The 144,179-nt window shown below is 41.0% G+C and overlaps 1 protein-coding gene across 1 annotated transcript; it reads left to right on the forward strand.

Moving 5' to 3' along the window:
• Positions 1–7,168: 7,168 nt before the first annotated feature.
• On the forward strand, positions 7,169–73,752 carry hs3st4 (heparan sulfate (glucosamine) 3-O-sulfotransferase 4). Its single transcript, XM_029507998.1, has 2 exons — positions 7,169–7,785; positions 73,095–73,752. Exons 1-2 carry the CDS (start codon positions 7,169–7,171, stop codon positions 73,750–73,752), a joined length of 1,275 nt encoding a protein of 424 aa, XP_029363858.1.
• Positions 73,753–144,179: the final 70,427 nt, after the last annotated feature.

Here is a 144,179-nt window from a genome sequence, read left to right on the forward strand (position 1 = left end):
ATAAAACAGTGGGAATGCTGAGAAAACAGGAGATGGATGACTTGGTCACAAAACACTTTCTTTAAGATAAGGCGGACAATTCCTCCATAAGGATCCACAGCAAATCACATAACTTCCTTCTGGAAGATTTGACGTGATAAAACATATAAGCTGTGTTCCAACGTGTAAGCCTGAGTCGATGTATCTTTCAGATGGCTGAAGGTTTTAGGTTGGATCGCTATCTGCTTCACAAACAAGAGGGCTCAGCATCAGAGACACACAAACTAATGGCCGCATTAAATCTCCATGTTCCTGTTCCAGACCTCCCGAGAAGTGCTTCAGTGCGTTGGCAACATTTCGGCTGCTGTGGCACTTTTTGTTGAATAGTGAAGGCAAATGACGTGTCCTCAGAAGCTTCGCCTTTCTTTGCCACATCTGGAGCTGAAATAGGACGGGGCTCGTCGCCCTGCTGTGATTGCATTTGGTTTTGATCATGCAAATTTCGAAGACATGCTAGCTCCTGAATTGGGTACGCAGCTGCAATCATCCCTTCTGAGATCTCCAATGTGAGAACAAACAAATCAATACTGCCAATCTATGCATCAATTAGTCACTCTGACAGCTGACCCTGCTGAGTATTGCTGACAAGTTCAGCAATTCAAAAACCGCTTTCGTGCAACAACAATAAAGTGACGGGCAACTTATTGAGCTTCAAACAGCTCACTTCAGGATCTTTTTGCACTCAAGCGTGACTCACAACAGGAGGACAGTGGTCGGTGTAACATGGGCACGTTCAGCAGAAATCGTTTTTAATACCTGTATTTGTCAACGGAATAATGTTTCTGAAGGAAAACAACCAAGACAAACACAAATCAGGCACACATCATTTCACAGTGTACAAAACGATCTCACCAGTGCAAATGACTGTTCTTACGAATCACAATCAGTCGTAAATTGTGTAGGCACAAGCTTAATAGCTAACCATAGTTGCAAGCCCTTACAATTAGCATTAAATTGTTATTATTTCAATTACCTCAGTTTCTCCCTCTTTTGCCTTCAATTGCTCGTTTTAAAGCCGTTCTTTCAAGTAAATACACGAGATTCAGAGCAACAATCAGAGTAACAATCCGAACCGTTCAAACCTCTGTTGCATTTAAAGCAGATTATATGGGGAGTACATTTGGGCCAAAAAAGAGACACCGCTTGTGAAATGTTATTTTTAAAAGGCAATCATTGTTTTCACAGACAGTAATACCAAATTTGAAGAAGCAGGACCTAAAGAGCCAATCAACTTCTGTGCCAAAGGCTGCCAAAGCTGTCATTGCACACCATTCCTCACAATTACAAAGGCGTAACTGGTATTTCAGCGAAAAAGCAGATATTACAGCTTTATTATTGTAAAGATAAACTATTGGGTAACATGTGTCAGCATTTTCTTCCTCAGTATTATCCCCCTGGAATTTTAAATTCCTTCTCGGATTAAACTTGTGCCAAGACATGCTGATGAATGAAAAATACGTGCCTCTCCTGGCTTTTATCGTATTAAGTTGAATGAAATGAAAGCAATCAAAAGGTTTTTTTAAAGTTGAGCCTCTTCATTAAAGGAAGGTGTAGCCACGCTCCCCAGAGCATGTGTCCACGCTGGGCCTTCCAAAATAAGACTTCAGAAGGTTATTTAACGTTCCAACAAGGCGAGGATCTAAGCATGTGCTCAAAGAACTGTGGAAATTTTGTTACCTCCAAATATTCAACATCTGACTTGACCATCACAAATATTGCATCAAATAAATCTGATGAGGGAAAAAGTAACACACAAGGCATTACAACTAATAAAGTCAAAAACTGCGTGTGCTTGCAAAAAAATTTTTTGCATGGACAGAGTGACCTTGAGCTTGACCTTGACCTTTAACATCCAAAATCTGACCGTCCCATTCTTGAGTCCAGGTGAATGTTTGCACCAAATTTTAGGAAATTCCCTCAAGGCATCACGGAGACATCAGATGAACAAAATAAAAACCAGTGCGACCTTGACACTCGACCTTTGGTCACCAAAATGTGATCAGTTCACCCTCGAATCCAAGTAAATGTTGGAGCTGCATCTGGTGGAATTACAATAAGGTGCTGCAGAGGAACTGTGTTCTGTGAGGTCATGATACTTTTGACTGAAATGACTAAAATCTCATCGGATCATCTGAGTCTGACTGAATGTTGGCACCGAATTTGAAGAAATTCTGTCAAGCCATTGCTGAGAGAAGAGTTAAGGTTAAACGTTCAGAATATTATTTTACCGAACTACTTTGTATCACGATTTGACGAGGTTCAGTATAAAACTTTCATTCATGAATAAACCTCTCTCTCAGTTTATCACAGCCAAATAAAACGAGCAGCCAGTCTGGTCCCGGGCAGACTGGATACATCAAGAAGTACTAAACACAGCCGTGCTCTGCAGCTGCAGAACGGGAGCCATATTTGCACGTTGTGTTTGTGTGCTGAGTCTCAGGATTCAAGTCTCTGGATGCACAGAATTCATGTGTTTGTTATTCAGCATTCTTTTATATGCATGAACCAGATCTCTGATTATATTTGGGATTGTAACAAAAACCAAACACTTTCCAACGAGGCCTGGCTGGTGCTGATCCAAATACATTTGTCAAGTCCAGAAATAAAGCACGGGAGCCTCACCCCCCCCCGAATGCCCCGGTGAATCTAAAGGTGGTTTGTCAACACAGAAGCTGTCCTCCTCTGTTTTGACAGAAATTCATTCTGCTCTGTGTTAGTTCCTGCTGCTATATTTAAATTTCGTAATGCAGTTTGGCAATCCTCCAACTCGTAGCCCCGAAAATCTTTCTTTTACCAGTGAAAAGACATTTTCAAAGAAATTCATGAGGAAAATGCCTTCAAGTATCACTCGAAGGCATTTTCTTCATGAATTTTGTTATCTTCGCTAATCGCAGAAGGCGAAACTGTAGACTCTGCTGAACCTGAACCGGCACCGTGCAGAGCAGAGGTACTTTACTGCGACTTTGTAGTCTATGACTCATTCAGATTTTGCAATATTCAAATTTATACAATGAATTAGTCAGTCATATATAAATATTGATTCCTCTTAACTTTGTGTATTTTTTTTTTCTGCATTTGGGGCCTTAAGGAAAAGTGTGTCTCGTGTTCTGTCAGTAATATGAGTTCTAACTCATGAGGGGACGGTGGCTTGTATCTGCTCTGTCATCTTCTGTCTAATTGTAGCCTGATAAACCACCTTTACTGTCAGCCCCAGTGGAGCAGCGCAAGGTGTGGTGGGTGCTGGCCTTAGCACCTCTGACTTAAATTACACCCAGCACAGTTACAGTTGAGGCGACTGTACCTGCCAGAACCTCCTGACTGCGGCTGTTCATCTCAGCTACAGACGACAGGCTCCAGAGTGTGACAGAGTTCAGAAACAGGTCATTTCATATTAGAAATCTCAGCAGCAATCTCGGCTGCTGCTGAGCTGTGGCTGTACTGAGAGCTTCCCAATAGCCTGATGTATATGTTTGAATTGAAAATGCGAGAGCTTCATATGTGGCGAATCTCAAAAACTTGGACAGGGACACACACACACATATATATATATTGTTTATTATCTCAAAGATGTGTTGACGTGCAGGTTGTGATGCAGAATCACACTCCGATTGAGCTCCGTGACGGCAGTGTAAGATGCAGTCGAAGCTTTAACCCTCCCGGAGTTGACTTGCTCCAGGTTGCCCCCCTCGAATTGCCACGACAAAGAAAAATGCACCCACCGCTAACGGCTCCAGTTTAGGTTTTAAAAACGAAATCTCATCTTTTGAACTCGTACTTCGTGACGTACGGTGCGACAAAAGTTATATAAGACACCAGTTAGAATGATAGAGGAATACTTTATTTTGATATTGCCTCATTCTTTATATCTCTAATGAATAACATGACTCGAATTTCACTATTAAAAAGAGAATATTACCAACTGGAACACATAATGGCTGCGCTGAGACATTGCAGACCAGATGGGTATGAGCCAGTATTAAAGCTATACAAATGTACCACACCAGATTAAGTAGCCTTTGTCCGTGAGATGATATTTACTGTGAATTAGATGAATAATTTTGCATTAACTGCGTGTTGCATATTGTCAGGACTTGAAATCATAAGTGCAGTGAAACTGCAGATGCCTTGGACGGCTGAGGCACATTTTTAATTTCAGGTGTAAATGTAATATGGATAATTCATATCACAATGCAATCTAGACATGAGGCGAATGTTAATGTGAGCTGCAAAGAGGCCCAACTACGCTGCTGAACCAAAGCGCTCAGAGTCAGGGCTGATCAACACTGAATATGGGCTGGCACCAGACTGTGACTGGAGTGGTTAGCTGGTGCTGTGATGGGAGCGACGTTTCTAACCTGCCGGAGTGAGTAAATTTCACTTGGCTAACTTGGACTGGGAGACGGGAACACTTCGGATCCTTCACACTCAGACCTGTTGCCTACGCTGCGTTGGGAAATGTCGTTTGATATCGGCCTTCTGACTCAGCCAGGAGATTTTCTGCCCAACAGACCAGCTGTCAGGGCCACCGAGAAACTTCAGTAAAGTCAATTTTCCTGAGTGACTGCCTATTTGTTAATGGAATTAGACGCAATCTGAGCACTCACCTTTCACAGGGACAGACAATATCTGAGCAATTTATGAATGGCTCAGATAACGCTCACAACAAAAGGAAGATAAAAGAGTCAATATACTTTCTCTTGTGCTCCAATAACATTTTATCATTACTGTTGTGTAGCAGCAGCCATTTTAATACCTCTTCCATTGTGCGGACGATGTAACTGTCTTCTGAGTTTCTGAGCATGCCCAGAAATCTCTGGCAGTGTCGGTGCAAGACATACAGGAAGTCTGATAACGATAGGGCTGGGGGTGGGGGAGGGGGAGGGGGGCAGTTTGTGTCAGAGAGCTCTCTGCGTCTCAGAGTGGCAATTTATGAATACAACAATTTCAACAAAGCCATTGAGCACTCCTACGCTCTCTCGACTGCCAAACACCCAGTAAGCATTGTGCACTACACACTTGTCCATGCTTTCCTCCCCCTCACCCCATCACCTGCATTGCTTATGAACACAGTCCATGGAAACTAGCAATTCTGCTTTTATCCATTTGCATCTGACCTCTGAACACACAACTCCCATTTTGTCACACACTCACACACACACAGAAATATATATATATATATATATATATATATATATATATATGTATACATGTAAGGTCAGCATGCAGGATTACCTGAGAAAAATGATTTGTTCAAGAATATTGACTATCTGTTTTGGGAGTCAGTGATGTGTGTGTGTGTGTGTGTGTGTGTGTGTGGAAACTCGCTGAATGATGAAAGATAGTTGAAAGATTTCCTGATTCAGTGCAGAGGAAAAAGAGCTACCTTGCCTTATTGCTGACATTTGTTAAAAACTGCAACATTATCACTAAGCAGCCTGGTGCCACACCAGCTCCAACACCACTGCAGAACTTTCAACACAACAGTGGCTCTCTCTGTTGTGAGAGTGAGGCACTGCAAATGGTTTCTGACCCACAACTTAGCGTGACGCCGGCTCTCCTGGCTCGGTGGAGGTGTGAGATGAGGGCGATTCAGGGGGACATTTCGGTTTTCATGTTATGAAAACAAAGTGTACAAGTTAAGGTCCAGTGAATATTCTCATCGGTAATTACAGTCTGCACTCACGTATAATGAATTCAGTGTATAATGCCTAAGCAGCATCCCCTTCCTCGACACAAAGCTGAAAACAGGATTTCTATTTTTTTTTTTTTTTTTGTGCTCTCTTGCGTTCAGGATTGTGCAGAGAGATCACCCTTCATTTCATTTAAAAACACGCTGTTGCTCATCATCCAGCTCGGTTCATACAATCTGCTTCTGTGTTCATCAGCTGAATGAACTTCTCTCTTTTAAAATTCTTTTTGTGTAAATTAACTTATGTAATGCTCCGCAGAAAACCAGCAGGGTGCAGACACGAGCTTCCTGTAAAATGTAATCTCTGTCAAAATAATCTTTTGATAGAGAGGGAGTTTGCCTGTGAACTTTACACGGCGCTGAGCATCCAACGCATTAAGCTCTCCCCATTTCCAGCCGTCGGGCGGCGGCGGAAATGGGAGTGCTGGCGCATCTTTCCACACAACTGTCTCAGATTTGTGAATCTGACGTTCACAGCCCTGTACGAGTGCACAGATAGAAGCTGGGGAGAAAAAAAAAAAAAAAAAGTGGGTGTACACACACTAGTTGTGCTGTGTGCTTCCACAGAGCTTCAGTTCAGATGAGCTCACCCAGCTCGATGCGCACACATCCTAGGACCCGACCAACGTGAGAAGGCGCAACTAGCGGCAGCCCGGCAGCCAAGTGGGAAGAAGAGTGGACGCTTTTTTTGTGTGTGCAAAGGCTGCTGGGTTTCTTCTTCTACTCCTTTTTTTCTGGGGAGAGGGTGGGGGGGGGGTCTTTGTTTTTTACGCGCAAAGTAAATAGAAGCATAAAGGACTGTGTCCGCCTCGATGGAGAGATTCGGTGGATTTTGTGGGGATGTGGATCCACTCTTGTAGTCTGCCGCCGACTGGACTGGACTGAACTGGACTGGAGGGAAAGAAAGAAGAAGCTCCACTTTAAACATTCTGCCAGTCGTTTCCCTTTTCTCTTTTCTTTCTTTAACATATATATATATATTTATAGTCTCGTTTCTTCTCCATAACATGTCAGGATTCCGTCCATCATACTCTGTCCAGTTCAACCCAGGCTGCTCATTTGGAAGGACGCCAGACCTCCAACCTCTCAAATCTGCAAGTTCAGTCCAATAAATTTTGACATTGTCTGTCAGCTTTGGAATAAAGATAGAGCGATACCCGATAAAAAAGGGGGGCACCGTATTCTCCCGGAATTTTAACGATCTACAACCCCCCTCTCCCCCCCCCCCCTCCACCTCTCACCCCCCCATCACCGCCACCCTTGTCTATCCCTATAAATATGCGATTTGGTTGGATTAGGTTGGTTTGGTCCAGCTTCACGCTTTTGTTGCTGGAGCAGCGCTGATAGTGACTGATTATTGCCGTTGATTTTTTTGTCAATGCAAGACTCGGGGTGGAAACATGTCTGGCCACTTCTTTGAGAGGATCGCTGCTATCAGAGATGGCATTTTGGTCCAGCACTTCGGTTTTCACCTCTAAAGTGCCCCGGAAAATCTTATTCATGTTCACCCTCTCCCTCTCTGTCACCTACTTGTTCTACAGCTTGATGAGCTGCTACAACTCGCTGCAGTTCCCGCTGCAAGAGAACTACGCGTATCAAGGGAGGCTGGTGACGGAGGAGACAACTTTTGTGACATTGAGGGAGAAACTTTACTCCGCTTCCCAGGGCTTTACCGAATTCACCGAGGCGGAGGGGACCACCGCGGTCTCCGCCGTGAAGGACCATGCTGAGGCCGAGCAAAGGACGGTGGAGTGGATTAGGACTCAGGCGTCTCCGACCAAACCGGCGGCGGCGGCGGCGGCGGCGGACCGTCGCCGTCACACCACCGCGCTGGAGAGGGAGCACGCGGAATTCAGCACCACGGACAGCGACCTGAGGGTGAACTGCACGTCGGATTACGGAGAGAAGAAACTTCCGCAGGCCATCATCATCGGCGTGAAGAAGGGGGGCACCCGAGCCCTGCTGGAGGCTCTCAGGGTGCACCCCGATGTCAGAGCCGTGGGGAACGAGCCACATTTCTTTGACAGGAACTACGAGAAGGGGCTGGACTGGTACAGGTGAGTGCTGATTTTTGTGTTTATGAGTTCACTTGTTTTCTCCCCCCCCCACCCCCCCCTCCCTCCCTCCCTCCCCCTCACCAGCACCACGTCTGCATTTTTCCAACGCATGCATAGTTCCAGAAATAGCTCATTTTTAGTAAAAGCTCGGGAAATCCACTCCCAAGAGACACAGATAAATGATCCGTCTGAGTGATCCACTCTGCTGCCCTCAAGTTAACGTACTGTTGCGTGGCCAATGCAAACTTTCCACGTCAGATTGCGCTTTCATCTGAGCCAAAATAACAAATCAATCTGCCTTTTTCACCATGCTGGGTAAGAGCATGTCTCGCACAAATCAGTGCAGGTTGATGTTCCTGGGAGGCGACGACAAACTGAATCTGTTGTGAAATCAGAAATCGAGTCATGGATAAAGCCAGAGTAAGAGCTCTGGGGAGTGATTCCTGGGGCAGCCATGTAGATATCATTAAAGGTGAATGTCTATGACGTGATCAAACTCTGCCATGGTGTTTTATCAGACTTCTTTTGTTGTGAAGTGAGTTTTCACAATCTTCTGTTCTTCTGCTCCGTTATCACCAGACTCATACTGCCTATGGCACAGTCATCCTTCTCTAAATTGTGAGCGGTGTGTTTCATATATATTGAAAGCCATTTGTAGACACACAGTTGGTTTCCAACAACAGTTTGTCTCAGCTAAGAGAGGCACGCTGTACCAGAGGTCTGTCTGTCAGGTCACGCAGCGAATCTGAAGTCCAGAGCTTTAACAAAGCTGGAGTGGTTAGCTTGATTTTCTGTTGTTTTCCTTATTCAGGAGCGAAATATCTTCTGTGCTTTACATATTTTAATCTGGTATTCTGACAAAACTAGCTGTGTGCCTCAGGCTTTGCTCCTATATCTGTGGGAAAGGGTGAAATACACAACACAATGTGAGACAACAACGTTTCAGATTTTTGATTGTGACTTTGATCATTTCTCAAAGAATCGATATTGACCAACTGAGTTTGGCTGAACACAAACTCCTTTTCGACAACACTCACACATGCATCACCATGGTCACCGCATAAAACACAGACGAGGAGTCTTAAAGGCGCACACTCTGAAACTCAGCGGGACTATAAATGTTTTAAGGGAAAGTAATTAAACGAGGCACTTTTTGACAGAACGTTAAAGCCATGACTTAGCAGAGCTCCTCGGGCCTTTTACTTAAACTGCATTTAGACTGACATGTGCCAAAGTCATTTAACCGCTCTTATTTTCTGAAGTAGCTTCAGATTCTGCTTTGCAAGTGATTCTCTTGTAAAGCGATCTTGCATTTTCTTTAACATCCTTACTGTGTGTGTGAGGCTTGACATTCACTTTGGGTCCAGATTTAATGGCCAGAGAGGAACCTGTTCATCATTGCCATGTTTATGGGAGGAAAAATCAATTGGAGGGGTTCATTCGTGGTCAGTTGACCATGACTCAGTAAGGTGTTGTTCCCCACATTATGATGTTTGACCATGGGAATCCAAGATTTTCTAATAGAGTCAATGAGCTGGTGAGAATGACGCTCACTCAAAGTTCCTTCTGTTTTTCCGTTGAACCCGGGTCTGTTATGTTGGTGTTTGGGTTGTGGAGCATCTGCTTTCATCTTGCTGCAGAGACATGGGAGCTCTCGGCTGTTCATTTAGCCTGTGCTAATGCAAGCTGTTTCATTACGCTCACGGTGAAAGGCTCATTAGACAGGAGGATGACATGCTTACATAAATAATAATAAGTGTGCTTGAGTGTTTTATGGCCCCTGAGCCTGCTAAAAAAATCCCAAAAGGAGCCTTAGCTTCATATCTGTCACTGTCCTGTGTGGACCACTCACCCTATAATGGTGGATTTAGGCAGGAAAGGGAACACACAGGAAACATTTTGTGCGAACTCTCTATCGGTGGGTTGACACCAGGAAATGCATTCAGACCACATTTGTCTGTTTGTTTGTTTCTGAACGACGGTTTTACCACATCCCTCTCACCTCTCTGCAATGCTCTGCTTAATGTGCACTTAATGGAAGTGAAATCACGATCAGTTACAGATGTTTGAAACCATTTGACATTGGTGTAGATGAGTGAGCCCAGTAATCTAATACAACGCAATTCATAAAGCCTGAGTAACACCTGCTCCACATTTTGGTACATACAATGGATAAGCTATGTGAAATATAACTCAGAGGCAGTTCTTTTTTTTTTTTTCCAATTCAGTAAACCCAAAGATCTCTCTGTATGTCTCATTAAAGGCTTGCAATGACTGAAGATAATTGTCCTTTTGCAATCTATTCCTCAGATTTAGTCAACTTGTGTGGATTTGTTTGTGTGTGTCTTTTTCTTTTTGGGAGGGTGGGGTTTTGAATTGTATTGACTGTTGTGTCATTATTTAAAGCTCCTGCGATGAAGTGAGGATATGCTGTGTGCGTAGACTGAAGCTCGCCTGTAGCCTTTACAGCAGTTATAGCTGTGTGGCTATAGCTGTGCTGTTCACTGACCCTCACAAGTACAAGTGTTAATCCACCTGAATGGCTCAAGTAAAGGCAAGCAAAAATACTTTGTTGCTTGAACATGTTACCATCACCATCATTTCAATTTCAAATACCTCAAAAAAAAAAAAAAGGAATAGCGCTATTATTCTGCAAAATGCACGAGCTGGTCCAAGTCAGCGACAGTGAATGAAGTATTGACTCTTTCATGTAGGCAGCAGGGAGCATTCGTCGTCTTCCACAGGTAAAGCAGCCAGGAGGGTCTCACCGGGTCTGCAGAGTACTCTGTAAAGTTCTGTGCTTTTTGGAAAGTAAAATGGAGTTAATTGGATGTAGATTTTCTCAAAACATGCTAAGCGTATCTGTTTATTTTGGGAGGTTCGAATCTCTCATGTGTGACTGTGCTCTGTTTGGATGGATGCCCAGGATGGAATACATTTCATTTGCTTGGACTGCAGCTAATTATTTCAATTATCAATTTATTTGCCAAATATTTTTTTAATCGTGGATGTCACTGAATGTAACTGTGCTTACATTCTGTAAACATTTCTGTCATTTTCTTTTATTCAAAGAAATTTTGCACAATTATCGAATTCATTTCTATGTTATTAGTTATGTTTGCGAATGATTTCAGCGCTAGCTATGATACTTGGGGTTAGTTTGCATTCAGTACCAAAAAAGCTACATTAGTAATAATAAAAATCTCTGGGTGTGTACAGCTCAAAGCCAATCTTCCGCAACTTTTGCACATACGCAACGCTCACACCCGAATCCCAGCTGTGGCGGGGCCCGACATGAGCCTCCATGGACAGGCCCAGATGGGTGATCATCGCTGCAGTCGTGTTTTTAACGCTCTTGCACAGTTTCTCCACTGTGTTTTGGGCTTACTTGAACACGCAATTAGCAATGTAGTGCCATCATTACCATACACAGAGGACTTCCTTCAGCCAATTGGCGCTTCTAATGTTGCCTCTATTTCTGAGCAAAGAGGATGAGGCACCACCACAAGGATTTGTCTTATCTGTTCTCTTGAGCATTTCTCGACCTGGTGTAAATGCCCACTCTGGAATAGAAAACATTTGATGCGGGATGACCAATACAGCAACTGTTACTCCAGCTTTGTGCCAATATTTGGAGACTTTAGTGGAGATATAATATGCCTCGTTAATTTTGTTCAAGAATTTGATTCATTATCTTTCCTATGTGAAGATTTGTGACTTCTGTGGGTACTCTGGTTATGGAGGGGTCTAATGAGGGCTTATTGGGGTTGATATCGGCTACATTTGTGCAAAATACCCCCCCCCCCCAAAAAAAAAAAAAAAAAAAAAATCAGCAAGTTACGAATAAGCAATCGCTAAATTGTTGAACTGCTGCCTAAAAGACTTTGCAGTGGATTCATGAAAATTTCAGAAAGGGTGAAAAAACAGAGTGATAATATGCGATGGAATTTTGTTTTATTCTGCTGGTTTAAAAATAGTCACACTATTACATCACGCACACAAAAATCTATTTTTCAAGTGCCTTAAAGTTTGAGTTAATGGGCAGATTAACAGGCTCTCACAGCCGCCCACCTTGTTAAAAATAACGGCATTTTGAAAAGTGGCTTTCCGTTTTAGATTAAGGCCAGTTGAAAAGCGTCTGTGGCAAGATCAAATAATTTCACGAGAGGAATGAGATTTCTCCTCTTTCAAGCCTCAATGGAAAATTCTGCCCCGCACTTATGTGTGAACTGCACAGTTGGCAAAGTAGGAGGAGTTATATCAGTGTTTTCACGAGGAATAAGAATGGCTTTTTAGTACTCTGATACTCTGACCAAAGTTGAAGGGAGAAAAAAAACTTTCTACTGGAGGGTTTTTTTTTTTTACTTCAGGCTTCCGTAGAATTGGTATCCAAATTTGCTGCGGTGCAAAGTTGAGCTGATACCAATCGAAAAATCAATACAGGAGTCAGAGCTACAGCTACAGCGACACAGAGCCACAGACCTGAACCAAAGTCTGTGTGAAATTCATCACGAATCGATATGGCTGTGAAAGAGAGATCTTAAAATTTCAAGCAACACTGTCTGTGTTGTTTTTTTTTTTGTTGTGTGTTAGTGTGTGAGTGTGTGCGTGCATTGTGTTCTGATCGCCTGTAACTTTACCTACTTTAAGGCATCCACTTCCTGGTTACACTTCCATATGGAGGAAAGTCAGACATAAAGTCAAGGCTCTGCTCGACAGCAGCATAGAACACACAGGAGGCACCAATGACTCAGACACAAATTTGTGTGAGTGGAATTAAAAAAAAAAAAGAATAGAGCATTAATGAAACAATTACCTGATTGAATTCTCCTGAACTGACTTTGAGTCTTCGACAATAGAAACCTTGTTCCCTGATTTACACACACACACGTACACTAATGGAACGAACCAGGAGATCATTTGGGGTTCCGTATCTTGCCAAGAACATTTCAACTTGCAGACTGTAGGAGCCAGGGATCGAACCTGCGACAGTTGCCCAACACTTCTGTGCTCATACTTACTGCATCCTGTACTTATTGGGAGGTACGTATGCACACATATTTCACTCACACAACACACACTGCTAAAATGAACTGTCAGTATTTACAAACAAGTCATATCGACATTTCACACTCACGTCCTGCCGCGCAGTCGTCGGCCAAAAGCTATAAATTCAGTTTTATTCTAAAGACTTTGCTCTAAAGGGTATATATATATATTTGAAAAGCAAAACAACAACAACAATAAAATAAAAACATTGTATATAATGCTGCTCAAACCATTCAACAATTTCTCACTCCCAGAATGGACTCTGAGGTATTCAGTGTGTATGTAGCGGTGAATATTAAGCCACATGTAGCTTTCCTGATTGACGTATCACTCTGTCAGCTCGCCACTAACACAAAACAGCTGCCACCTAGGGTAACGCTACAGACTGTATGGATCTGAGCCACTGTAAAAAGGATTTATTGCCAAGTTCACCTGTTTGTGAGGTGAATAGATCATTTATCAAAATCACAGCCTCACAGTTGGGACCTAGCAGCACTAAATTAGGAGATTTTGGGAGTTGGGGGGGCGATGAAGCGAAAACAGCTCATAATCTAAACAAGCTTAGTTTCTTCTGCCTGCATGACTTCCACGCAGCATTAATGAACAAAAGGAAATGTGCAAACTGCAGGAAAAACTAATCCAAAGGGATTAGGACGGTCACCTGAAATTCAGATATCACCGGTGAGCATGCCGTTTTCCTGTGCTCCCTCAGAAAGATATTTAGACATAAGATAAATCAGCTTACTCTAAACCGAAACCTGAGCATTACTGAGGTTTGCAAGCTGTAATATCTCTGTCTTATTAAAATGACACTTTAACCCCTCTGTGCAATAAAAGCTGAGGGGATGTGCCTATAAATCTTTTGGAGCTATGTACTTCCTTCCATGAATGGAGCTTCCAGCTCCTCGGCGACCGGTCCTGGAAAGGTATTGTTTTTATTCCAATATTATCTGAATGTATTTCACTTTTGTTGCTGGCTGCTTTTCAATCACCTTCTTTTTTTTTTTTTTGAAGCTTCGTACGATGTGGCCTTTTAAAAGGATTTCACAGAATGAGCTTTGCCATTTCCAAGGACTTTTATCTTTGTGCGAGTTGTAATGTGCTCTAATCAATACATCCTACACGGCTACAAAACTTTTACCTCGACCAAGGCTGCACAATAGAGCACGCTCGCTCCTCTCCTCACCTTATCAAAGAAGCGGATCCTTTCTTTCACTGTATTGTGAAAGAATATATATATTTTTTTTGACATATTAAAGTCTATTCAGGCAGGCAGCATCAGTGTATCGCATCTGATTCAGCGGCTGTTGAACACTGAGGGAACGGTAGGTAATGCAGAGCGGGCTTTAGTGAACCTGCAACCTTCGATTATAAGACCGGACCTGGTGACAGGAGGTGTGTAATGGAGACATGGATCCACTGCCGAGCCCAGCAGCAGAAAAGTCTGAATCCAACATTTATCCCTTGTTTAGCCCCGCTTTCCCTCTCTCAGCTGCTCCATGGGCAGCTTAGCCCCTGACTCTTGCCACCTGACTGGGAGCCCGTGACTCCACTCAGTGGGGAGATGGGAAAGAGCAAGGTGGGCCAGATCCCGGCGTGGGCAGGATGCCATCCCTTCCAGCTGGGCCTGTGTGCTGCTGCAGTGCCTCCCTGTCCTGCGCCTTCTCAACGCGGCAGAATCTGCCTACGCCTGATAAGACGGCGCCAAGACTCACAAGGACGCACCTCTGAGTGCTCTGATGCCACTGCTGCAGTTGTGAAATTAAACTTTTTAATTAGCAGCGCACCCCTGCGCTGTCAAGAGAGTGGACCGCTTCAGTCAGGTCTTTCTCATTGCCCAACCCCTTTCCGCTCGATTAAACTCCCAAGAAACATTGGGGCTCTGAGATTCCAGTTACCATAGGAGCAATCATTTTTATTTTTTGTTTCAGAATCTCTTTAGACGCGGCATAAGACGGGAAAATTACTCGTTGCATCCCAAGCTTACGCTGGAGCAATCGACTCCATGAGTAATAAATGACTTGTCACAGTATAAAATTATGTTATGAGACACACAACTGATTGTCAAGTGAAATTTCACTGGCTAAATAATACACTTCTGCTTCTTTTTTAAAGTGGCTGTGTTGTCAGCAGTCTGTAAGTTTACACAACGTGATGTCTGTTGTTGTACAGTTGTGCAGATCGGTTTCTTGACATGTCATCCTCAGGAAACATTTAAAATGTTTCCTTTTAAATCTAACATCTGCCCCACAGATCAGAACGAACCTTTATGTCATAACAGCAGAAGTCATTTCAAGTCTCCTCTTCACCGCAGTGCTGGGCCGCTCTGTCTGACTGCGCCGCCATCGTGATATACTATTGATTTATGCAGCTTCTGGTCTCTTCGACATTTTGAGAAATATTATTGGGTTTGCTCTAAAGAACACAGAGAGATTCAAAACATTCTAATGTCTGTACGGTTGAGTCGAAGCTAGCTTAGCATATAGACTGCTGATTAGCTAACCCACTTCTGTCCAAATGTCTGGAGGAATATGGATCTGAGTCCCAGCCGATTTGTTGTTTCCAATATGACCCCAATCAAATCGCCTTTTTTCTCTTTTGATCTCTGGATTCAACAAACAAATTAACATAATTTATGGGAGGTGACCGGAGGTGGATTCTGTTTCCTGTGGAGGGAAATCTGGCTCCCAGTTTTTAGCCTTTGTGCTAAGCTAAGCGCTAACTGGCATCTGGCTCCAGCTACTTACTTAGCATACAGATGAGAGCGCCTCTATCAACCATCTCATCTCACTGTCTGCAAGAAAGCGATGATGTGCATTTTCTCAGAGGTCAAGCTATTCCTTTTGTGCCAGGGATACATCAAAGTGTCCAGAGCTTAATTCACAGCTTTCCTAAATCTCGCCAAGTTCTTTCAGTATAATGGAGGCTATCCCATCTCTATTGAAACTACTAACTTTCAATAGTAAACTACAACATTTTTCATAGAAAATTGTCCCGTTTTAAACTTTTTAAATCTCTGGTAAAATAATAATAATAATTAAAAAAATGATAATAGGGCATCCTGGTTGTCTATTTTCTGCAGATAATGTCCTAATTTGTGGATCTATCTCGATGTGGCGTGAAGCGCAGTGTTGAATTACCTTTCAGGAGGTTTTTCCCTTTCACTGGTGTTTTGTTTTAGTTGAATTGAGATGCCTTCCCCTCGCCCCCCCCCATCCCATTTCAGGATTACGGATTGGTTTGATCTTATTCTAGCAATCTGTATTGTAACACAAGAATTGTGAGAGAAGTAATACTTCTCTATCATTTTTTGAATATACAGAGGAAAAAAAAAAAAACCTTTTGAGCAGTTAATGGATATGGCCAATTTCATCCTGCCTTTGGTCCTGCTCAGAATTCATGTGCATTCCTCCTCTCTCACACACACATCTATCTCTTTCTCTTGCCCTGCTGTAGCTACACTCTGATGCTTCCAAGTGGAAGTATATTTTACTTATGGTTAGAATTTAATACACTGTCCCCATCCCCCATCCCACCCACCCCCCCTTTCATTGCTATGAAGTGGCCGTGGGTTATGGTTTGCCATCAAGGCTCATATCCACTTTATTTTTGTGTCCATCAAAGGAACCAGATAAAATTCGGCGCGGCCTTCTCCTCTGTCACGGGTGGTGGGGGGTTTGAAGGGAGGACTTACTGTGTTTTTTGTACCAGCAACATGGGCAGAAAATGAAAGACATAGCTTCATCTGTTAAATAATTTATTTTGGACCCAAAATAAAGTATAAGCTGAAGTCATTTTATGCTCAAAGGGATTCATCTCTCCCAAAAGATTATTTGTATGCAACAGAATTGCCGTGCTGTGCTTCTAGTCTGGAGGAACAATGATTCTCTTCGCCAGAATGCCGGTTTACAGACGTCTTTAAATCTCTGCAAATAAGAGTACCTTGGGACAAATGCGCGTGTCAATCATACTTGTCAAGATTCCAATTTTCCTTCCACATCTCCTGAAGCACTTGTGCCGCTCGTGCTCCTTATTGGCTGCGAGGGATGTGGTCTCATGACACAAGCTGATGCATTTGTTCAGTCAAAGGAAAAACCCTGACAGGAATGGTCATGGAGCCAAGATACAGGGGCTGCTGGGAGTATGTTTCAAATGTGTGTCCGTGTGCTGATTGGTGCGTCTGTGATATGCTAACGCTGAGGAGACGGGGGGAATGGAAATGTTAGCTTTCCCCTCCGGTATAGACGGCATTATCATATGACCATTACACAGTAGATATATGCAGCATGTGGCCGATTTTCCACCAGTTAGCATGCTGTTAACCATATCTGCAATTTTAGCCATTTTACCCAGGATTGCCATTTTTGCCCGAATATCCTACTTTTTCGTTTTTTTGTTTTTTCTTTTTTAAACAATTTGATGAAGAAAAAATCAGGGATCATATACAGATGTGATCTTTGGAGCCAAATATGCCTCGTGCTCTATACAATATCAACAGTTCAGCAACAACCTGACAGGCCTAATTCAATTATGGCTGTGTGATGTGTTGAGACTCTGGAGGTGTGAGCTAATTCCTCTGTTTACACCCCTGAGTCACTGTCACAGACAAAGACAAACACATTCACTGGCTTCCAGGATCTTGTTTGCTGTGATTGTCCTATCGCTTTTGAAGTTTCTCATCGCTTTATGCTGTTTACTTATTCATGCTCTTTCTTTCTCCCCCAAATCACCATGGGGTATTCTGTTAGAATAATTTTAGCGCAGTGTGAAACAATGTATGAGCTCGGCATTAGACGTGTTAACCACACTCCAGACATGTATAGACAGCGGAGGCCTGGCAGCGTCTCTTTAAAGCGGCCAGCCGCGCTGGGCCTCTTGAAAGGGAACTCTTCGATCAATCGGTCAAACCCTGATTTCATTGTTATATGTGATGAAACATACTGCTGCCGCCTCTGACACCAGCACCCCTCAGTGCACTCGGTATGTTGGAAGTCATTAACACAAGCTGTGGCATTTGCCAAACTCCCCTGAGACTTGGATTAAACCGATGAAATGCAAAGGGACGGTTTTAGGGATTATGCTAATTGCTAATTGCCGTATCAGGAGGTGATTGTTTTTTTTCCTGGATAATTTGGATTAGAGATTTAGGACAGAGGTGACAACTTATCCCTTTCTAATAAGGTTGTTCCCTGCTCTCAAGCATGCAGCCAGGACTTCCCACATGAGGCCTCCGATAGGTGTGATACACCGTCAACATGAACACACACCCACAACAAAACAAGTGATGAACTGTTCTTTACACAGAAGGTAGTGATGCTTTTAGTTAAAGCTGATGTCGTGATGGCCCCTGGACCGATTGGCCCTTTTCTTTCACAAACCAAGTAACATGGGCCACAGCAGAGCTGAAGTGAAATGAAATGACGGTCGGATTAAAATGCTGAGTAATTACACTGATAGCAATTATTCTGTTAGCAGCTCTGTGCTCTGCCAACAGAGATATACTTCACCTAAGCCAACGGCTGGATTTTGGCCGCAGAAATCAAACCTTACAGTCCAAGTGTCCCCACATGATTTCTCTCTCCGGTATTACATTGTTAACCGTTTCTTCAATTTAATCTAATATTCTTCCATCACTGCTTTGGTCAAAACAAAAATAAAATAAAAAAAATAAATAACAACAACAACAATAAAAAACAAAGAAAGAAAATGCTTCGAAAATTGGCAAATATTCCAACTCTTTCAAAAACATTTGCTATAATACGTATTCTCTAACCGAGCTTGATTAGCCTTTAACATTGCTGAAAATCAAAATGCTGTAACTGAACAGGGAAATAAGGTCTGTCACTGACAGCGTTGTTGTCCACACTGGTTAATATTTGAACAGAGAGATTATGTTGTATAGAGCTTCGAGTTGACAGTCTGCGACAAAACTGGAGAAATAAACCTCTCTGCTTTAAGGGGTGCTGATAGGATCATCGACTCATTCAGAGCTCTTTTTTCATAAGGTATGGGGAGCGCGTCTTTCTATTCATTCACATGAATTTTAAGCATGAACGGGGCAAAACTCCAAATAGCTGCTTTCTTCTCTAATCGACCTCTAGTTTGTTTCATGTCTACACGACGGGAGGAGGCAGAATCCTAAGTATGAATTGATTTTTGAATGAGCATACATTTACTCTTTAACACCTGCAGAACACACCGGGCGCCGCGCTGTGCAGCAAACAGGCCGTCCTAATTGATTTGAGTAATGAACAAGGATAATGCTTTCTGTCTTTTTACCCAAGGTCACTTTGCCATCACAGTCTTAAGCTGCGTCCTCTGGTCTTTATAAGGGACCAACTTACCATGAAAGTGTATCTGGGCTGAGGTGAGAAGGTAGCTGCTGTAACTAATGGGTTTATTTAATTCAATTTATTGCCTCAGCCGCTGCATCATATGAGACATGCTGGTCACTGTAAGATTGAGGCTTTTTTTCTTGAAAGAAAGAGAGATTAACCCTCTTTTCTAAAGGGCAGAATACACTCTCATGTCATGCTGAATTTTCGTGCCTAGATAGCTGGATGTATAAATCTGCAGAACTAAATGAATATAGGTTTGTGGCGAAATGGGCCCTCAAGCTTATTTCATACAAGCCTTCTAATCAGCGTCACGCTGGGGCCCTGCTCGCCGGGCTGGGAATCTGTAATAAATGAGGGCTTTGTCAACATGTCCACTGTTGGATGCAGGGAAGCAGTGTCTTTTCATTTCAGTGTGTCAGCCAAAAGGCACTCCAGCATATTTGCTCAAGCAAATGTTTAGCATTCACCGCTATCTTTTTCATCTATTATGTATTTCAATGGATCGAGGACAGCATTCTGTTTCCACCCTCAGCATATTGTAATAATTAATTTGTCCTTGATACTATTATGTTGGCTACATGTCACACCGTATCTGCCTCTTAACACATTGTCTCCAGTTAACATTTTTCCAACATTTCTGACGGAAGCGGTAGAATACAAATGAAGCAGCCCAAGCAGCTGCTGGCTCTGTGTTGTCTCAGCTCGGAGCGAATTGCTTTCTCTTAAATGTGTTCTGTAATACACCTCACATTTACCGGGAATAGACACGCACGCGCTGCACATTGGGTAAACTCAACAAAGGCTTCGGGGTTTTAGAAAATTAATGTGCCATGATAATTAGTTAAGCAACAGTGGGATGCCAAGGGAAGGAATTTCACACCTTGAGTTTAATAATATATAGCGTCATTTGCCTTGGTTGTACTGTGCATATGTTCCTTCATGTTATTTCATGGTCCTGGTGCTGTTTTGACACGTTTCAACAGATGGATCATCACATACTTATTTAAAATGCCTTTTTGAAGTTATTTTAGTCGGCTTATTTATGTATGCTTCAAGTGTAACCATGGCATCATTGTTGTGTCATAGTGTCATACAGGAGGTTTGCATTTGTTTATGCTTTAACGCTTACTTTGTATTCTATTTCATGCACCGAGTATCCTTCACTTGCAGCTATCGGCATCCCAGATTGTATTGATACTTTCTCCCAAACAACCTGAATGAAAGTGTTATTGTCAAGCCTTTTCCCGGTAAAATCATTTGTTTATGTGTTGGACAGCGCTGAATCAAGCTCAGGTCTTTAGGACTCCGAAGCGTGGCTTCTTTCTGTCGTGCCAGCTCGTTGATTGCAGGTGATTGCCTTCACCTGACTTCCCAGGTGTAAACCACTTCCTGATTGCACGTTCGGAGTGAGAACCAGCAGGCCTTTCCAATCCGGAGGATTCGGAATGAGAATTGCCACCTTAAATACGCATCTACTCCCAAGTCCATCGCCTCTAATTGCTATCCAACCATTCAGCAAATGTTTTCTTTTGGAAAAAAAAAAAAGCAAGCCCATCGTTTAGTATTACATTTCTTTATATTAAAAAAAACAATCAGTGATGGCATATATATTTTTTTTGGTGGTGGGGGGGCATTTGCCATTCTTAGTTCACAGTGGAAAGGCTACAGAAGTGCAGCAGCAAATTATTCTGATTCATAATGAGACAGTGGGTTGCAAAGACATTTTGACATCATAGAGGCTAAACCCCCTGCCCTGGTTAAGTGCTAACCCACAGAGTCAGACATGGCTCAATGACTTCATTGCTTTTTGTTTCCTTATTCTTTTTTTCTTTTTTTTTTTGTCTTTTTTGGAAAGCTCAAAATCTAAAGAACAATGAACACGGTGTGTTCTGTCACATTGTAAATGTCGCCAGAAAAATCATGCGGCGAAAATCTATGTAATCAGCCAACCACCCGTTGTTTAGACGCAATTACACGAAAGAAATGTCAGCTCTTGGCCCTAAGTGCGTGGAAAAAAAATCCAAAAAAAAAATAAAAAATAATGCTGGAAGTTCGCTATTGACCAACTGCTGGAGCCTATACGGCGAAATCTTTTCAGCTGGAGGAAGCGTTGTCACAACAGAAGTGGCCAAACTTTGGCGTACCATCAGTTTCTCACAGTTTCCTTTTTATCGATGCGCCAACTTTTTCACCTCAGCCAAGTGTAAAATCTGTGCTTTAAAAACAAATACATGGAAACTTGACATTTTATTTTTACCAAAGCAAATGTGTTGAAAACCTATGTATTATGTTCTTGGCCAAGAAAGAGATACCACTTTGTGTTTAATGAAACTGCGCAGACCCATGTTGTTTTCTCAGCTATGACATTCCTGCCAGGAACATTACCTGGTGTTCAGACAATCCCAGTCGGAGTGGGATGTGGCATTACCTTTCTTAATTCTTCTAACACCCTTGCCTAATTACCACTTAACACGCTGTTATTTTATTTATTTATTTTTTTTTTTTTTGTCGTATCTCTTGCACTTTTCTTATTGAACAGATTCAGACGATGTAGTTTTGTGAACAAAAGTGCCCGCCAAATGAAATAAAGTGAACGGGAATGAGAAATATCATTCACAAGTGGATGCATTTAAAGGTGACGTCCAATTTCATAATCATACAACTTAATTTAAACTTAAACAATAATTTGATAATAATGAATGAACAATTGGTTGTAAATATTTTGTGACAAATGTATTTTTCCTATTTTGACAGCACAGTTTTTGGACTACATCGGCGATGTAAGTCGACAATATGAAGCCCCACAGTTGGTTGAACAAATGCAGCGTGACTTAGGGAAACATTTACATTAACGGTAGGCCAGTCAGTTTTATCGGTCTTCGCTTTTTTGAACCAAAAAAAAAAAAAACTGTGTCCCCAACTTAACACCTCTGTTGCCAGATTTCCCAGCATGCCGGGTGATGACACTCTAACGAGGAAATTTACATACAAGGCAACAATTCCCAAAGAAAGTGAACTGAGGTATGCAGTCCATACATAAACATTATAGGACACCGTATGTGAGTCAACAGGGAAGTAAAGGCTCATGCAAACATTTTGAGCTGACACACAGTTCAAGGAGACGTGAGTAGGAGTCAAGAGCTTGTTTGGTTTATGTGGGGGCTGCTCCTATTGTTTGCCTGTGGTGACAGCTCTGGGGAGGTACAGTAACTCAGATGACACATGGCCACAGTGACTATTAGGTCTGAGGCGAAAACTTTTTTGCCACGTGTGTTCAAACTTTTAGATTTCTTCTTTTTTTTTTTTCTTATGTCATCCTTTTGGAAAGAATTCTTCTGAAAGTGTAAAGAATTTGTCAGTTATGTTTAAAGAATATTATGGAGGTTGACCACCCTCCTCTTTTTCTTTTAAGAATTGACTTTATTTATTGTGATTTTACATCGGCGAAATTGCTGCTCTGCCACCAGTATACAATTTATTCAGCAGGCTGAACAAGCACGATGCTTCGGACGGATTACATGCTTTTCACTTTGGCTCTGCTCAATACGCAGTGTAAGCAACAGACCTTCTTTCTGTCAACATGGTTTCTTTACACAGTCTGACAATTTTCCCATTCAAGTGTACTGTATGTCTATGTATATAACACATTTCTGTTGTCTGAGACCGCCGCCTTTCATCAGCCTGCCATCAACAGGTAAAATTTCAAACTACTGGTATCTGTGCTAATTAGAAAATATTAGCACGTGATCACTGTACACAACTGTATATTTTTGTTAATAGGAACACGACACACACTAAAAGACTGATGCGCCGTTGCTGCGATAGCTGTGTTTGATTTAAAATAAAGGAGAACAACTAGAAAGATAAATAGTGTTTCCTTATCTGCAGAACATTTGAGTGATCGGTAAACGGCTGGCAGGTGATGGGCGACTTCCACGTCGTCCTCTGTGTGAAAGAATCGTCAGTGAGAAAGCTGTTGTTTGTTTTGGAGCCATTTTGATGCCTTAGTTGGCTTCTTTATTACTGCATTCCCTAATGCCTTGATTTAATGCACTCTCAGAGGTCAGATATTGTGCTGGCAGCCACAGACCACTTCCTTCAACACTGCCTCATTAATAACTACAAATAAATCAGGGCACACTGAATTTCCTCACTTGCATATCGAGATTGCTTTTGGGAGAGATACAGGGGAACATTTTTATTACATTTTGGAGGTATATCACCAAACAGTCATCTGTTTGCACCTCAATCCCAACTCCAAAGCATCCCGTCCATGTCCAAATTAATTAACTCTCCTTTTTCCCCACCCAGTGGGACAATTACATTTGCATTCAATTAAAAAATCGTCAGAGGGCCTCAAAGTGATGTTCACTCAATCAACCAGCTCCTCAACAAACGATTCGCTGTTCATTTTAAAAAGAATGCAAACAAATGTACGCTCCATATGAAGCCTTTTGATGTATGGTTTGGAACGATTACCTTTCCATCTTGTGCATATTTGAGTCGCGCATGTTTGATTGAGGAGTCCAACTAACGTTTGAAATGAAGCAAACAGCGAAATGAGTCCAACCCAGGAAGCAGTGCGACGGCGGAGACTTGCCTTTGCTTTTGGCTGCACATACGTATCACATTTCGTTTCATCATCCCATGATACGGATGTGGTCAGACAGAAGAATTTTTATTGGTGTCAGCATGAGTTTATCTTGATCTGGCCCTGTATAATCACATTCACCGAGCAAGCACCTTCCGTTTTTATTCAAGTGCAAAAGTGTCGTCTGGAGCTTCGTGTGCATTCTGAGATAAAACTTTGAATAATGCCAAACATTTTTCTCTTGCTGTCTGTAACACTCAGTCTGTTTGAAGCTCAGTTACAAATGGTATCTTATATTATTATTTAAATGAGGTGTGTCCTGCTGTTTGTTTTGATGGAAACAAATGACTATATGAGCAAATAAGAAATGGCTTAATGACACAAGATGCTGATTATTTCCCAGACTGCCATCTGACTGACTCCTGTGTTTGGATTAGTTGTAGCTACGGCTGTAAGATCCAACATGTCCTGTGTTGTGCGAGCGTGAGACAGGTTGCATGTCTCAGTTCCAGATACACCAGGGATGCAGACCTCGAAAAGGTTTCTGTCGGGGCTTCTGCTTTTTCAGAGTTGCCTGAAACCAACTAAATAAGCAAATAAATAAAGAAATGCATGAAGAGAAAAAAAGAAATAAATAAAAAGAACATGCACAGACACCGGTTCTACGCTTCCACGATAATCTACATTGTTTAGGTACCATTAATCTCCCACAGCATTCTCTGCTTCGCTTTTCACATGAAAGCATAAATTGCTCCAGGCGTCTCTCATGCAATAATGACTCATCGTGTCTGTACTGTAACGGAGGAGAGCCGGCACCGCGATCACTAGACTCCCATAGAGATAAGGAATCAGACAAGAAGGGAAAGAAAAACAGAGGACAGCAGTGTTGATGGTTGGCTGGATTTTTATATTTTCCATAACTTTGAGGGAGGAAAAAAGAAATCGCCTTGAGTGGAATATCTCTTACAGAAAAGAAACTGAAGCAATCAAACCTCCTGCATTAATTACAGACGTGAACAAAGAGATCTTCTTAATGTTGATAAACACCGTTAAAATTTCTGGAGGGACTTAACGCTTGGTGGAATAATTGTGTGTGTGCTGTATGCATGAGTATGCTTTATATAGGAAGTCCATGATTCTGTGAGAAGGAAAACCAAACATGTTGGTCTCCTCTGCTGAATAATCAACAGCATTAGCCATTCTATTTTTTCCCCCTCCTTGCTATTAAAAATGAACAAGCCCACTATAGCTGCAAAACCTGGCAGCAGGGATTGTCTAGATTTTGCAAAGAAGCCAATGAAATGTCTTGGTGGGGGCAGCCATTCTCTCAGATGTTAAGATGTATGAATTATGCACAAAGCAGGTAGTTCAATATTTATCACTTGATGTGATATTCTCTATCACACATGCAGAAACAGGATGTCTTTTTTTTTGGAGGGGTTCACAATAACTTGCAGCCGTTGTTGCAAACATCTGAGGGACAAAAAAGCGTGTCCAGTTATCACTTTTCAGTTGTTGGCTCACAATAATCTTTGTAGTCATCTTAAATAAATGCTAAGGATACAGCTGGGAGCGTGAATGGATCGGGCATTTTCAGGTAAATTTTGCACTGGAGTGTTGTTTACCCATCAAACCAGGCCCTGCACCGGCAATCCACTCACAAAGAAACTCAGAATTAATTGGCCACACTAAAGTGGAGACAGCAAACAGACAACTTTCTCCCTCAGTCTGTGATGCAAATAATATCCAGCATGGGGAAGAAAAAGTCGAACTCACTCACTTTTTTTTTTTTTTTTTTTTATTGCCTCATCCCCCTTGGTTCCTATTGCCAAAAGTCAGTTACTCTGTGGAGTGTTTAACCTCTCCACCCTTGGTTCCCCAAGGCTCTGGCAGGAACTTCCCGACTAAAATTAGTGCAGTGGTGAGCAGCAACTGAGGAAGTAAATGAAGGATTGTGAAAGAGGATCAGATAATTGGGGTCTGCTGCAGCTCTCTGTCCTCCCTCTGATCCAGAGACAGAAAGGACGGGAGCGTGGAAGGAAGGGAGCTGGTGGGCTTACTCAGCAGAGGAAACCATTTGAAGTGGCGGCGCACTCCCACTTTTACTTTCGGATATGGTAATAGCTCTTAAGTAGGCCTTTAAGTGACCTGCCTTAGATGTGTTGCATGTGGCTTACCTTAATTTGAAAGTTACTCTTCCACTCTGCTATCCGCAGCCCTCGTGGAGGGCGTCGCTAATGCTCGAGGGGGAAAGCCGAGGGGGGGCAGCTGCTAAATAGTGCATCTTGGTGCAAGCCATGTTTACCCATGAGGTTTCAAACGCAGTGACACATGCTTTCACTTTGACTAATAAATCACTGAAGGTCTGATGTGCATCGATGGGGATTCGGTGTCAGTTTTGATACTTGATTAGCATTTCTGTCACTTCGCCTTACGTTTAACATAACTCCAGCTGCGCAGCTCGATTCCCGCTGCCCATGGGCATGACTGTGATGAGTCATTCCTCAACCTGACAGCCTGCCCCGGCAACACGTCCACAAATGTGCGATTTCGCTGAGCGCTTGCAACAAACGCAATGCGTTTCAAGATGTATTTGTGTTGTGCCGTAAGCAACGACGCACACGTATGTGCAATTTTACCTCAAAAGCAAGGCCGCGCACTTTATCCAGAAAACAAGCCGTGAAGTATTCTGCTACCTCAGGATCTCACTGCCTGTAGTTTTGGACCTAAGTGCAGGTGGGTGAGTGGGAGTGTTATTAAGGTGTCCAACATTTGAACCTTAGAGCTAACGGCTTCAGAATTTTTCTCCCAAAAATGAGACCTTCTGTACAGTTTGTGTTATTGTGCAATTATAACAAACAAACCTTTTACTTCAATTTCACAGTTTAGAAGCCATACATCATGTCCGACTCCTGTCCAGGAAGAAACTCTGTATCTAGTTGTGCTAAGGCCCTGCAGATATTTTGAAGAGTGAATTTTCCAAGGTCTTTTTAATGGTCCACAGGAGACTCAACAGTATCATACCGTTTCTGCAGATTTTTTGGCAGAACATGTTCGCTGCAAAGATGTTCCACCTCATCTCCAAGGTGCTGCATTGGATTTATCCGAGGGGCTGCAAAGTTAGACTAAAAAAAAAAAAAAAAAGTCTGTAAACATTTTAAGACAGTGTGTCCTCTCGCTCTAACTATCACCTGAAAAGTGTTCAGTTTGGCCTTGAAGAGATGAATATGGTAGTGTTCAGGTGATCAATTGAAACTACGGTGCCTGGGAAAAAAAAAATTGAAAGAATCTCTGCACCATTTCCTCTGACACACAGCCCTGGTTGCATGTTTATTTTAGCTTATCGCACCATTTCTCAGTTCAGGTATAGACAGCATGGCACCAAAATCTCTGGAGATGAGCTGCTTCTGAGAGTCTGATACCAACAGTTATGACATGTGAAAAGTTGCAGCTGCAGGCTGTGTTTGTTCTGCCTTTCAGTGAACAGAAGCTGAACCTTTTAACCCTGCCCTGCATGTTTTACACCCGTGCCTTATTTATATACCGCCTGACTCACTGATTAAAATGAGCTGTTTGCATACCCTCTAATCATGAAATTATGGAGTGTATATTAAGTAGCATGTACTTGATTCACAACTCCCTTTAGAATATTGTATAAACAGTGTGTCTCTGCACAGATATGGGAATTACCATCCTGCCTTAGCGTATGTTAACCTACGCTCGGCTCAGTACTCCCCATCTGTCCAAACAGTGAAGGTGACAAATCTGCCTGTGACACCAAAACTTCAGCAGTGTTCTTTTAATCGTTAGATGCTCGCTAATAAAATGACAGCCCTTCTGAAGTAACATTTAATCGCACCTACAACATGTTTCAGTCTGCACTGATATCCGCTATCTTGAGTGAAAATGGTCCCTTGGCAGCACGGCGGCGTGGTGGTTAGCGCTGTCGCCCCTACATTAAGAAGGTTGTGGGTTCGGTTCCCGGCCTGAGGCTTCTCCCTGTTCTGTCTGTGTGGGTTCCCTCCCACCGTCCAAAGACATCACGTTTGGGTTAATTGGTGACTCTAAATTGTCTGCAGGTGTGAGTGTGAGTGCTTGTTGGTCTCTGTGTGTCGGCCCAGTGATGGGCTGGTGACCTGTCCAGGGTGACCCCACCCTCACCCAGCCTGAGCTGGGATTGGCTCCAGTAGCTCCCACGAAACAGATAAGACAGAAGATGAATGAATGAAACTCAAAAAAGTATCTTGATAGAATAACACCTTCACATTTTTGACCCTATTTTATTCAGAAGGAAATGTATCACATACTTTACCTTGGAAAAAAGGAATGTATGTAAAATTGATTTTTTTTTTTTTCTTTTTTTTGATGGATTAGCGTTAATGTAGAAATGACCTTGGAATTCAACTGTGGTTTAATTGAGGTAAGTGCCAGGGCCACATTTCTTGCACACTGTTAATATGGTAATGAGAGGATATGTTAATATCACCCTCACTCTTGTCCTCATTCATCCCAGCTGTATTGATACCTGTCTCTTGTAATACCCGCCGCATCCCTGATAAAGACCAGCCTGCCCGGTCACTGTTAGAGGTAACGCTGCGAGGGCAGAGCCGGGACCAGGATGCACTTAACCCTTTCTTAGACTTCACTGGCCTCGCAGGAAGTGATATTACTCACTCTCTGCCGGGTTAGCGTGTATTAGCCCCCCCACCCCAAACAAGGACTGTCCTTAAACGAAGCAAACACAAACATAGCACCATAGTAATGATTGCATAATTTATACATCAAATGTAAACACATATCTTGTTACTTTTAATGTATAACACAATGCTAAAAGAAAACAATTTCAAGTTGGTACTTGAGTCTAATTATGAGAAAATATGGATTGGTGCTAAATCTTTCAAAATATTGTTCATATTAATGTTGGTGGTGCCCGCGCTTGATGAGATAATGCTTTCATATATTTACTGTTGGACTGTGAAGTGTTAATGAACACATTAAAATTGCAACGGTCGCGAGTTTCCTTTGAAACTTTGACAGTTTGAAAACGCTCATTCGAGGCGGCGAGGCGATCGCTGTACGAGGCCTAGCTCTCCACGGCAACGGCCAACTGTCTTCTTCACCGTTCTAGCCAGCTAATCAAAATCAGCCCTTGACACAGCGCTGAAGATAAGCCAACGAACCACCCTCGAATCAAGGAGCTGAAGAACGACGAACTGTGATGAACGGGTAAATATGGCAGCAGACGGATGCAAATGTGGCAAAAATCTCAGGAATCTCTTCAACTGTACAGTCAGCTGAGTCCATTGAGAGAAATGATCACCTCATGTGCAAACTGAATGACGGCTTTCATCATCACAGCATTCGATTGTGTATGCACTTAATTTTAAACTGATCCAATGGTTTTGAAATTTTCAAATATATCCCAGAAAAAAAATGGAGAGACGCTATTTTCTTTAAAATCCTGATGGGCACAGATGAAAACCAAGCTCCTCCTAGTGTCCGCTGTTAGAGAGCGGCTTTCCTCTCCAACTCACCAAGGAAACGCAAAAAAGCTATTTCTTTGAATAACAGTAACCAAAAATCATGCAGGAAACTAAACGTGTGGGTGGCCTCTGAATGTGGATAATTATTGTTTTACAAACGTTTTCACTCTCAATATTCCTTTGTAAGTTTTACGGTGACAAAACTACATTAAGCTTGTCCCTGCCATTTTTACAATCCTTCACTACTTCACTCCAATTATTTTGTTGTTTGGCTCGTACGTGTTGACAAGATCTTAGTCAATGTATAGCAGACTTGTGATGAAAATATTTACATCGTACATAATTGCCAAAGTAATTTGTTTTGATAATTTATATGAAAAAAGAAGTTACACCCGAACTGCTAAGGGAGCAAATATGTTTTACGTTCACAGAGAAAACTAATAGCAATTTGCTATTTGCTATTGTTACATAACCAGCTTTGGCAATAGCAGCTGTTTACTTACTCGTCTACCGTGAGTGTTTTCAGAGGTGACACCTAACGCCAACGTTAACTATCGGCCTCACTGTCTTTTCTTTTACTGAAGCTGGCGTGCTAACCAACTTGCCCTGACCCGTGTTGTCCGTTTATGACAGCCTCTCTCCAAAGGGGGTCCAATCTGGCCTGAAAATTTGTAGTGCGGCTCAGAAGATGTATCATAACATTTTCTCTTTCCCGCAACAACAGCCAAAGCTCTTCGCCGTAACAGCAAAAACAAAACACATCTGCCGTCACACAACACTTAGTATATGTAAAAGGATAAATAAGGTCTTTCTACAGTAACTGACTGGTAATTGGGTTAAATTAAAGGTCATTGTCCAATTATTCATTGAAGCTTCCACAGTAATAGAGTCATTTTGGAGCAGTATTTGTGGCACTGTGTCTGTGAAAACAATGGTGGAAAAATGAAGGATTTCACATTAATCCTGATGGGATTAACAACATCGTGAACCGCAGGACACACAGAATAGCATTAAGACAATGCTATATCTCAGCGGGTTTAAATGCATTTACAGACACAGCAATATGGTTACATCTGAAGAAGACAGAAAAATGGCTTTCAGTGATTTCTGGGACTTGTAGTTCGATTCTAATTAGTTCAGTTCTCCAATTAGCTTTTCACAAATGTTCTTTCTGTGTCGAAAAACACGGCCATGTGAGGATATTGTCATTTAATAGCACAAACACGTACAAGAAATCTGACTCACTTACTTATATAGCATAATGGAGCTATACGTCTTCCATAAGTCATTATGTTCTTTTATCGTGCACGTCACAACTTGTGGGAATCTCAGGGATGAAGGGGTGGGTGGCTTTCTGTGATTTCCTCCCAGTGATGGCTAGTACTGCAGGCTCTTTGACCAGCTCTGAGTTTGATCTTTGCTTTAGAGCTGGTGGCCTGTATCGTATTGAACAACTAAATATTCTTTGTTGTTCCTACTGAGGGCTTCTGAACTGAGAGCATAATGGATACAAAAAAAAAGAAGTGCCAGTGAAGTAAAGAAAAATGCTCTTGGGCACAGTGTCCTCGTGGGGGTTAGCTGCTGTCTGCATTGTTATGAAGTCTTAGCGTGTCCTTCTTCTGGACACCGGCGTGGGGACGCACACTACAGCACGGCATTTAAATTGCAGCTGTGTGCGCGACGACCAGCTTGTGGACTGAATCAGTCTGGGATGAAAGTGTGGCGTAGCTTTTAAATCTTCTCATCTTCAGAACAAAGACACCTCATCATGCACGCACAACACAGGCGCCTACACTCATGGTAAATATGGAAACATTTATATGCATGTGAATGCGTTTGTGTCACCCAGACGTCATGCATGCAGCCATTCTGCAGCTCTACAAGCGTTAAAGCGATCGCAGTGAAGCAAATTAACAGCAATTAGTGACATTTATTGAGAAACCGAATTGAACATTTTTCTGCGAGCGGGCTGCGATGTGCAATACTTCTTAATACTGCTAAAACGGTCGACAGTGAAAAATAGCTTAATGTTAACCGGTTTCCTTTCACCCACGTAGGTTTATGGCTCAGCCTGGATTGGTAGCCATCCCTGTGGCTGTTGACAGTAGCACCAATAACAGCATTTTAGAGCTAGCAGCTGTACATCTGCCCCGCTGTTACAGGCTCTGACAGGTTTAGTGGCACAACTATATTAACCCAATGCTGAGGGAAAGAGCTGAGTCTGCCAGTCCCCGGACAAAGCTTTCCCGCCTTGATCTGCTGAGTGATTTCTGCCAGAATGTCTTACTGGAGCTACCACTGACTTTTCCTCCTCTGTGCGCTCTGCCGTTCAAGTCGTGTGCTTGCTCTGAGAGGAACAAAAGACGTGAGAAATGCCGGTTGTCCCATACATCCCATATATATCCCATTAACTGATGTAAATTTGTCGAAATCCTGCCTGAAATAACATTTACTACCGCAGAGAAGGTGAAAAACGAATTTACTGGCTCAATCAGATTGTGATTCAAGTCCGCAAAATGCTCAGAAGAGATAGAGCCTTTTATCATGCATACTTCATCCCGGCCAAATGTCACTTTCAAATGTACTTAAGACTGCAGTTTAAAAACTTTTGTACATGATCGTGCGCCTCAATTTACATTTGTTCCCAAAGTGCTACATAATGATGCTAATGCGTTTTCAGAGACAGGAGGTTCCAAGCATTGTGGTTACTCATCTCCATTTCAGAGAGGCCAAATCAGTCTGTACTAAAACCTCAAGTAACCCCTCCCTCCTTCCTTGTTTTCTTTTTCAAAAGTAAAAATTTAAAGCACTCAAAATGCCAGCCCAATAAAGTTTGACCCGCAAATGGACATTTGTTTTTTTTTTTCACCTCAGTTTGCTCCTCTTTGACTTTGCTTCCGTCTCACTCACACTCTGTCTTTTATCATTTTTAATGGAACATAATTTCATTATTGGATAATGTCTTTCTAAGGACATCGCGACTATGGAGTTGAAATGCTAATTTTGTTATTCGTAACGGCATCGAAGGTCATATATATTTGGAGCGACTGCTTGTCAAAGTCTGTGTAATTACATCGTTGAATAGCCAATTAAAATCCTTGTTCGAGGTTGAGATATTCCTTTATTTACCTTCTCTCGGCGGACTTTCTCGCTCTTGTCATTCTTTACAAGTGTAAACCCCTCTGTGAACACGCACACACATGCACATCCATATATGCAGGCACCTCCACCATCACTGCTCCCACGTCTGCTCTTGTCATGCCGGTTTAATAAGAGATAGCAGAGAATTAGAGAAAAGACAATACTGGGTGTTTGCACTCCCCCATACTGGGGTAATGGCCTGGGGGAAGCTGATTAAATACCACGGGAGCCTCTGTCCAACCAGCTTAATCCGGACAATACAGTATGTGGGTGCGAACACTATTCCATAGTGTTCACACCCGCCTAAACTGAAGAATGAAATTAGCCACACATCCCACGTGCCCAAGTCCTCCCTTTCTCTGCAATTTCTTTACGTATTTTATTTTATTTTATTTTATTTTATTTTATTTTATTTATTTATTTATTTATTTATTGCCACATGCAAAAATCATAGCAATTGTGGAAAGCTTTGTGTGTTAACATCGCACTTTGTGTTATTTAGGGAAGCACAGCCAGCGAAAACACCCAGAGCTACAGGAAGAATCCACCATGCGTCAGTCAGTCTGTGCACCTACGAGAGCTGAAAATCTAGTCCCCAGGTGGAGGAGTGAGAAGGCGGGAGGGGGGAAGGTGCGGATCTGAATATATATCTCTGTTGAATTTATATCACTGTATTTCAGCTCTTAAATTAGCGATCGGCTGACATTTGAAGATTGTGAAAAGTCTGTTGCATAACCAATAATAGCGGTACAAAAGAAAACACTTTCCAGCTTGTTGTTACACGAGTGTTTGCAATACAACACAACAGCGCTGCAGTAAATGCTCCTTTTGTTTTTTGTTTTCCCTTTTGAACGTATAATGCTGTTTATTTTAGAATGAGGCTTGCTCTTATTATAAGGCATAGCCAGTAATTTCATACAAGGCTGTGAGGGCTGATATAATGCAAGTGTGCACAAGATGTTTGCATGTCACACTGACACACGAGTGACAGTACGGCTATCGCTGATGGATTTTATTATATCCAGAGCTGCTGCTGTTACTCTGACTCTGTATTATAAAAGGTAAACCGTCCTATTTAAATGGTTTTAGCCGATAACAGCTATATATACACACTGATTTGTACTTCACAGATTAAACAGTGACCCGAGGGGTCCTCGAAAGGTGCTCGACCCCTGATGCTGTAGAAAGAGCTTCAAGCTGCTACTGATCCTCTCTCATTTCAGTGCACTCAGCATGTTGGGCCCATAATGCCTTGAGTGCTTGTCTGAGCTGCATGACATCACTCAGTGCAGCTACTTTCCAATTCAAGTTTCTCCTCTGCTTTCCGGGGGTAACAAGAGCAGAATAACTAAAAGAGAAAAAGGTATAAGAAGGGTTTTGGAACGGGGGAAAGGAGGGAGGAGGGGGCAGGCAAAAGCTTGCTTGGGGCAGAGCACACCAGAGAGGTCTCTCTGGTACGCCACACTAATCTGGCCACCTACTAGTTGTGACCCTTGCATTCCCCGTGCGCGTCGCGTACTCCAGGACAAGCCCACCCTTCCATCACTGTCGCACGCTGCACTAATGACTGCCAGAGGGCACGGGGTCAATGACTAAGCTGATTTGCCTGCTGATAAGTGATCGCCAGGAGGTACCATGGTGCAAAAAAAAAAAAAAGAAAAAAAAGAAAAGAAGTGTTTGCTGCATTTGCCAGGCCGGCTCTCTGTTTCCCTCCCCCTTAAAAATGATTGCCCACCCTGGCCTCGTTTCACGTTCTCATCAGTCCGGGGAGCTAAACTAAGCAAAAAACTAAATCACAAATAATGTTATGTTTCATTATTTAGAGATCAGGATGGTATAGCCGCTGTTATAATCACACCCTAGGTATTTTTTTTATTTAAATTTTTTGCCTTGAGAAGTCTTTTGTGCATGAAAGACCCAACTCGGTGATTTCAGCATGCCATTCACATAGGTAAGCAATAACAGCCCCCGAAACGAATTTGCATCCGATTATGCAGCTGTTACTGTAGGAAAGAGAGCATAGCTGTAATGGTATAACTTTTAGAATGTAATTACATAGCAATTTACTTTCTGTAATCTGAGATGCTATAGTTTGAACTGCGTGGCAGAATTAATTAAAGAAAGGGGTGTGTTGACTCGCACACTCACACACACACACACACACACACACACACACTCCTGCTCTTTGTTCACATTTGTGCACTCCTCGTATTTGTCTCTTTAATGTAACGCGTTTTTCACCTTCATATAACCCCAAGTAAGTTCTTAAGGGACACAAGTATGACTTCTGCCATTTCTTCCATGATGTATTAAACTCCAACTTCTATCAGATGCAACAACTAACAACAAAGTGGAAGATAAAACCACAATGGAGTAATTATCTCATACCTGATAAAGCTGAAAAGAGTTACTGAGTTCTTTGGATGGCTGGTTATCATCATGTTTCCAGCTTATCGTGCGCTCCTTTAACCGAAAACAGCATCAGGCTGTTCCTGACTTCAGTCCTCCCAGAGTGAAACCCAAAGACAAGACAAAGATGGAGCCTGGAGTCGATGAAATTTCAGGCATCAGGTGGGAATGAGTCCGTCTCGGTCCACTTGTGCTTAGCTGACACACCTGATGTCTTTATTTTGGCAAGACAGGAAGACTGGCAGCGGCCTAATCAATCAGGTCATCTGGTGTCAGGGGGAAGATAGCTGAGCCCCAAGGCGGCCTGTCCGTCAGGGAGTAATGGCAGCCAGCCCAGGCCACAGGGCCATATACCTTTCCCACCTCGGTAAATGTGCATAAGTGAAAAGGTTCTTTCAATTAGTTGGTTCCTCCTTGAAGTTTATTCAATTTTCAGAATGCTTAGTGTCATTAGGAGCTGGTTAAATAATGCATCAGGTACACAGAGAAGAGTAGGTTTTTGTGCTCCCACTCAGAGGATTTGCAAATATCTCTGAAAGATTTAACAGTTCAGTCTGAAGCTTTTACATCAGAACGGGCTCAGCCTGCTTCACAGGAAACGCAAGCAGACATCAGTTTTATTAGTTTACATAGTTTATAAAAGGTTCCCATTTGGCGGGGTGTTATTAAAGAGACTTAATGGGGCGAGATCAAGTTCAAAAATTCAATCGGAAAAATCAAAAGATAAACCAACATAAAATGTACGACTCATGAAGCGCCACTGAGCTGCTTTTATGTAGTCGTCCAACAGACTGTGCGGAGCATGCAGTAAAAAGTTGTGCACTCATTTTGGATTTATTTTGAGATCACTTGATTTATTCTTGCAGTAGGACAGAGGCAGCATATGCCATTACAGGTGGTGTTGCTTATGAACTGCCCGAACAGCACGTCTATAAAAGTAAATCTATCAAAACTTTTACCCATGGATTCAAAAAGTATCGAGCAAACATGCACACAGACATCTTGAAGTTGCAGGTGTGGAAATAAATACTAGCCATAAAAATGTTGTTGTCCTTTTTATGTTGCTTTGTAGATTCTGCTTGCTCCCCAGATGTTATACTTTCAAAATGGGATATATTTCCAAATTTGAAAGGACCCCCTAGATTTGAAATACTTTATTTGTCCCAGCTAAGTCTGTTTTCTTCTTTTAGGGTTAGAGTTTTATTTTATACGCTGGAAAATTGGCTGGTTTACTTTTAGCTAATTTCTTAAGGCTAAATTCATGTTCCTCCGTATATGTGTGTCTTTACACTGTGAATAAATGAACAGACAGATCTGTTAACGACTGCCTTCAATGGAAAAGGTAAAGATAATCATTTCAAACTTGATCTATGTGCATTTCTACCACATGTGTCAACTAAAAGTGATTTGACTTGTGGGGGTTTGAGTTTCCTCCGAAATTTGGTGCTCACTTCTTAAAACTTTAGAAAGTTTCAGGTTTTCATTTTTGTTTTAGGATTCAGGTACTAAGCGGTGACGGGGCAGGACAGACAGCAGCACGAGTTTCAGGGATCAAAATAATATTAGGTTTGTATATCCGTTTATTTTTTAGTAGAAATTCATGTTCTGTCTATGTAGTTTATAATAGTTACACACACACACATATACATTTATATATGATGACATGTTTTTCTAAAGCCACTGTGATGTTCCTCTTTCCTCTGACTTATTTTTGGTGTGTGTGTGTGTGTGTGTGTGTGTGTTGTCACCAGCCCATGAATGATGCATACACATGAAGACTTGCAGAGGCTTTCTAATAGTGACCCTGCATCGTCTCGCTCCCGCGACTGGGAAAGGGTGGGGGGGGAATGTGGCAGCCTGCAAGCGTGTTGACATTTTTGGAGTGAGTGATCCACAACAAATGTCCATTAATGGTGTGTTGCTTTTCATGGAAGTCTGTTGTGTTCTTTCAGGCCAACACAAATCATTGCAACCGATGCCAGCGGAGGCGATGCTTCACCAAAGTGCACCAACCGGCTTTTTCATTTTTCCCTGCATGAAAAGTGCAGTTTAAAAATGTTTTCTGGCTGATACGAAGCTGCTTCCCATGATGGAAAAAGTAATACTTGCATGACCATGAGCAACGAACACATGGTCATAGTATCACATAGCGATAGCGAATTAATCCTCGGCCTTTGCGAGCTCTATGCTGTGTGTCCCACCTGCAGAGTTTTGGTAATCAGCGCTCAGGGCTGGAGGATGGGAGTTATTAAATGGAGTCCATTGAGATGAAATAAGACATCACTATGTGCCTTCTGCCTCTCAAAATAAGGACAGTGAATACAACCTCATAATCATAACACAGCAAAATCCTACCACCAGGCACATGCAGAAGGCCAAACAAAGACAGTCTACGGAAAATCGGACCCAGGCATTCATAATACGATTATTCATAGCCACAATGTCGTTGTTTTTTTTTAGCAGAGTTCATACAGTGTGTTGGAGTATTTATCTGCGTCATGGTGGCCTAAGGTGGTCTTGGAACATTTTGCATCGTGGACAACCGCCCGCCGCTGTATTTGTCGGTAATTTGGCTCATTTGCATTGTACATGTGTCGTGCTACATTAGCTATTAGCAGCAGCTTTATGAAATGTAACCACGGCTGGGATGGAGGAAACAAGACATTTAAAGACGTCTGATGGATCACTGTACAAGTTTCCTTTGAAATACCCTTGTATACAAACGTTTCCCGCACTTCATAAATCAGATGAGTGAAAACATAATCAGCAGAGTTATAGATGATAAAAGTAGCTGCACAGCACAGTGGAAAGAAATTCTAATCATGATGATGATGAGGGAAGATCTGAAGTTGTAAGAAGTGTCTCTTTTCAAAGCATCTTAATGGACTTTTATTTGTCATTGTCGTCTGATATTTTAATTTTAAGTTGTTTCTACTCCGGGACTATAGTAAGTGTACATAGTCGGTGCGCTCAGAAGCGGCTGAGTTGTGATTCTAGGAAAAAGAGGTGAGAAGGAAAGGCGGAGCACTTTTTTCCAGCTTCCTCGTGCACCTTCCCACGCACCGGAGCCCTAGGCAGTTGCCTATGTTGATTATACCACGAACCACCAGTGGGTCTTCAAGCTCAGACGCCTCATGAATATGAAAGCACACTTTCCTAAATTATACTCCGAGTGTGCCATTTATTCTCGGGGAGGCGATGGATTCCTACAATGTATTTTCCTGAAAAGCTTCAGATAAATCACGATAATGAGGATAATGTTGGCATATTGGAAGAACATGCAATAGTATCCTTTCTCAGACATCTCGGCACAATAAAGAGAATTTTCTTCCACGATCTTTTGTGATCCTGATTCTTAATCTTGCCGGCTTTAATTGAAAACTCGAGTGTCTTCCAATTGTAATTGCCAACTATTAACGCGTTTAAAGAGGGAGACGATAAAATGAAGCTTCAGGTAGCAGCTTGTGCTTGTGTGAAAAGAATTCTTACACTATCTGCTTTCATGCATACAAATACAGGCAACACAGGACGTTATCCTACCGATGGTCCAGAAATACTAATTACCTGCTGTTTACTGGGCTTTGTACAGCCCACCTTTCTTGGGACAATCGATAATTACACACAAAGGCCTGGGGAATGAAATTACCCTGATAACCATTAGCATGAAACTGGATGAAGTTCATTAGCAATTCTGAGGGCATTGCGTGTAATATCTAATATCGGAGACATGTAGCTCTGTTATCCATTTTGTCTTTTGCTCTCATCCTGTGTGGACGCCACACAACTTGGTATTCTGTGACAATTCATTCCAACGCTACACAACATGCAGGCTAATGCGTTGCCTCAGAACGGCGAGTTGAGCTACATTCAAAACATTTTTACGGCGTTTGTCCCTTACACTGTCGACAAAAAAAAAAAAAAATAAATTAAGACTTGGCTCAGACAGAAAAACCTCAGAAATGAGACAATGAGACAACATTAAGCTTAGAAGGCAATCTTAATAACTGAAAACCTTTAAAATGTAAGATGGCAGAGACTAACACAAAACAAGCAAAATGAAAAAAAGAAGAAAATGTATTATTTATGATTAATTAATTAAATTACCACATTAAAGCGTCATGTTCATCCAAGCTAGGATTCTTATATCGAAACTAAGTCCAAGTTTGAACATTGTTAGTAATTGTTAATTAGCTCATTTATAATTAATTTGAACACTAGATACTCTAATTAAAAGTATGTCAGATCTTTACATGTTTAATTCACCATGGAACTCAGATTCTGCTAACATTGCTTTATTTCCCAATCTCTAATATATTTATTCATCTAGCTTTTCATAAGAAAAAGAAAAAAAAAATCCATGCAATGCATGCTGGGAACGCTGAAGAAAATATTCAAAAAATAAAAATAAAAAGGGGTTAGAGTTTAGAAGAGTTTATTATTGTTCTGTGGATTATGGGTGAGTTAGAAGTTCCATATTATCACCTCTCTCCATCTTTGTCGGATTCCCTTCAACTGGTTTGATTTAAATGGAAGGCAAAAAAAAAAGATTTTTGCTTAATTAGCCCAATTTCAATAATAGCGTAGCAATTTTTGACATCTGTTGTGGGATCATTTAAATTAGCTAAACCCCGGAGTGATTTTTTTCCCGGCGTGCACACCGTGCAGATTCTACTTTCTTGTGTCTGCACATTTTATTGTTGTGTCACAAGAGCCTGCTCTTATCTGCTGCATGCTCTTACATTACGCCGCATGACTGGCTCCCTATGGCGGCGCACAGCAGAGCGCCGTTCAAGCCTCGACGGACAACACAGGGGGACTGTGCATGCACAAAGTAAATAACTGTGGAGATGTGTTGAAAATTAACTATCTATAACCCCCCACCACCCCACCTCCTCCTCCTCCCAACTGACCGAATGCCTTTAACTGCCACTGAAGCCTTTGATAGGTGAAATAGGCTTGCACTCAGGATCATCATTTACTTGAGCCTCACTTGCTCTCACCGAAGTGTGATAACAGCAGACAGAGTTGAATACAGTACTCTATCTCCAGTTTCTGCAGCCCACGCTCCCTTTTTTCCATACAGCACTCCTGTTTCCTGCCCGTTTGTGGTTTCGTTTTTCACAGTCCGGACAGTGAACCCCAATTATTATTATTATTATTATTATTATTATTATTTGTTTTGCCCCATCTAACGCACTGCAGTCCTTTAATTACTTCTTGTGGCGAGGAACATTTACATTTACTGAATATTTATTTTGAATTTCAGCCTGGTAAAAATTTGTCAAAAAAAAAAAAAAAAATCTTATCAATTAGTGTAATTACATGCGAGTGGTGCTTATTAAATGAACAGTGAGGCATAACTTAGAGAGCACCGACAGTCGAGAACAGGGGTTTTGACGGCTGGTCCAGAAATATCACTGCGTCATACGTCGTCATGTCCCCCGGAGGATAAATTACTGTACGCTGTAAACGTGCAGGAGAGGCCACCTCAAAATTCACCCCTTTACATTCAGTGTGGCTGTCTGCCACAGTTGATTTCCCACATGATCGGACAACATCCTCTAGAACTGAACTTTATTGGCACTGCTTGCCAAGAGAGCAAAGGAAATGTTCAACCCTCGTATTACAGTTTTCTTCCGATTTTATGTCCTGAAAAGTTCTAGAAAGACTCAGTCTGATAAGTAGGTGAGGATATTCTTAGCTGCCTCAGCTCAAGTGTGTCATCATACTAACGCTGATTCTGTTTGAATTCAAATTGGATAAAATAGCACCGTGCACATACTTATCCCGCTACCCTCTATATACATAAAGCTATTCTGAATATAGCCTTAAGGGATGAAGACATTTGCTCTACCCAGTAAATGCTTGGCTGGTTTGGCTTCTTCTTTTTTCTTTTTTTTTTTTTTAACAAAAAAAAAAAAAAAATCCTCTTTCTCTCCGGTGAACGTATCGGAAACCATGCGCCATATAAAGTGTTCAATACAGAGAACAGCTGCAACATCACCACGCCGAGAGAAGAATCTCAATTTATCACTGAAGACATCTTTTAACGTCTTTATCAGCCACTGAGGGGATATGAAGGAAGCTGCACTTTTATAGCAGGAAAGCTAAGGAAGATATCAATCTTTTCCTTCATTGTAAATGTCATTTTTCTTTTAAAATACTTCTTAGTCAACGCTCAGTTTGAATTTGTAATCGGACATTTTTAAAAAGCATATATGATGTTCGTGCAGCATTTATCACAGACCTTTTACTCAGGGCTTTCTCACTGTGTCCAATCACAGACCTGTGGACTGTGAAAATGAGATTTTGAAACTTGCTAATATAGCTACATTATGTAATGATAATAGGATATATAACAGAATTATAAGATATGCCATCAGATGTCTTGTGCAAATGCACAGCTCATACACTGTAATTCAGAGGATTAGAAGAAATGTTGCACATACAAAGGAAAAACAAACAAACAGGCAAAAAAAAAAAAAAAGACACAAGTAAAACTCTCAACAGATGTCCATCTTTTCCCAAAAGGCTGTTTTCCTAGTTCTAGTTCTGCCTCTAAATTTCAAAGTGAAAAAGATAATTTATTGTGTGCCGGGGGAAGCCTCGCTTCACTCACAGTAAACCTGTGTCTTTCAAGTTTTCTTCCTTGCACTCTCTGCAGTAAATCAAATGAGCCCACTTCTCCCTTTTCTCCTCTCCTGGGACATATTTTTGTTTCAGTTTTGGGAAAATCACACAGTTTAGTCAGGGTTTGAGGATGTTGTTTACTGAGGTAGAAGCACTGCTTGGGAGGAAAGCTGTCATGAAATAAATATACACTCTTTAAAACTGAATTTTCCAAACCAAATGTTTTTTTTATATTTCACTCTGCATTTTTCAAAAACACCGCCAGCTACCTCGGCCTGAGTCGTGCAGTCAGGAAGTTATCTTTAACAGCAGTGCGTGATGGCCGCCGATAACCTTTGTGCACGCTTGTCAGTGTCTGGTTTGATACTTGTTGAGACACAGAGAGTGTCTCAAGAAGAAGTTGGGATGTTAAAGTGCTCATCACACTCTTCCAGTGAAACTATCATAAGTGAGACTTACTGCAAGGGGACAAGAACAGAGCGGAGGAAAAAAAAAAAAAAAAAGGAAGAACAACATTGATCAAGGAGAGCAATCGGATCCTCCTTCAGAGTCATTCATCATCACCTCAACGTGCTTCTTAAACTCCAGATGGCTCTGAAGAATATCTAACTCTGATTACTGTTCAGAATAACAGAGTGTCAAACCTTCTGTCTGCGTGAAGCCAGAATAATTAAGAGATCATATCTGCCCGTCACAAAATCTCTATCATTTCTCCGCTAATGCAAACCTCCTAAAGTCAGTAGAGTAATAAAAAGTAGGCTTAGTGCACGACGTACACGAGTCTGACCCTGAAAATGTAGACTGCCGTTTCTCTCAGCCACAGAAAAAGGGCATCGGGGATAGCCAATAAAATCAAATAATAAGACAAATCTCTGAAATATAAAAACCTTAGGATCACATTATGATTACATTTATAACAGACGCACTGGTGTTCATTTAGTTGCAAGACTGAAAACAAATAAAAATACTGATAACCTTTGAATCGTCCTATTTATCTATTTATTTATTTTCTATTTTTTATTTATTTATTTTTTTTTTCCAGCTTTAAAGTTGCAAAAGTGCACTTTGAGCTTCTGACCTCATTAATTACTCAAGCACGTACTGGTGGAGATGCTCTACCATTACCAAGACAAACATAAAGAAACACCAGTCCTGACCCTGAGAGTTTCCATGCCATTAAGCGTACTGTACAGCAGATCTTACCCCGGGCGTGTTGCTTACAATGGCAGAGCACAGTATTCTCCTACAAACAAATCTTATTCAGGGGATATTTTGAGTCTCTAAAAAGGTTCTCTGTCCCGTAACAGCTGAAAGAGTGTAATAAATAAATAAAACTGCATCCTGGTTTGCAGGTTTTCTCCCCCCCCCCCCCAGTATGAAGTAAACCACCGTAGTGCAGCCTGTGTTTGGAGGTTTGACAATTTAAGAAGACGTCTCGTGCTTTGAGACTGTTGAGACTGTGTTTATTCACTGAGTTTCTCTTTTCCCAAACAGAGCTGGAAGTCTTTGTGTCAGTGAAGAGAGGGGTTAGCCCTACTTGACAGTTTTTCCTGTCTTTGGAAAATGACAAAATGCCATCAACTGACTATAGCAGCTCAATACTGTTTGGCTTGCAGTTTCCCAGGTAATTAAAATCGAGGGTTGGCGGGGGGAGCTACCTCCTTAATCTCAGAGGGATTTTGTTTCGTTTATCAGCTTCGCAAGCTGCTGCGAAATGAGTCTCAGCGCAACACAGTCTTAACCCTTCATATCGCCCTCGACCAGACTTTGGCTTGAGTTGCAGTTTCAGACAAGGACACCATCCTGAGCCCGTGACTCGTTCATTAGAAGGTCAGAGACACAGTGAAACAGATTGTACAGCCACCTCTCAACAGGAGTCATCTCATCTCGTTTACAGCACAGTGGGTCGCTTTCACAGTGCTATGCTCAGGAATGTGACATGGCTAACACTGACAACTTGAAATGTACATGAAACGCAGCGAGAACCGGTGTTCCATCACGCCTGGCAGAAAGGGATTTGTTTTGAGATGCAAATTTTTCATTAAGTGCAATCGCACCTCGCGTTTCTGACAGTTTTGTCACATGGCTGAACGCTGCTCCCAAAAGCTGCCTAATGATGCCGTCGTTAATGAGGCAGAGTTTGATGTCGCACTATTTAACGTCCGCTGACTATCTGCGTCGCATGTACAGCGTGAGCACTATGCAGAAATGTGCTGTGGACACGGATGATGAAAAGGGGCATTTATCAATACTTCAGAGCTTCTCAATGATCAGCCGCAGCTTCTGTCTCAGTTTGAGATGTTAGTCCCAATATGGACCGATTTTGCTCATTAAGGAAGAAGTCAAGTGAGATTCATGTGAAGTGTTCTCCACCAATTCTCTGCTTTGCAATTTCTGATTTTCGGCCAATAATTTTAATATTATTATTATTTTATGGTGCGAGAGAGAGAAAGAGAGAAGCAGTGATGTAGAATGTGAGTCTGAACCTAGGACTCCATTTGCATTGAGCACTGGACTCTGAAGAATTGACTGCATTTGGACTTGAACATGAACGGGATTACAGCCGTGTTTGTTTGGCTTCTGTCGCCCACAGTCAATAAATTCTGAAATGCAGCTGTGTTTTAAATGGCCTTTTTTTAGGTTTATGGCAGCTTTTTTTTTTTTTTTTTTTTGGACCACGGCGCCGCAGTGGAGCCCATCTTTGAACCCCACTCAAACCTAATAACTTTAACTCAAATTAGAGCTCAAGCAATTGGGCTCGAAATTTCAACATCAGCCAATCCATAAAAAATGGCATTAAAAATACAGCTGAGAAGTTGCTGCCAAAGAGACACTGAAAACCGCTCGAGTGAGGGAAAACATTGTCAAGATGCCAAAACTTGATTAGAGATTTGAAAAACTACCTGAGTGCTAAATATCAAAAACGCTAAGAGATAAAATATGTCCTTCTCTTTTATAAATTTGACCTAAAGAAATTAACACACCACACAGCGTTTAGCGGAAAGGATTCAATTCCCGTTCGCTGAGAAGGTATCCCGCAATGTCACGTAGCAAGACAAGAGTTCATGAGCTCGGTTCATCAGAGTGGCTTGATGTTTCAGCTCCCTACCAGATCGAAATATTGCCTAGTGTTTCCTTGACACGTTCATCTGAAGGATGGACAGCGGAGGTAAAAGGTCTTCCCAGTTTATCAAACTCTATTTGTCGAGGCAAAGCAGTGATTCAGGCCGACATACACCAAGTTTCATCCGTCACATTGCGTATTGCTCTTCCAAATCAGACACACTTATTCACACACTTGCAGCTGCTCGCTACCAAGAACCCCCTCACACTTAGTAATGGCTTGTAACATAGCAGTGAAATGGTTTTCTTCGCCTGGCCAACTTCGAGCCGATGGCTGCCGCGGCTGTAATTTACACCGCAGGTTTCTGGATCGCAGTTATGCTAAAAGTGACTCTCTGTATGAAGCGCACAGATCACGCCGCACCGTGTTACATGGCGACTGGGCTCGACCCCAAAGCTGACCGTCATCCGCAAAAGTGCTACATCACGAATGGAGGAAAAAAAAGAAAGAGAGAGACAAAACTTAAAGGGCTGTTCTCCCTTCATTTACTGCTTTGGGGAGTAATTAAAGCCTGCAAATGTAACAACTGACTATTTAATTAACTGAGTTGTACACTGCGAGACACCGCAGCTCCTGGCTAAATTGATGTTTAAATAAAATTAGCCCGTATTGTCCAGTGTTTAGCAGGTAGTTTGTGCTAATTTCATGTGTATATCCTGAATACAGGAAACCCGGAGATTTAATTGGCATTCAGGAAGTGCTGTGTTTTGTTTCCCATCAATTTTTCATACTCGCGCCTAGTCTGCTTTTAACTCAGGAGGGGGGGGTTTACCCATTTTGTTGGATTTTCCCGACACAAATTGTCCAAAATGAGTGACCCACTTGGGCCTGAAAAATAAGAAGTTCGACAGACGAAGGTCTGAAAGAGAAATAACAGAAATGACCACCTCTACTGCCTCTCCATCCAGTTCCCATTCCACTGTCCCTGCTTTTTCTTCCCGATTGTCTCTCTAATAGTGTTTTCTTTGTCTCTTTGCTTTTAGTTTTATATGGCGGTCCCCGCCTCTGCCTCTCACTCCCTCCACGCTTACAGCTTTTAAACATTGATAGCACCTGCAGAGGGCATTGATGCTCGCATGGGAGGAGGGATGGTGACCTCAGGTGATTTTCAGCAGCTGGCTCTCAGAGGAGACGTGTGAGGAGCAGCTCTGGTTTTTCTACTTTGCTTTTAGACAGACGTGAGCTGCAGACCCACTTTCTCTGACTGCTGATGAATTCTTTTTCTTCTCACCAGTCCCAGATGTGCCTTTGATCACTGTGTCTATTTTTGCAGTCACCAAGAAATAAAACTAATAGAGTATATAAAGAGAGGAGCGTGTGGAAAGTATTTCTTCATCAATCTATCCCAGGTTTATCTCAGAGGTTCGACACCGGAACCTGTAAATAAGTGATAGCATTTTCATCTGTATTTCCTGTGTCTGGCTGCATTAGGGCGCTTGTTTGAAACTAAACAGATAGCATATCGCAGCGTAATGGAAAAGACAGGCAAACAGCACGCGGCTTGTTTAGGATTTCCATCATAATCACAGCACATTTAGAATTATGGGGTTGTTCCTTGGCACACAGTTTTCTGCTGATTGGTGATTTTATGTATCTGGCACGAAATCGTGCCGCTGCACGCTGGGGTTTGATAAGGAATGTAATGTCTCTTTGTTTTCCTAAACCTAATGCAGCTTCATATTTCCAAGGATGCATTTAGTCATACCTCATTTGGTTTGAGGACACTTAGCACGCTCAATTAGTTTGTCTGTTTTTGCTGTCATTTGTTTTAATAATGATTATTGTCTGCTTCGTTCTCAAATAAGACAATTATAGCTTAGACAGCACAACCTTTCTGCGAACTGATGATTGTTGTTTGATCCCCCGAGAGGATATTTTCCGAGAGACTTGCGTCGCTGTACATTACTGCTGACTCCCCACATGAGCTGGTAAACAGCGATTTAGATGTTAAAACTGGCCGTCCTCTCCACACTGCTGTGCTAAAGCAGCGTAGCAGCATAACGGTGCGGTCAAACATGGCATTAGCTTCCAAAATTCCCTGAATTTGCTGGGGTTTTAAAGGATTACCAGGGAGTACATGGCTCAGTGCTGCTCTAAAACTTCCAGATTTCACATTTGTAACGATTGATATTTCGAGCCTTAAAAAAAAAAAAAAAAAAAAAAAGAAATCTCTTCCTGCTTTTTAATGTCTGTTAATCTGTTTAGGTTATGTGCCAAAACTCCCATTCCCCAAAAATGTTTAGCAGCTTGCTGAAAATAAAACCTCTGACTGCTAAACAAACCTCTTTTTTTTTTTTTTTTATGAATGAAAAAAGTAAGTCATTTTTTTGTAATACTTTGTCTTGACAAAAATAATATCTAAGATTAATGCAACGCTGACAGTAACCATAGGTGATTTTGGGGGGGAAAAAAATGGGTGAGCTATCATTTCATGACTCATGGCACACATTAGAGACAAAATTATTTCCATAATAACTCAGTTCCTGGGGAAATTACAGTGTTTTCCCTTTGGCTACTGGAATGAAATCCTTCCCTGAGAAAAAAGAAAACATGTTTCATAAATTGTGCAGTCTGCATCGCCCTCCCCAGCCACACACAGAAATAAACTGATGATGGTTTATAAATCAACAGCAATCCATTAAATGTTTTTTTTTCTGAGCCATTGCTCATTAATGGTTGCTGAAAAATTCATGGTGTTAGCATTTAAGTGGCAGTTCGCAATTAAAGGCAATGTAGAGACAGACACTGCAAATTAGCTTGAGGCAATGCGCGCTATGAGATGTGACTTCACTACGCTATTCTCTTGTCCCTGTAAAAGTAAGCTATTCCTCATATCGATCAGGGATTCTCGTTAATAGAAATAACTGGGTGTTTTTTTTTTTTTTTTAAAGAACCAAGAAAGAGATGCACGGATTGAGCAGCACCGAATGTCTGCTGACTTCAGCTTACTTTATACGGTTAAAGAAGGAATTGCTCGGTATATTTAACACATATTTAACACTATCTGTTTGAAGGTCGGCCTCGTTCAGCTGAGAGTCTCAAGTAGAGTCAGAAGTGGAGAATAAACCTTGACCTTAAGTTTACTTTGCAAATATGTGGGTTCAACGTCTTTTAAGTAACTGTTTGAGTGTGTCGCTCCTCCTCAATAAACTGTTCCTGCAAATTATAAACGCACATCTGACTGAACGATGAATTCTCGGGTTGAATGATCTTTTCGCACGTTTTCAGACCGTGTTTCAGTGTTACATCTACTCCATTACGGCTGTCAGAATAGCAGCACCTTGAAATCTGTTTTTGGTTTCTACCGTTCTGTTTGTGTCCTTCTTATCCAATAAATAGATAGCCCCGGTCCTTTCTTATAGTTACTATGGTAACCTCACAGTGCAGGTGCAAAGTTATCCCTCACCTCAGTCTTGGTGGATATGAGGCTTGAAAAGATTTTTATATTTATACAGAGAATTGATAATAAATCCATACAATGGTCTTTCTATTCTTATTTTTCAATGTTAGCCACACTTTTTTTTTTGTTGTTGTTGTTATTTAGTCACACGTTTTTTTATTCAAGACATGTCTGTTATGATCGTTTCACCTGCTACTTCTTTTCTCCCCGGATGAAATGATAAGAATTCTCAAGAGTTTCTGATGCGTAGCTGATGGATGGGACGCACAAATAAATCCCGCTTTTTACATTTTAGACGGTCTTGAATTAAAACACAGGAGGCTTTATCTGGAGATGAAAGAGGCTATAAACTGATGATGAAATATTTCATAGGAACAAATTCTGCAAAAGAACATCAAACAAAGAAACCTAATTGTTTTCTTGATGCTAAAAGATAAAAGTGAACAACATTTTAATCTAATCTGCATGGTCCATTTGTTATTGTGTTCCAAGAAGGAAGTTAAATATCACACCTCATAAAAAGGATAAAAAAAAAAAAAAAAACTGATAGCAGAATAAATCGTATAGATGCTGCTGACCTTTGACCCCAGTAGTGCCACGCTTTGACCTTAATAGGAAGGCTTCGTTTCACCACCGATGTAGAAAAGCTCTCATGAGTTCTTGAAGGCACAATTCAGTTTGTTTTCTTTTCTACACCAGTCGAAGATTTGCTTTCCTTTTCAAGTAAGCAAACTTCTCACGTTTTACTGTCATCACAATAACGGAAAAATCAATATATTTTTCATCTATTAGTGTCATTGGTCGAGCACATTATTCACTTACACCAATTAGTGGACTGAGAGGAAAGTGGTGAGAGGCTCTTTAGAGAAAAGCTCGCGTCTGACAGAGTTCAAGGACTGTAAAATCTGATTTTAAGCTGCAGACTTGATGGATATTGCAATATCAGAATAAATCATCAAAGAAACCATTAAGTTCAAATTTAACAGCAGCAGATAAAGCTTTTCAGATTGAGCGTGCGTAGGTTTTCTGAGAACCACCACTGTCATCCTACTGCAGCACTAATCGTAATGCGCAAGAACCACAGTGTTTTCCGCTATGATCATATCCTCTCAAAGGGCCGCGTTGTTTTGCTTGAATAGCCTTTGTGTTTGTATTGCTATTGCCATGTGAACAATCCATTACTTGGTCAAATACGCTACTTTAGAAGGGAAGACAAACATCCATATTTAATGATATTGTTTGTTTCCAACTTTCTTTCTCTCCAGAGTGCCATCCTGGCTGATGTACTGTACGTATTCCATCAGATCATCCGAACTGAAGTACGTATTTTTTAAGCATCAACTTCTGCAGAATTCTGTGTTTAAATGCGGCTGAGTGATTAACCTGTTAAACTCCAGGCGGAGCGGGATAGCCGCCTCACAAAACTGACAAAAGGCATCAATAATTCAGTTTCTGCTGAGCTGAATGCTCCGGGCTGCAGATTAATGTCGCATTCTTTGTTTGGTTGTAGCTACTACAGAACATAAACTCTGATATTACACAGGGGACATCAGGTTTTATAACTTAACAGCCTCTGGAGCATCAGGGATTGTGATGAATATTAGCTGAATTTTTTACAGGTGCCGTTGCAAAAGAATTAATAAAATATTTACACACACGCACACACACACACACACACACACACACAAAAAAAAAAATCATATATGAATTATTTAGGCCAAATCTGATTTTAAATCCGAAACCACGGCCCGTTCCTCATTATTTTTTCACCTCAAGCTAATGAAACCTAAAGATGTTTCTCACAAAGAGAAACACATCGAAAAACAGTAGTCTTTCAGCAGGATTTTAGCAGCAGACCTGGCAAATCAAAACTGGCACCAATTTATTAATAAGAACATCCGTCACCTCACTCAAGATTTACTTCTTTTCGCGTTATTATTCTATCGTTCCATCGCTACTTATTACCTCCTCAACTTAAATCTCGGGGAGGAAGCATCCTGTCGCTTTAAGCAAAGTCGTCAGTTCTGCTTTAGCAGCCAATATGCGACGAATAATAAAATAATACTTTTTTATTTCCATTAGTTGTTGATGTCATTCTCGTTGCTGGAATTCCTTTTCCTTCTCCCCAAAAGAAATGACTTCAACTGCCAGGATTCGATAGTTTCATTATTTTAGTTGTTGTTGTTATTGTTGTTTTTTTTTTATTTTATAGTAATTCCTCATCAAAATACCAAAGTTTATAGGGACTAAATTGAAATGATCCTGTAAATTTTAAGATAGGAGTTTCTTATTTTTCGATGCCAAATGCCATTTCTTTCATTTTCAGGCGAGTGCATTTTAATGATTTTGTTTGAAATCTTTACCTTTCTGTTTTGTCCACGTTACGGCATGATATGACAGCTTCTCCATTTGGCCACGTTTGGCCATGTTGGATTGTGCGAATGAAAATGTAACTTTAATTGCTTTCACATATACAATTTTCACACAAATAGAAAAAATGTTATTCTCAGGTTAAGATCGTTGATTTCATTACCGTTTCCAATAGCCTATAATTACCGCAGCTGCAAGCCGCAGGACATGAAAGTGTAAATATGCGATCACTCATCCTTATTCATCATCTGGGAACTGCAGAGTGACAACAGCGGGCTGACATGTTACACTGGCCTAACTACTCTTGATAAATTCTATGAATTTCATTCACTGTCGCTGTGTCTATTTTAGTAATGTTAGCATTACATTTTGAGCTTGAGCAAAGGTTAATGTGGTGCAAAATAGAGAACAAGCATAAGGTGAAATTGAATGTGTTACCTGGCTCACACTTTGATCCCTGATAACAAGGTTCATTGCACATCATTGTTATGCCAAAGTCACAGAAGAAGCAGTTTTATTATTTCATTTTTTAAAGTGAGATCATATATTTAAAAGCGTAAAAGAAAACAGCCTGCTAATGTTTCCCTTTCTGTTGTGTGTGAACTGACTTAGCAGTCCTTCAGTTTTATGCTTTCTGTCCTTGAACTGCAGATATGAGAGGAAAATAAGTCAATAAGTCAAGTCAATTTTAAAATTGACTATCAAATATTCAAAAGATCATGAATGGTATTTCTTTATATTTACAATCTGTAAAGGCCTGCTGTTGTACAACATAAAGGGAATCAACAAGTAGGGGTTCAAGAGCGGCTTGTGCATTGACCCCAGAGGTTGCGGGATCAACACTCACTGTGATAAGTACATGCTACAGTCGAGTGCTGCACAGAAGATTTGACAATATCTGAGGCAGCAAAGGTCAGAGACTTTGATTTCGGCAAACCGGCGCCGTGTTCCAGGCCTGCAGAACTCCTCGTGGCGCATCAGAACTTCTGACGTCTAATTGCGATGGAATGGAAGTGACCTGACATAACCCGAGATCTCTCATTTCTGTGACATATTGGTCTTTAATTGGCAGCGATGAAGTTTTAGGGTCCCAATTTTTCTGCAAATTTTGGACGACATTTAACTGCTTTCGCCTGACATTTTCTTCAGATTTTTATTCACAAGATTTCACAAGGCCACCATGTCAAGACGGCTATCAAAACACTCCTGCCTATGCGGTTAATAGCCTCGCCATCTCCTTTGCACAACCTTTGGAATAGCTCAACTCTGGAGGAATGACAGCCGTTTAGACAAGATTTATGCTAATATTAAAAGTACGACGAGAAGTTCGAGAACAAGAAGTGGAGGAAAAGAACAGGAATGGCGGGTAACCTTGCACAAAATATAGACGGAAAAATCAGCCTTCCTTCCTCTCTTGTCATTGTCTGCCTCACTTGTGGCAGAGTGACAGTAAAACACGGCTGTAGGACAAAAAAATGTAAGTCTTTTTCCCTCCTTCCTTTTTTTTTTTTTTTTTTTTTTTACCATCCCTTGACAGTTTTAAAAATACTGTGGAAATTGTTATGCAGGATAAGACGTCTGTATCAGACAATCTCTTTGTGTGATTGTTATTCCCTATGGAACCCCCAAGCTTGTTGATTAGTCTCAGGGGGCTTTCGTTTTAGAGGCTGCGAGACTCTGACGTGCAGTCAGTAAGCAGGTGCGGGACGCCAAACGATGTGCATGGCTTTTTCTTGTGGCGTAGCGAGCCTCTCTTGCTCGGTGAGGGATAGAAGGCACGGCACTTAGACTCTGTAGGAGGCAGGTGGCCGGCGGCCTTGGATCGAGAGGTGGTTTGAATGGCTTGAAGGACAAAAGTGTCAACTATATGTGACGAGACGAAGCGCACAGTCAGTAGCGCACACTGAAGCCATAAATAAAGCGATTGGAATCATCTTCAGAGGTCGTATTTTCGCGATACACTGAATTTAGCTCGGTATTCGTTGTCGCCGCGGACATAACAATAATAATTTGTTTAGCAGCTCTTTAGTAGTGTGCATAGAAAAGATTAAAATGCAATATATAAAACCCTACAACAGATAAAAGCACTTCAAAGTGACCTGAATTGTACAGTTATGGTAAAATACAGCATAGAGTCTGGTATGTGAAAAACTGCAATATGTGCAAATGAGTCCTTGTTATGTGTGTTTTTGTTAGCTCATTGGGACCTTTTCCAGGATAAACACCAACCTTGTCAGGACCAGCAGCCCTCATGGGAAGCAAAGCCTGGTCCTAATGAGGCAAAACATCATTTCAGAGGTCCTTGTTAGGATTAGACCGCCTACAATGAATGGAAGTCAATGCAATGTGAGGTTTATTGCTCACAGCAGGCTTTTTTTTGTCTTTGCCAGTAGGAGGGTAAACAGAGGTTACGCCTCAGAAGAGACTGGTTTTTTTTTTTGGTTTTTTTTGCTTTCGATTTTATTGTATCTTCTTCCAGCGAAGAAACAAAGCTTTTTATTTATTTATTTTTTTTATTATTATCATTATTGCTTCGTAGTTTCTCTTGTAAAAGCCCTACAGAGGTGTTGGTGGCAGTCCCAGCGACACACTGAGCCGTCTTCACCACCCATTGCTGATCCCTCCGGTGTGGCGGCATAGTTTACCAGCAGCTGTAGTTGGCGGTGGGGTTCTTTTAACATCCCAGGAAAGTAGCCTCTGCTGGGCCATCGAGGCCCCGTGAAAGGGCTACACACCGCACGAGGAGCACTATGCCACAGACTGTCAGCAATTTTCTCCACTGTGCTCAATTTAACCTTGATCCTATTATTATCGCTTTAGTTTCTGAGGTCCAAGTCGCTGTGTAGGAACACTGTAGCAAACTTCCCCCCTGTAGCCTGTCTCACCGCTGGTTGGTGTTGGAGGGCTGAATGAGGGCGGAGTTGTTTGGAAAGAGGCAGTAGAGGTGTCCAGGACACGCCCCTTTGATCTGAGAGGGTGTGACCTCCAATCTTGGATTTATGAGGTGGCCTCCAAAGACCAAAGTCCACGACCGGAGCTTCGTTGGGGAGGTTTCTAATTTTGTAAAAAATTCAGCAGGACTGACTTCAGATCAGCGGGAGTAAAACCCGCAGCTGACGCGACTCACCCATGTGTGGTGTCGTGATGGTTGACGCTGTTGTGGTTCTGTTCTAATGCTAGCCTAGTGTTAGCTCACAGGGACGCGTAGACAGCCTGCGGTTCGACAACAGACTTGCGAAGGCTGGAGAACAGCGTGTGTCAGTGATCCTGCAGTATTGGTCGTTTCAGACTCTTCCGCCTCTGAACCACTGATGACTGGAAGCAAAACAGAAATTATGGACATCCAATGGAGAAATACATGCCTTTTCAATCAGTTCACATTATTCCATACTTGCGGCAAATTTTGGGGGGGTTTTTTTGTAACTGGTGATAAAAACACAGTTCAAAATGGTTAAATCTTTATGATTTCTAAGTGGAGATGACACAGCTATATGATTCTCACCAGATAATAAGAGTTAAAAAGAAAAAAGGCTCAACACAGCTGCTAATTATTTTGTTCTCTAAGGCTTTGCCCTCGGGGTGGTGGCCCTGATGAAGAACCTCAGTGTTCATTATATTTGGAGCAGCTTATGTTAATTGAAACAAAACCGCGACAGCTAGCCTCGCACTAGATGTTTGCCAACAACTGTGAACGTCTTGGCAAACTATTTATTGAATTTGAATTAAATTTTGAGGTCAGTAGGGCAACTTCATTCATGTTCTCATCACACATCACAAAACCTTTTTTTTCTAACAGTAAAGCAGAATGGTGACTGTAATTCCAATTAAAGATTAGAGATGACGCAAGACAATTGATATATTTGAAGGAGAATGCTCTGAGATATGGATAGGTTTTGGAGAATGCTGTTCCTTTTTGGGAAAAAGTAGACCAAAATATCAGTTGAAGTGTCTGTCAGCTGTGGGGGGGAGGGGTGTCTTGCCGGGCGATTTGAGCATCTGTTGTGTTGTTGCTTTAAATTGCAAAAAGGAACAACAGCGACACATGTAGAAAGGTATTCAGAAGCAAAAAAGAAAAAAACAACAACAAAAAAACTAACTCCTCGTATAACAGACAGTATCACTTGTTTTTGGTCCTGATCACTCCTCATTCCAGCTGAAATAGAGTGTCGATGCTGTTGGCAGATTTGCCGCAGAGAAATGTGTATGCAGCCCACAGCCATGTGCTTTTCTGTCATGGTCAGGCCAAATGACAGCCAGATGGGGACTCTCTGTCACTCAGCCCACAGTGGAGGTGGAAGATTGTCTGGGGCCAAGACACACGGGCTGGTAAACACAGCAGGCGAGTGTGTCGTATCACCACAACATCACAAAAGTGGAAGTCGTGTCCTCAAAAGCAGAAGCTTTGTGGAGAATGGTTCATTTTTACAAATGGATTAAACGTTCTGAGTTATGATAGAAATCTATTCAAACAGCGTCTAAATCCTGCTCATAAATGGGACTTTCCACTCAGAACTAAGACAACTAACAACTCGTGCTGTTAAGCTTAGATTTGTTTTGTCTAAAGCCAAAATTTAAGGAAAAGGTGAAATGGTGATTGACATTAACACCAACAAATGCTACCACACCCTGTAGATTATCTTACCAACCACAGCAGGCTAGTCAATTCAGTTGTTGGGGATAGAGTTAATGTTTGTTGCAGGTTAGATTTAAAAAAACAAACAAAAAAAAAAAACATTTACACAACCACTGCATGCTGCATGGGAGCTAAGATGACACAATGTCAGAGTTAGGAGTTGCAATGTATTTTCTCTGCACTTGCACTGAGAACCTCATCCGTTATCTTTCATCCTGAAGACGGTTTCCGAAGTAAAACCTGTCAACCTGTTTGTAAAACAAATGAGCTGGAAACGTGAAAATTAAAAAGTGTGCTGGAGAGAAACTTCTAAAGAGTAACTTTAAGGAGGGGAGGCAGAAACAACAACAGAAAAGGAACACATTAGGTTATTGAACTGGCGTTGCTATTATAACAAGTGGATCTCTAGTTTTATTTCTAAATATAACAATAGTCATTGCATATGAATATTAAGTTTTTTAAGCATGTAGCAGGTGTGAAGCAGCTGTGTAATATTTATTTTAACAGCTTCTTTAAGCTGCCCACGGTGTGCCATCACATCGCACCAAACATCTGTTCTGACAATAAGAAACAAATAGCATGGCTATGCTCTGTTGCTAAATACTAATCAAATCAGCATAATGAATGTCTGATGTAATTTCTTGCATATCATGGCCATCAAAAACGCTGTCTAGGCTAACAAAGCGGGAATTTAAGGTATATTTTAATTACCTGGGAGCAGAAACTGAGCATTACTTCAGAAGCATGTATACGCCACGTGCACCGCTGTGAGACCGCTCGGGTGTCTCAGCATCGAGGAACTGTGCTGCAAAGAGAGCCAGCCCAATTTCAAGTCAACACCGACTCTTCCTTTCATTTGGAGCGCTTAAGCAACATGAATAATTGCAATCTTTACTGGAAATGTCTGACAGTGTGTCCGTGAGATTGGCTGTGCTTGTCATTTGGAATACAGAGCTGACCGGACGGGACCATATCTTTATCAATAATATAAAGTCTTTCTCTCATCATTTTGTCTTAGAAATGCCCAAAAAACCCAACCAAATAAATACAATAATTTGAAAAAATAAATAGATAAACAAACGGGTGGGGATTTATGCATATGAGGCTTATCTCAGCTCCCTCTGACAGGCCTGAGGCTGGTCACTTCGGGGCTTTTGTTTGAGATGTCAACATTCTTAACGGTGAGAAATAATGAACATGCAGCGGGGGAATAAAGCATCCTTTAATAGCCCTCTGTCTCACGGAGGTAGAAGTCAATGTGGACACCATTTATAATGAGGCAATCATCAGGTGGACGTTGTGATTATATTGTTTCTCAAAATAATGTGCTTCTCCTCCAGTGCTCGTTACAACTGGAAAAAACAAAACAAAAAAAAACCCCCCAAAAAAAAACACACAACATGTTTTTACGGTCCCTGAATATTAACACAAGCCATGCAAATTGCCAAAATGTTTTGCACACACTATTCAGCTGGGCTTGTGAAGATTAGCAATGCCTGTTGACTTGAAAATGCGTGTTTGAAATGTGATCACGTGAACAACCAAGCAAAGGATTAATTGAGAAATCTTTTTCTGGACAGGCTTTTAACTGATATATCCAGATATAAAAAAAACAAAAACAAACAAACAAACTGAAAAAAACGGTCCATTAAAACATTAATAACTCCCATTTCAGTTTATCTGAGATTATCCCCGCGGATGAGACTCTTGATTTCATAATTTCTCAAAGAAACATGTGGTGGGAGAGGCCAACAGCTTGTTATTTCCAGTCTAAACCGTGAAGCAGACGCCCCTTGTTGTGTAAAAGATGACTGCAGCGTGTTGTAGTAATTATACCAATATCTGCTCCGAGAAACTGCAGGAAGTAACAAAAATGATTGCACTGGGGATGCAATTCTGCTCAAACAAAAACGTAAACAACCATTTAATGTGCGTAACGACAGTGTGAAGAACATTGTGAAATACATTTCAGAGCATTGCTCTTTTTTTGTTTTTATTTATTTATTTTTTTTTCAAAGAATAACAAACTGCAGCAGGCGAGGTATGACGATACTTGAACGTTATAACCTAATTGTGAAACATCCGCTCATCTGGAAAGGCTTTCCACGAGGTTTTGGAAGCGGGCTCCAGGGGATTTACTCCTGGACAATGATGTCGAGTGATAAGACCTGGCTGTGGCGGTCAGCAGTTCGCTTCATCCTAACGGTGCTGGAAGCTACTGATGTTGGCACGTTCTTCTACGTCAAACCGGACACATGTTGTGTGGCTTTTATTTAGTAAAATTTATTTGTGGAATAAAAGGTTATATCCAAATTCCATAAATCAAGCAGGCAGATGAGAATTTTGCTAAATTCTCGAGGGAAATTGTGTGGAATTTAAAAAGTATGAGGACAGGGAGGAGGAGAAGGACACCCGTGTGTGAGTTGTGAAAAGATTGCTGCTGGAACTGAAATATTTGAATTGATATTGAACGAAATGGAAAATCACAATGAATCCGAGCCGTGTGAATTAGAATTTAATTGATGTTTGAAATCAACCACAGAGCTCAGCCCTCGTGCATTCAGTTTGATTGAATGACTACCATTCCTAAAAACTATGCTTACAACACAACTGAGAGGGAGGTGTGGGTGTAAATTGGTGACTTGTTTCACTTACACAAAATTTCAGATTGGAGCAGATAATCAGTCATCACTTCGAGGAACAAACAGTTTTTCCCTTCTTCTTGTTTTTTTTTTTTACACATTGAGCCGATGCTGTCACCAGAGATGGCCTTCTGCAAACTTGTTTTTAAGAGCTTTCCTCGTGTATTTATTGCTCAAACAGATTGCTATTGAAGAAAATATGAAGACCCATTGTGTTGTGAATGATATTTGAACTGTCCTTACAAGATTAAAAGGCACGTCTGCTTTTCTAAGCCCTCAACTAAAGCACACACCTCCAGAAGCCCGCTGTCACTGCTATCATGAGAATATATTACTTGTATGTGCAAGAGTCATTAAGCAATTAATTTATTGTATAACTTTACACACCCTGGGGTCCATACCTGTTTATTGGATAGATTGATTGTGAAATTATATTCTTCAAATGAACCGAGTTTCCCTTTTCGAGGAAGGGGAAGGTCCACGTTCGCCATAGCGTAACAGGTTCAAGGATTGGTCATCTTCACCGGTGTACAAACCAAAGACACTTTTTCTTGGATGATAAATTTGTAAAGTGCTGCAGTTAATGATGTATGATAACACAGAACTCACTGCAGAGCTGAAGAAAGCCTGAGTGCTGACAGAGATAAGAAAACCATTTCTCTCTTTGTGAAAGAAAGAAAGTGTTCATGATATTGAGTTTGACATGTTGTTGAAAACTGCATCTTTTTTTCTTTTTTTTTTTTTTACATATATATATTTATATCTTGGGTAGAAGTATTCATTTGTGCCCTGATTTTTCTGAAAAAAAAAAGAAGAAGTTTTTGTGATATACATTCAGAAAAAGAATTCTGCCGCAATGCAGATTTCTCTGCTAAATCATCTGATCAGAGAGATTAATTGGATCCTGAATGTGAAATGCAGACTGGAAGAGTTAGCGGAGAAGGATTAACAATTAATTGAAACATGCTACTCATGCCCATACGGACAATTTGCTTTAACTAATTCATCCTGTGTGTTGTACGTCCGTCTGCTTTAAGTGCCGGTTATTGGATGGGGATTTTCATGGTGAGCAATCAGGTTTGCTTCCCCAGAAAATTAGACCACGCCTACGCGAACTTGGCGGCGTTCGGGTTATTAGTGAGTGTCATAATTAAACAGGTTTTGACTTCTGAAATGTATTCCATCCAGAAAATGAAATCAGAAGCATTCCCTTCTGGCTCCAGGAAAATAATCAGATACAATCAATGTAGGCTGCAGAACTGTGTTCAGTATCAGAGGTTCAGAAAGGCACCGTCAGTTTCCATTTTAACACAGCAAATATTGACCGACATGGCCGACAAGGAGTCCATACGTTGCTTTTGCAAATATGCATTTATCAGTTAATAAGCACGTGCAACGGGACAGTGGGGCGCACAGTATGGCTCCCGGTGCATTATCCAGTCAGCAAATGTTTCTTTGGCAAGGGTGACGGCCAAACCAACAGCCAAGCTGTGGCACACATTTGGTGCGGACTGTTACGTGACACTGACTTACCAATTCCCAAACTAAACCTGCTGGGAAAAGCTGGTGTGGCTCATACTTAGACCTGCTGAAATTTCAATTTCATCCCTCAAAACCAGCAGGTTGATGATGTGATACTGCGCACACATCATCAAGATTTATGCACACGGAGGCTACCGGAGGGACTGCTGGGGAGGTGAAGTATGGATTCCAAAAATTCTCACCGCCCTCGGTTATAAATGTTTCAGCTACGCCAGGTCAATGTGCATTTCGTAGCATCAAGCAAAGGCTGCCGAATAGCAAATGGTTTCCATGGTGCTGCAGTCACAGTGCGATTATATGGCCCCTCAGCCGTTTGTTCTTATTATTTAGAGCAGAATTATGGTTGGTGTCAGCCAACAGGGCAGCTTTTGGACAAAACACCAGAGAAAGCACAAAGAGCGTTTTTGGTTTTCTCCCCTCAGACTCCCTCAGGTGTCAGAGCAAATGTGACCTCTTGATGCTCAAAGCCGTTTGAGGGAGGCGATCAAGTGTGACTGCTTCAGCTAAGGAGTTAATCATCGTCCGCGCTTTGAAATTCATTCTTTTTTCACCCCATGCCTTCTCCCAAATGAGCCACGCAGAATACTGAAACATTTGCTTTGATATTCACAAAACCCCGTTAATATGTGTCAACTCCCTGTAATGCCCATTAAACCTTCAAAACAACAGGAATAGTTTTCTATTAAAAAAAAAAAAAATGGCACAGAGAGGAAACCTAACGTGGAATGAAAACAGTGAAGGAGAAGCATCTCCATCTCCCTCAAGAACAACGTCTGTTATCTGTTTATGGCTGCAGACATCTTTTTGTGTGTAACACCCTTGTCTACTAAATTAATCGCAAATTGGTGTGTGACACTGAGGCATTCAGTCACTCCATGAAATTACTCGGAAAAACCACAAGAAAGAGGACGACTCGACAGTATTCACTGGCTGTTGCTGCTGTGTGTGGATTTTCTTTTCTTACTGACGATGGATTATACAGATTATTCTGCCCTGCGTGTTGATTTATTTTGAAATTTAAATTTAGGTGCCGTTTGTAATTTTTGAAGTCTTAATTTTTTTCTGCCGCGAAAAGGCAAATGAGAAGAAGCTTAAGTCAAGTTATATGCGTGATATACTGATGCTTTTTATTTAGGTTATTTGAACTGAGCTCTCTCAACTTCCCAGAATAGAAGAGCTCATATGAGGATAACAGAAAAGAAAGGCTTTGAGATTAAAGATATTGATAGATTTATTCTATCTATAAACATTTGACACATTTTTAAAAATCTCCCTTTGGCAGCCTGGATTACACAAGTTAATCTGTATATCTCTAAAACATTATCCTGCATTTGTGATGTGTGTTTATGGCAGATACACTTGCTGTGTCAAACTACCTCTGCTGCGGAGATTACGGGCGTGTATGGGGTTTACTGGAAGTGCAGCATGGGGGGCTGAAGGCTATATTATGATTCATTCAAGGATTACATCCTCGTATCTTCTCCCATCTTGAGTATTGAAGACCGGCGAGATGTTCAATGACTTGCAGCAGCCATTTCACAGCTGAGGTGTTGTCTGTCCATTTACCTCAATGATAAAAGATATCTTTCTGTAGGTTTCCGGGGCTGAGACTGGAAGGAATGCTGCAGAACAGCCACAACAAGCAGGATGGAGGTCCTGCAGAGGCTCTCTGTGTTTCCAGGAGGAGATATTTGGTTGGTGCTCAGCAAACATTAAGGCTGCAAGTCTTTGAGTTAGCGAGAGCGGGGTGGCAATCGCTCCACTTTGATCTTGAGAATGATTAAATATACATGACAGAAACCAAACAACTCAGATGCCATCTTTTGGATCCAATCCTCTATAAAGACAGACAGTCGTTGGAGTGGTTGTTTAGTCACCATTTTGGTGTTTTCTTTCTGAAAGCACATTGAACACACTAATAGGTCCTTTTCAAAGTGAACTCTACTTCTGATGCCTCCGGTCTTTTGTGGTTATAAAACTCCAAGACGAGAAGAGAGACATTTGAGATTAAGGTGTTAGATTCAATCTAACAGTGATTAAATAACCAGCCATTATATGGCTGTAGCAAATTAATTTCCCCTGTGTCATTTCAGCCTGGCTAACACAGTGTACCTGCGGAGCCAACTGTGTGCCGCTGATATTAGCCGTAGTCTCTTGAGTAACATGAACGCCACAGAAAAAAAGAAGAGAAAGAAAGAAAAGAAGCGTGCATCGTCTTTGTTGTCCGCCGAGATGAATTGCAAAATAAATAAAAGGACATGAGAATATTAGTGGAAATATGAAGGCAGTGACTATCTGCATGTACAGCATGTAGGCAAAATAAGTCCGGTGTTTTACTTCAGGTCCCGTGGTGAGCTGGACTTTTGACTTTGCGCTGACGACGACCGGTTAGAGGCCGGAACAAACGTGCAGGGAGCAGATACTGTTCTTCCACCCTTTCCTTCTGTTCCATCTAAATTCCCACCACATCCACTCTACACCTGCACAGGTCCATGTCATGTCTACTTCCTGTTGTCCATGCTGAACAGCTCCCGCATAAGACAGCTTCCTGTGTGCGGGGATTGATGACTGACAGCTTCGCCCTTCAAGGAATATCAAAAGCAAAATGGAAAAGAATCTCTATTTTCCCATATATATTTACTATTTACATAAATATAAATGTTATTTATTTTCTTATTCTTTTTATGGCACTTCAGTGACTCCATAGTTGTTTGAAGTGAACTAATCGTCATGGACAAAAGTCAGAAAGGCTCCCGAGGAAAATATTTTAATTAAGTTGAATTGTTTATTTCCTTTCCCAAAAGTAACACCCTTAAAATGGTAGCACCCTCAAATTTTCTTGTCAGACATAAGAGGAATAAATGTAATTCAACAAGTATACACAGAATTTCTTCAGAAAAATAGCCGTGCTTGTGCTTTCTGCTGTCTGAAGGAATATATATAACTGTCAGTCAGCACATTTAAGCATGATATAACTACGGCAGCTGTAGATATTAGACCTCCGTCAAATGAAAACAAGCTTAAGGCACTCTGAACTGGTCATAGCTGCTATTTGTGTGGCGAGTAAATGGAATATTCACCACAAAAATGAGTTTTCCTAACTGAAGAAATAGCTCAGCTTTTGTGCACATATGATACTGGGAGATAAATATCTTATAAATGATAGCTCACGTGGCAGGTGAACTATTTCAGCCCCCCCCCCCCCCCCCCCCACCCCCTCCCAGCGGACTGTCTGAATTGAGCAATATGTGCAAGCAAAAGCACAATTTGGATTAGCAAAAGCCCCACTGATAGGTCAGCTTAGCCCGTAATGGAGCAGCTTAGGCCTTGTCTGCATGATTATAACATCCTCAGCAGCCTATTTCCTTGAGTCCAGATGTTACAATGCAACCGTCTCTGCCTCGCTATAAGCCCTATCCATATTTAGATCACATAAAATTAAAATGTCTTTGCATATATTGTGTACATCAACAAGAAGGCTCGCTGTAGCTGTAATGCTTCTGATACATTTCCATATAATTTCTTTGCAGCTTTAAAACATTTCAAGCAATAATCATTTCTCAGTTAGTTGCCGCATTCAATATATTGTACAAGTCGTTATCTCGGACATGATTTTGCTGCCCCCCCCCACCCCCTTTGTTTGTGGAATATCAGCCTCATAGTGTCATATTCACAAGCATTTGAAACTACTTTAGCTACAGAAGACATTTCAGATATGACAGTTCATTTGCAAATCCCTGCATATGAAGAATGCCTTTAACTGAATTGATATTTAGAAGCTCAAGCAATCACTCGGTACACTTTCTGCATTCTAATAGCCACGAAATCTCGTTGAAAAGCTTTTTCCGAGAATCAAACACACTTGTGGCGAGATGAATTACGGGCACAGAAATAACTTGAGCCCACTCATCTGTGCCAAGGATTCAAAGGTGCATTGTTAATAAGTGTACATTGTGATTTTCTGCATCATTCTCAGCACGGTCAATAAATTGGCAAACGTCAAGAAAAGGTTGAAGGTTTTCACGAGTCGCAAATTGTGTCACGAATGATGTTAATGATCTAAATTCGTTTTTTTTTTTTCCCCAGGCCAAACGTTTGCATGAACATGTTGCTGATTTAACAGAAATTTCACAGGTTGGTCTGATAACAGGTTTCATTCCCAGGACTTTCAGCTGGTTCTCCCATCAAACTAGTCACGGGATCTGTTCATTTCTTATCGGACAAGTCCTCTATTCCAAGTTTTATTTACAACTTTCAAGCACCGAATTAAGAGCTTGGAACAACGACACACAGGCAGCTACATTTCCCCAGCAGATTGCTGCAGGGCAGCCTGCGGTGCCAAGAATGCACAACACCTGAAAAACAATACATGGAGGCAGAGTATAATTGTCTGGCTCTGGGATTATCTCACAAAAGCTCATCGAGGTGACCTGTGGCCATTTTCATCCGCATTTTTTCAAATATAGAGATATAGGTATGTTATATCCACTTTTATGAATGCTCCAGGCCTTAGCTGATGATTTGTGTTGTTCTGTTTTCATTTTCCCAAATAAGAAAATACACCATCTGCAGCTTAAATGCTCAAAGGAGCTATAAGTAAGGTTTGATTTATGGCCAACATTAGCATTAAAAACTGTTTAATTACAACACTGCGAGTTCAGCGTCAAACCTTGTTTATCCACTCAATGCCAACTCTCATCATCATGTGACCTTGTCCACAGAAGTTAGGACACTGAAAGAGTGCCCTGCTGTAGCTGTGTGTTACAGCCAAGCGGCAGGAAGTTAAAAAAAATAAATAAAAATGTCTTGATTGATAAAGTGGTGCTGATTCGGCCCAACAATTTGACACAGATTCAAAAGGCTCTTGGCGCTGCTGTAATGGACGCCGATCGGTTTGATCCCATTTTCAGTTTAACCACATTTTAGCAACTCGCCACCAGATCTACCGATGATCCATTTCCATCTCCGTTCTCCGCCAACATTAATATTTTACCGTGAGTGGCGGGGCGGGCCGACCTGACCGTATGACCTGCCGCAGCGGTGCGAAAGAATTCAACTCCTCCCACGGTGTTTGATCGGTATTTAAGGCGCCTTTGCAGCACACTTCTGTTCATTTTGTGTGTATTAAACGCATGTGAGGGATCTTTTTGCGAAGAAAGCGAGCAGGTACATCTATCACACAAAAGTAATACATTTTCTCGCCTCCCTCTTTTTCTTTTCTTTTTTTCTATTTCACCGCAGTCTCAAGCATATAGAGGTGGAGGAATTTATTCCTTAGAGTAGACTTAAAGCGCACGTGCGGTGCTCTGTGAGGACGGAGCTACCGAGAATAACAGCCTGATAATTTAATGCCCTGTGTACAAAGTTCTCAACGCATTGGATTGTCGGAAATCATCCAAGACCACACACAGCAGTAAACCGCCGGACTCAGGTGAGAGAAGTGACTTCGAGGCTTACTCCGGAGAGAAAATCTTTTCCATTTGTCACATTTAGTTGCCGACCACTTGGTGCAGTAAACTGCTGATAAAAGGCTTCACATTCGTTTTACCTTTTCGGACTCCTTTTAAAGGCCTGAGTGTTGCACTGGCATTTAAATAGCAGGATCAGTATGCATTCCACTGCATACTCCGCTTATCACCGGGGGGGGGGGGTCAAACATGAGTCACAACGCATTGGTTGTACCTATGGTGATGGGAGGCGCTGCTGCAGAGGAAATATAGAAGAATTACGATCCAATGACTTTTATTCAATTACCAGCCCATTATTGTTCTTCATTAAATCACCTGAATGATTCAATTAAGAAATGAAAGAGATGAGTGGGAAGGGACACAGCAGATAAAGGGGCGATAGTTTTAATCATCTTATGGATGCATAACAACGAGGTGACACACAAGCTATTAGCAAGTCGTTCAAGGCTAGGCTAGGTTTTTCCTTTTCTTGTGCCTTTTCTCTCTCTCTCTTTTTTTTTTTTTTTTTTAGCTGGTACAGATGATCAAGCCCTGACCTCGTCTTTACCGGCTCAGGAACAGAGCGATTCAGACGGCTAGAGGCAGTCCTCCTCACCGTTTGGATTTTGGACGGCCGATTGCAGTGATTAGTTCACTGAAGAATTGAAATATGAAAACTGGAGCCTGGAGACTGTGTAAATGAAGATTCTTCAAGCATAATGCATTCTGTATTAGCTTTAATTCGTTTCATTATGGTTTGGTTACTCAGCTAAGCTATTTAGCCCTTTTCTGCTGATTATTTTATAAATATTTTAGGGTTTAGGACGACGTGTATCTCTGCCACCTCCATATTTCTGCTCCTTTTTAATTCCAAACAAAGCACGACAGCTTTCACACCTTTATCTCCATGAAATACACCCTGTGCTTTAAACAGGTAGAGGAAACCATTCATTTCTATTTTAGCAATCTAGTTCTCTTTTTAGACGTGTTATTGAGACTCGTATCAAAATTTTTATTTCAAATCAAGGTAATGTTTGTAACTTTCAGATGAGCAGTATTCCAAAAGTATGTCCTTTGTCACTCGACCGCGAAGTCCAGTTTTACACTTGTTCCTCGTACTATTTAAAAATGTTGGCGTCCTAACAAATGGGATAAATGGAATAAGTAAAACTAATCACAAGCAAAGCCAACTTCAAGTCTAACGCCTCCCGAAAATGTCCGAAGCCCGATAAAATATGTTAAAACGTGTGGAAATATTACTGTTCTCTGGACGGACAGACAATGACATTTTCCAACAGTTTTATGGAAGACATTACCGATTTCTGCAATATGAAAAATGGCTAAAGTAACAAGTGTGCCTGCTGTAACATTACCCTGACATTCATCCTGACATTTTGCAAGTTCACCTACATTTCTGTGAAGAGGAGAACATTTCATCTGATTCTCTGAATGTACTCCGCTCTGCTTTCCCCGATATATGCACTAATGCATCATACAGGAAATAGCACAGGAAGAGTTTGTGAACACCCCCCCGTGGTGTCACGTTGACCCACTGCTCCATAGTTATCGGAAAGAAAAAAGTGCCTGTGATGGATAATTTCTCAAAAAGCTGGCGTTCAAGTGTCAGCAGCAGTTTGTGTCCTTCGCGGCTGTTTGTTTACCCGCACAATAATTGATGCCCTTCAACTTGTTATCTTGTCAGATGTTGTATCACTGTAATTTAAAAGTGAAAATGCCAGGAAAGCTCTCATTTTGAAAATTACTTGGCATAAATTCATGCATACTGCTGGACTTCTGTTACCTCAGATAAACCTCCTCAAGACAAGTAGGTTTTACAACTTCCCGATTAATAAAGCAGGTCGTACACGAGCTGGAGAGATTTTTGTGAAAAATGCAGCAATCGAGCATGTGCGCAGTTTTATCTGTGGTCAGCTTCAGTAAAGTGCTTTCATCCTGACGCACAGGCCTTATTTTTTGTTGTTGTTGTTGCTGTTTTTTTTGTTTTGTCTCAGGCAAGGAAATCTATCATGTTCAAACTGTCATATTAATTGGTTCTGCTTAACTGAGCTGGATCTGCCGCATTTCCAGGATGTAAATTTTAGCCTTTGACTCTAATGTATTCAGGTGTGACTTCCAATTATGGGAAACGCAGAGGAAAACTCTTTGTTGTTTCGTATGGGGAAGGTACAACACTGTACGCTTTTTTAAAAAACTAATATTAACAGATACGGCATTCTTTGAACCGACCTGGCGCATTGAACAATATGCAATCAGTTTATTGTGTTTCAGATAAAGAGTTCTTTGCTTGTGTTCAGAGAAAAGCGCTTGCCGCTACTGATGCACAGAGACCCAGAATATCATGACTTGTTTTTTTGTTTTTTGTTTTTTTTGTGGTATGCAACATCAATAACAGAATATTTGGGAGCAACTGAGATCAAATTGAATTGAGTGTAGCCGGAAGTGCTCTCATCAGCTCATCCAAAGGCAAATAAACAAACATGTAAATAACAATAAGAAGAAAATCTTTAAGAGGAATGTTTTGTGGCATGACAGCCTAAATGAGCCTCTATGTAAGGACATTATTTTAGGTTTAGGGTGTGCATTGCTTATTTAGGATTGTGAGAAATCAACGTCTTTTTATAGTCTGGAAGCTTAAAACCAGACGACGAAGCTGAAAACGCAATATCCTTTGTCTTTGATGTGAGGTAAGCTCGCTTCTATTGTCACCACGGACTTTAGAACAGTTATAAATAGACTTTCAAGCTCATATTCACTGAAGTGGACTAATGATGCAGGGTGATGCAGCATCCCAAACATCCTCACAGTTTCCCTCATCGCCGCTCTTCATGATGTTTCATGTCCAAAGGGCATCTGAACACAGCTTCAGATGTCAGAGCTGCACTCTGATGATGCGGGGAGAGACGTACCTGGCTCGCCCGCAGTTGGAAGTGGGACGGTCTTTAGGGGATCTCAGGAAGAGAGTGGGGAATAAGGTTTTGATCAGGACCAGCTGTCACTTCTGTCCTCAACCATTCTGTCAAAGCCCTGTGCAGTCCTGCAGTGGTGCAAGTATAACAGGCTTTCGGAGAGTTGGGAGAACGCACGGCGTTTTAGTCCCACCATTTTTATTATTCCTGTCATTCATTCATTCTTCTCATCGGAGACACCAACACTAACAATGTTGAGTAATGATAGGAAAAATATGGCATGTGTCCCACCACTAGTCTTAAAATGTTCATTTAATTTGAGATGATAAAAAGGATGGGTCCTTTGACGCGTCGCTAAAATCTTTTCTGAAACCGGACCAAGTTCTGTTTGTACCTCACTGTCTCTTAGAGCTCTTAGTGTTCCAGTCAGAGGGATCCCAGCGTGGCAATGGGCAGGTTTCGCGGTTTCCAGCTGTTGCTGACAGCTGTGATTTGCCCTTAGCTGATTGGAAGGGTATATATGCAGAGGTTGTTTGCACTTGGTTTGGCTGGATGTGTGGCTGAAGAGGGTCAACAGTTTATGTGGGTTTTTAGCGTGTGTGGTGTGAGTTGAATGCATAGTCCTTTGTTGTTTTTGTTGTTGTTTTGTTTTTAGATACCCTTCAGTGACTCCCACTAGTGTTTATTTTGAGTCCCATTGTGTGTTTGTTTGTCTATCATTTTGATAGAATTTGAGGGTCGCTGTGGGACATTCTCCCAGCCACTGTTTTGAAAATCCACGATCCTTTAAGTTTGGGACGAGCGCAGTTATTGTCCCTGTCATTCAAGTTGTTGAAACACAAAAACACAACACGACCGTTACCAGTGGGCGTGAAGTACCACTTGTGTACAGCATGACATCATCTATGGCCTACTGAGCCAAAACCAAGAGCTGAGAAGATCAGAAATATTATCATTAATATAAATATGTTGCATAAGAAAAAAAAAAAAAGCAAATTTTCGTCCATCTTCGAAAGAGTTTTGCCAAAACTGCTGGACGGCCTTGCAGAACTGCATGCATTGACTTGTTTGGGGATAAATGTGTGAAGGATGTCAGGGAAATTGGATATCGGGAGGTAATAGGTGTGAGTGAGCGGTGTCAGGGTGAGGTGGCATTTGTAGCTGAATTTCCAATAGCGTGTCATTAAATACCCAATAATCAGAATTAAACTCACTGAAGGGAGAAATTCATGGGGGAGATATAATAGAACATGCTGCTGCTTCATGCTCATCGATGATTATATTAAAAAATATTATATGGCTTTTTGTAGCTGCGTTGAGCAGCGCAATGGCAATTTTTTCAGCTTCTCTGCTTGCCAACATGCAAGAGACTAACAGGGGAGAATATTTAGTGTTTAAAACAAAACAATTTTACCTTCAGTAGGTCTCTACTGGGGGGAGCACAGGGGCCTGGTGGTTAGCGCCGGCCCTGTGATGGACTGGGGACCTGCCCAGGGTGTACCCCGCCCTCGCCCAGGGTGAGCTGGCTCCAGCTCACCCCGTGACCCGGAAACGGATAAGTGATAGAAGATGAATGAATGAATGACTGAATGAATGAATGAATGGGCCTATATTTATACATATTTATCTCTGGCTCTGGTTAAATCAAACTCTCCATGATTATTTGAGCTTGAGCTGATCACCGAGGATGTCGGCGTACTCTTGGTTTTTGTTTTCCTCTGAAAAGCACCTTAACCATTGCCTCCCACTCCATAAAAGACCCTTCCAGGCTCTTTTGCCCTGGCCCTCAGGCTTGTTTTTGTGCGTGCCAAGCACGTACGCATCCACTTGTTGAGAGGAGGGTGAGGAATGACTCTTCGTTTTTATTTTTCCCTCCACTTCCCAGTAAACCACTATCTTTGTTCGCCGTGCTGCTCTAATCACACACATGTCACTCAGGGTGTAATAGTAGGATTATTCATTGCTTCTTCACTGATATTTGCCGTCGGACTGTGAGCAACATTGCTCCTCGTTTTTCTTTCTGACATTTAAAAAGTGAGTAGTTCGTTTATTGACAAAAACGTCACGTCTTAACGGATTTCCCGAAAACACAGTTAACGTAAAATTGGCGACTGATTCATGTTTGTCGGACAAAAGGCAAAAGATTCTCGTTGCTCCCTGACACATTTCTCTGTTACAGAGACAGAGATATAAATAAATAAATAAATAAATAAATAATAAAAAAAATCCAACATTTCATTTATTCACACACACAAAATTGTAGTATTGCTGTTATTATTTTTTTTTTCAGGCATTATTTACAGGATCACAGTTGTCTGCCCACGTCTCTGGCTCCAAATCCAAAATGTGACTCAGGAACGCATTATGAGTAAACTCCTTTTAGAATAATTGATTGTATTTGACATGACATGGAGGAAGCTTGGCGGATTGATACTCTGCAGCCAAGCCATGATCAATCCAAATGAGAGACATGGGGAGCATTTTATTCCTTTGCCAGAGTATATTAGAAACAACTGAGTTTCTCTGGAGAAACTCTATTCCACCAAAAACAGCTTGGACCTCTTACAATCTGGGAATGTAAATTAGTGTGATCCCTCACCTCATCATGCCTCAAAATATTCCCCATGCATTAGCTTGACAGAGTATAATGAAACACTGAGTTAAACGCCTGGGCATGTTCCAGAGCACTTTTTTGGTGGGCGATTTTGGCAAGAGTTGTGATTATCTGCGAAGATTAGCTCCTTCCTCAACAAACACAAAAATTTGCTCTGATTTGTTACACTGCATGTTCTGAATGAACAATCAAACTTTCGAGATAACAGAAGACAACACATCATCTGCTTGCTCTGAATTTTGGGTGGGCTGCGCGTGAGGGGAATTTTCAATCCAAATTATTGTATGTGTCCTTTATACATTCACTTGGTGTGCGTCTGCTATACTTGTGTAAATATTTTAAAGGCAAGTGCTGAATTTGCGCGATTGCTTTTTTTTTTTCCTTTTCAAATATATTACAGTAATGAGACTGCACGCAGATGTTTTCAAGGAATACGTCAACTATGTTCTGAGCAGAGAAGAATCACGATTCTTCTGCCGTTTGCAGTATATCTCTTAATGCAGGAAGACAGCAGCACGCCTCTCATGTTAAAGGTGGTTAGGGATTTTGAAGCACCTGCACCTTTGTGCTTCTGTTTGCCACGTTAACGCCGCGGACGTGTGCTGGAAAACAAGAAAGTAACTGTAAATGTGCTATTTTCTCGGTCTAAGGGTAGTAAACAGCAGATGGTTTTCTGGGCTTCTTTAGCACGATGGATTTTATTTGCCTACCCACCTGAATGACCTGTGTTGAGTTGAGCAGCTGATGCTGAGAGGGAAAAAAAAGAAGAAGCAAAAGTTAACTTGTTTACTCCGGTTGCACTAGATTGCATGGGGAGTCATTTGCCCTTAAGATTAAGCGTTAAGATTAAAATGTTTTTGTTTTTTTTTTTTCATCCTGCCTCGCTATCCCACTGACATTTTAGATGTACATGATCCATAACTAAGTCCCGCAATAACAAAGCGTTTGCCTCGTGCGCTTTTGCTTTGTTTTATAAATAAATGTATGATGATTAGCATCAAGCCCAATGGATGCAATAGCTTGTTACGCCAACCTCAAAAAGGTAACCTTGAGCGTTGTACATCTGTGCCGTCAATTGGACATGCTCCAAAGATGCACAACATATTACCAGTGTGATGCTGCAGCTCATGTCCATACAGTAGGACATTATTGGTTGTTTCAAGGTGATGTGCTGTGGTGTGTGTGCGTGTGTGTGTGTGTGTGTGTTTATATATTTATATCATGACCATGCCCGGTGATGTCGCACCCTCAGACCACCTACTGTACTTTGGAGTTAAGTTGCAAACAGAGTACAAGTCCTTGAAAGGTTGCAAAAATCTTTAGCCTTTCATTACTATAAGGGGAGAAAGTGATGGAAAATAATGAAAACGAATACTCTTTTTAGACACAATACTATCGGAAGATATGTTTAATATCCCATTACAGGACCAGAAGTAACCACAGGTCTATGCTGCCAGGAGACAAACATAATCCAGAGGGAAATTACCCATCAGGAAGGCAATACTGTTACTGAGATGCAATTACCAGGCCACTTGTGAGACTTCCAGCCCAGAATCCATGGGTGCATGTGAGGGTGGTCGATATGTGCATAACAGCTCTTATGTTTTGCAGAGCAAATTGGATTCTTTGCAGGAGAACAGTTAATTTAGAATATGTCCAAGATGCAAATGATTGATGTGGCCATATCGTAACAACTGTAGGTTTGTGCTGCAGGGAGGCCTAATGGGGGGGGGGGGGGCGGGGGGGTAATATGTATATATGTATATATATATATATTGCAGGGAAAAGCATTTATGTTAAAATTATGGGGATTTATTTTCTTCTTCTTCTTTTTGCAACCAACTCCTTTTCCACAAAGAATAATTAGGATTTTGGTTGTCTGTTTCATACATTGATTTCTAAGGAGACATTTCTCAATTTTAATTTGGAGGAAAAAACGCAGTCTGCCTGCTTGGACTCCGTCTGTCCTTACATTTTACTGTGGAGCGTCTAAGCTCATATTCATTTGTAGCTTAAAAAAACAACAACAACAACAACAAAAAAAAAAAACCCAAAACAAAACAAAGCAAAAAAAAATAAAAAACAGTGGGTCTCACAGAGGATTTAATGTCCCAATTTAGCACTGAATCGCATAGCCTACAAACAAAGAAAACAGCACGGATTGGAATTAACATCAGTGTAAACATTTGATAAGGATTTGCTTGAGGCAAATGCTATGCTTTATTATAGCTACAAAAATAGACACTGTACAAACAAGACTAGTTCCTGTGCATACGATGTACTTGTTTGGGCGCCGTCGTATCCTTCAACTCATTCTCACAGACCGAGGTGAGCATAATATTTGCGGCTCCGGTAGCTTCCTGATATCCACCAGATAAATCTCTCAAGTTGTTGACATTTCTATTGTACTACAAATTATCACCTTGAACGTGATAATGAATCACTTCTACCTTCATTTGAGCGGCCCCTCTGACTTTAAAAGTAGCAGAGAAAGGAGGAAAGTGCTCCCTACGTCCAATGAGGGGGGGGGGGGGGGCATTCGAAATAAGACTGCCTGCACAGAGTGTGAGTCTGGCATGCATAATAAATGTATGACAAAACAATACCCCAGGCACCCCAGTATTAATGATATGCAGTGAACTCATTATTAAAGTTCCAAAACAGCTCCTGGAGTAACACAGATGGAGTCAATTAAGCAATGAGCATACTTGCTTGCCTGTCGTTTCATCTTCTTTCTTTTATCTCTTGCATATTACTCCATGGATGTAATTAGCTGTATGTTTCTCCTCACAACATAATGTCCAGTGATAATAACTGTTATTTTCACTTGTAATTTCAAACAATGAAGCGCTGAATAAATGTACCAAATTTGCTTGCACTGCAAGAGGTGCTCAGGATAATACTGAACTAAGCTGGCTTTTTTTTTTTTCTTCTTCTTCTTCTTCTTCTTCTTCTTCTGCTGTTCCCAGAGACCTGATGCCATCGACGCTGGAGGGCCAGATCACCATGGAGAAGACGCCTAGCTACTTCGTGACTAACCATGCCCCAAAGCGCATCCACTCCATGGCCAGAGACATCAAGCTTATTATTGTGGTGCGGAATCCCGTCACTAGAGCCATTTCAGACTACACGCAGACTTTGTCCAAGAAACCAGAGATTCCCACCTTTGAGGTTCTGGCTTTTAAGAACCGGACGCTGGGTCTCATAGACGCCTCATGGAGTGCGCTGCGTATAGGAATATATGCGCTCCATTTGGAGAGCTGGATGCAGTACTTCCCTCTCTCCCAAATGCACTTTGTCAGCGGAGAGAGGCTCATCGTGGATCCCGCAGGAGAGATGGCCAAAGTGCAGGACTTCTTGGGACTGAAGCGGATCGTCACAGACAAACACTTTTACTTCAATAAAACTAAAGGATTCCCATGTCTGAAGAAGCCGGAGGACAGCAGCACGCCCAGATGCCTCGGCAAGTCCAAAGGGAGAACTCACCCCAAAATAGATACGGATGTGATTCGACGGCTGCACAAGTTCTACAAGCCCTTTAACATGATGTTCTACCAAATGACCGGCCAGAACTTTGAGTGGGAGCTGGAGGACGACAGTGAATCTCGCAGCTCTCAGGACTCGTAGACTGCGGGATGGCATGGCGCAGCCACACCACCAGCCTTCTCACTCAAACTACTATTGTCCCGCTTCGTCCCCAGAGACAGTCCTTGAGCACGCCAATCAGTCATGGCTGTCTTTGCAGTGTCTGTATCCATTAGCAAGTTTACTGACATGCTTTTTCCTCTCCCTACAGTACTAATGTTGTTGACGATGGCAAATCATTATTGTATATACTAAACATAAAATATATTTATATTTGTGAAAAGGAGATGATTTATTCCTTTCTTTGGTTTTGTTTCTAAAGCATAGAGTTGATCTAAAAATCATGTTAACTATGGCAATGCATGCGATGAGTTAAGTGTCCTTACCTCATGAGCCCGAAGGGTAAACTCTGCCTGTTTTTCCTCCCTTTACTTTCCTGCAGTTTCTTGCCCTCACACCCACTCACCAGCATTCAGTACAAAAGGATATTCTATTTCAATGGCTGAGGCCACGAGAAGCTCTGTATTTTATTTATTTTGTTTTATTTTCATTTGTTTTGCACTGTCCTGCTGCTTTGGACGAGAGAGAAAAGAGAAAGGTTTTAGACATATTATTCAATAATTCTATGACACGTTCTCATCTTTTTTATTTGTCCGTATTCAGAATGGAATTCTTTTTCTTTTTTTTTTTTTACCCAGTGTAAGTTTAACCAAAGTGTTAATTTGCTCAGTTTCACTGTGCTGGTCGCTCTGCGCTCATTATTTGAACACATATTCAGTAAGAGAGCTGAAGTACAGTGGCCATCATTTAATAATTGGATTGTTTCACTGCGTAGTTGAACATCAGCATACTGATGACCGTGCATTCAGATGTGACGCAGTATCGGTGGGATTCGGCATAATTTGACAAGGGGATCCATGTACCAGAAACGCCAAGGGTCGCTGTGCGTCCAGAAAAAAAAAAAAAAAAAAAAAAAAAGATCCTGTTGCCAAAATGCACCCAAAATATCATTTAACTCTTACAGTCCTTGACTGTTTTCCTTGTGACCCTCCTCTTGTCTGAGTAAATACGTGTTAAAAAAAAAAAAAAAAAAAAAAAAAAAAGAGGGTGAAGAACAACAGCTGAGGACTGACCAGAGGTTTGTTCACAAACATCTGCTGCAATGCGGTCTTCTGTCATTAGAGATTAATGGCGTGTTAAATAAACCGCTGCTGCTGGAACATTGTCAATGTCAAGGAGAATCTGCTGTCACGGAAAAAAAAAAAAAAAAAAAAAACACAACTACATACATGCCCAGGTAAACGACCAAGCCATGACTGTTTGTACTTAACTTGAATGAGATGATGTCTGCCTGAGTTGTGCAACGAAACACTTGCGATCAGCGGGACTAACTGGACAGCTGCTTGTGGTGGAAAATAACAGGGTTTTTTTGGGTTTTTTTTTTTTTTTTTGGGGGGGGGGGGGTGTTTGGCTGTGAAATGCTCCTTTTTCTTGTGCAACACAAAATAAGAACGTGACCCCTCATCTTTGCTTTGTTTTTGCTAGTTTTTTGCATAACTCGCTGTGCATCTGTTTGTTGTCTCTGGACTTCTCATCAATTGAGACAATCAATACAGTCAATGAGTCAATAAATACAGTCTGCTACACATCACTGGTTGCTACAGCTATGATGCATTGCTCTGTTAATCCTTCCTGTTCTCTGGCCACGGATGGCTGGATTGGTTCACTCTCTGCAGACCTCTCCGTCACCCCGGGGAGGCCGACACCAGCAGCTACTTACACAGAGCAATTGATTCAATCAAAGTAAGCACTATACTGCCCTTTGTAGCACCAAGCCTCAACACTTACCTCAGAGTCTCACCATCCCAGAGCCACAGCTTCCACTTTCAGGCTTTTCTGTGCAGCCATCCCTTGGTGTTTTTCCGACAATCTCTATGTCTGCACTTTTACCCGCTCTCCCTCTACACGCATACAGTACGTCGTTCTCCGAGCCGACGCGGCGTGACGGGGAGGCTGTTGCACCAAAGTCTGGTTGAACCATAAGCAAAACATGCGAATCGTGCACTTCAGAAAAACACCTCCATGATTATTACGTATTCCTAATTTTCCCTGAGCTTTAGAACATGCATAATCCGCCCCTGTGAACCAGACAGACCTCCCAACTCTGCAGATGCAAGAAAGAGAATCCACAGAAGCCAACCTACACTACAATGTTATTACAACAGATGAAAACCCAATTTCCCCTCCATGAATATGCACTTTTGCTGTCATTTGCATTTCCAGGATCACATGCATGAGGGAAGATAGAACTTGGATCCCACCTCTCATCAACATAGATACATTCACCTTTTTTTTTTTTTTTTATTTCTTTTTAGCCTACTTGATTGTTTTAGGTTCGGGCGGAGTACCATAATTGCTCCTGCAAGTGTTACGACACATGAAAGACACGCTAAGCTGTCCTTGGTGGGTTCCTCGCAACGGGAAGTCACATTGTGTTCTGTGGCTGCAGCAATGACAACAAGACGACAAACGACCGTGGGCTGCTCATCAAACTGTTGCTGCTTTAAATGCCATTCTTTGAAAATCCAGCAAATTCATGGTCAAGCTGAAAAAAAATGTTGCTACCTGGAAGTGTTTTGCTTCGTTCTGTGTTTATGCTTGATGGACTGTAATTTGTGTTAGAAATATACTTGAAAGAATGTTTTTCACTTTTCTGTTATGAGCTATACGCTCATTAAGGGAAATAATGAGATGTTACAGCAAAAAAAAAGCACAGTGTGAATAGTTTCGCTCTGAAAGTATGAATGTTTGCACAAAACCTTAAGAGGTCCATCACCGCCAACTAATTGCTTTTTCACTTCATTTGAGTGAATGTTTAACAGCTGTGTAAAGACTGAACAACCAACTTTGCACTACTCCACTCTAAATTAGTCTGCAGACCCCAAATATCTCCATTTTTATGTGCACTGACGTGCAAATTCCTCCAACAAAACCTTTTCAAATCTGTAAAATAACGTGTTGACATACAGCAACGGCTGTGAATAACTGGGAAAACAAACATCCACAAAATGCAATAAGCTGAAAATGAGATGCCACTGTACACTCTCTCTATGCACTCGTCTATTTTCATCCATAATAAAATCATTCATTTATCTACATTGTAATTGGATCTGCATGGAAATGTTCCCAAGGTGGCTCGGTCATTGAATTTAGCAGCTACCCATGAACCAGAATCTTCTTGATCACTAAATTAGGGATTAGCACAATCTACTCTTCTCTTGGCGTCATCTTTTTTTAACCCGATTTTTCAATATCCTTGTCTTCAGGTGTGAGGATGAAGTAGCGAGAGAGAGGTCGGAGAAGGACAACGTTTCTAATAGTTGCCAAGGCAAAACCGCACGTTGACGATGGAACACATTGAGATTCGCAAACCAAACACAAATGTGGACTCTCTCTGTTCTCCTCGTAATTTCAGCAGAATTCTGTAAAAAGTGCCGCCCAGCTATGTGGAATAGGTAACATCATTTGAGAAGATGAAAAATGGCTTCTGCTCTCTACCAATCAACACAGATCCTCCCATCTTTCCAAATCCAAGCCGTTAACACATTTAGAATTTCAGGAGTCAGGATCTTCCTCTTCAACCAGAAATACCAGTCGAGTCATTAATAATAGCGAACTACAGTAAGTATTTAGTATTTGAACTACCTTTTTTTTTTTAAACCCTCCTTGTGTTCTTTACCATTAAATTAGTTGTTGTTGTCTTTTTTCATGTTCTCTTAATTAATGGCATGCAGAGTGATCATTGTAGGTATTGTGGGATGTTTGAAAGCTTGTTTGTGCAAAGATGATTTCAAAAGCAGCCCCAAAAAATGTCACTCAGCATCAACGCACACAGCTATCATCTAATCACCAATTAAACTGTAATCACCGAAAGATAAACATGTTGATAATGTAGACCAATAAATTTGGCATACATAATTAATGTATGTTTAATGAAATCGGCAGAAAATCACATTGGCTCCTAAAACTGTGCTATAATAATGCACAATAATCCAGTTGCAACTGAATTATATTAACCCAGTAGCTCCCCCCTCCCCTCCCCCGCTATCCCCTCCTTTATTAATACATATAATAACAACAACTGCTCTCTCTCTCTCTCTCTCTCTCAGTCTATCTCACACAAACACAGATGCACAGAAGCTGGTTCTTCAGTCTTAATCTTTTCTTTTTTCTTTTTTCAGTTGATGTGAATTAGCCATTAAGACAATTTTCATGCATGGCTGGTTTAAGCTCGCCGTTTTTTTCCTCCTTAAGGACGCGGGGCACAACTGGTTTCCATTTTGAGTCAAGACAGTAGTCACCAGAGGTGTAAGTCGCCCACGTGCAAGTCACGTGCGAGTCTGCAGTCTTAACCTTCGAAGGCTTCAAGCGGGTCCAAAGTTACTGTGGGGAGAACTCAGTCATGCGAGTCAAGTCTCTGCTGTAAGTGATGCAAGACAGGTGAAGTCCGTGCTCGGGTCGAGAGCATTCGATTCAGCCTTATTAACATTATGTTTAGTTAGTCTTTGACCAGCCAGGAAGTTGGCTAGTACATTTCTCTGTCTTTGTTTTTGTTTTTTTTTTGTTGGTTATCATAATGATGGATGGAGTTGGCGATGCCCAAGTCACTGCTCATTTTTACTGTTCTCTTCTTCATTAACAAAATGATTCTTGAATCCAAATTTCATTACTTTTGGATGTGCTGCCTCGGGCGTTGGCCTTTTGCTGATTTGTTTTGTCCTAAATGATGACTGGGCTTGTGCACACTACGCACGGAATCACCCAGTCATGGTTCAAAAATACAACCTTGCCTCTTAACATCTAGAGAAATAAGTTCATATTTAACAAAAATAAAGAGTCATATCCTTTGGACTTATCTGTATGTGTACATAAAGTGGTAGTTTCACAAGTATAGTCATGGATATTGAAACATTGTGGCTGTTTTTGTTTCACAGCTTCCTCAGACAACATGATGGTAACTTGGCAGTTTGATGTTCTTCAGGTGGTATGATCACCAAAAAAGGAGAGTTCAACACTCATGAAGAAAATGCATTTCTTGATTTGATGATTGTCATCGTTTTTCATGCAAGCCAAGCAAGTCAAGTATGAAGTTCAGCCAATCTTCTGAATAACTTTGTATCGACAGCCTAGAAAGCAGGAGAAAAAAGGAATAAATCTAAATACTGCTTTCGGTCTGTGGGGAAAAAGGAACATTTCTACTTCTTCAGTCACTTGGTGCTTCGCTCCGATCCCCCGGGGCCCATGACCTGCAGGTATGTGATCCTACCAGGCAGTTAACAAGCCACACCTGGTGTATAATCCACTTGGCACCAAATGCAGCACATTAAATATCAAGGAGGATCAAAAGGAGGATGAAAAACCTGGGGGGGGACACCAGCCCTGGAGGAACAGAATTCAATAGTCTCGGCTTGAGGCCAAACCAGCGGCTCGTCAGGAAGCTCAGCGCTCCACCCGCAGGAGAGAACCTCTAAGGTGGTCCTCTGTCCCCTTCAACAGAGGCCCTTTTGTACGACACGAGGCGATTGACTTACAAGATCAAGAGACAATAGAAAGGCACGGCAGAAACAGAATCCCTGGTGTGCGCTGTCTGCTGGTTTTCACGTTCAATGTGAAGTTTTCTGGGACATTCAAATAGGTTTCGAATTCAAAGAGCTACTATATTTTCCAAAAATAATATTATATGTGGCAAAAGGCCTCATTCGAATTGCATTATTTTTAATTTGGCCATTTACTTTTCTTTTCTTTTCTTTTTTTTTTTTGATCCTTATAATGACGAACCCTCAGCAGGCAGTTTGAACAGGCCTGAGGCGCACACACGTCATGGTTGGTTCCAGTCAGATTCTCATCCAAAAAGCCGAGCATCAGCGTTAATGAGGAGACTTCAGCGCTGGCTGAACGCCATCGACGTATTTATGAGCTGCGGTGTTGGGAAATCCTGTCCAGCAGACAAACAAGCAAACATCACAGTCATGCAACAGTCAGTTTTGAAGCAACCGGGTTTAAAAACAAACCAGATGTGATGTTAAAAGCGTCAGCATCGTAAATGATTGTTGGAATTTTACTGACGGGGCGGGGCGCATCAGCAGCTCCGGCCTGTGAGGAAGAAATTGGGACATTTCCTCAAAGAAATTGGGATCAGTTGTTGGGTTCTGAGAAAAAGAAGGAAACATTTGCATAGCCCGTGTCATTCAAAAATAAAAAAACAACGAATCCTCGAATGAACCAGATTTAGATGTTTTTTCCTCCAGAAAAAGAAGCAAAGAGAGAAAAAAACTGTTTCAATCATGTTAGTGTGATTGAAACTTTAAACAAATGAAATCAAGATTTTAAAGAGGGTAAACAAAGATGATGATAATAAAAAAGGTTCTGTTGAATAAATAAACAGTCATTTTCACGAGGCTGTGCTGGGGATTACAGTCTTACAGAATATTTTCTGAAGAACGGCGATCAAAAACAAACTAGTGAAGCTCAACTGACAAACGGTGTCACAAATCCACTTTGGGCTTTAACATCCCGCTGACCCTTCTTCTGTTTTGAATCACACCACCTTCCTCTCTCTCTCTTTAAAACCTGTTTATTCTGATCACTCTCTGTGTGTTCCTCCGCTCTGTCTGCTGCCGTCTCACAGCGCAGCCATCGCTCAACTGCTGCTCTGCCTCGCTGTCTGCGTTGTGTGACATCTTTTACATAAACACACACGACGAGGTGAGACGCAACGTCTGTGGAAGACACCAGACTGCAGGGCTTCTCGTGCATCCACGAAAGGAAACCACACACATCATTTCTCACATGAATCACTAAATAAAACTGTGATAACAGACACACAAGCAATTTTGAAAATGACTCACATTGACAAAATCAATATTTTTGGCGAAGCTTATTTTAACTGAACGGGACGTAAAATCTTCAAAATCAGGATTTTCGCGGGGAAGTAAATAAAAAAAAAAGAATAAATAAATGGTTAGCTTACATTTATAATCTTTTGGCAAACTGTAGCGCACATGGCAGACGGGTACTGTTGCAGATTCAGCTCGACTGGTTAACTCTGAAGTGCTGTTCAAATGAAGAATTGATACATGAATCAGGCCTTCTCTAGAGTCTTCTCTAAGTACTGTCTGACTGCCTGCCAATTAATAACCCAGTACAGTTTTCTGCAGAGATATATTTCATGTGCATGAGTCACTGTTGAAATTACTGCAGGGACCTGCTGATACTTCGGCTCCTCGACGTCCGGTCCGGTGGAAGATAAAATACCTTGAGTCAAAAAATGACAAGGATTTTCAATGTTTTGGTGTGCGTTTTTTTTTTTTTTTTTTTCAACTGAGGGTCGGTTACATACCTTTAAATGTGAAGCAGTAAAGGACATTTCATTCCAACCTTAATCATTCTGTTATCGGCTCCGACCTCCGACTGTTGAGGATCGCTCAACGCGGGCCATCTGGTCAAGGGCTTCACCAACAGATGCATTATTTTTCAAATCAATAGCTCTACATCCCAGACAGTGCTGCTTTGAAAGAAGACTAATTTCGTTATCAATCCATGCAGGTAATGATCTCATTAATTCACTGTTGATTCATTTTCGGCTGAGTGGATATTAACCTTTTGCCAGTAATCATTAATTTTCTGTGGGAGAGGTGTGGTATGTTGTGATTGGAGCCACATAAACAAAACAATTAACATCCAAAGTCTTTCATGATGTCCAGCAGACTTCTTACACTCAAAAGATCAATTTATCGATCTGCCAGTGCTACCAGAACTTCTCTAATCTCTCTGCCCATGCGGGGTATGTTTGGCCCCGGACGTGACAAGGGGGATTATTTGTGTTGTTTTGTGTAGCCATGCATGCATTTTGAGGACAATTATCATGCTCTGAATACTCACAGCTCTGCAGCAGGCAATGAGGGATGACTGTGCAACACCTGGTCACTGCATCACACTGTACCTCTCATTTTTAAGTTCTTATGGCCGGTATTATTGACTATTTACAAGGTTTAATTGATCTATTGTCATGCTGCTGATTGAAAAGGCCAGTCTTGGGCTGCCTCATCTATTGCCACAGTAATTTCCCATTTCTTTCCCATTTAATTCATAAATTACTTCTTAGAAAACTGAACGCCTCACGCTGATTTACCTCATGAGAAAAATCTTCTTCTGTGAGCTGGAATAGGTTTTAAATGCCGGGGTGTTTTTTTTTTTTTTTTTCAGAGGGCCAACCTATCGATCACTTATGAAGCTCGCACTTTAATTCCACAACAAAGTTTGTGTTTATCTTAAAAAGTAGACACGGCTCCCTTTTTAGTGCTTTATGTTGAGCTTTTGCGACTCAGCCCAGTAATCCACCAAAGAGTCCTTTTACTTCTGAAATTGTATTCATTTTCTGCCAAGGTGATGTTTACCGTCATCACATCTGTGTCTGCACTTTTTTGGCGGCTATGTGCAAGTGATTTCACCGTAATTACAGTTTGCCAAAGGTCTGCCAAAGGTTTGCAAAATGACTTCTCTCTTCCTTGCTCACATTTTCCCCCGACAACTGAGGAACTCACAATCAAGTTAATGTAAGCTGAAACCCTGAATCCTTGCTCGTAACTCAATCTGCATTTGATTATCGGATAATGTACCACATAACGCCATGAATTACAGTTACTGTTTTTTACGTTCATGGGCTTCCAGCGCCAGAAGATCACACTCAGTCATTTTTACCGACTCTTGTGAAAGGCAGGTACAACAGGAGAGTAAATTCTCTACCCAAGAAGGTATTTTACAGAAAAAAGACGAGTGGAAACGAGAGGTTCATGCAGTGGATGTGCTCGGAATAGCAAAGCCTCCTATGGGGTGCTAATGCTTTGGTGGAGGCGACAAATTTGTTGCGCGCAAAAGATTCTCCATTGAAAATGCAACTTGAACAAAATTGTGGAGCATAACGCCGGAGATGAAGAATACAATATCTCAGTTTAAAAAAATAAAAGAGTGAGAAAAAAAAAAATAAATAAGAGTGAGATGACAACGTTTGGGTGGAGGAAGGAATATATATATATATTTTTTTGTGTGTGTAGGTGGAAGAAGTGAATTACAGCGAGACGAAAAGGAAGCCTGAGACTTTCACACCTCAGGGACTCAGCACGCAGTGGCCCATTGTCTTGCACTAATAAGGAGATTTTGTGTGGAGGAAAAGTGCCAAAAGCACACGCAGTCATTTCACAAGTTGCTTTTTCAGTTGGGGGCGGGGGGGCATTGTTAAAATTTCATGCTAGCAAGGGCAAAGTGTAAGATTATAGTGCGGATTCATGTTGATACAAAAGTATCTTTAAAGTTAATTTGATATTCCCAAAATAAAAATAATAACGTCATAACATGCCATGGAGTTATTCAATAACATGAGAGATTAGATCAGAGACGCCGTCAGCTGCTTCTGTTCAGCACTCTTCCATCTGGTTATGACGACACTTTTGATTTTCTAAGGAACTAAAATGTGACTCCCGCTGGAGCTCCGCCTCCGACAGCGTGGAGATGAAGCGTGAAAAAGGAGCTACACGTGACGTGGCGTCAGGCATCAGAGGGCCCGAATGCAAATAAGAGCAGAATCAGGATTTTAGACCCCGACAGGAAGAGAGACTCTACGTCCACGTTTCAGCAATGACCTAAAGTAAGACATTTTTGTTTTAAACTCGAACTGCGAGTCACATTTTGTGTGCGTTAAAAATTCGTTCCGTTGTTTGACGTTTTGGTTGAATCCTGCTGAGTTATTATTCTGTTCTCTTGTCTCAAAGATGAAGTTAATAAAAAAGGTCAATACCGTCCGTTTTACACTTTTTGTAAGTGGAGCAGTCTTTTCTTTAACTCCCAGTCTCACACACACACACCATATTTCTATTCCAATAATGATCCTCCAGTCTATTTATTCACTCATCTTTTATAAGACAATCATTACATGTTATATGGTTGAATACAAATACACCAACAACACAAAAGAGACAATGCTGCATGTTAAGGGGAGATAATAAATTAACTTTATGCTATATCCCCCCACAGCGCTGCTCAAATCGTTAACAGGGGCCGTTAAATATAGACTTTTTTTCCAACTCAGTGTTGCACCTAATACAGCCCTTGACCCTCAGGAGCACCCTGTATTGTTAGTACCTGACAACATGACACTGCATTACAAAAGAAAAAGATTGCTCTGAGAGAAATTCACAAACAGAAATACTGAAGACAGAACAGAAAATAATTTACTGCCTACAGATTTGTATGTTACTGTCGCTGGCCACAGTTATTTTATGTCTGGAGGATTGTTTTACTTTATTTTACTGCTGGCATTTGCCTGTTCATGTTCTTTATTCTACCTCCCTCAGCTCTTTAAGCAGCAAACCCCCTTTTGTCTTCTTCCTTTGCTTTTCTGTCTCTAAGTGAGATGCACTTTAAATAAAAATTTGATTTGTTTTTCATTTGAATGATATGAAGCAAGCAATGGTGCTGATTTAATCTTTTATTGGGTGGCAACATGTCAATATGTTTGTTCACTGGACTGAGTCTTCTGCAACTACTGCATCCTGATGCTGACAATGCATAAATGATGTAGGACTCAAAGTCATGGCAGGTTCTTGCCTCAAGCTATTCAACTCCTGAGCAAAACCATGTAGACAGAGGCTGCAGCGAAAAATAGAGCCTTTTACCGAAAATGAGGACTTCTCTCAGACGCACACTGGGATCTCTTGAAAAGATTAATCAGCATCATGCATTGCGTTGCAACACGGGACAACATCTCAAATTAACGATAACGATGGGAGAAGGGAGCGATGGAGGAACTATAAACATGGTGAAGACAACACGGCTTCAAATATTGAGCAGTTGTACGTGCGTCCTCCTTAGATGTGTCCTGTTGGGGAAAGGCTCCAGCAGGTTTAGTGTAATGTACTTTCCTGGGATTACACAGTAGCATAGCATGGACAGCAGGTATTCCAAGCCTGCTGTCCATGCTGTGGAAAGACAAGCAATATGGTAAAGTCTTCGGCAAACAAGACTGCACCGTGTCTGCTGGAAATGCTGATCTGTGTTTTAGACAGCAGAAATCACTTCCTTCACGTCGCATTAGAAAAAAACGAAGAAGAGATTTCTAGCGCTAGACAGAAGCTGCAGTCTTTTTTTTTTTTTTTTTTCTTTAGATAACATTTTTTACAGAGCACTAAGGAGAGCTGAGAGTTTGGGGCTTCAAAGGTAAAAACGTCTTCAAGAAAAGACCTTACATTCGAGTAGAATAACCTTTGTTCTTGAAAATTGTTTGGCCACACTACCTTCATTTGAATAGTGAAAAAAAAAAAGCTTATCATTTAATTGAAGAGGAAATTGACAACAGCAGAAATCACAGTAGATAGCAAGATGAAGAATGCTGTGCTGAAGACAAAATAACTGCATCCCATAAGGGGCCTAATAGAAAGACTGAGCAGGTGGAGATTCACTCTGGAGGAATGAAGTCGAGGTTTTGCGATCCATAGCTGGCAGAAACTCCACCGAGTCAGACTCATTACTGAAAAATGGACGGCTGGCCAAAGGGTTTTCACAGCATTACTACAGTATGTGTACCACCCAATTATAATTTAGATGCAGTGTCAGAGCCATTGATCTGTTTCAGGAGGAGGAGATCTGCTATGCACAGGCTAGCGGGCTAAAACTCCAAGTTCTGAGCGTAAACACTCTTTGGTGTCTCTGTGATATGCAAACAAGACCAACAGAGAGAAGAGAGAGAATCTGTCGCTGAATTGGGAGCAAATTCATTTGGAGAAAGTCAGGTCTGCATTGGACTGAATATAGCTCACTGCTAAGAGCGAATGTCCAAAAGCATTTGCTGTGTGGTGACTTGATGAAATGGAAACCTCGGGCCATGCACGGACAAACTAAAACATTTGGAAAACCATTTCAGCTCCTAAAAAAATAAATAATAATAATAGGAACATCACACCTTCAAATGTGTTTTATTTTCTGACCTATTTCTGAAAATAGTAAAACAAAACCAACGTGATGGGTATGGCTGCCTGGGAACAAGGACACAAATGTGGCACACTTCTGTGTTCGTTCCCCTCAGAGGGCCCAGTTAATTTAATTACGGTGTTACTGGTGAATTAATAGCTGATATGTGGCAGCATTGGTAAACAAACAGAAGTCCTCAAACACACCACCAGGCAAACATGCAGCCTTTTAGGCCAACCTTCCAATTTATAGGTTTGAATCCTCCTTCAGACAACTTCATGACCATGCACCAAAATATATATAGAATATATCTCTTTTTGTCACGTTAGTCGTCAACAACACAACACAAGGGATCTCATGTTAGCATGTGACATTTAACCCTCAGGGGCAGCAAACATTAAACATATTCCAGGTGTTAGCATATATGCTCCCTTATTGCAGCAAGAAACGCCAGACTTATCTTAAAGCTCAAACAGAAATAAAGGCTATTTTTGGCTTATTGCGGCATGAGGAGTTGGATATTTTTTTTGTCATATTTGCATCCTTTTTGTTCAAGTATGTCAATTGTTAAATGCATGCCTGCGTGTTTGCAGAACTCGCTTATCTATAATTGCCGTTTGAGAGGCGGAGAGGAATTGAAATGGCTGAAAAGGTGTTACCGACACATGCTAATGGGGGGGAATAAGAGAGGGAAGGAAAAAACATTCACCAGGTTAATGGGGGTTAAATATTTAATAGCTGGAGAGTAAATATTAACATGTACATTGTATGGGAAACCAGGATTAATGTGTTTCTATCACAGTGTTGAGTAGGTGTTGATCTTGTGGAGAACCGATGTGTCATTGTGGTTTCAGATAATACGCCACAAAATGCTAAATTATTTGAACAGTACTCTAAATTACAATGGACTAGATTGCAATAATATTCAATTTAATTAAGGCAAAAAAAAAAAAAAGATAAGAACGCCAACACGGTTGTGGAATGGAATAAAACGTTACATATTCCATTATGACAACATCCCTGTATGATTCCGTCCTGGAAAGGCGAGCAGTTCCAGAGATACAAGACACAGGGAATGAGCTGTCGTGTGCGTACAACAACGTCTTTCTGCTGTTGCTGTTTTCAACATATTAGCATATTCAACGTATTATTTCAAGGAGTTTATCTGCCCCGCACATCAAGGTTATCCTGAGCGACATGAGGATAACTCATCCAATTTCGCCGAGAGAAGCGTTCGCTCTTTGGATGACAAGAAAAGAAAATCACCTCTCATTGGCTGCTGCGCTTTGGATGACGGGGTCAAAAGGAGATGGCAGAGAAATCTTAATTAAAAGTCCCTGGTCATACGATCTCGCTTCACTCTGCCCAGTCATTTCTTTACTGACGAGGAATCATTACATTAGATGTCAGAGCGGATCAATAGTCTGACAGGCTGCGGGTGTGCGGCCTCTTTCTCATCTACCTCGCCCAAACCTGTGCCTTGACTGCAAACCTTAAGAAACAAGAAGGATGAGGTCAAAGATTTGTTCGAATCAGCACCTCTATCCCCGCAGCTAAGACAGGGGGAATCACTCTTCCTTTGTTGAGGCAGACTGTACCAGAGAGGCATCATTAAACTCCTTCTCACTGCTTATTGTGCATAATTCATATTCAGCCGTTGAAATATAAATGCTGCTGTGTTGCAGAAACTCGCGGCATTAGATGAGGGCGAGAATTAAACCTCAAGTGGAACTTAAGGTTCAAGGCAAAACGTACGGGGGAGGACTGCTGTGGACAGTCGTGGAGCGCCTGCAGCAGAAATCAATTTTGAATGGCGTTCCGAGACACGCAGGTAACACATAAACAAAGATAGCCATTTAATTGGTCATTATGAGAAACATCTTCTCGTTCAGATTATGATTCTCAAAAGGTGTCAAGTCAGTGATAATGCCATGTAAAGCAATTATATTAAACTGACAGCTGCGCATCTAAAAAAAAAATAAAAATGTAATGTTTCTCTCAGTTTCTCATCTCTGATGTGCGGTGCTGAACAAACGCCCTCCGTGTTTATGTTGGTTATTTTTTTTCTATTTTCATGAAATTTAATTACTGGCTGAGTTTTTGCAAATGAAAGTAAATTAGAACTTATAACTTAAGAATGAGCCGGCGGAATATTGTAAAAAATTTGCAGTCTGACTGCGAGCAGTATGAGCACCTGACCTTGGCAGAGACAGTGGCAAGATACTAAACTTCAGGAAGAGGAAAAACACCGATCACAGTTTCACTCCGAGGTAAGAGTGCGGCATCACTGCTGGTGGAGCGGCGGCAACTAAAGGCCCAACATAAATGATCTCCAAAGCCTTACGATCAATAACGATGTATTTAAATCTTCAGGTCCAAATGACCGCTCCATACAAAACGCTCAGCGGACATTTTACTTGAAATACAATGCGAGCCAATGTTACAACGCATTGTTCTTTGTGAAGATGATAGTATTTTGGGTGACACTATGTGTTTATGATCCCGTCCTGGTGTTGAACTGGGCTGCATTATGTTCTGATGTTTTTTTCTGATATTCTGCCTACTTTTATAATTCTGTGCAGCGTTACCTGTACACCACGCTGTCCTCTCCAAGTATATCATTTCTTTAGATAGCAGGCTGCATCACAGACCTAAATGTGCCTGTCAGTGCGTATGTAAAAGGGGTTTCATTTATACGATATTGTCTTTATGGTTCTTCACCCTTTCCAACTGCAGCCTTAATGATGCGGGTGCTGTGTTTGCCTCATGGATCACTCGACGATTAATCCAATGTCAATGTATTCTTATCTTTTTTTTTTTTTTTCACAGGCATGTGGCTCCATCAGCGTTCCTTATATTTAGGTGAGTGGCTCCTCCTGCACGCTGATCCCCACAGAGTGATTCACTGTCCCGTCTTTCGCCTGCATCCTTCTAAATCCCTCCAAGTTGGCCCGCTTTCAACCTCCTGAAACATTATTAGTCTGCTAGCGTCGTGTTCACCATCAGGCGCAAAGCATCATTTATGGAAGCATTACATTTTCCAGCTGTTGACGCTTTCCTGCACCAAAATGAAAAAAAAAAAAAAAAAAAAAAAAAACTTCCAAGAATGAAGTGCCACCTGTACCCAGAGTAATGGGCTGGAATTTCATCCTCACGGTGTGATGCGAGCAAAAGATTTTAGAGATTTGTTTTTTATCACAGGCCAATATTGGGAAAGCGCTCTCGCACTTTCAGAACTAGATTGCCGAGGTCTGGCAAGTGTGTGTGTGTGTCTCCACATGTTTGTAAGTGTGGTTGAGCGGTCACTTATCAGTGGCCTTGGGAGCAGGTTACTTCCGTTGTGTAGCACAGTATTAATGATGGGGAGTGCAGGTTGGTGCTGTTGATCCTATCTATGGCATTCATTCATTTTACCTTTCCTGTCACAGCACAGTGTGGAGAATGCCTGTAATGAATAATATACCAGAGGACTAACAGCAGGGTAATTACAGGATAATGAATGCACCTGCATTTTGCCCACAATGTCAGGGAAAAAAAAAAACGACTTGCAATATGCTGGAAATCACCGCTGCTGCTCATCCCAAGAGTCCACTCAGTCGTGCTATAGGAGACTTTGTTCTTTATAGAGCGCCGATCAGCTTGTGTTTCAGTAGATTCGGCTTGGCACTTGTCTGTCAAAAGAGCATTTGTCAGTGTGCTTGCCTCAACGCTGCAATTTGTAAAGATGTATTGGACAATTTTTCAGCTGCAAAAAAACAAAAATCCATCCGTGTATTGCTGCATTTAAGTATTGATTAATAGATTGCCAAAGGGTCACCAGAACCCTGCTCACTGCACAGCATGGCTCCAGAGAAATATTGGCAGGAAGACCGAATTAGAGGTATATTGACAAATATTTTTAGGTCTGTTTAAGTGCTGCATCTTCTGGATGTTCAGGTCACTGACTTCATAAACATCTGAGTTCCTAACATTACTGCTCTCTCCCCACGTACGTTAAGCCGACCAAAGCTCTTTGATAAAACCTCTAACTTAAAATAAATCTGGGGAACGCGCACCTTGATTTGTTTTATTATACGTTATGAAATCTCATAAAACCTGACCTGTGTCCTGAGGCAAACACACCCAGGTTTCAAGTGTAGTAATTATAACATTGCAACAAATGTTTGAGCAGCCAACGCCGTGAAGAAGAAAGCGACATCATGAGCATTAGCATTAGCAGCTGCTAGCGGGATTCAGTACGTGGCAGTAGCCAAATCTACAAAAGGTGAATATAGCTATTTAATTACTCATATGGGGGCATTGCATTGTACAACAACCCAAATTCTATATCTTCAGAGTGACTGGTGACTCACTTCTGTTGTATTTGTAACGGTCAATGGCATATAGACATTTTGTGGCCCACTGTGCACATTTTATGACGTGATTTGCAGCAAACAGATACATCATGCAGAGGACAACCGCAGTACGTTCCTATGTTCCTATAGATCTGTCTAATAGAGTGAAAGGCAGCGTCATTAACCCTGAGAGCTGCCACTGCTCCAGACTGGCCACATCGAGACACGGCTGAGAAATTGAGTGTTTTGCTTTATACTGGAGGCACAGAGCGATATTCACGTTTAAAGTCCCATTGATTTAATCCCTGTCACTTAATTGTTGCTTTTCTTCTTTCTTTCTTTTTTTTTTTTTTTTTTTTTTTTTTTAGATCTAACCACTTCCCGCTTTGCCCTCCCTTATTTTCAGATATGCGACAGTTTATCCATGTTCGTTAAAATCACAGCAGACTGACAGGGTTATTTTGCTTTCACTGTTAGATGAGGGGGAAAAAAAAGGAAAAAAATCTCGATAATGGAGTGATAATTGCTCTCAAGCTTGTCATTCTTTCATGCGGTACCCTCAGTTTTACCCGATTGTACAATGTCACAATGAGAATGTTTTGAAATATAAATTACATTAATATGTTTGCAGTTTTAAGAAACAGTTGATAAAAAAAATGCCAAGGAAAAAAAAAAGTGTTGTCAGGACTGGGTATCGAAGGCAATGTGTTTGTGTGCTGTTATTCTTTTTTTTTCTTTTTTTCCCAAACATCTGTGAAATGTGAAGCATACTTTTACGGCCTGTTGTTTTGTATAACAGGAGGAAGGATGTAAATGAAAAAGCTTTGAACTACGCTTAAATATTTCAACAACACCAAATGCCTTAAACAGTGATGAGGTTCAAGCTTGACACTGTAGAACCTTAACGTTGACGTTTGTGATTTGTCAGTTTATCATATCTGCAAAATGAAAATTTGTTACATGCTTGAATTCCAAGAAATGTAAAAAAAAAATGATAATAATAATTAAAATAATGGCTAGTATTTTGATGTTAGCTAATTGTACAATGTACAATGTAATAGTTTCTACACGTAAACTCAAATCCATCTGTTACCACCCAGATGCCGAAGTCTTAGATTTAAATGAAACACTGCAATCCATCTTAATTCATGATTTTAAGCTGTACACACAAAAAATATTCATGTAGCACTGTCAAAAAAGACTGCATTCAACTAATAACTGCAAGCTAACCATTTAAAGTTTTTTTGTATGCTCTGCTTTGAGCTTTACTGATTCCCATCAATGACCTCCGTTCAGTCAGCGGCACATCCAAAGTCAGGTGTACGTTTGCTTTAGACACGAGGATTTCGTAAGTTTTTGTGTTTTGAGACGTTTGATAGATGTGTCAGTGTCTTTCTTCTCCAGGAAGAATAAAAAACAAAGAGAAAGAGCTAGATGTTTATTAAAACCGACTGCAGCACATGTAGCAAAACAAATACAGCAAGTCTGAACAGAAACTCTGGTGTCTTCTGCATGAATCAGTCCTTCCAGCTGGAATTTATCAGAACATTTATTCAAGGCCACAGCACATTTCAGGAGCCCTGATGCCGGTTTCCTGTCAGGTCAAACAAACAAAGCTTTAAAAAGACAATGTTTCATTGGTAGGTGGAAATGAAATGTCGTCTCTGAAGGTTGTTGAAGATGTCTAGTCTGTAAAAGAGGATGTGAAGAAACAAGAGACCACTCGTAATTATATATGTTTTTAGTTGAAATCATCACTCCATATATTCTGCTCGGCTCCTTCTTGGCCCTTTATGAAGAAACACAGTTTCTTCTTCTGTCTAAATCAGGTTTTGCTTGTTGTAACAATATGCTGAGCGTGTGTTAGATCATTTCATCTTCCCTCCTTTCCCACTCCCCGTGATTGCGGTAAGATCGGCTAGAGCTACTGGGACACACTGACTGAGGACTGACCTTGTCCAGGACAATCTTTCAAAGTTATTGAGCCGGGCTGGTGATGACAGCTGAGAAATGCCGGGCTACACCGGTGAGGATATATCATTGGCTAAAATTGTCTTCATATTGACCTCATTGAAAAGCATGAACTCATTCTTCTGGGTGGAGAGAGGGAGGTGGGGAGGGACATGGGAGTCAGTCGGCCTAACAATGATGCCTCCGAGTGCCCTATCAAGATTAGCACATACACTTAGTGCATTTATTCCAGCTTAATGTTAACCCTCCCATTCGCACCATTCATTTAGAGCGTTTCGACCACAGACCTGAAATGTTCTCTTCCTACTTAACGAAGATTACACAGTTTTACACCAGAACTTGTCATCAGCTGGCAGTTTGGTGGCCTTTGAAACTCTTTATGTTTAACACTGAGCCGATTTCCCTTTTTGAAATCTGTGGCGTCAACAGCGTGGCATCTGCAAGTGGGTGAAGGCAAGCGGAAGAAATCTGTGCTGTGCTTTCTCAACTTCTCAGTGCATCATGATAACTAAACAAAAATAACTGCAGAGCCGTGGCTGTGGCACCAGTACAACCCCCCCCCCCCCCCCCCGAGCGGATCTATACCGCCTAGTCTGAACGCCGTCTGAACGCCATCTGAAAGTTTCTCAACTCAATATTCATGCTTGTTTTACAGTTTCGACATTAATACAGTTTGTGCAGCAACGGAGCAACAGAAGTATTCACTCCTCTCCCTTTGGACGAGCCACCATTATTTGTTTTTGCAGTGAACGATAATTTTAAGGAAGACACAAAGGACACCAGTGCCTCAGTATTTTTCCTAATTTTTTATTTATTGTTTTCTTTTTTCTTTTTTTTTTTATAAAAATTTGGAAAGGATCTTATACAATGTGGAGCCAAGCAGCCACACTGAGGGGGAGCCAAGCTGTATAAGGAACCGTATAAGGAAGAAGCTCTCTACTGCCAGCACACACAATATTATTTTCTCATGAACAAAACCGAGCCAAGCCCTGACACACACACACACACACACACACACAGATGCTGTGCAGTCTGAATGTAATTTTGACAGGAACATACTGTATTGTGTATATTATTTCCCTCAGGTTCTTATTTTAAATGAAATGTTGCCTATTAAGTTAAAAGCTTTACTGTTAGCTTTAACTTATTACCATTTTTAGAACACTATGTAATTTAGGCCTGCCTTAAATCCAACTAATCCATATTTGAAATTATAAAATTGACCCGCATGACACGGTGGTGCAATGGTTAACACCGTTGCCTCATAGCAAGAAGGTTCTGGGTTGGAGCCCCTGAGGCCTGTAGCCATTATGTGCCTGTTTAGGTTCCCTAAGAAAACTCCAACTCCCTCTGACAGTCCAAAGGCAAGCAGGTTAGGTCAATTGATCACTCTAAGTTGGCCACGGGCAGGAATGTGAATGTGAGCAGCAAACTGTCCACCCATGGATCCAGCCACACCCTGCATGGGTAAGTGGTAGAGATAATGGATGGATATAATACCCCTCCAAAATCATCACCGTTCCCTCTAAATAATTTGAAATTTCGTCGAATAATGAAGCCATTTTTCTCCTTATATTTTTAGTCTAACTTCAAAATGACATGAGATATAGCAGTTCCTTCTTTTTGTCTCAAATTTGCAGTTGTAGCTGCAAAGTGGAGCGAAAGTGCAAAGAGGAGATACTTAAATATAGCAGGAATGGCAGCAGGCAATGAATATTGAATTGTGGGTTTATGTTAAATATTTGCAATGGTTCAATTGTCAGTTTTATTTTTTTTTCTTTTACACAGTACCTTCATAAAAGTGTTTGTGTGACATTGGGACTAAAATATCACCAAGTGGTAGAGCATCTGTGACGTATGTGACGCTGACATAAATCTTATAGCTTTATTTTGATACAAATAATCTAACGTAAGCAACGCAAGTCGGCAGTGTCGTGTTAACGTCAAATAGCTTGTATGATGCGCTTGTGCAACAAAATTATCAGCAATATTTACAGGACTAATTAACAAAACCTATGATGATGGAAGCAATAGCACACAGAAACAACCAAAACAGAACTGTTTGTTTGTGTTTGCTGCACAGAGTGTGCTGGCAAAGGAAAGGGGAAAAGGGGAGAGTTTCTTGTTTGCATATTTTGTGTTGAATATTCCTCTATTTTGATCGGTAATTTCAGTATCGCTGAGGCCGCTTTGCTTTTTCCTGCTGGTGTGCTCCACTGATCTGCTGATGGGAGCGGGTGAAGACTTTCCTCTCCTGACTCTGCTGGATACTGGCGATGTTGTTTCTCCACATTGCTCCGCACTACTGAGCTTTAATAAATACAACTTGAAGACACTGGGCTGCAGATAAAAGCTATTCCTTCTAGGAAGGATAAGGAAGATTAAAAATTTACTTATTTAAACTACATACAAACAAAAACTTGAGGTTAAAAGAAATGAGGGAGATTTGTAAAAGTGCAAAACAGTTTGATAAGACCTTTTTTTTTTTTTTTAATCACTGGGATTATTTTCTCCATTCAGTAGCTGTGCAGTTTATACCTTAAGGTAGTTAATGATGATAATAATAATGAGGATCAGCGCAAAGATTTATGCACATCCTGTCTTTTTTTAGTGGAAACTGAGTTTACTTCTGAAGTGGCACTGAACTTCCCTTACACTGTAATTAAAATGAATAATGCACAGAGATCTTCATTTGTTGAGCTAAAGACAAGAGTGGCAACAAAAAGCATCCAGCAGCCAACCAGTCTGAGCCGAGCGCCATCTGATGAATGTCATATAAAAGAATTGGTGTTGATGGATTATAATGATGTTTCTCGCGGAACACCTTAAAGTACAAGATGCGAGTGCTGTGCTCGTAATCCCATTACTGTTAGTGACAAAGGGGACAGAAAATATTACATATCGAACCGTGCTCCGACTCCCTCCCCACGAAGCATCTGTATTCTCCGCCGAATGATCTTTTCACCGAGATACCTGCTAAAAATATAAAGAAATATTGGTCCCAACTACCACTGGAAAGCAGGAACATGCTATTTAGTGTGTTCGGTGATTATAAGATGAGCTATGGCAACCCTACGACCCTAAGAGGTGACATTTTTGCTCCCAGAGCAATATATCCACAACAATCTTCAAAGAAATGAAAATAAAAAATAAAGTGGAGTTCCTTTACGGCGCTTCTTAACCTACAGTATGTCATAAAATGGAAAAATTGAGGGAATTGAGCTGTTCCTCTGATGTAGCCAGAACTGTAAAAGATTCCTATTTCACTGAGGTGAGCGCATTAATTGCAGCAGCTGCATTCAATATCTTGTTAAGTTATTAAGTTATGAAGTAATTCTTTTTAATGAACTGTCAGTTATGTTTACATCTTTAGTCGATGAAGCGCTGGGCATAATGTACACACATACACACACAAACCCAAACAAACACACAGCCGCCCGCGTCAATACTGAGCCTGAAGTCTGTTCGGCAGAGACCACAGCACAAAAATCCACAGTAAATCCATAAGTCCAATTAAGACACACAAAAGATTTGTATGTGATGAGACAGAATTTGAAAAGGCAGTATTGAACCAGCGCTGAATCCCTCATTGTTATTATCCAACATATTTTTTGACATCTGTCTAAAATAAACAGCAGGGCATACGTGTTATGTCATACTTGAGAAGCAAAATAAATGTATCAACAAATATTCACGTTTTCGCTGTTTTCTCAGACTGTTGCTGTAGACCGTGGTTGTCCTGGTTGCAGAGAAAAATCAGCACAACCTCTGCTGCTCTTTACGATATTAAAGGGTCACTAAAGCTTCTTGGTTATCTACAAGAAAAGAGTAAAGTGGGTCAGTACGAGGAGATGATTGTTTTTTTTTTAAACATGCCTACATCTTTCATGCAGTTTTTTTACAATTGAGAAACTTCAAAATCTGCACTACATAGCCAAGTGAAAAAATGCAATCAAAAAAGACTTACAATTATCAAAATATTATTATAAAGTATGAGTAACTAAAACCCAGCTACACATTCAGCAATATTATGTCTTGATGCTGATTATGATAAATTTTTTTCCACATTTCTGATTCATTAATCATCAAGACACGTTTTATGACCCCGGCTGTCTGTCAGTCAACACAAATGAGGCTGGCCTTGGTTGCCATTTGTAAAAGAGAGCGAGTCTTTCGCAATGAGTTCCTTTGCCTGACTTGAAGAGCAGTATCTTATGTTAGCGGGTGGCAAATTAACACTAGCCACTAGGCAGATCAAATGCTGCTGAATCTTTGGCAGTGACAGAAAAGCCTGTCAACTCTGCCAGACACATTGGCGGGACGCCAGCCGTCATTTTCACGTTATTTTCACCTTCTGATGTAAATTTGGAAGGTGGAATGTTACCTCCGCCAGCAAAGAATGCATAAAAAGCTACGTGTTTATATAATTCAAAGTGTCGGGCCAACTGAAGACACAGCGAGTTAGCAAACATTATGAGAACCTCTGCTCAAGACTTTAAAAACAAAACGGAACAAAAAAAAAACCAAAAACAAAAAATGACTGATAAAAGATGAACCATCTGGTTGAGGAATGCTTTTTCGTATTTTTCTACCACCTTCAGGCTCGTGTTGCCGTCCACCTTGACCAATATCTCAAGAGCATCATTCAACTATTTACCTTCATTAAATGGCAGGCAGAAACAACGACTTTAATCTCATTTCTGTACCTTCTTATCACTGACGCTGAGCTCTGTGGCCACACTATCTCCATTAAATCGAATGCTAGATGGACCAGACACCGCTGTCAGCCACCGTCGAATCACCGTGACAAAGCAGAGGCGGCAACGTATGGACATTGGACATGTTTCGAGTTGTTTGTGTCCTCTCCTGTCTCCCATGTGGGAGGACCAGAGGGGTGGATTGACTCTTAATCATTTTTTGTGTCCATCGTCTGTTCTGCTTCATGACGGTGACAGGTAGACCAAAACACTGCTCTATTAAAAATGGAGGGCAAATATTTAACTTTAGTCTTAGTTACAGCGATACAGAGCTTCTAATTTCAGCAGGTCATCAATATTCTGGAGTCCATTTTAAAGCAAAATGTTTCCCTATACATTCCTTCCTCCATTCCTGTCACAGAAGCCTTTCAAGCACAATCCAACTTTTGTTGTCGATTTGTTCTGGGCTCCTTTTTCTTCTCCTGCCTTATCTTTGGTATGTTTGTACTCAACACCACAATTGCGTGTGTGCGCGCTGTTGCTTTATGGAACCCTTCTTATTTAAAGTCTAACACAACGAGTGAAGGTTGCAATTTGCCTCATCAAGTCCAGTCAAGAGTTCGTCCTGTGCATCGGCAGTTGGGGAAAGAGTGTGAACGGTAGCATTTGTTTAATCAGTTCAATAGGAGAGGGAGTTTTTTGAGCACAGATGGCAAATGTGTAGCCCCCTTTGAATTATGTCCTTGTCCTCGGGACAAGCTGACCCCAGTGAGAGTACCGAAGAGATTTCAGGTATTTATAGAAGGACAGAAATTGAAAAATGCATCCAGAAGCTTTGGTATATATTCATCCCTGTAATGCTTAATTTTCCCCACGTCTGGTAAATCAGGCGTTGTAGTTGACCAGGTGGGGCAGAGGAAGGGTTTAGAGGTATTACTTAAGTGACAGAAGCAACAATGAACAAGTTACCTGATTTATATAGAGAGAAATTCTCACCAATGGCAGCCAAGTAATGATGTATAGTTCCATATGATATGTAGAAATTTACTGTTGCTGGGAACTGCGTTGCTTTAACACCACTAACCGATCAAAGTGTTGTGTTTCTGTCAGGTCGCCAACAGCTAAGACAAATAATTAAGGCATTTCTGGCAATAAACAAAATCCGTATGTGCTGTGGGAAGTTGGTGGAGGTCTGTATCGTTCCCCTGTTGGAATTCTCCCTCTCCTTCTCACTTTATCCCTCTGCCTTTTAGCTCGCTCCAAATAAATGTTATCAGCTGTCCGGTTTGTTGCATTGATAGCTACTAATTGCCTAAGGGCAGCAGATTCCCTGGTAGAGGGACGGGGACATCTGAGGGTTTACTGCGAGTTACTTTATTCCCACGGCTTCATAGAATTTAATCATGAGATGTACTCCAGGTTTTATATATTTCAAGCCATTAAAAGCTGTTTTAATATTTAGGGCAAAATTTTCATGAGGCTCAACTCTGTGCCTTTGTTAAAAAAAAAAAAAAAAAGTTTGATTTGATTTCATTCAAACACGTAATGAAACCCTTTTCAGAATGTGCAAAAAACCCATATCTGAGGAATAACACCAGCTAACACGCCTAGCCATGCTAAGAATCTTAACCTGCTGTGTGTGTGCCACGAAAGGACCGAGAGTCTGCCGCACTCCGGGCTGAAGCATATCACGAGCCACGAGCCACGAGCACGAGCAAATGACATTTTAAAAAGACGAACAAAAAAAAAGACTGCGCATGTTAATGCAGTGTAAAAAGTGTGACTACATGCATTTAGAGGGACAGATCCTCTCCGATAATGGAAGAGAAACATATCTCATATCTCATTAAGAATAGGCCTGCGTCGTATAAACTCACTGACTACGGTATCACCAGGATTTTCATTTCTTGGCCATTAAAAAAAAAATAAAGGTACATTTTTGTGCTGAATTAACAAGGACAAGTTAAAAATGTGATACTGTTTGACTCTATTTAACTTGCATATTAAATCTAATAAAGCTAGTTATTTGCATGCGCTGGTGGTCTCCGTTTCCTGCGTTTTAAAGGGATTTCAAACTTTACTTTACTTATTTCTTATTACAGTGTAAAAGTAAATTAAAAGTGTGTCGTTTTCACACAGATGCAGTTTTTAGCTGCAATTTAATAATGCAGCATTCATTTTAACAAGCAGTCCAACTGATGTTGCAGCTGTGACAGAGTTTGGAAATAGTAAACAACATTCAAAAAAGCCTTCTCATAGTAACTAAAATGAGAGCGGTTGTACATTTGCATGCATTTCTGGAAATTTTTCGGCTGAACTCTGAAAATTAATTTGCAGAAGTCAAGAGGAGCAGCGTCGTTCGTTTGCTCTGAGGCAGCCCCCCCCCCCCCCCCAAAAAAAAAGAAAAAAAAAAACACCCTCAGATAAAAGTATGAATAAGCATGAAAGAGACTGCTTTTAAATCGCAGGTCTCACGAGGAGTCCTATTTTTCTGTGTGGCAAAGAGAGGCACGATCCAGAGAAGTTAAATTTGATTTGTTGCAGTGATCACTGAAGCAAGAGGGTGTGTTCAATTAAATATTTTACTTTAACTCATACCACTGAGATCTACTTTCAAGGCTGTGGGTTGTCATCCACCACGTTCCTCTGCAGGAGAAGATCTTATAATGAGAAGGAAGAGGTTGTTGGTTTTCCTATTGTCATTACGCTCTACATGAGAGCTGAATGTGCTGTCGTCCTTCCTGCTTTATCCGGCGAGCGAGTCATTTCGCCTGACTTCAGGCTACAACATTTATGGGGGGGAGAGGGGACAACCCTAAAAACTTTATACCACTGCTCGAAAATACAACATCTAACAACAGTGAGTGAGTAACTTTTACCGAACAAGTTGAGCATTCGCAGCTAGCACAGTAAAATGCAAATGAAAAACTCCCCACACTGACAGTCGTCACAATACCGCTTGAATAATATTTGCAGATCTTACCTCTTTGTGTTGTTCTCTCTAAATGATGTTGCTTGGATTCTTCTGTTAAAATACTTTTCTTGGGAAACACGGGGGGGGCAGGCTGGGGAAGAGATGAGAAAGCAAAAAAAAAAAAAAAAAAAAAAAAGCATTAACACAATTACCTGTGAAAAGTAATTCAAAGAATTGCATTGTTAGAAGAAAGAAGATTTTTTTTTTTACAACAGCCAATAGTAAGAACTGAACTGAAACACTTTCATTCTCCTCAGTTGAGGATGAAGCGGGTGAAAAAATAGAATTGCCCATCTAAGTAACGATATTGTGGTTCCTGTGATGCCAATACAACTGAGACAAGCTTTGTGAAAGGGTGTAAGGCCACAGCGACTGTGGACCGACTTCAGGACTTTACAATATTACTAAAGGCATGACAGTTTCAACGGGAAGGAACAACAATAAAAAAAAACCAAAAAAAAAACCATCTACAGCCAAGGAAGAAAATATATCCCAAGGTGCCCGAACCCTATGACGGTCGTTCATGACATTAGCCAACCACAACTAAAACGCTCGCAGTTAGAGCGGCAAAGTGATTAAAAAAAATTCCAGCAGAAAGACCCCCGAAACACGGTGATGGTAAGAGAAAACATTCTGCCGACAAAGTCGATTTGCACAAAAAAATTACTCCCCTGAAGCTAAGTGCCAGCTTATTGTTGCTTAAATACACAAAAACTGAACAGCACCAAGATGTCAACATGCGCAAAAGCAGCGAATGTTTTGCGCGTTAAACTGAAGCAGCAATTCCTGAGATCGAATCTTTTGATTAGCCGCCAAGTTGGCAATAGTAGGAAAGGGAACTCATTAATGCCTCCATCCAAAGGTCACATGATTACAGTGTTTGGTCTTTGTCAAATGCTTCAGAGGAGTAGTGCTAAGACCGAGGCCAGAAAAAGTGGGCAGGCCAAAGGAGGTTAAATAGCCCGGCTGTTCTGTAGGCTGTGTTGGACACAACGCACCAGCTTGAGTTGTTTGTCTCAACTAGCTTGCCGGCTTTCCTCAATTTGCCTTAAATAATGAATGCCATACCAAAGTTAGAGGAAAGTGCTCTGCACACACTACAGTATATCCATTTTCATCCACATTTTCCAAATATAAACAAATGTCCATGCTCCATCTGTCTCTACGCCGGAAACTCAGCACCACGTGCGCATACAGTTTTACAGAAAATGGAATAAATGGTTGAAAACTCGGTTTATTGGGTTGGAATGGAAAAATATTTCAAGTGTGGAAAAAAAAAAATCGTCCTCCACCTTGCAGTTTTTTTTTTACTATACAGTATGTAAGTGCAGCCCTCCCCTTTGTTTTCAGGTTCATAATAAAAAGGTGAAATGCAGCATTACGGGACCCGTTTGGCAAAAAAAAAGGAAAAAGGCTGACACATTTTTATTTCTTTATTTTTTGTTCTGGCACTCAAAAATTAATAATACACAGAAAATGTTTTCAGACACCACATTGCTTTCTGTGGTTATATGTAGGATTTTGTTACCGCCCCCACATGTATCCTTATTCCAAGGCCTTCAGTCGCTCGTCTTCAGTATTTGGGATTTAATAGGCAGCCTGATGTCCGCGGCACAAACTTGCCAAGTGCTCACAAATCCCGGTGTATACTGTATTACATTCAGAGGGGCTGTGTTAAGAAGACCTCGGGCTATTTGTATGTATCTGCAGATACTGAGAATGGACAGACCTGTCTATTCCCGTCCAGTTTTACTTACAGAGCACCTTTTATTTTTCATATGAAAGAGCGTGTGAAGGACTTGTCATCTTTTTGCTCAAGAAAAAAATAAATAAATAAATAAAAATCAAAGAGGAAGATTCTGCCGGCGTGAAGGAAAATATGTCTCCATTTCTAACACAAGATGTCCCAGTGTCAGCTGAGAGTAATGGCGACGATATAATGAGGACAAATTGAGGGGTTGTGGTGGAATGCAGCTTTTGAATAGCTCAACTTTAATGTGCAATTTAGAGGAGAAAAACGAAACAGATTTGGGTGGAATTGTCAAATTTTATGGTTTAGATTATGTTTATGGGGGGTCAGTCCAAATGAAAATTACACTATTAAACAAATTACACAATAAAGCACCGAGTTCTTGGCATCTGCATCCAATACTGCTGCAATAACTGCTACACTAAATAGAAGTATTGATTTCACTTCTGTTGGTCTGTAGCGCAGATTTTCTGTTAAGAAAATAGTTTGTGCAGCCGCAGTTGATAGCGTGGAGTTTAATTTTTAGCTGTGGTCCTTCGGTCCACAGTCTTTGAAAGGAACTCTTTTTTTTCCCCATTCTTTCTCTCATGTATATGGCTTTAAATGAGTGTGTTCATTAGCATTTTATCCTGCAACCCATGCTGCCTCAGGGGACTCTTTAGGTGGTGCAGTACACATATTCTCATATTATTTGCTCTTTGCCAACTGAGACTTCATTAAGAAAAAAAAACTAATTACGGATTTTAATTAGAATCCTTGGATTATACTTTTATATTATCTATATAATAATCACATCCACTCACAATTCTCTGCTAACTGATCACCACTAAAGTCAGGCACATACAAAAAGAAATCCTCCAGTGTTATGTTTTCATTGTGAAATGCAACGTGTCACAGCTGTCTGTTAAAGTTGTGTTAGTGCTGTGCGGACATCTGACTGACCGAAAGACGGCAGCTTTTCACTTTCCACCTGCAGTTTTGGCTCATTGTGACTTTGAGGATCTGTGGTTCGAATTAAAACTCTTTCAGTCTTTTTTTCTTATTATTTTGATTTTTATTATCCGGTATGTTCAAGGGTTAGGGTTCAACCGAGACCAACATGAGGATAAGATTACACGTGCATGGCAGAGACATGCACTTCGTTTAGAGGGAACTCTTATTAAATAACCCAACGGGCCCTCCAAGACGACCGGTTGAGGAATCTGTGATATATAAATATCACATGAACATTTTTTTTTTTTTTTTTTAACTCTTTGAATGTTGTGAATCAGTAAGATGACATGCTTGGTCTAACAATTTTATTGAGTGAATTATATTTGTGATGGGTTTGTGTAGTATTTGTATACTACCTTTTTTTTTCTTAACAGGTTACAACAATTACCCAGTTTAATCCCCGTATAAATGTACTCAGAGGAGCAAGAGGCTCCCGTGGATAAGCGAGGTCAGCATGATCAAGCCCGCAAGTATTGTTGCTAACGCACCAACAGCATGCTGACTGGTCCTCTGCTTGGGTTTATTGAAGGGAATAAACCCATCTATGGATTTTTAGTGGCATAATTTATGGCGAAAGTAAAAGACGTTTACCAAAAGTCACACTTACGCAGCACTGTGTCCACTGCTAACATGAATGCAGTGTCCTGTGAGACAGTCAGCGGCTGGCTGTAACCACTAATTTCCCCTATCGTGCCACGAGTGTGTCAGCCTCTAATGTGATGAAACCAGCCGAGTGCAGAACGCTGTATCACGCTGGCAGCGTGCCAGAGATAACACTCCGAGGCCAGCTGAGACGCTTTGCCCCTGTTGCAGAATCTCTTAAGAAAAGTCAAACACACCCTGCATTTCTGCACAGAAACAGCCAGCCACGCTGATAACAGCCGAGAGTTAAACAGTGCTGCATATTTCAAGGCTAAATTAGAGGATAAAACAGCTGGGGCTATAGACGCCTGAGGTGTCGGGGCAGGGGCCTGCCAGCGGTCTGTCAAGGTCCAGGTAGTCTCACCTCGAGGGCGACAGATGACCCAGCCAGGTGTATTGCTTTTTGATTTGTGCCAACGTGGACCGCCCTCATGAGGTGAAGGAAATCAGCAGCGTGATAGGAACACAGAGAATAGGCATTACCTGTTTGTTAAACGACTTCTCTCGTTCGGCTTCCCGCAATGAGGAGCCAAACCTCTTTCTCCTGTGATTTCCCCATCACAATGGAACAAATCCTGTCTTGCCGAAGCGCGGAGTCTCCACAGTAGGACTAAGTAGTGTTTCACGGTAGATTATATGAAAAAGTTGTCCGCCCACGTGTGTGACAGCAAACAAGTTTGAAAACACGCTGAATCAAATGACCATCAGAGCGGAACAACAGCAACACGGCAGCTCAGTTTCCAATAAATGTTCAAGTTTCAGTAAATTCTTCGAGTCTCTGTGTAGATTGACGGGGTAAAGTAGGGGATGTGAGAAAACTCATACAGCCTTTTGGGGGGGGGGGGGGGGGGGGGGGGGGGCTGCGTGTCTCCTAACATGTTTCCACTCTATCACTCTCTTGTCACGCTTTACTTCCCATTGCCTCTAAAACATCTTAGGCATTTTGCACCCCACAGGCTCATGTAATGCCTTATAACATAATCACAACACCCTTAATCCTGAATATTTCAATTAATTTCAGTTTTACTCTAAATATTATCATGCCTCCCAGTGTGACAGCAATGGGACTGTGAAGAGAGCAGACTTGTTTATTCATTAAATTTGTACCCATACACCCAAATAAATCTATTTTTGGATGTAATTAATTTGCATACCAGCTACAGAACTATTAGCATAATCATTAAATTTTTGCCAGGCTGCATAACCTGGCATGATATTGTTTTCTGAACGTAAACAGAACATTGTTGTGTCTCACTTGCAACACAATTACACCAATTAGACGCGGAGAAGATGACAGAGCAGAAGCACACAGAGTGTCCTGTGATTCCCGTGCGCCGACACCTGCGGCATGCGTTGGATGCGTCGCGCGGATAGAGCATGAAGAAGTTGTGTTACAGCAGTCACAATGACAGGGGGGAAAAAAATTCTGGAGAGCTCACATGCTACAGTGTTTGGAAATCAAACCCTGTCTTTGACATTGTTTATGGTCTTTCTGTTGACCATCCAAACGATGGAAACACACACGTGTTGTCTTTCTGACTAGATGCTCAAACATTGTTTGCCATCACGGTAATCCACATTCACTGTAGCTTCATGTAGCACCGTTCAAGTTTTTAGGAATCACAGCTGTAACTTATGAATATTTGACTCTTTGTTCTCTTCCCACATTTTAGTAACCCGATTTCAGGAGCGAATTGGACCCCGAGATAATTCAACAAATGCACTGTTATCACGTTGCCAAACTCAAACTTTGAGTTTTAGAACAAAATTTTGTGTTTCATTGCTTATTTGCTCTCACAAGCTAAGACGGGTTCTGTTTTCAGCTTTTTGAATTTTTGAAATAGTCTGGCTGTTTTTGAGATCATCTGAGTTTTGTCACCACACACGTAAAAATATTTAATACTTAAGTTTACAAATAAATAAAATAATAATAATTTGGAGATATGATATTCTCACATATTTAATCTTGACTATATGCACATACACACAACGGTATATGAGCAGTCAGCTCCATCTACGAATGCTCTGCAATGAATGATTTTGCTATTTTTTATCTTAAATGTTTATGCAAGTGTGGTTTCAGTCCCTCCGTGCTCCCTTTGCTTTGCTGATAGTTAATTTGTATGCAGTCACTTTCATTGCTTGCCCCGAGGAAAGCAGAGGTCCATATAATGGTTATTCCGAGAGCACCACTCTGAATATTTCAAAAGGATGCAACAGAACTTCGAGAAATTTCAGATCTGTACAGACGGATTAATCTGTGTTTTAGTATTCTCACAAAAAGAAGCCTGCATTGAGTTTAAAGAGGAAAACTTGTTAGCAGAACACACTTGGGGGAAGCTGTATTATCTCCAGCCTCTCCGGAGCCTATGCTTCAGGTATTGACATTTTTATAGACTGCTCTGTATTGATTAGCTCAAAATGTGGTGGGTTTAATTGAAGAAGGGAGCCATAATAAAAAGGACAGGGCAGCTCAAACCATGATTTACCTCTCCGTCCTTGTTGGCTCAAAGTATGATACAGGACATGTATCTCTTCTTGTCTCCATCATCCACAGAGACTCACCTCTCATGCTTAACTGAGAACTTGTGCTTAATTATGCATGTAATATGTTGTCAGACGAATTCTCTCCAAAGTCTGTGATCCGGCTTTTCCCCTGTTGTAAATTCCAGATAAGGTTTGAATAGTTCTAAAAAAAAAATTATATATTATATTATATATATAGAAAAAAGAAAAAAGATATAGAAAAAAAAACTCTGTCTACTGCGTTTCTGACACATGCAGAGAAATAAGCTATCTAATCCAAGGTTGATGGACTAAAATTAAAGCGCACCGGATGCTTTGTACTGAGGCTGATGTGACTAGTTATGCAAAAACTGTGCTTCATACTCCAGGATCAAATGACATCTTCTTTTATGAAGCACTGCATGTGAAAAAAAAAAAAAAAAAAGAAAAGAAAAACTCGGAGCAGATAACGTAAGATATTATGGAAATGACTTTCTTTTTGCTGTTGTTTTTTTCCATTGATTAACGGTCAATGATTCTTTTCAGGCTAGTTGTGAAAATAACTGAGGAAAATATTATTGAAATGTAGTTTCGAAGAGCTCTTCATTTCATTGATCTGCATTCCATCTCCGACATTTCTGCCCTTGGCCAGATGACTCCTCCCGCTGAGTATGAGTGAATGGTTATTATATTTTGGTCCAAAGTTAATTTGGATGGATCAGCGTTGGTAACTGATTTGGTGTCAGGTGAGCATCTGCAGTGCTTTGGGTTATGGTTAATCTTGGAAATGGGATTAATGTTAGAAAAATAAGGTTAGGTGGTTTAACAAATGACAGTGACATTTTGTTTAATATGTATTTTTATCCTCAGATGGGGATTTTCAACATTGGATGATGCAATCAAAGTCATTTCTCTTCTGTTGTCTGATTAACTTGACCTTTCATGCCGTTCATAACGTAGATCAATGGGATTTTTTTTTTCCTCCAGATTTAAGAAACTTTAATCATTTTATTGCGTGACAGACCTGTGCCTCTAATCTGTTATTGCTCCCGAGAAATAAATCACACAAAAGTATTTCCATTTAAAAGAGAAGGAGGAATTTAGTTCTAAATCAAGTGTGAAACATGTATATTGAAGTCATTTCAAAGGAAATGATATCTTCAGGACTCATGAAGCTCCCGAACAAGACTGTGGTGTACCTAGGGCACAGAGTCACATTTGGTACTCCAAACACGTCATACTGGAGCACAACAAGGCTCCCGAGCCTGAATACTTAATTTGCGGCCAGTGGGATGCTTTATCCAGAGATATAAACAAGTGCAGGCCCTATTGCATGCACAGTCACGTGGGGTGAGCATGGGCTGAATTGTTAAACAGTATATGGAGCCTCCTTGTTAACCCCCAGAGCCAGATTCCAAGCATTCATTCAAGTAAGACTCCAGACCTTGAAAATCAAGTTGTGCATAGCAATTGAAAATCATAACACCAGAGTACGTGGGCAGAGCTACACGTCAGGTTTTTCATTATCTCGCCACTCTTAGCATCATACCAACCGTACCCCGTGAACTCAAACGACCTAGATCAAAATGAAAAGCCAAAATTAATAAAAGGAGAGATTTTCATACCAGCAGCGGTTAGAAGCGATCTCCAGCAAATAGAAGAATGAAGTGTTTATTAAATGTTCTAACGAAAGCTGTTTGTATTACTTGAGGTTGTCTTTGAAGAGCGCTGATAAAAAAGAAAGCCATTTAATATTTTAACAAGCGTGCTGTCTCCAAGACAATGCATATGTGCATTTCAGAGAGCATATGTACTCCGTCTATTAAAATAAGAGGTACACGAAATATAAATACAGTGCAACTGGGTTACTTTGACTCTAGTTTCATTGTCACGTTTATCAATAGCTGGAAATTTTGTTTTCTTTCTTTGAGTGTGAGCACTCATGACACATGTCCTCAGCTTTTAACGTGTGCACACTGTTGTACATGCGTGCTCTGGTATTACTTCAAATAGAGTGCCAGTGGTATACAAAGATAACAGGTGAATAGGGAGGAATAAAACTGCAGCACACACAGCAGACTTTCAGCATCCAATACAAAGCTATAGATGAACTATATATGGATGGCTTGAATATTAGCTTTATAAATGTTTATGAGTTGGAGGGTTTTCGTTTTTTTTTTGTGTGTGTGTGTTTGTGTGTTGGTAAAATAAACCTGCGCCACACGATTGTTCAAACGCTGTAAAATGAAAGCAGTCATTTATACGCTGCGTACAAAGCTGTAAAGGGAATTGTGGGAAAGTGGGAAGCCTGGAACTCAAAGTTTGTGTTTCGTCTGCAATTGCACCTGCTGATCATCGCCATCCGTTCAGTAACTGTGCTGCTTATTTCACATCGCATCCAGTTTGCCAGAAAAAGCAGATTCTAATTGTGTTTTGTTTTTGTTTTTTTCCCGTTAGCAGCTTGTTTTTGTATATATTTTACAGAACTTGTCTTTAAGTTTCTTTAAGTGTATTATGCTTCTTTAAATTGCAACCTGAATAAGATTACAGGTATTTCAAACTAACTTTTATTCTGAAAACAATCTAGAGTCATACTCACTTATAGCTCAATTTAAGACGAGAATAGTTTCACTTTGTACCATTTTCTGATGTCTGAGGTTTAGTAAAACAATAAAAACTGTAAGTATTGCACCAAATCCACACAATGAACGCTTCGCTGCAATCACACCATGCTGAGGAACAAGTTTGGAATGTGCTCGGATTTCTTTGTGTCATAGCTACAGATGCATGTTTCATTTTTTCCGTACTCAGAGGGGAATGGATGTATGGGTAGGCCCAGAATGATGTACTATACCACTAAGTGTAAATCATCGACCGCAGTCGGATCCCACAGCACTTACCGCCGCAGCTAACCAACATCTCTCCATGTGGACCTTTACACAACAAAGCACAACATTTCCAACCCTTTCAATCAACTCATTTAGGACTATTTGACTCTTTAAAAGCTGCTTCAATTGAGTTAAAAGTGATTTCGGTCGTCAACACATTGTTCTCCCGAATAGGAGAGGACATCTGTGCAAACAACAATTTATAAAATAGCAGCCAAGCTCCCCCATAGATATACCAGGCTACAGAGCCAGAAAGCCTGAGCTCACACTGCCACAGCAGAGCTCGGGTCTTTAGGCTTTTATGCATGTGTTTATTGTGTGATTTAATGACATGACCAAAATCCCCCGGATGAACTCACCGCTGCCCGGTCGCTCGCTATGAGTTACTCTTGCCAGAAACTCTCATTGTGAACTTTTACAATATATATGTTAATTCAAATAATAAAATAAAACGTGAAACAAAAGCTGCGACCATTATAATTACAATTTCCATCGAGTTAAATGCAATATTTCATCACAGGGCAGAGGTGACAGAAAGAGAGGTTGCCAAGGAGAGGAACTCAGTCCATTTATTTATTTATTTATATATATATATATATATATATATATATATATATATATATATATATATATTTTGTTTTTGTTTTTTTTCTGGGATTTAAGTGGCCCGATTAAAGCAAAAAGCTGTTGTCATTTCTGGGTCATTTTGCCGAGCCGACAAGGAAACAGATAAAGTCTCAATTAGAGAGATAGTATCCATCATACTCCGTCAGCCCTTAAATACTGTTACTTCAGAGACTCAGACAACTTCGGACAGAAAAAGGTCTTCAGCCCCCCAAAAAAAAAACCCTCTGAATTATTCAGCCTGTAGATCACAGGGAATGAGTTCTGTACAGTTTTGCCATGTGTCTGTCTTGCAGCGGGGCAAAGCATCTTTAATTCACTTGTGTGCAAAATGGATGTGCCATAAAGATGCAATTTACAAGATCTATTTTGGATTTTACATCACATTGGATACATGCAAAATGCAAATACGTTTCTCAAAAAAAGAAACAAAATTCCTGATGTGCGTTTCGTCTGCTCCTGCTCTTAAAAATGATGGACGTGTGCATAGTGTTAGAACATTCCTGGACACCCTGTTTGGCTGCTGGCTGGGTGTCTGCTCTGTAATCTGGCTCTGCAGGACACCATTCGCAGAAATGTTCTCTGCCAGTGGTGGAGCGTGCTGGTTTTTCAATTCAATCAAACCTCACCCACTAATTTTAATAACTGGCATGATTTCAGCCAGACGGAGAGGAACAAATCAGCTCGTGTTGAATTTGGCTGGAATTTCAAACTGCGTATCTTGCAGGGCACAGCACTGGACACCACCAGCTTAGAGCCGACATGGCATCACACCTCAGTGATCCGAGTCCTGTCCATGCACCATGGATGCACTGAATGTTGAATTCTGCACATTAAAATCATGTGCTTTGTCCCTCTGCAAGCCTTGGTAGTGCTACATATTTCGTCGGCGGGGTAAAAACAAACCTCAGCGTTTCACAGCGCTACGTGAATTTACTGTCTGGAAATTTGTACTGTCCATCCTGATGTGTTGTAGCTGAAGCACATCGATGGAAAGAAGAAACTAAAGCATCTTTGGGTTTTTTTTAATGAATTGTATGAGTTGTATGAGTCCACAGTATTTATCAGCATGCATATATCACTATAATAGTTGTAAACAACATCTGGCTGAATCAGATGTTACAGAGATTCAGTTGCACATAAAAAGAGGATAAAATGATCCAAGTTTAGGCCTGAGTCCACATATTAAAACTTCAATGTGGCTTTCATTTCCATATTCATGACCTCCAGTGTGTATCTTGCAGGAAGCTGCATATTCCCGTGTGTGACTCCAAGGTTGGAACCAGCGCAGTGGGGTGTGTACTCAAAGTGGCTCTCAAGTGTAGTTCCAGAGGTGGTGAGAGTGTTGAGGGTGTTGTCGAAGTTACTGTTGGACGTAAAAGCTTTATAGCTTCCACTTGTTCTGCTGCACTTTATATTTTTTCATCTGCGCTGTTTGAAACGGCACAGCTCTGAAAGGAAAGCGCATTTTCCCTCCCCCGAAAAAAGAAAAACATCTGGTTACCTCTCATGTTTGTGAGATGTTTCATATCAGCAGCGATATAAATGTCTGTTTATTGTGAAAGGCGTGGCTCAAAATGTATTATGATGCAAATGTTGAGTTCCACTCAGCAGCAGCAGGCAGCTGTTTTCGGACAGTACGGCTCCGCGGTAAATAGTTAGACATACAAAATTAGAGTCTAATTAGTTGATATGGGTGGGTCATTTAACAGCTGAGGGGCCAGATATTTCCCTCAGGAGTTGGCGGAGAGGAGAAAAAGGAAAAGGAAGCAGAAAGCAAAGAAATTGAGAACTTTGAGCCTTCAAGACGGCCGAGATGTGATTATAAATGAAAGATAACTGCTCCATGCGCACACAGGCACTTTAACAACATGCTTTGGCTTTCTAAAGTATTGACACAGCAGCGTTTTTGCAGTATCACCCACTGTGCCGGTGCAGAACTAAAAAGCAAGGAATGCTGCTTTAATTGATACAAAAGGTCAATAATGTGGTCAAACTGTATTTCTGACTCACAATGGTCTTAACGATCTATTCACACATAAACAGCGCTTTCTATCTCTGCTATTACTACTCGCTCTCGTGCTCTCATGGAACAACCGTTAGAGGCAGTTCGGGGGTTCAGTGGACACGTGGACTTGATCCACCTTCTGCTCTACGTCAGCCACAGCCGTTCAAACTGTTTAAATATTCTGTTTCGTTCATTCCCGTTAATCCAGAGAGTGCTAGAATAATTTGTGATTTCGAGCAGTTGTCACAGAGCGGTGAAGAGGTCACAAGAACAATCCTTCAAGGGTTTTAACAAAAAAAAACAAAAAAAAACTAAACCTCAACTTAATTACTTTTCGTTACAATCAGAGGAGGGTTAGTTGTTGGCTGCCGTTAATCAGGAAGAGACTGTTTGCTCTACAAGGGTGAGAAAGTTCACATCTTAAAACAGAATATTATGTATGGAAAGACATCACTTATCTGGGTGCCCTGCTGTCCATAAAGAGCAAGTAATTCATTACCGTCACCTTTAAGTACATAGACTTGATTGCTAATGTGAGGACACAATCACCATGCAGCCACAGAGCTCAGCAAATATTCAAAGACAGTCCCGTCTTCGATAAACAATGGAGGAGTATTGTTCCTGTAATTTATGCGTCATGATTTTGGCTTCAGTCACTCGCCCCGGTCCAACGCCTTTTTGCGGTAACAGGCTTTTCTTTCGTACGAAACACTCTCACGTTCATTTGAAGTCTAATGTGTGATCCTGAGGCGACCTCACCTCTGTTGCGGTCTCCTGACATCGGGCCCTCTCTGACAGACGTGTAAAGTATCTGTTTACATTAGAACTTGACAACAGTGTGCAGACATCTCCATTTCCCATGTGACCACATGAAATAACCCTGTCAAAATTATACTGCAATCCATACTTATGACATTTTGCTCTCCTCAGTCGCACAAGGTCGTCGGGGTGAGGCGGCAGACATGCTCCACGGCGAGGCGGCCTGTGGTGCAATTTTAATGACATACGCAATCATAGTAGGTGGAATTTTTTCGAGGTGAAATATAGAAATCTTTTCTTCGGCTTGAGTCTGAGCGAGCATGCAGCATTTGTTCAACCATTGTTTAAAAAAAATAAAATAAAATAAAATAAATAAAATATTAAAAAAAGTCCCTTAACAGGATCTGACTGTGAGCTTTCAGTCGGCGTGTATTAGATTTATCCCTTTCTTGTCCCTACACCTTGTTGATGCCTCCAGAGTATGACTACATTGGTATGGGAGGGGGAGGCCTAAGCTGCGACTATGACATCCTTCTTGGTGCATTATCTTCACACTCAATCTCCTTGGGGTAGATGGAGTGCACAGAGGAAGTGCTTCCACCAGTTAAGTCCTAACATGTAACCAGACATTGCTTTTAGGGGTCGGCTGTTAACAGGGTTGACAATGCTCTTTTATAGCCTTCAGATTGAATATTCTCTGAGTCTCCCGCTCCAGAGGCCATGTCATTACAGCTGATAGCTCCATTATTTTTTGAAAGACTTGGCAGAACTTTTTATGTTTTGTATTTTCCCTGCACTTAATGGCTGTCAGTGTTCCTTACCTTTAGTGTGCGTATTTTCACAAGGACATTTTTGGTTAGGGCAGCGCTGCTTGCGTTCACATTCTGTACTCGGATCCCGTGTTAAGGTAATTTAAGGTTATTGCATATTACGGAGGATATAAAATGTATGACTTTGTGAAAGTAAGTAGTGTCCACACGGAGTAGACAAAATGACTTTAAAGAGGCTCAAAACGGTGGAAAGTGCAACACAGTGCTTTTCATAATTTGTGAACATCAGCTTTTTACAACTTTATGTGATTCGACACTTTAGGAGCAACGCCGTGATTTTTGGCTTTCGGCGGCACGACATTTTCAAAGTTACACAACATTGAACAGCTGAATCTGGGGCTCCAAAGTGTTATTAAGTATGATTGAATAATTAAATAATGAACAAATTGAATTTAAAAAAAAAAGATAAATAGAGCAGTCAGTTTGGAAATGATTTGAACGCATGAATAAACATTATTCATTATCACCATCACACCTTTGACATCACTTTGTTTGGAATATTTATTTACCTTTAATCGTGAAAATACTCTTCAGCACTTTAAAGACAGTTGCAGTGTATGTTTCCAACAGTCACATGCTCCCTGAGCTGTCGCCCCACAACGAGAAGGTCGCGGGTTCGGTTCCCAGGCTTTTCTGGGCAGGGTTTGCATTTTCTCCCCGGGTAATCCGGTTTCCTCGCACCGTCCAAATAATATCATGTTTAGATTAACTGTCCGTAGGTCTGACTGTGAGTGTGAGTGGTTGTTGGTCTCTGTCTGTCTCTGTGTGTTGGCCCTGTGATGGACTGGCGGCCTGTCCAAGGTGAACACCACCCTCACCCAGAGTGAGCTGGGATTGGCTCCAGCATCACCCGCAATGCGAAAATGGAGCAGTGGTAGAAGATGGATGGATGAATGTTCCTATTTACAAGAAAAGCAACAGTTGTGATTCTGCGTCAACTCGATAGAGGCTGCTGTTGAGTACACACCAAACATACACAAACCTTTACTTTTTCTGTTTTTCTCCTTCATTCATTCATTCACCTTCTTCATCACTTGTCTGTTTCCGGGTCGCGGGGATCTACAGCCAATCCCAGGGGTCACCCTGGACAGGTCCCCAGTCCATCACAGGGCCAACACACAGAGAGACACAGAGACCAACAACCACTCACATTCACTTTCAGACCTACAGACAATTTAGAGTCACCAGTTAACCCAAACATGTCGTCTTTGGATTGGGGGGTGGGGGGGGGGGACCCATGGAGGCACGGGGAGAACATGAAAACTCCACACAGAAAGGCCTCAGGCCGGGAATCAAACCCCAACCTTCTTATTACCACTATATCTACTTTTATTAGGCTTAATAAGGCTGCACATGCTACCTACGCTAACAGGCTACAGCTGGTTGCGTTGCAATCGATCAGAGAGTGTTAGCAAGAGAAAAACAGTCAGGGTTCAGTTCACAAGGCTGAAGAAAGTATACGGAGGATTTCATGGCCATAATGTGTGTGGAATTATGACAGCCTTTGTGGTTTATTTTGGTTTTTGGCACACATGACTGGCAACGGCGCGGCTTCATAAATAACTAACGTGCACGTTTAATGATGGAGTAGAACCTACTCTGTGCCAAATTGCCTTGACTTTCACTTGTTCTCTTCTCTCTCCTGTTTCATTCCTCCAATTCTGTGCTCCAAATTCCTTCCTGGAGGAGGTAGGGTTAAAAAAAACAAAAACAAAACAAACAAACAACACAAAACAACAACTGTAGAATATTATCAGGAATCATCAGGACTCTGGTGGTTTTGGTCCCTAAACACCTAATAAGTCAATTTAGCAGAGCGGGGAGAAAGAAATAAGTATCTCAGGTCCTGAGAAGGCAGGAAAATTTTAATCAAGCACATGAATAGACAAATCCATTTTTTGATGATATTAAGAATCTGTGTTATTTTAATATAAAATACTAATGCAGAGATAATTTGGGGGCAATTGTGACCATGTTAAAAACAACAGACAGGGATTTCTATGAAACGGCAAAAAAAAAAAAGTGTATTTTCTGCCAAATGCTATTTTCATGCCATTTTTTTTTTTTTTTTACTGTGATCTATTAAAAAGGTTTGAGGTCAAGTTTTAGGGATTTATATGATTATTATTATTTTATTTTTTTTACAAAATGTCAAAGCTTCTCAACCATGTCAAAAATAACTAGAAAAACATCTCTCTTCAGCGTCAGTTCCAGAAAATTGGGTTTTTATTCCTACTTTTTCAGGCTGCCCTCTGAATTGTATTGATGTTTGAGCTTCTCCTAGAAGTAATCCTGTATTTTGCAAAAAAACAGAACCATAATTGCAGCTGCTATGAACACACTTCACAGAAGGCTGTCAGTTAAAAGATCTTTTAATGAGAGGCTTTTACAAAAGCACAATTACATGGGTTCATTGGTTTCCCTGTAAGAATAGATGAGAATGAAAGGATTATAAAATAGTATGGGACTAATTTCCCCAAAGATAATATACTAAATGATACATTTAAAGTCAATTATTATTGGATTTATTACGCTCACCTTTAAGATATACGAGTGCATTAAAGCCTGAACATGGCTGCTGTGACCGACTGATCTCCATCCTTATAATTAGAAAGGATATTTAAAAAGGACATGCTAACTATCTGTTTGCAAATTTGATTTTGAAAGATGCAATGAAACGTGCATGAGTAAAAGGAAAAAGTCCTTACTCAGGAAATACTTTCATAGATATCTGAAAATCAATTCAGCCACTGGAGATGGACCCAGGTTAGGCCACGGGATAAAAAAAATATATTTTATTGATTTATTGATGCCAAATATTCAATGCTGAATGATAAAGTAGCTCCTGAATTGTTAAAATGGATATGAAAAAATGATCATCAACTGCAGATGTCCCCCCGCCCCACTCGAGCACCGGGACCTGTGAGTACCAGCCTGTGTGACATCATGAATTCTGAACTAATACTAATAATATTCATTAAAATGTTATGACCTTGGTGATGACAGAAATGATTGTCTGCACATTTCAGAGAATCACCTAACTGAAGTATCGACTTCACAAAAAGTCAATATTTCATCTTTCAGCGTGGCACATCCAGCACACTGTATCAATACAGCGAAAGGATCAACGAAACTCATACGGTCGGCGCTTACAGCACAGCCCACCCGGACGCAGCGGCCTATCAATCACTGAGCTAGCTCCGCGCCAGCCAAGCTTTAGATAAACGGGTACAAGGTTATAGACTGAGGACGCGGGTAAAGCCGCATGTAGCATGATTAAAGACGTCAGTGTTCCCGTTTCATATCGCTCTCCGACAATAACGTGCTTAAAAAAATAAAAAAAGAAAAGAAAAGAAAAAGGAAATCTGAAAATAATGACAACATTTTGTTTTAGCTATTTTGGGTGTTTACAATCCATTGCTGTTGGCAAGCCAGGCCCTGTGTCAGTCACCATTGTGTTCTTGCAAACTGAGATGGTTTTTAGTTCTTAAAACTATGAATATATTTCCTTATTAAATCTCAGGTTAAAGAAAAAAAAGTGTCAGTTATTGTGCTTTTAAAATAAACCTGTAAACGCACTCTATATACACAACATTAAATATGCAGCACTTTTGGTTTCCAGATCTAATGTCGGACTGACCCCGGTGGAAAACTGAGGATAATTAGATCGTTAGAGCTGCTCACATGACCCGTTGCTTGTGCCCACAAATTCTTACTTCCATCGCTCCTTTCTTGCTCCTTCAATTGTTCCAATCCAATCTTAGACGTGCTGTGCTTTATTTTTGTTGAAGAAATTTTGCCAAAAACACTGGAAGTGTTAACTCCTCTCTTTTAATGTCGGCCTGCTTAAACGTACATATCACCACCTCCCATTTAGTTATTGAATTTTTTTTCTTTTATAAGTTTTCGCAAAACATATTTTGCAGTACTTCAATAAAACATTTTTCATTTTTAACATCTGTGACGCTGATGATGTATATTTGAATTCAGAGGCTGGAAGTTGCCCATATATCAAGAACATAACAAGCAAATACTTAAGCATGAAATTGCACAATAAGTTTTCCATTCAGAACTTTATTCAGGACTGTTCAGGACAGGGCTGCTTATTATGTGAATGTGTTTGTCACAAAGCATTTGCTTTCTAAGAGGGGAGGCTTTCATACATGCACATGCTCTCACCAATTGCATTCAGCAATATTAAAAACACCTTTAAATAAATGAGTGAGGACCCGCTGAATGCTATAAATATTTGATTTCCTTAATGTTTGCACGAGAAAACATTTTAATTCTGACCCAACTCCATTTGAAAAATGATTTTCATTTATGCTAAGTGAAAATTATTTATCTATGACCTGTGGCTATCTGGGAGCGCCCAGTGTCTCACGTTGGCTATAATATTAAAAAAAAAAAGAAAAAAAAAAGAAGAAGAAGAAAAAAGTGTTTATGGGTTTTAAATGGATTTTGGTAAGACGCTGCCTTCAGCTAGACTTTCTTTTTTGGATTCATTCCTTAATTGCCAAGGTTTGTAAATGTTTACTTGGACTGTACTGGTCAATAGTTTATAACTTAAGAATTGCAAGCGGTCATTATTTTAGTGTCAGTGGATGGCTTCACATTTCAATGCACCATCTGCCGGTGTCGCCATATAATTTGGCAAATTTGCCAAAAGTTGCCGTTACAAATAAAGCAGTCCAGTTATCAAACCTATGAAACAACTAGCTTTACTAGTTTTGTGGTTTCATGACCGAGAGCGAATGTTGCCATTGAGAAATATTCTCAGCTGTGGATTAAAGCATATTTGGGGCTCTACTGAATATTTTCAGCAGTGGGGAAATGTATGAGGGATTAACTCAAATTAAACATTGTGTGTGTTCATTGTAATGAGGGAAAATATCACCCGGGCGAACAATATGTCTCATTAGTGTGCTTTTAATTATTTTGGGACAACATTGGGGATCTATAATGGCAGAGGACTCATTTCTATTAGATTTAAAAAAAAAAAAAAAAAAAACACACATGAAGGGAACATCGATTTTTCTATAGACTTTGATGACAATAAGAAAAATTAAGTTTATCAGCAGCTTCATCCGACCTCATTCCTTAACACTGCACACTGTCCTGCCAGTGTCCAGGAAATGTCTCTTAAAGGGTTTACGGATAGAAGCTGCCAAGTTCACAAGCTCTGCAACACAGCATGTATTTTAACACCGGGCAGGGAAGGCCAAGTGAAAACCAGAACAGCCTGTATGTATTTGTGAACTGAAGCAAGAGAGAGTCACTGAGCACAACAAACAACAAACAACAACAAAAAAAAAAAAAAAAAAATCCCAGTTTGATGTACAGTCCCTTCCAAATCATGTGTCACTCCTACAGTAAGACCCCTGCTCTGTGCCTGGTCAGGCCAATATGTTGATGTCAGATGTGCCAGGGGTTTTCTGTGTGTTATTTAAAGTCTGCCAAGATGTACACAGAGGGGAGCGTGTGTCATCACCGCTGAATCCAGAACCACTTGTTTCACACCATATAACAAACCTGCCACCCCCTACAGCATGTGCTGATCAAGCTACAAAAGCACCTTCTTCCCGCCTGCTGCACACAGCACTTCAGGCGCTCTTCTGGCGCGACAGTTATCAGACCTGAGACTGTACAGCGCTTCCTGCCCGGTGGCCTCCGTCTCGGCAGGCCTGGATGCCGGCGCATATTGACTATCGCTGACTCTTTATGCTCCAGGCGACTCCATTGCAGCTGTGCTTACATGAATCACACGGCCTCATTGTGTATATCTGCGACTGTTAAATGTACCGTCACGTTTTTCCTGATTATACGGTTGCACCATCTAAATTAGTTTCTGTCCGTGCTATCTATGTTTGTAAAATGATGTGAGTTTATCAGGAAATTGTATTTTAAAAAACACGCCTCTGAACACGCGGCTGATCATGAAAACGATAATGGGATGAAGCAAAACATTTTTGCTGACGTTACAGAATTTTCCTCCCACGTGTTCACAGAATATTGCGAATTCCCGCTTTTATCTTCCGTAAAACGTATACGTTCCACCCACAGGGGTTGCCGATGTCAGTGCAGTTTACTTTTGTTGATGCATCATATCCCCAATTACTGCTGCAATGCTCCCAATTCATGCATGCCTAACATAAAAGTTTCATCATCTCATTATCATCTAATCCATAACTTCAAGGTTGTACTGTAACAACCTCACTGAGTGAGGCATTATTTAAAGTGCAATGCACTTGAAAATCAGATGAGCTAAATCTAATGGCAAAGAACACAGGTGATGGGGGGGGGGATGCACTGGCTCATGATGGTATCAGTTATATTTACTTTGCTGCTCCCTCACGGTTTTCCCGGGACATTCTGGATACGCACCTGGGTGTTTCTGCAGATTACTCCGGCAAGCGTCACATTGACTGCATGCCAATAGCGATCCCATTTGTTCCGACAATTCCCCTTTGTTTACTTAAAGCGCAATTCTTAGAGTAAATATTTTGAGGGAGTTAATAACTGGAAGCTGGTAATTGACGTGCATCATTTAACACTCCTCATTTGGTACTTCCACGGTTCATTGCAGGCATATGATGAGTCTGATGTAAAATGTCAGCGGACCTGGCAGCTGCGTTTCACCGCTACAATGAGTGATCGCATCAATTATGAAATATTTCCTCTTTGCTCTTAAACATATTTAAGACTTTGGATATTTGCTGCCTTTCCATTAAGTGAATGAAAAAAAATGTCTTATTTTATTGCAATGTTCATTTTTTTTTTTTAGGTCAATATTAGGTTTCCATTCGCTGCTGTATGGAGTGACGGGAAAAGATGGATGTTAATGAGCACATTCACGCAAAACAAACACTCTGACGTGTATTGGACAGCAAGCTAACAGAGTCAATGATCCAACTCAGGTTTATTTGCGCAGGCAAATATATATCTCAGAGGGCTTAACAGGCCTACATTTGGAATCAATCAGTCATAGATTCATTTTGAACCCAGATTACAGACTAAAAAGGTTCCAGGTCGTCAACAAAACCACACGTGCAGTGTAAGTGTAACTTTAATAATTAAATACATGCATGCACGCACGTATGGATGCAGTACATGCACTGCAATTAAAACTTAAGCATCAAAGACAGAAGCAGCCTTCAACACCAGAGAGCGTCTGATGTACAACGTGTGCAGCTCTTGGCAGGATTTAGCAGTACATCAATTATACAGTCCTCTACCTTATTGAATCGAGACATACATTTATACATAAGGTTTCTTATCACCGGCTCACACGTGGTTACATTCAGGCTGACAAACACATGACTAACACCATAAAATCTTGGCACACAAATTAACTCTCTCATGGCATAACCGTAAACAACTCTAAGTCTTTATATATATATATCTATCTGCACCGTGTCAGCAGAATACAGTAAGCCCTGCACACAGACAGACCTCCACGTCAGATGAAAAAAGTACCTACAAGTGCTTCACCTTGCATCTGTATAATTTGAAATGTCTGCGTTGGAATTTTCCAGAAAACGAGATAGATGACTTAGGCCGGGAAACAAAACAAACTCAATCTGTAACCGATGCATTTATTTTTATTTTTTTTCCTTCTGAAGCACTTAAAGTGGGTAGATGTTAGAAATGAACCAGAATATTCCCAGCTGTCATTACAGGGCCATGTGACACTCTACCTCACCCGCTTTGCCCTTTTTGTAGACATTATTTTCAGCCCACTTAGTAAAGCTTTACATGACAGTGATGCGATGACTGGGAATGTTTTCACTTCTCGTTCTGGAGTCTCTTGAAGGGTTGTTTTTTTTTTTTTTTTCGTTTTTTTTTTTCTTTTTTCTTCCTTTTGCGCTTTTTCTGGTTAACTTGTCTGAGCTGATACTTTTTCCAATGAAATATTTATCCTAAATGTTGAGAATGTGCATGACAAGTAAGTAAGCGGGTAAAAGAAGCTGAGTGCTTCAGAGTGTATGAGGCAAGAAATATCCTGAGGAAACCAGAAGAACTGTCAGCTTCACACCGACTCCCTCCCTCCCAAAAAAAAAAACAAAAAAAAAAAAAAAAAAAACACTAATATCAGCGGCCGACTAAAATATTTTAAGCGCTAACCCACAACCTTTTCTGTCAGACTCCTTTTGCCAGTAAATGTCACGCATAAAGTACTTCCATCTTTGATATTGAGCGAAAGTAGTCATTATTTGCACAACTGCAAGAGGTCACTCCTTTGGAAAATAACAGTCATTTTTGGCACTTAAACAAATGAGCAACGCTGTCTTCTTTTTTTTTTTTTCCTTCTGATGAGCGCTTTCTCCTCTCTACGCAGGACTGAAAATGAAACTTCACATACCCAGGAAACCCGGCCATAAAAGAACAACACCTATAGCAGGCCGAGGAGGAACTGGCACAGGGTGGAAGGCGGCTGATGTAGTGCATGACCTTGACAAGGAGGGACCAGATGGCTCCCCACAAACAGCACAAACAGCGATCGGACATATGTTTGTATCATGGTCTGATCTGGACCCAAGCCAGGAAGTGGAGGTTTTCTACTCTCACCTTTATTAATAGCAATGGTTGTTTCTTTTTTCTTTTTTATTCTTCATTTTATTCTTATTCCAAATCTGGCTGTCAGGGCCAAAGCCCAAAGAGAGAGCTTCGTAATTCCTCTGTAGCTTTCCGTTGAGCGATATGACTGCTGACATGATTAGTTTTATTTATTTTCTTCATGTGTCATTTTTATCCTCCACATTCAGCTCAATTAGCTCATATTTTAAGAAGAACACCTTTTTTTTTTCCCCAGATAGTCATTTCCAGACCAGCTGTAGTCCGTAGCATGAATACACCTATCTTGTAATGCAACCACATCCACTTATTATTCAGCAGTTAATGTGGACTGGACCTGCCCTGCCCCAACTAGATGGTTTAAGAAACCCACTCATGATGCCAGCAGGTTGCATTACCTCCACTTTATAAACCAGGCACGCTATTGTTGCAAATTGTGTGCTGTTAATTTACTGCCATTAACCTCCGTCTACCTGAATTTTATCACTCATTAAGAGGAGCTTAACATGCAGGAAGTGTAACTAAGGACTCAGATATCACTGTGGAGAAGCAGGAAGGGGTTTAACAGCAAAAATTAATTTGTTTACTTGCAAAAATAAATGCAAGAAAGCAGGAGGGAGACTTCAGCACCACCAGCACAAAGACGTACTGTATTTTTCACGGCCGGCATGACAAGGGTGAAGAGGCGTCGACCTATAAATAGGGCGGCATTGAGTAAGGCAGTGGCATCAACCAGGAGAAGAAAAATGGATGCTGGATCAAACACATCCAAAGGAAGAGGCCGCCAGGTCTACTAAAGCAATGTCAGGAAAAGCAAGGTCAGTGGGTGAGAGGATAGAAAGTGGAGCGAAGAAGAAAGTCAGCTGGAGAGAGTCATGAAGAAAAAGTGCATTAAATTACCAGGTGCCATCACAGTATGATGTGCGGTGTAAAATCGAAGCCCATTGTTGGATTCTGGCCATTGTGCTCAGGAATAGTTACCTTCCTGAAGCAGACTTAGGACCGACTCCAGTCTAGTCCAGCACATCGACCTTTTCTCCATATGTTCAGGTAGCACACACGGAGGAAGCACTCAACGTGACCTTACTTTTCAACATCTTCAAAGCTGAGGCTCAGGCAAAAATGGAAGGAATCCATTTCGGCGAGTGTTTATCTAACATTAGTTGTAATTGTTAGGCGGCCTTGTTGCTGACTTTAGTTTGTGTGCTGGCCATCGCTGTGGCTCTCGGCATGTTTGGTATTAACACATGGTTGTAAACCCATTATTTTAGCATGATATCATGCATTTGGACATGCATCAAGCATATTTTTTAATCCCTTTTTTTTTTAAGTGTAATTTTAAAATGAGACAGCTTGAAGCATCAAAAAGTCCGCCGGGGACAAACAATTTAAACACAAAACTTTAGTTACACTTGCAACTCGTACCCACACTGAACTCTGAATGAATTTTTTTTGGAAGCACTTCTGGTCCTGCCTGAGTTTGAAATCTCTGGGATTTTGAAGTAAGGGTGAGCAAAAACAGAGATTTTGAAAACAATGAAGCGGACACCCACATTAACCTCCTGAATAAGTCTGACCAGATATGTCTACCAGTGCTGAATGCAATATGGATAACCAAACACAAGTGTTACTGACCTTGCTGTTGCAGAACTACAGGCATTTTACTATGCTAGAACTGCCCTTGGTATTTGACATCTTCAACTAACCGAGGGCAGAGTGCATACTCTGCTTGTTATTTGCATTTTCGGGTGCATTTGGTGCGGATGGTGATTTTAAAAATAACTGGCTTATAGCACAAGTAGCCTGATTGTGAAGTCAAGGACCTTAAGATATTTCCAGTAAATGTTGATGCAACTTAATGAAGAAATAAAATGGATGTAATTATATATGATTAGGTTACCAAAAAAAATAAATAAATAAAAATAAAAAAACTACATCAGTAGCACACAATTCAACCAATACATAACAAAACTGTTGCGAAGCATGCAGGCAGTTCGAAGTAACGAAGAAGCAAATTTTTTAAATAGTCTCAACAAAAAAATTTCCAGGAAATCTGCAGTAAAATCTGTTTTGTGATGAATATATAATGTGTCTGCAAGACTGCTAGGAGACAGAATAAAGATGTTATGCAGGACCACATGATTTTGTGAAAATATTTTGTCCAGTATTGTTCCAAGATGTCAATTATGGATGATGCAGTCAGATTACCATTCAGATTGCTGGCGTGTTGTCTCAAGAGCTTGTTTGACGGATAATGTTATCTGCACCTCACAGCTCCCCCACTGTGTGTCAAAATATCATTTAACAACTCCTGACAGCTTCGCACAGACCTACAGACGCGCAAAAATCTTTGATTTAGACTCTGCGATTAGCCAAACCGTAATTTCATTTGGAAGTGTGTCTCATATGCTCAGACAGTTGTTTTATGATTCGCACCATAAATTCACCCACATCATCTTGCTGGTAGAGCTCAGCGCTGTGGGTTGGAGGATTTTCAGGAAGCAAGACGGTGTTATTTTTGCTTAATCGGGTTCGCTGAGGCAACACGGGGAGAGAACAGCAAAAATAACACTCTGAATTCCCTCCGTTTCTGGAGATTATCTTGAACAGCTATTGAGTCTAACTTTTCATTTGTTCGAGAATGTTATTTCTGTGCCTTCTTTTAAAAGTTACGTGGTGCTGATCTTCTGTTGTTAAAATGCAGCATGTTGGCACCATGTGGAAACAGCTGCTTTTTGTTAGTCCTCTGCCTTTCATGATGCATGATGGGACGATGGGTCCACCTCAGAGGACATAACATGGCGGCCGTGAGGACTCACCATGCTGCAAGTAAACAAAATACAAATTCAACATCAACTTCATCAAATTTATAATTACTTCCTCTGAAAGAACTTGTGTTTCGTCTGTTCATTTATTTTCTAAGTGGGAGTGCATCAAGCTCTCAGGGCTACCAAAGTTCTCACTATAATTTTGGACTGCACCGAAAGATTAAAAAGCTCATTATTATTTTGCATCGCTATGTCGGAAGTGATGGGAGTTTGCTTTCACAGAGCTAGCATAGACCTTGGCCTGTCCTATTCTTTGTGCTTTTCCATCAATTATTCAGGAAGTCAAAAAATGACAAGTACGTCTCAAAAATAATTTAGCAATTGTACCAAAAAAAAAAAAAAAAAAAAAAACGACAACTAAAAAAGACCCCGTGGCAACAGAAATTAAATATCACAAATAAGGTGCTTCTATCCGGCACATTGATTGATTACTGCTGCTCACACAGGTTGCCTTCAGGCTGATTAGGAAATTTGACTGTTGGGCTGATTTGAAATATCATTCAGACTTCCTTCAGAACTGTAAATGTGAATTTCTTCTTTATTTGATGTTAGATTAGACAGCGAATTTGAGGAAATGGAAGAATTATGGCACAGAGCATGGATCCAACACATCCAAAGTGAAATGACAGCTGCTACCTCGAAAATGACCATAAAATGTTGCTTTTATGCCAATAATTTCATTCATTTCATTAGTTTTTTTTAAATACTAATTAAGATTTTCTTGCTTAATTGTTTAAATCTGCAGTTTAAAATTCCCTCACGCTGTATTACAACAAGAGCAGAGAAAAGAAAGCTCCACTTTCATTCATGCTTATGACTCACTGTTTGTTAGAGCACACAGTGAGGTTGTAGCAATACAAAAACTAAATGCAGGCAAAAAGGAAGCCAACAATGCTGTGAAATGCAAAGTTTTGAATCAGGTTTTGGGAAGAATTAAATGGTTTCAAACTGTTATTTTTTATGAATGCAATATCGTGAAATCCTTTTTTTTTTTTTGAGGGGGGGGGTGTGAATATCCATTTTTCCCCTTGCAGGTTCTACCACCATTAGATATTCACAAAGAATTTACAGCTGTATATATGTAGGTAAACAGTACCAGCGGTGAACAGGCAAACAAGGCAACAGATCAGGCCATTCCTCAGAGCTTCTACCTACTTTCTTTCTTTTTTTTTTTCCATTATTTATTCATAAACTATGTGGTCGCAAGGTTGCATTCATATTCAAGCGCCAGGATTAAGAAAAGGAGGGGTGCTGATCATGTTAATCCACCGTGGACACACATGGCTGACCTCCCCTGAAAAGTGACAAATGCATTAAACTGATAGGGATCCAACTCCAGTTTATATAGTTACACATAGTAGATCAAGACTGCTCATGAAGAAACCTTAAAGCTACGAGAGGTCTCAACATCTCCTAATCCTCCGGCCAAGTGACGCGCCGACAGAAGAACTGCACAAGTGCAAAATGAAGAGCAGAAACGTTTTAGAGAAAGACTCAAACAGACACAGAAGATATTCCGTCTTAAAGACGTGTGCCATATTTAACTGTGTGTGTTTTATTTATGAGACTTAATTAAAAATTTGAGGTGAGGATGTGAAGATAAAGTCTTTTCAATGGCTCAAAATCATTCCAAAAAGCCTGTGTCTAGACGGAAAGTCAGATTCTGCTCAGGTAAAAAGGTCAGTTTTCAAATTCAGTTCCTGTTCGGTCTCGCGTAAATGTAAACTAACCATTCCATTCCATTAATGGGTTTGTTTCTCAGACTTTATAATAAACCGCAGATGAGTTTTGCTTCTCAATCAGAGCCGACTAAACTTTTGACAAAAAAAAAAAAAAAAAAAAAAAGAGAACAGACTTGCCTTATGGGCCGCTGAAGAGCTTCCACTGTTTCTCTTGGCGGACAGAAAATCTACATTACAGGTACAGCGGTCGCAGATGTGGTGATACAATTTAAAACGAGGTTCAATAAAACTCAAAAAAAAAAAAAAAAAAATCACAAGAGGCAGCAGAGCATGTTAAACTATTACAGCGAATGTGCATAATAATTTCATTGACTCTTGCCTGCGCTTGGAACAGCAGGCCGGAAATTGTCCGCAGCGCCGTCTGAAATTAGAAACTCAAGCCAAGAATCAAACCTGTCAGGTTTTATAAATGTATCGTGCTGAGCGAAGGCTCTGAATTGAAGTTGAATTTCCAACTCAACATTCACGTCTCTCGCTGGCTTGTTGTGGAATACATCTGTAAAGTTTATTTATTTTTCGTGTCCATTAGGGGCAGGTTTATTGATCCTCCGAGCTTCTCTCCGACATAAAATTGAGCCAGACATTTCATGTGTCAGCCTACATAAGCAAGTTCACCGCTAATGAGCTACAGCGCCGACCGAATGGTAGTTTTATCACGTAACCTTCACTACAATTCAAACTTTATTTGCATTATATTAACACATATTTACTGCAGATGTAGTACATCTAGTTATACATGACCAGGAAGTGGGGCCTTGTTTTTCCTCACTCACACACCTCAGTATTTGTTTTGAACTCGTCTTCTAAACAGCAGGAGCCTGATACGTTTCAGCATGTTAATTAAGAGTCGCTGTCCTGAACATTTTGTTCTCTGTTTTTTTTTTTTTTTTTTTGCTTTCTATATTTTCACCGTGTCAAAGCAGACATTGTTCATTGTACATCTCTTATCTGTAATTCCAATTTAAAAAAATAAATGATGGCATGGCCGTGTGTTATTTAACAGTATCGCTCACATGTGACTGGATATAAACACGCGCTCATTGTAATACGTGATAAGCTTATGTGGGACATCGCTCACTAATGTTCCAAACTTGCTGTAGATCTCAGTGTGCACGGCTACATCTACAGTCAGGCACAGCATTAATGACACAAACAGGATTTAATGATCTCCCTGAAGAGCTGATTAACGGAGGACACAATCTATTTTATGTAACAGTTATAAAAGGAACAAGACGTGTTTTAGAAAAAGGGGACACTTTTGCAGTAGATTTCATGCTTGACAACACCGACAACACCGTTTCACCTCTGCATGTTGTGTTAGGCCATCTGAAAATTGGAAGGGCAGAATATTTAAACCTGCAGCTTTTGCTAAGGTAAATCATCCACCCATCTCTGCGTATAATGGCGACTGTCTTGAAACAAACTCACAATATGAGCAGCCTATTGGCAGCCTGCTGCAGGCCAGGGGTTTTGCTCCGGCCTCATTTAAAGCCATGTTTTAAGTTTCTAGACATTTTTACTGTTCATTTTAAAATCGCCTCACTGAGTACTGTAGCTGCTGGCACTTGGATGACTCAGAATTCTCCCTCATATATTGCTTGGCTTTGTCGCTTCTCTCTTTTGTGCATCTTCCTTTTTTTTGTTTTTTTTGATGGAGATAAATCAAGCAACAAAGTTGTTAAAACTTAATTCAAACATATATTTCCAGAGCCCTGCTGGGAAATTACAACTCTTGTGACGCATAAATCGGACACCGGGTTGCGCTTATGTTTTCGCCGTCATCTGTCGAAGGCGAAGCAAACAAGACTCACTTGTTTAGAGGTGCAGCGTGCGTGAGACTATTACAGAGGAAAACACGTCGTCAGCTTCTTGTTTTATGGCCCTAACATTGTTTTACACAAATCTAATCCGATCATATTTCCCAGGAGCTTTTCCATTTATTGATCATTATGTTTACTTGGTCCAATGTTCGTCAATGAATTTTGTACCCTTTGGATTCCTTTTGCTGCCAACTGTAAATTAAAATTTTGCCCTTGATAGGATAGTTGGGACGGTTTATTATCATCATTTTTTATATCATGCCAGCCTCATATGGAATTAAGTTTATTTTCTGGGCGGAAGCACAAGAGCTCTGAGCTCCCACTAGTCTTTAGAAATACAGAGACACACACACACACACACACACAGTGCAGCGACAGCAATATGAGAGAGAAATTCAAAACCGCTTTGGCAAAAATCAATCTTAAAATGATGAACTTCCTTTGATTGAGCTGCTCATTGGTGAAATAATTGCATCTCTACTGTAACAGCAGTTACACTGACCCAAAGCTCTCAGAGTTTAAATTCTTTGTTGGTGTAAATAAATTGATTCCAGGATTAAGAGGAATATTTTTGAGGTGTAGGATTAATTGATTTTTTTTTTTTTTTTTCCCCCTTTCTTCTTCCTCCCTCCTGTTTGTTTTCCTTTCTTACCTTGAACTAAAGTCTTGATACATCAGCTTTCAGTGGATTCAGTGTTTTCGGCTTAGCCACAGACTAGAAACATGGTTTATCTTCAATCTTATAATTTTACTTTTGCCGTTTTTGGACAATCCTGACACCGGCTTCTAATGTTAATCCTGATAAAAGTGACTACAGCTCCGACATCCCCCGCACCATTTTTAAGTATTCACCTTCAGCCTCATAGACAAATCCTCCCCAGATAAGTGCTTCTGCGTTTCTGCAGGTCTTCTACCGTGCGGTATTTTCAGGTTTAAGACGACAGCAAGTGCGATAATGTATCTGATCACTACACAGAGACGGACAGCGAGACAATGCTACCCACTGCAGAAGTTGTTATTTTTAAATACCAAGCAAAAGCTTGGGTGGCCGCGGGGCCCGTGTGATGCAGACGCAGCCATGCGGAACTTCACTTGGCACAACATCAGTTCATTTTTAAACCAGACCCGAGGCCTTTCCTCTGACAGATTAGCTAAGATTATACTGCGCTTTAATTCCCTATTAAAACATTAACCCTTACCTATTAGCCAGGACAGTAAGAATATACACCACCTGCTCACAGCCACGAGCCTTGGCGCTACTTTATCCAAATCTCTTGCCTGTAAATTCATGAATTTAGCCTTCTTGGCTTGACAGTGAAGTTCGGCTAGAGACAGCTTTAGTTTGAAAACCGAAGAAAGAGAATTTGTTGTTTTTATTTTCAGCCTGCTGGCTGAGTAAAGAGGAAGTCAACAGGAAGTGAACAAGAGCAGGACAGACTGAATTAGTTTCTGGATTATCTGCACGACTTACCTCTGTCTTCACGTCCTGGTTTGTTGTTGTTCTTCTTTCTTTTGTCAGCCAGCCAGCCTGTTTGTTTATTTGTTTGTTTGTATGTTTGTTTCTTTGTTTCTTTGCTTGGGGCTCCTCTCTCTGGAGCTGCGGGTGGGGCCGCTTCAGGGAGGCCTGCGCCGGCCGACCGCTGCCGCTTTCAAACTCTCCACAACAAGTGCGTTTCCATTAAGCCCCGAAAAGCGCAAAAACCTAAACGTAGCAGTAAAAGAACCGACGATGGAAACACTTCAATTTCAGAAAACCTCTCAAACATCAGAAAAAAGAAAAAAAAAAGTTTTCATGCTCTCATGCGCTGATTTTCCAAACGCGTCGAAAAAGAAGTAGATTGAATTGGCGTCATGGAAATGCATTTACACCTGACCGGGTATGACGTAGTTACTGGTCACATGACCAGTTTAAGGGACTTATGGTTCATTTAAAAAAAAAAAAAAAAAAAAGAGAAAAATCTGTGGAAGCACTGAAGGGCAACACAGATTTTCAAAATATCGCTTTTATTTTGTGAAAAACTGTGACGGAAACAACCACAGTCATTGTGCTGTAGTGATTCCAAGTTGGCCTTACCTGTTGGTATGCAGACTGGTAGATAAATATATGGATAGATAGACAGATGCTGTATTTATCTCTGGGGAAGTTCACCAATCTGTTGCTCACATGCATATATCGTTCACACAACCTATAGAACCTAAAGAGACATAAATACACAGTGAGGAAGTAAAATATAGCAACAAAAGCACACAGGTGCACTCAGGCTGAGCTGCATTCGTGTAGGCGCACGTGAAAGTCTCAAAAGAAAGAAGTGAGAAAAGGTAGAAATCTGTGTTTGCTTAGCATGCAGCGTTTAATGTCAACACTGGCTTTGTAGAAATTATCACATTTACACGTAGCTCGATGTTCGGTGTTCGTAGTTCGATTTCAAGGAATAGTTTGCCTTTTTTACATTTAACAGCCGAGAAAGAAGAGGTTTGATGAGACGGATAGTTTCCTGGATGCATTTTACACACTCATGTCACACATAAATAGGCATTTTCAATACACCAGTGTATTTAAGACATTAAACGACAATAACCAGCAACTAGGATTTTGGCACTCTAAGGCGTGTTTCCTTGCAGAAAGAGCTCTCTCACCATCCGTGCAAATTTTCTCATTAGTTGTCTTGTTGCCTTTTGCTTCATCTGTCAGAAAAATCCCAAATTTTGCTGCGCGGTAGATTTAATACCCGATAACCGCTCAGTTCCAGTTTGGCCGCGGCCTGCGGTGTCTCCCCTGGGTTTGTTTTCTCTGTAATGATGTCAGCCACACTTATCGCAGATGTGATGACCCGTGCCAGTGCTGGGTGGGAAAGTAAGTTCGCTCTGTTCACGCATCAAACAGGTTAAGCAGTCGGATAATTAAGATATGATGTGAAAAGAAAGACTCACATTAGCCAAACGCGTGACTCCTAGAAAATCTAGAAAAAGGAAAAAAAAAAAAAAAAAAGAAGAAGCCATATCTTTTTGAAGCCCTCACTCCTGGAATAGCATCCCGACATCCAGACCTGACGTTGGTTGTCACGGTTACAGTGATAACTTTCACGGCTGGGTTAGGCTGCGGCACTGAAACGACTCGGGAACGTCAAATTTTAAACCACCTGACAAATCTTTGTTATCACATCACATCACAATCAGCTGAGTCAGTCAGAGCTGACTGTATGTGAGCAATGATTAGAAATCCATCTGAGAGAAAGGGCAGTAAAGGCAGCTGGACAAAGTGGTGGGGGGGAAAAAGAGGGGGGGTATTTCATGGCTAAATCACAGTTTTTGGGCCTCGTCCACGTCCCATCACTCAGCCTCTGTGCTTATGCTCCCAGCTGCACCTCTGAACTTGAAGCAGGTTGATCTGAAAACAGTGCCTGTAGAAGTAACCGTCACACAACACCACATACAAAAGGTGAAAAACAAGAGAAATAACACAACCTGCTGCTTTCGTGTAGGAACTGAACACCGCTCTCCTGCGTCAAATTCTCACCCAAGTCACCCAAACGTCTTCCTGAAGTTGACTCTGTTGCTGTATGTACCACGTCACCATACTTTCCCTCTTGCTCTTTAGGGCCACAACAAAATGTAACTGTAGGTCTTCACAGCCATCTGCGCAAACAGCTGATATGTTTCTTTTTTTTTACAAGAAGACAGCTTGTTCTTGCAGCATATACCTACCTGTTATGTGTTTTTGCAATTAAAACGCTGGACTCAGTTGTTTCTCCATCCCCTTATGCTCACCAAGTCTCCACATCAGCAAGTTATATATATTAAAAAAGAGAGAATAATATAAATATATATATAAATGTCTGCCGCAGGGGAGGCAACGGATTTCCTCTGTTGGTCTCTAGAAGCAGGCGGGTGGAACAGGCCTCAGGATGGTCTCTGGGCTCCATTGGAGGCACGGCCTCAGGGAGTGGGAGAGGAAAAAACCTTCTCTCCCTGTGGAAAACTGACAGAGGAATGTGGAGATGAGAGATAATTAAACATTGATGTGAAATAAATAACAGAGCATTATTGGTGCTGGTGCTGAAGGCGTATTTGATATTTAGTGAATCATCAACTAACAGCAGAAAGTTACAAGATGTCCCTTCTTATGAGTTGAAAAGACGGTAATAGACATCTCAGTGTTTCTAGAAAATGAGATTCCAGTTGAGTGAAACTAGAAAACCAACAAGGGTTAGAGAAGACGAGCGCTCCAAACACACCCACTCCTTCCTAATCCAATCCACCTTAACCCGCTGCACAGGTTTGCAAATAACAAACACCCTCTCTGCTCTCGGTGTGCTTTGTGCTGTTGACTTCATGACACGCACCAGTGGTTCATGAAAATCAGACCCTTGAAGTCCATAGATAATTATTTGCACGTATTTCTACATATAGCTCGTGTTATCTCGCCACACTTATGAGCCGTGGCTAATCTTCCAAATTCAAAAGCAAAGAGAAACCCAGAGATTCAGTGCAGTTAAGATCAGGTATGACACGGTGCAGGGCTTTAAACGATTCTTTCCATTTACTGAAACAATCAGCAGTCCATGGTTGTCATGTCAGATTAATGTAGGATTCATTTTGTTCTCAATTATTTAGCGTTTTTCAGTTGGAAAAATAAGGATATATCAAAAACAAAAATATAAAAAGAACAAAAGAAATGGAGATGATATGTGAAGAAATGTTTTTTGAATAAATAAATTAGAGAGAAGTAAAAAAAAAAAAAAAAAAGAGGAGGGCAAAAGATTCAACATTTTCAGAAAAGCTTTGAGAGAAGTTATGAGGAGTTTCTTCACCTTTGGCCTTTAGGGTCCAGTCAATATATTAACATCACTATTCAATGAGGTTTCACGAAAGAGTGCAGATGATCTCTTAGAACCGCCAAATAATCCGAATATTCAGGTCGCAGGAGTTCATAATTATTATTTTTTCCTTTTGCATAAAAAAAACAACCCCCAGCCCCCCCCCCCAAAAAAAAAACAGCCATAAGAGCCAAATATATATAAAATAATGCCTCATAGCTTTTATTTCTTTTGCATAGAGATTTTTTCAGTTTATTGTCATCTCTCCCACTTATCATAGGTGTGATACGGAGGGCCAACCATCCTCGGTGGTGCAGGCATACAAAGCCGCACTGGAAACCATGGCAACACAGTGCTTGCCTCTCTAATCCCCTTGGCCCTGCCAGACAGTAGACAAATACCTGTGCAAGACTTCAGCCTATTCAACACCTGCATAAAAGAAAACCTTCCCAGTCTTCATGATATGAAAATACACCGGGGACGAAGCATTCCGATGGGCTGTTGTTTTTCTGCACTATCTCCATATCACACACCAACACGGACAAACAGGCTTCACATCCGTTGTCTCTTTAATTCTTCTCATAAATCATACACACTGTGGAGACGGTCAATTTTTTTTTTCCCCCCGCCCTCCAATCAAATCTGAAAAGATAACATTTACTTCAGTGTCTCCAGCTGTTATAGTGATTTATTTATTTTTTTTTTTTTTTTTTTCTGCAAGCATGCACCTAGCAGATGTACGCTAATTTAAAAAGACTTAAATGTTGCTGATTACTGCAAATACATCAGTTTTCACAGTAAATTAATTGATTTTTTTTTTTTTTTTCATTCTGTATGTCTTTCTGAGTCATTTTCCCTTCAAAGAACTTGCGAAACTGCATGCGATATATTTAGTGGTTTTATCATTTTATTTCCTTTTATCAGTTTTGTTCGGTGTTTTTCGTCACATTCATGTGGAGTATTTGTAGTTCAACACCTGGATTGTTAAAAGTGCATCTTAAAGTAGGATCATTTGCAGGGTTCATTCAAAAGTTTAAGGTTTTTCCTCAGAACAGTACAGACGGGAATTCAAAAGATACTGCAGATGAAATATAAAGTAGATCAATAAAGAACTTTTAATTGGTTCTCTTATAAAGCAGAGAGAAGCTGATAATTTGACTGTTTCATCCAGTCACATTAATCTTTCAAGTTGTGCTGTGATCAGTGAACCTGAAACTGGCTGTAATATCAGACAAAAAGGAAATGGCCGCTCCTTAATTTCTGTCTTGAGTTTACGTCCTTGAAATTTTCTTTTTTTTTTTTTTTTTTTAGTCCATTATTTAAGATGGGTTGTGGATAATTTGACAGACTGTGTAATTACGTTTGTTATAAATAATTACTGCAAAATGGTGCTTTTAACAAAATCTAATTAAAATTCAAATGGAAAAAAAAGGTGAATTGTTTTAAATAACCTTTATAGTCTCATCGTGACCCTCCATGTCACTCCACCATCCAGGCATGGAAGATGAGTGTCACAATAAGAGGACAGAAGAATTTAAAATGGGGGGCCGTAATTAGATATTTTAAATAGATCAATGGGGGGGGGGCAAGAAAAACTGCTGCTTTAAGTCTGTGTTCTCTTCTTCTCTTCTGATTAAGGTTGTTTTGCATCAACACTGACGTCACTGTTTTCACTCACAGGTTTGAATAACCACAAAGCCCCTCCAGGTTTCCCCATGTGTAGTCGTCCCTGCTTCATTTACTCCCATTGGAATTAGCTTGAGGTCAGCCGACAATGAACAATACAATACAAAATTCGTAAATGACACGAACTGATTAATGATTAACTGATTAATCCTCATAGAAGGATCGTGTGAAGGCCTTGAAATCATTTATTCCATATTTCACTTTGGGTTTTGCAAATTGTGCAACAGTCGTTGAAATGTTGATTAATCTATACACAGAGCTGACAAGAGGAATAAAAAGGAACCTGTCCTCTTCACAAAAACAACAGCTTCAGTCAGTTGGCCTTGATGATATGCAAACATGTTTATGCTGAAGTGACCAAGCCTTCAGGCAGCAGTGTAGCTTTTGTCTCTAAGTAGTTCCTGTTTCTAATAATATAACACTTCTGTTACTCAATAGAATTTCTTATTTGACGTTTCTTTCATTGGGCTTGGTAAAAAAAAAAAAAATAACAACCAAAAAAAGAAAACATTCACTTTCCCACAGTAAAGATAGACTCGACTTCAGCAATTAACAAATAGGCAACCAAACCTTTGTAAAATTTTTTGCTAAAGGTTAAGTGATCGCTTTGTGAGCACCAGAAAAGTTTCCATGAAAAATTTACAGTGTGGCAGTGTGAGCAGTGATGTCCTCAGAACCGCCATTTCTCTGCCCACCCGTGCTCTCGCTTCTTTTGCCAAGCCATGACAGTTGGTGCACATTGGTGTTGGTCTTATGAGGAATGATGTCCATTAGATGCCACTAAAAGAGAGAAAAATGTAAAACAAAAACAAAAACAAACCTGGATGAACCCTGGTTTGTCTCTGCAGAATTTTTTCCGTCCGACTGGCTTCGAAACAGTCTGGAGAAAGTTTGGCCGAACATGAGTTTGTGAGGGAGTAGGGGAGTTTTTGATAAGCTGTGGGTGCCCCACCTGAACTAACGCCCTCACCGCACAGCAGCCCTGATACCTCAGAGGCCTTGGATTGTGGCCAGCATCTTTCAAGTGACTCCATGAATTTCTAATCTTTCCAGGATCCAAACCCTGAAAACTGTGTGTAATGTCTGTGCAGGGCTGCAAAGTGCAGGTCTACATGACGGAAATCTGGTGCTCCTGTCTGTCTCTGCTGTGACGTGTGCTTAGTTTTTCTTTTTTTCGATCTTGAGAAGTCAATACATTTCGCACTTTTATTGTTAAACATTAAATATCACTCTTTTCATTTTTAAATAGAATTCAAATTTAATGATTGTTCTCTTCTAATTGTAATTTGAGCGGCCTTTCCCATGACATTTGCCTCCAAAATGGAATGGCAACTGTTTAAAAAAATCCTGTGCTTTTGTTTTACAGTCAGAAATGTTTGCTCATTGACTAAAACTTCACAGACAGGACAAAAAAGATTGAAGTCCCCACAGCTGTATGTTCGCCTAGAAAGCTTTAATTGAATTAGTGATTCAAGAAATCTTTGCCCGAGACCTTCCAACAGAACACAGACAGGTCTGCGATGACGGGGATTTGCTGGTCCGACGGTCACAGTTCAACATGGAGGCTTTTACGTTGCTCAAAGGCACCTTCGAGTTAACTACTTAGTTTTGCTGTTGGGTTATTAGCAAACTGATGCACTGCAGTAAACGGGCCACTGCTGTTATTAAAGAACCACAAAGTCGACAGATTGAAGATCAAGCTTAATTTTGTTTACTACTGTTGGAGATCATTAATAGAAAAAGGCAGAACACTTCGGCCCACCAGCTCTCCCCTCCTACCTGTCTCTTGCAGGCACGGCTCTCGCAGACACCAGAAGAAGACAGCCAACGCCTCCAGTGTCTGTAGTCGGCGCCAACCGCAGCAGCGCTTACCATCTGCTGCCAGACTTGGCGTATCACCCGTAACATCTGCCGCTGGACCTTTTTATGGGTGACCCTCAGCTAAAGAGGGTGTCACCTTTACCTGGATGCGTCCCCCCCCTGCTGTGCTGGGCGCCGCTGAAAGGACCTTCGTCGCCACGCAGTCGAAGGTAACTCTGTAGTTGAGTCGGCACAACTTGCTTCAGGATTAGGGCTCACCTCGGCGTCTGACCCTCTCACTCAACCAAAGCTGTCACGACCTTAGTCTCACTTTCTGACTTTGCTTTGGTTGATTTTTGAAGCAGTAAAAAAAAACAACCCAAAAAACGACAAACCCATCTGCATGGCCTTGTGTTTAGACTGTGAGTCAATCCCCGCAGTGTGTTTAGCACGTTTACAGCGTTGGAAACCAGCAAAGCCAGATGACTGTGACAAATCACAGAGACACACAGGGAACATATATTGACCATTGGCATAGCATGCCAAGAAAGGCATGAAAATGAAATGGCTGGAACAGTCTGGATTTACAGAAACGGGGTCCGATGTCCTTTTTGTCTCGACCTTGGCAGCTGAGATGGCAGGCGGAGGCACAACAGCTTTTTGTTTGCCGGTACGGTCACAAGATGGTTTACAAGGGAAGCACATCCACCACTAATGGAATGAATAAAATGATTTATTTAGTATGTGCTTCCAGGATATTTGATATGCTTGGCTACGTTTAGCCCATAGCCCCATCATAATGAAACAGCAAGCAGTCAGAGTTGCAGAAAAGGCATCTTACTGGAAGAGGAGAGAAAACTGTGCCTGCGGCGCTGTTAAATGATGCTCCTCATCCACAGTCACACCCTCATTTTTCTTCTTGTCAATACAATTCTCGCTGGCAGAGACATCATGCATCAAAATGGGCCTGATTACAAATTGCAATAATGCTTTTAAGAAATGTCTCCAAAATATAATGAAATATATACGAAGATACCGTTTGGCACAAGAGTTTACGGGCCTGCATGATCAAAACATGCATTTTTTTAATTATTCCCCGGCACAGGTAATTCTTGTTCAAACCCAGTGGCACTTTATTTAAGATGATATTAAGAATGTTCATATCCAGTTAATTCAATGACCTGTGATATTCCTGGAGGATGGCAGGACATGGTATAATGTCCTCTTAATGCCAGCTACATTAAAGTCTTGCATAAATCATCTCTTGCTGACACTGTGTGTAGTGTAGTGAATACTAAATTAATTCATCTCTCAGCAATAACAAAGGAAAAAAAAAAGGGGGGAAGACGCTGTTGCATCAGAATCCCCTAATGTTTATTGTTGTTGTTTTTTTAAACTGCTTTCTGGGTATTTACTGAGCGGCAGAATTGTTCTCAGAGACCTTTGGACGTCTGTTTCTGTGATTTCCTGTTCCCTCAGTTCTGTTCAATCTTAGACGCACTTGGTAATACCAGTTTTGAAGCTGCCAATAGAAAATGGATGAACACTGTAGGGACACCGAGCCTCCTTTCAACCGTTCTCCCTTTTCTGTCAGTCACTAGACTCTTTGCATTCTTCACCGGCTCACATTAGACCCGTCTTCGGCACGGATATCTCTGTATGCGGCCTGGTAGCTTTCCGTTGGACAGCAGTGGTCTTTATAGGAGATTATAATGCTCGCTCTCTCTGAGCGGTACCACGTCTTCGAGACAGACTGAAGACAGGATGTAACGGAGAAAGAAGTTCTTATTGAATAAAAGAACGATGGTTGTTCACGCTAACATTAGCAACAGCGTAAGTGCACTTGTGTACACGCCGTACGAGGAGACAACCTTCATCTACGCCCAGTCGCCAAATGCTTTGCAGTCAACATCCAGTGCAGGATGTTGACAGCATCGCACATTTATACTGTGCATATATCCCGGTGCATTAAAACTGGGCCTTTGTATGATCTGCCTACCGTCCGCCTCCTGTGACCCTGAAAGAACAAATCACGCGGAAGAAATGGATGAGTTGTTTGTTCATTCAGAACGTTTCCAGCGCCGTTCGTGTAGGTTGCACCATGAAACTGTATGCAAATTCACACTTCACAGTGTACCACCAAGGAATAAACATGCGGCTTACATTTTTATTACAAAGAAGAAAAAAAGAAAAAAAAAAAAAAACCATGAATCCCCATTGTGTTTATGTTGGGCCAACATCGCTGACCTTGTATCGACATCAGCGCCGCGGGGGGAATTCACTCGTCTGGTCCAAGGTCAAAGCCAAGAACTATAGGCGGCCTTTGCCATCGTAACACACGGGGGTTTCAAATCATCTGCCTGGCAAACTCAGGCTGTCACACACTCTGGATTTATTGTCAGATTATGCGGTTTACCCCACACAAGTTTTATTGTTGTTGTTTTTCTTTTTGCTTTTGTTTTTTTATGACAACCCTGAGTCATTTTTTCTCTTTCCTGAAAACCGCTCAACACGCCATTTACTGTCCACATTTTCAGAAATAACAATGAATATATCAATAATATGCTTGATGTATAGAGCAGTGCATTAGCACTATCGTCACATTAATGTGAATGCACAGTGCAGCCACGTTATTACATGGCCTTTCACATTGATCAAATAATTATGTTTGCCTTGTGTTTACTTGCTGCTGCAATTTAGCTTTAAATAGTCTCTCCGCTGAGTAGATTTCTTGCGGTGCTATTTACCTGGAGTTCCGCAATTCAACGAATTGCCTTTTTGTTAAATTCGTTTCTTTGACTTATACATTTAGTGTTTAAAAAAAATTCTTTGCTTGCATAACTGTGCGTGCACCTTCCTCATGCTGAGCTTTGAAAACTTGGCATGCTTATTTCTTCACAAATCAGCAAAAAACGAAAAGAGCTCCCTTGGATCAACAATCCTTTTAATATGCCTCGAAGCATGTTTATATGTGACTACCAAACACAGCTTACTTCCTGCTCTACATACAGAATGAGAGAGAGACGTTAAAAGGGATATTTTAACATCCCTGCTGCGTCGGAGGAGTTCGCAAAATAACTGTTGTTTTGGGTGTCTAACCTGCTTAATGTTATTAAATATTAAGCAGCACGATTCACATTCTTGCCTCTCGGGTTTCTTCCTGAGCAGAATACTTTATGCCGAACACGTTGTTGTTTCTCAGCTTGTGTCAGACTGACCTGTTCAACACCTCATTACAAAAATATTTCCAATGACCGTACCTCTCGTTACTTAATAAGAATTCTTATGACCATTGGCATTTATTACATTTCTTTCAAACTATTAGGCTTGTTCAATCTTTCAATGAGCCCCTTTTTATGTAGTTGAATTGTATTCAGTAACTGTAGAAATAACTTTCTGGTGTTAATGGTGGGCACAGCAATCTGAGTCGCACTAAAATTAGACTTTTTGTTCTGTTTTTTGTTTTTTTTTTTAACTGTTTGCATTGTTCTTCTAATAACTGTGGGCACGGCTTCACCTGTCTGTCCTTTGGGATCCTCCTGGCACTGCCTCATCAATAACTTGGCTTACTGGCAGTGTGTGCGCTCACTGACAAGAAAACACAACAGCAACAAATTAAATTTTTAATGAGCACAACCTATCACTAATGACTGAAAAGTCAATGCAGTGTTGCACAACACTTATATCAGCAAATCTTAACTATTGGCCAATTAAAAGTCTATGATTTATGTAAAGTTATGGCATATTATTCTTTAACACGGTCTTGTGTGATGTATGATCTATCTATCCATCTGCCTATCCTTTGGCAAACATTGTCACAAAATCATTCAGGAGAGGAGACAATGAGAGAAAAGTGCAACAAATCAGAGACAAGGTAAACAATCTGAGAGAGGGTGCTTTGAAACAAGAGGATAAAGTAAGGGAAACAGGAAATACGTCAAAATTTAATGGAAAGAAGACAGCGTGCCCTCGGCCGCTGCGGATAACATGACAAACAGGGTGATGGTGGGATCGACAAACCACAGTTAGGTACACAACACCTACACAACAGCATGTGAATCATCCTTTCCAGCAAACCATCTTTATAGTTATCTTTTAATAATTCCAGTGATGCGCCGACAACGTCCCAAGCAGTGCGCGGCCACAGAATGACACTGTCGAATTGCATCTGCTGGTTTCAAGACGCCAAACCAATCTCAAAGAAATGATGCTCCTAATTTGAATTAAGGGGCCTGACGCCTCATTACACAAATCAGGAGTTTCATCACCATCCTCTGAGCTCTGTGATAAAATGACGGCCTTCATTATCATTAATGCACCTTGTCATATCATTAATGGCTTATCAAGAGAAGGTCAAGCAAAGCAGGCGTTGGAGACAAGGAGCGTCATACATTTCTGACAACAAAGACGTGACAGAAGAAGTTATACGGGGTACTGGAGACTGAAAAACAACCAAGGGTAACTCAGGATTATGACAATTACAAAGCAAACTTCGTTCCAAGCACCTCTGGCAAAAAGGCCGCTCATCGCCGCTGCATCATGGTTGCACTGCTGCATGTGTGCTGTCAGCAGCTCTGCCTTGGTAAAATTCTCAAGAACCGTGTTTGCCAGAGTTTCAATTTATCCATGCCTTAGAGGGCTTCTTGCCATTTTTGGTTTGCCGTTTGCAATATCAGCTACCATGTTGCTCTTCACTTCGGTACATGTGCCAACTGTAAAAAAAAAAAAAAAAAAAAACCTCTCAACAGCGATGACTCTCTGTTGTTCCACCAACCCTTTGGCTACACCACCAATAGTTTGACTCTTCTCAAGCTGCGCTGTACCGGAGGTTTCCCCTGCTGCCTCTCTGCATTCACCCATGACTGCATGCATAACAATAGGGAGGTGCACACCGCGTGCGGCGGGATTAAAGCAGCCAAGGCAGCGGCGTGGCTGGAGGCCGAAGAGGGACTCGGCGTGTTACATCTGGTGAAGGCGTCTCCTCTATTCATTATAATAAGTTTGCATGCATTAGCTCTGAGACAAACTTAAATTAAACTAAAGATTGGTTTGCCATCCAAGCATGATTTTTCATGAGGAGGACGACTGCGAGTGTGCCTTTACATGCTTCGCCTGTGTGTGTTGTCATAGCAACACCCCTCACCCTCGGCATGCTCCCGGAGCCAGTGTGCAGCGGACAGGCCTGTGCGTTTGAGCAGAGGTGGTCAACCTTGGAGGCGGGCCATAGGCTGCCCAGCCAATCAGAGGTTAGAAGTTTTATTGGCAATTTCGGTGCTATTTTCTCATTGGTTGGATTCGACTTTTTACTTAACTCACAAGATGTCCGGCAGACTTCTTCACAAACATACAGCGCTAGTGAGGAATCGGTTCAGTTCGCCCACTGAAGCCTGGGAAACTATCAGCTCTGGCTCTCTACAACACAGTGAAGTTTGCACTGAGCTGCTGATGTGTAACTAATATTAACAGAGCTTCGTACTGCTGCTGCTTCACATGAACAGATTAACAGAGTTCATATGGCGAAACAAAGTGCAGCACTCTGAACTGCGGTTAGCTTTTAAGTTATAAGGAGTCCCTTTTCTTTTTCATCAGTAAATCATTTTTTATTCTTGAGCTTGGCTAACAACTTTACCATTTTCAAATAATTATTTAATCACTGCAAAAAACTTTTTTTTTTTTTTTTTGTGTTGTAGACTAAGCAGCTGCTTTTCAGACCATATAGCTGCTGAATATTGAACCACGTTCACAGTAACCCCAGGTGCATCCGTATCAAAAGACAAAGATGAAAATGATAGCGTTTGTGTATGATTCAGAGGTACTCGTGCATTCTGAGCCTGAGTAAGGGGCGGACCGTACAGATGTCCCTTATGCCCATAATGTTTTTGCTCCCAGATGAAAACTAAGGATGCGTCCCCTGTGTGAAGGCAAACAGACGTCTGGAAAATGATCTGCACTCCCAAGAAACGGTGCCAGCCTTGATATGAGGCATAATTGCAGTTGTTGATGGGACTGCCAAGCTTGAAAATCTTCTGTTCATTAGGACAAAAGGAGAAAAAAAATACAAAGTACAGAATATACATCAATTTGACACAAACAGAAGTTTTACAGACTGGCATAATTAATCACTCCCCGATACAATTTACGTCTAATGAGCTATCGAAACTGTAAACAGTATATCATAAAATGCTTTAGAGATCTTAACTTGACATGCGCACACTATATGTGAAATCTGACATGATATCAAAGGCCTGACAGTCTTCACCAACAATGTCATGGGCAAAAAAAACAGGTTTTCAGGGCTCTCCTCTGAGAGTTTGAAAGAGAATCATAACATAGACATAGATGTATGTATAAATGCAATATGAGTTTGTAAAAAGGGGAAAAAATTTAAAGACACATCCCTTTGTAAATGTCAGCCTTGGAAAGAATTTCAAGTAGAAAACATGAAGTCGTCCAGAGGAAATGTAAGCGGTGTGGATGCTCTCTGACTTGCCACATTTGAGGAGCGACTTGAAGATGATTCAAAATTACGTTCTTTTATTTTACCTTTCTGCCCCTGTCTTGAAGAAATATGTTTTTAACAGTTGCCGGGCTGATGAGAGGATGTGATGGATGTATTCATGTGCTGTGTGATGACATTGTACCAGTGTTTACTGCAGGATGGTGTCTTGGCATATTGCACTCTTCGGGGGACACAAATCAAGCTTCCATTGTAAGCTCGTCAGTCATCGGCGTGTTTTGGCACACTGCTCTGCTCACACAGTGGGAAGCTGGCAAAGCTACTTCTGCTACGTCAAAATAATGATAGGACACTGCAACATTTTAGTCTCATCACAAAGTTTACCAGTCATGCTTTGAGGAGAAGCTTGTCATGCAGCTGTTAACATGACATGTCTTTAATGAAAAGGCATATATTATCTTGTCTAAATGTTTTTCTCAATATATTGTATTTTTTAATGGAAAAATAAATAAGATATGGCTGCCAGAAGAAAACATCATCACAACAGTGGAAATATACTTTTGTTTTTATTATTTATTTATTTATTTATTTATTTATTTTTTTTTTTTTTTTTTTTGCTTTAACTTATTGTGAAGTAAACGTTGGTTGCACAATGTAATATCTAGACAATTCGGTCTACAAAAAAAAAAAAAAGAAAAGAAAATGAAGGCTTCTTATATGTCAAAAGATACTTTTTTACCGAACTCTACAAACATTGGTGCTTTTAATGGAGGAGGCAGCAAAGATGAATAGGAACATGGTGGAGAAAGCCATGCATGGACTGGAAGAACAATAATCCGGAGGGACTAGAGCAGGGGCCACTAAAGAGACTGACTGGGACAGTAAAACCTTTATGGATTTTGGTCTTTGTATCATTCAGGTCCAGCACACCACCGGGATTTAGTCCCAGCAACCAGATGATGAAGGAGAGAGCTCCCAACCAGCATTCAGTTGGCCTTGTCTCTACTAAAAACAAACAAAAAAAAAAAAACAACAACAGCTGCCAATTTATAATGATAAGTAGAGGTTTAGTCTGCCAGCATAAATCCAAAATCAGGATTTCTCACACAAATTGGAATTCGTGCAAATGTTTATATCCTGACTGACGTTGCTAATGCTACCGCTAACCTCCAGAAACAAACCTCTGACACGGAGGTGATTAACGGGGACACTCTGAGCCAGGCACCCTGTTTGTATTTTAACCAACACAGCTGAGCTCTGAAATCAGCAGACAGGTTTTTATTAATGTTAAAGAACCTTAATGACATTACAGGCGCTATCTGATCTTTTCATATCACACATTGTAAAAAGTTGCCAGCACGATGTGTGCAACTGTGCTTTTGACATATACGTTGTAAGCCATACATATATATATATATGTGTGTGTCTGTGTGTATGAACATCTCTGGAAAAACAAGATTACATTGAATACTGCTGCTTGCTTGCGATTGCATGACTTTTTATTGCAGATCTTGATAGACAACTCGGGGCTCCCACTAGCACCGCACTGTAAATAGCAGTATGAAATGGCAGCTCTGACAGTGTTTCCTACCAAAACCAGCAGGATGGATTAAGGAAATAGGACCCCCCCCCCCCCCCTCACACACACACACACACACACACCATCAATTCTGGGATTTCAAATGAAGATCCCAACATCACATCAGACACCGCTGAATGTTTCGGCCACAAATCAGCTACCTGGGAACA

This window comes from Echeneis naucrates, chromosome 8 (genome assembly GCF_900963305.1).
Source record: "Echeneis naucrates chromosome 8, fEcheNa1.1, whole genome shotgun sequence".
Classification (NCBI taxonomy): Eukaryota; Metazoa; Chordata; class Actinopteri; order Carangiformes; family Echeneidae; genus Echeneis; species Echeneis naucrates.

Excerpts from the sequence above, each read along its gene's own strand:
- hs3st4 (XM_029507998.1), top strand. The coding sequence starts at position 7,169 with ATGGCATTTTGGTCCAGCACTTCGGTTTTCACCTCTAAAGTGCCCCGG. Across the intron at positions 7,786-73,094 it reads AAGGGGCTGGACTGGTACAG|AGACCTGATGCCATCGACGC; the intron begins GTGAGTGCTGAT and ends TGCTGTTCCCAG.